The 136,966-nt window shown below is 45.3% G+C and overlaps 18 protein-coding genes, 1 long non-coding RNA gene and 1 pseudogene across 25 annotated transcripts; 9 read left to right on the top strand and 11 right to left on the bottom strand.

Annotated features, from left to right (window-relative positions):
• Positions 1–2,782: 2,782 nt before the first annotated feature.
• On the bottom strand, positions 2,783–7,887 carry LOC133927299 (peroxidase 16-like). The gene is made up of 4 exons (XM_062373695.1): positions 7,330–7,887; positions 7,018–7,209; positions 4,114–4,279; positions 2,783–3,494 (listed from the first exon to the last, which is right to left on the bottom strand). Exons 1-4 carry the CDS (start codon positions 7,570–7,572, stop codon positions 3,088–3,090), a joined length of 1,008 nt encoding a protein of 335 aa, XP_062229679.1. The 5' UTR covers positions 7,573–7,887; the 3' UTR covers positions 2,783–3,087.
• An 18,181-nt stretch (positions 7,888–26,068) lies between these two features.
• Positions 26,069–27,272, top strand: LOC133927298 (uncharacterized). The gene is made up of 2 exons (XM_062373694.1): positions 26,069–26,544; positions 26,843–27,272. Exons 1-2 carry the CDS (start codon positions 26,231–26,233, stop codon positions 27,084–27,086), a joined length of 558 nt encoding a protein of 185 aa, XP_062229678.1. The 5' UTR covers positions 26,069–26,230; the 3' UTR covers positions 27,087–27,272.
• A 12,343-nt stretch (positions 27,273–39,615) lies between these two features.
• Positions 39,616–41,073, top strand: LOC133927793 (pentatricopeptide repeat-containing protein At3g61360). Its single transcript, XM_062374184.1, has one exon. It carries the CDS (start codon positions 39,616–39,618, stop codon positions 41,071–41,073), a length of 1,458 nt encoding a protein of 485 aa, XP_062230168.1.
• Positions 41,074–42,264: 1,191 nt separating this feature from the next.
• On the bottom strand, positions 42,265–43,422 carry LOC133927297 (nifU-like protein 3, chloroplastic). The gene is made up of 4 exons (XM_062373693.1): positions 43,262–43,422; positions 43,102–43,189; positions 42,663–42,952; positions 42,265–42,513 (listed from the first exon to the last, which is right to left on the bottom strand). The coding sequence occupies exons 1-4, from the start codon at positions 43,337–43,339 to the stop codon at positions 42,322–42,324; spliced, it is 648 nt and encodes a 215-aa protein (XP_062229677.1). The 5' UTR covers positions 43,340–43,422; the 3' UTR covers positions 42,265–42,321.
• A 1,521-nt stretch (positions 43,423–44,943) lies between these two features.
• On the bottom strand, positions 44,944–46,736 carry LOC133927295 (uncharacterized). 2 transcript variants are annotated; one of them, XM_062373692.1, is made up of 4 exons: positions 46,619–46,719; positions 46,437–46,546; positions 45,230–45,301; positions 44,945–45,137 (listed from the first exon to the last, which is right to left on the bottom strand). In XM_062373692.1, exons 1-4 carry the CDS (start codon positions 46,685–46,687, stop codon positions 45,134–45,136), a joined length of 255 nt encoding a protein of 84 aa, XP_062229676.1. In that variant the 5' UTR covers positions 46,688–46,719; the 3' UTR covers positions 44,945–45,133. The 2 variants fall into 2 exon arrangements, with proteins under 2 accessions (XP_062229675.1, XP_062229676.1); XM_062373691.1 differs by having other exon boundaries at positions 44,944–45,301; positions 46,619–46,736.
• Positions 46,737–46,793: 57 nt separating this feature from the next.
• LOC133927294 (uncharacterized) lies at positions 46,794–56,225 on the top strand. Of its 2 annotated transcripts, none has more exons than XM_062373690.1 (3): positions 46,794–47,350; positions 47,568–47,812; positions 55,350–56,225. In XM_062373690.1, exons 1-3 carry the CDS (start codon positions 47,332–47,334, stop codon positions 55,785–55,787), a joined length of 702 nt encoding a protein of 233 aa, XP_062229674.1. In that variant the 5' UTR covers positions 46,794–47,331; the 3' UTR covers positions 55,788–56,225. The 2 variants fall into 2 exon arrangements, with proteins under 2 accessions (XP_062229674.1, XP_062229673.1); XM_062373689.1 differs by having other exon boundaries at positions 46,797–47,350; positions 55,317–56,225.
• Positions 56,153–58,646, bottom strand: LOC133927293 (pentatricopeptide repeat-containing protein At5g44230). Its single transcript, XM_062373688.1, has one exon. It carries the CDS (start codon positions 58,577–58,579, stop codon positions 56,621–56,623), a length of 1,959 nt encoding a protein of 652 aa, XP_062229672.1. The 5' UTR covers positions 58,580–58,646; the 3' UTR covers positions 56,153–56,620.
• Positions 58,647–61,045: 2,399 nt separating this feature from the next.
• Positions 61,046–65,055, top strand: LOC133927792 (GDSL esterase/lipase At1g28650-like). Its single transcript, XM_062374183.1, has 7 exons — positions 61,046–61,258; positions 62,125–62,338; positions 62,530–62,583; positions 63,071–63,283; positions 63,426–63,574; positions 64,215–64,464; positions 64,691–65,055. The coding sequence occupies exons 1-7, from the start codon at positions 61,046–61,048 to the stop codon at positions 64,936–64,938; spliced, it is 1,341 nt and encodes a 446-aa protein (XP_062230167.1). The 3' UTR covers positions 64,939–65,055.
• A 531-nt stretch (positions 65,056–65,586) lies between these two features.
• LOC133927292 (uncharacterized protein At2g39910-like) lies at positions 65,587–69,465 on the bottom strand. The gene is made up of 7 exons (XM_062373687.1): positions 68,850–69,465; positions 68,535–68,621; positions 68,014–68,204; positions 67,081–67,276; positions 66,838–66,902; positions 66,633–66,734; positions 65,587–65,854 (listed from the first exon to the last, which is right to left on the bottom strand). The coding sequence occupies exons 1-7, from the start codon at positions 69,345–69,347 to the stop codon at positions 65,737–65,739; spliced, it is 1,257 nt and encodes a 418-aa protein (XP_062229671.1). The 5' UTR covers positions 69,348–69,465; the 3' UTR covers positions 65,587–65,736.
• An 810-nt stretch (positions 69,466–70,275) lies between these two features.
• On the bottom strand, positions 70,276–76,218 carry LOC133927291 (endoplasmic reticulum oxidoreductin-1-like; annotated as a pseudogene).
• Positions 76,219–78,037: 1,819 nt separating this feature from the next.
• LOC133927288 (adagio-like protein 1) lies at positions 78,038–84,297 on the top strand. Its single transcript, XM_062373684.1, has 2 exons — positions 78,038–78,541; positions 82,297–84,297. Exons 1-2 carry the CDS (start codon positions 78,255–78,257, stop codon positions 83,903–83,905), a joined length of 1,896 nt encoding a protein of 631 aa, XP_062229668.1. The 5' UTR covers positions 78,038–78,254; the 3' UTR covers positions 83,906–84,297.
• Positions 84,298–84,730: 433 nt separating this feature from the next.
• On the top strand, positions 84,731–89,233 carry LOC133927289 (probable mediator of RNA polymerase II transcription subunit 26a). Its single transcript, XM_062373685.1, has 2 exons — positions 84,731–85,662; positions 88,548–89,233. The coding sequence occupies exons 1-2, from the start codon at positions 84,870–84,872 to the stop codon at positions 89,129–89,131; spliced, it is 1,377 nt and encodes a 458-aa protein (XP_062229669.1). The 5' UTR covers positions 84,731–84,869; the 3' UTR covers positions 89,132–89,233.
• LOC133927290 (uncharacterized) lies at positions 85,957–87,924 on the top strand. Its single transcript, XR_009911310.1, has 3 exons — positions 85,957–86,115; positions 86,205–86,335; positions 87,154–87,924. It is a non-coding gene; the product is annotated as an uncharacterized LOC133927290 (long non-coding RNA).
• Positions 89,234–89,575: 342 nt separating the features above from the next.
• Positions 89,576–90,630, top strand: LOC133927791 (uncharacterized). The gene has a single exon (XM_062374182.1). The coding sequence runs from the start codon at positions 89,576–89,578 to the stop codon at positions 90,545–90,547; it is 972 nt and encodes a 323-aa protein (XP_062230166.1). The 3' UTR covers positions 90,548–90,630.
• A 6,393-nt stretch (positions 90,631–97,023) lies between these two features.
• LOC133927790 (uncharacterized) lies at positions 97,024–98,372 on the top strand. The gene has a single exon (XM_062374181.1). The coding sequence runs from the start codon at positions 97,401–97,403 to the stop codon at positions 98,370–98,372; it is 972 nt and encodes a 323-aa protein (XP_062230165.1). The 5' UTR covers positions 97,024–97,400.
• An 11,179-nt stretch (positions 98,373–109,551) lies between these two features.
• LOC133927287 (uncharacterized) lies at positions 109,552–112,393 on the bottom strand. 2 transcript variants are annotated; one of them, XM_062373683.1, is made up of 4 exons: positions 112,152–112,393; positions 111,532–111,979; positions 110,463–111,448; positions 109,552–109,849 (listed from the first exon to the last, which is right to left on the bottom strand). In XM_062373683.1, the coding sequence occupies exons 3-4, from the start codon at positions 111,392–111,394 to the stop codon at positions 109,828–109,830; spliced, it is 954 nt and encodes a 317-aa protein (XP_062229667.1). In that variant the 5' UTR covers positions 111,395–111,448; positions 111,532–111,979; positions 112,152–112,393; the 3' UTR covers positions 109,552–109,827. The 2 variants fall into 2 exon arrangements, with proteins under 2 accessions (XP_062229667.1, XP_062229666.1); XM_062373682.1 differs by lacking the exon at positions 111,532–111,979.
• A 1,543-nt stretch (positions 112,394–113,936) lies between these two features.
• Positions 113,937–117,833, bottom strand: LOC133927286 (uncharacterized). 2 transcript variants are annotated; one of them, XM_062373681.1, is made up of 12 exons: positions 117,330–117,831; positions 117,213–117,265; positions 117,052–117,113; positions 116,812–116,927; positions 116,681–116,723; positions 116,473–116,564; positions 116,124–116,172; positions 115,392–115,462; positions 114,870–114,992; positions 114,631–114,749; positions 114,468–114,513; positions 113,937–114,359 (listed from the first exon to the last, which is right to left on the bottom strand). In XM_062373681.1, exons 1-12 carry the CDS (start codon positions 117,753–117,755, stop codon positions 114,321–114,323), a joined length of 1,239 nt encoding a protein of 412 aa, XP_062229665.1. In that variant the 5' UTR covers positions 117,756–117,831; the 3' UTR covers positions 113,937–114,320. The 2 variants fall into 2 exon arrangements, 1 of the variants encoding a protein (XP_062229665.1); XR_009911309.1 differs by lacking the exon at positions 113,937–114,359 and having other exon boundaries at positions 114,467–114,513; positions 114,631–114,709; positions 117,330–117,833.
• Positions 117,834–119,251: 1,418 nt separating this feature from the next.
• LOC133927285 (cytoplasmic 60S subunit biogenesis factor REI1 homolog 1-like) lies at positions 119,252–122,033 on the bottom strand. The gene is made up of 5 exons (XM_062373680.1): positions 121,731–122,033; positions 120,597–121,157; positions 120,343–120,512; positions 119,717–119,935; positions 119,252–119,596 (listed from the first exon to the last, which is right to left on the bottom strand). The coding sequence occupies exons 1-5, from the start codon at positions 121,833–121,835 to the stop codon at positions 119,437–119,439; spliced, it is 1,215 nt and encodes a 404-aa protein (XP_062229664.1). The 5' UTR covers positions 121,836–122,033; the 3' UTR covers positions 119,252–119,436.
• Positions 122,034–125,346: 3,313 nt separating this feature from the next.
• On the bottom strand, positions 125,347–128,245 carry LOC133926007 (probable receptor-like serine/threonine-protein kinase At5g57670). Of its 2 annotated transcripts, none has more exons than XM_062371740.1 (7): positions 127,808–128,245; positions 127,436–127,690; positions 127,149–127,306; positions 126,972–127,051; positions 126,732–126,867; positions 126,513–126,662; positions 125,347–126,034 (listed from the first exon to the last, which is right to left on the bottom strand). In XM_062371740.1, exons 1-7 carry the CDS (start codon positions 128,010–128,012, stop codon positions 125,861–125,863), a joined length of 1,158 nt encoding a protein of 385 aa, XP_062227724.1. In that variant the 5' UTR covers positions 128,013–128,245; the 3' UTR covers positions 125,347–125,860. The 2 variants fall into 2 exon arrangements, 1 of the variants encoding a protein (XP_062227724.1); XR_009911045.1 differs by having other exon boundaries at positions 125,952–126,034; positions 126,399–126,662.
• A 4,503-nt stretch (positions 128,246–132,748) lies between these two features.
• On the bottom strand, positions 132,749–136,583 carry LOC133927284 (cysteine-rich receptor-like protein kinase 10). 2 transcript variants are annotated; one of them, XM_062373677.1, is made up of 8 exons: positions 136,050–136,583; positions 135,588–135,643; positions 135,017–135,102; positions 134,391–134,572; positions 134,078–134,270; positions 133,615–133,852; positions 133,379–133,532; positions 132,749–133,231 (listed from the first exon to the last, which is right to left on the bottom strand). In XM_062373677.1, the coding sequence occupies exons 1-8, from the start codon at positions 136,488–136,490 to the stop codon at positions 132,884–132,886; spliced, it is 1,698 nt and encodes a 565-aa protein (XP_062229661.1). In that variant the 5' UTR covers positions 136,491–136,583; the 3' UTR covers positions 132,749–132,883. The 2 variants fall into 2 exon arrangements, with proteins under 2 accessions (XP_062229661.1, XP_062229662.1); XM_062373678.1 differs by having other exon boundaries at positions 135,588–135,640; positions 136,050–136,582.
• Positions 136,584–136,966: the final 383 nt, after the last annotated feature.

Genomic DNA, 136,966 nt, shown 5'->3' with positions numbered 1-136,966 from the left:
CGTGGCCCCTTAACCTTTCGATGAAGCTAAAGGTGTCAGAGTTACCACAGACAGGGATAACCGGCTTATGACAGCCTTCATAGCGACCTTGCTTTTTGATCCTTCTTCGATTCCGGTTGAAGCGGATTCGGCATCTGATGGTGAGGCCTATGATGTGCCGAAAAGAGTGACGGGGAATACCACGATGAAAATGACTTGACGAATGCCAGAAAGAAATGTCCCGAGGGCCAACATGCCATAAACGAGTGAAAAAAGCATGAAATTCACCTGATAGCCACGAGTACATGGGTATTTGGTCATTTTCACAGTGGTTGACAGCTTCTCGAAGATGGTTCACTTCGTGCCGCTGCGTCATCCCTACACCGCCCAGTCCGTTGCACGCCGCTTCTTCAACAAGATTGTATGTCTCCATGGCATACAAGTCTCTATCGTCAGCGACAGGGACCCTGTCTTCACAAGTGGATTTTGGACGGAATTGTTCCTTTGGACAACGTCAAACTCAACCTCAGGTCAGCTTTCCGTCCTCAATCCAATGGACAATCGAAGGTGGTCAACAAAGTGATCATGATGTACCTTCGTTGTCTCTCCGAAGATTGGCCCAATGAGTGGGTCAGATGGCTACTGTGGGCGGAATACGCTTACAACACATCATACCAAGCTTTAGTTCATGTGTCGCCATTTGAGGTAGCTTATGGCCACGCTCCTCCGTTGCTTCGCTCCTATGCGTCCGACGATACACACTTGCCATCCATTGAAAAGTTGCTTTAGGAATGTGATGAGTTCATCGTTAAGGTGTGTTGACTGATTGGAGTAGGCACAATAACACCATAAGCGGCACTATGATCCTCATCACCGGGAATTGGAGTTTCAGTGGGCCAATGGGTTTGGCTTTGCCTGCTGCACTACCACGCCTCTTTCATCTCGGTACAGGGACGTTCCAAGTTTGGCCCTCGCTTCTGCAGGCCATTTCAAGTGGTGGAGCATGTCAACGAGTTCGCTTACAAGTTGCGCCTACCGGATAACGCACGCATCCATGATGTGTTCCATGTCGAAGTCCTCAAGCCGTTCCACGGCACGCCTTTGTCCACACTGACAACATTGCCCCAAATCTTGCATGGCCGCGTCTTGCCCAAACCGGCCCGAGTGGTGAAAGCTCGGCTTGCCCGTGGCCATAAGAAAATTCTGGTCCAATGGGAAGGCTTGTTCGCTGCTGAAGCGTTGTGGGAATGTTTGCCAGACAATTCCCCACGTTCCAACTCGAGGGCGAGCTGCTTGCCAAGAAGGGGAAATATGTCATGGTGGGCGTACTACAGACACTGGCGCAATGCGGGAGTGGCAGTTGAGGCGTGAAGAAAGAGTTTGTTAACTGCTTGCCAATTATTTAGATAAACTCATTTGGTTGTTTAGATTGGATTTAATTATTCATATTAGTTCCTATTTATTAGGAGTTCGTTAGCGCCACCTTCGTCTATAAAAAAAACTCGACATCAATAAATTAAAAAAAGTAAAATTCAATCTATTATCTTATCTTCCTCTCTCAAACCCTGTCTCGCTGGTGCGATAGCCGACCATGGCTTCAAGCCGCGCCGACAGGGTCAGGGCCTGGGTCTCCAGTCTATCACCATTACCCCTAAGCTCTCTACCATTCCCGGATACAGGGATGTGACACAAAGCTGTTTAGGTTTAATGCTCTTCATAACTGAAAATGAGATGATCAAGTACTTAAAGTGATGTGAAATATGATCTTCGAATCTATCTGTAATTTCTGGCGGGATGCATAGAATTTCTCGCCAGAGAGTACATGCTTCTATTGCTTGTATTAAATAAACATAGTGTGTTTGGTATCAACGGCCATGCCGTATTGCTGATCACATTCATATTGGTGTGTACTTGTATATGGTCTGGACCGTTTTGAATATTTCTATTCTACTCTATAATTGATCTTATGGCGATGTAGAAATTCTACTTCTTTTCTTCTCATGACCAGCAAACTTCCAAACATTACTTCAATAAACTGTAATATTTACTGTTTCCAATTTAAGTGTCTCTGTCAATGGAAGAGACCCTACGGTTTGACACATTTCATTGTAGAACCAAGAAAAGGTCTAGCATCTTAGCTTGGGCGAGAAATACAATGTGGCATGAACAGGAAGGCGATGTAGACTTGACTGTGATCTCTTCAGCTGTGTCATGTGATGCAGAGGTCGGGAAAAGAAGTACACGACCTAGAAAAGCAGTGTGGTTTGTGGCCGCATGCTTTGTGGTACTGGTGTCACAAAACCACATTTTCAGTCGTCGCCTTTCCCTTGCGCATGAGCTTACTTATGCTCTCTTTTCCATCGCCTTCTTCTATCATTTCTTTCTCATCAGCTATCATGAGGACAAAACTAAACGCAGAAACCATCCTCTCCATTAGAGTAGGCATCGACACTATAGATCACTGTTCCTTCTCAGCTACTTAATTTCTGCTTGCTCATTCACTGAACTTTCACATGGTCTCTGAAGAGCATACACATACAGCTCACGTTGGCTGTATTTATGAAAACTTGGACCATACATGCTCTGTCATCAGCCTGGATGTGTGTGTGAGTGAAAGAGAGACAACTCAGGGTCACTTCTATTTCTCGTGTGAATAGCAACAGTCAAAAGAACGGCTTATACCTTCAACTGCACGACTCAGCTTCACTTCTGTTTCTCGTGTGAATAGCAACTGTCAATAGAACGGCATATACCTTCAACTGCACGACTCAGCTTCACTTCTGTTTCTCGTCTGAATAGCAACTGTCAAGAAAGAACGGCATATACTTTCAACTGCATGACCAACTTGTAGCATTTACATCGATGTAAGTGTTGTACTACCTTCTTCAGTTATTCTATCAGATGGTAGGGTGGGCCCTGGAAATATCCTAAGATGTATGGAGCTTCTTCTTCTTACATGATTACATAATCAAGAAAAGAATTGGGCGGGAACAAATTAATACACTGTGATCGATGGATTCTGAGCATGGACAGACAATCTCAACCCTCTACTACCCAATGTACGGCGCATATCAACGCTGATGGGGTGCTGCCAGCTGCTTGCACGAGCTAGTTCACCTTGGTGCACACCCGGCGGATCTCGCCGTCGGCGCCGGTCTTGACCCCGACGCGGCCGAGCTTGGCCATGGCGGCAACGAAGGCGTCGAAGAAGGCCGTCTGGTTGGCCGCGAAGTAGTTGACGGTGGCCCGGGACCGGCGGTCGGCGAAGAGGACCTGGTCGGAGGCCAGCAGGCCCTTCATCTGCTGCAGCGTCTGGTAGTAGCCGTTGTCGAACTTGCGCGGCGTGACGGCGTCCAGCATCGCGAACGCGGAGGGGCTGTAGTTGAGCGGGCACGTCTTCCGCATCTGCCGCAGGAAGTAGAGGTTCATCGGCGGGCCGCCGCCGCGCCCGCCCTTGAACGGGTACAGCCGCCGCACGAACTTGTCGCAGTGCGTCACGCCGATCGTGTGGGCCCCTGCATGGCATTGCAGTTTGGAAAAACACGTCAGTGACACTGTGACAGCGTCATCGTTCACCAGCCATGATCATTTGCAGCTTTCGGTTTCAGCGAGTGGTGATTGGTCAATGGTCACGAGTGACAGGCTAACCTAGAACATGTAGCATGCCGCAGTAACGATGGACTGGATCAACGGGACCATGCCGAGAAAAAAAGCCTGCACGCTGCAGAGCAAAGCTGGGCATTCCCAGCTCCAGCCTGGAAAGGGCATGCGCTTCTACGAGCAAAAAAAAGAGTGCAGCACAGCAGCGGCGGCGGCGGACGAGACGAAGTGATGACCATCCCGCCCGCTGCTGCCAACCAGTTCGCCGCTTTCGTGACATGGGACTCGCTAACCACCGTGCATTTGTGAGCTCGAGCTATATTTTTTATAATGGAAATACATTGTTCGATCTATACAGCAACACTGTACCAACAATCATTTTAAAAATAAACATTTAAATTCGCGTCAACCAACTGAAGACTCGAAGTTAGACAGTATATGTGCATCACATCCTCAACCAACCGATATATATATCGGCTAATAATAGGTCAGATGCATGGCATGTCTTGATGTGTACGTGAATCCGTGGCGTACCTGAGAGCGCGATCATGTCGGTCTGGGTGAGGCCGTTGGCGGCGAAGAGTTTGTTGAGCTGGTCCAGGTCGAAGCCGGCGCCAGGGAGGCTGTGCTTCACCACGGCGCGCGTCCCGACCTTGCCGTCCAGCCGCCCCAGCTCCACCTGGTAGTACGGCCCGCCTGTCTGCATCAACCAACATAAAAAAAACAAATTTTCACCATCAATCCGTACATAACCAAGCTACTCTTGCAGTGAAATGAAATCCGTACTCAAATTTACAGCACAGCAGCTTGCAATCTACTCCAGAGTAGTACACACTGGTGTATGAATACGAGCAGATATTTCGGCCAAGTTGCGAGGCTCAATAACTGAACCCGTAGCTCTACGAACACCGGTCTGTCCGTCCAGAGAGGCCGAAGACACTGCACAGCTCGCCCGGCGGATTAGGTATCGGATGCCCGTATCTGTCGACGCCGTACCGGCTCAGTTACGCCGAACCGTGTGTGATTTACGCCACGGAATTGAATCCGACGAGGAAGACCGGCACACGGATGGAGAATGCAGCTCTACAACGGATTGCACACGTACATCTATCTGGATCCTCTATCTTTAATATTTGATATGTACTTATCTATTTACTAATTATCTGATATACTTTATTTTTCATATACCCATTCAATACTATTCTCAATGCAAATAACTCCGTCCTGGTAAGGGCAGTTTCAATAGTTATATAGATAGCAGCTAGTTTTTATTACTATGTTTTATAAGGAGGAGAGAAATAGATAAAATAAAGATAAAGCTGACGTATAGAGAAGTCTTACTAACATAGAGGATAATCTTGTAAGTTAGCCGTTGAAGGAGAGAAGATAAAAAACAGCTATAAACATTATAAGTTATGAAAAACTAGGAATAAAATCTTTTAAAAAATATATCGATAGAAATAAAAAAAATAGTAGCTACTTTTTATTGTTAGAGATGCCTAAGCATGGTGTCCGCATGGCTTGCGGAAATTTCCTTCCGCGCATGGACAGGGCAGTAACTCGCTCCCATCACCAGGCAGGCTGACGGCCACTACGATTTCATGATTTCATCTACGCGCCATGCCTTCCCAACTCTGTACCGATCACCGCGAATAAATGAGCTGGGGTAGCAGAATTCCGACAGGATGCAGCCCCAGGACCATTCCCGTGTTTTAGCGCCAAATCCAAAAAAAAGGTGATCTCTTCTTGACAGCTCCTGATTTGTGCTAATCCTAAATTCCTAATCAAGCTGCAAAAATCTAACATCAGGTAGGTAAAAAGGTTAAAAACTCTCCGTGACTGCACGTGCAGTTGCATGGTTTCCGGTCTTTTGACCGCACCGAGACTGTGGGGCGGAAGTAAGTTTTATAGCACTCGGTACTGAAAGATTCTATCTATATCATATATCTTGTGATCTAACAGTTGAGCTGAAAAGTAGAGAGAGGTAGTGAATCAGGTCTTATAAAATTTGCTTTCTGCGGAGCTCTGGTGCACACGCACGACTCTCCGAGGAGAAGCAGAGGGAGATGATGGGGCTTCCGACATGATGCGCTGCGCGCGGATGTCAGGACGTGCTATCAGCGTAGACCGTAGGGTAAGGGAAAGCATGGTTGCGGCACAGCTAAGTGATCCCATCCAATTCTATAGTTACAAACTGCCAATTTATTCCCCTCCTAACTCGGTTAACCGTTTGGGTGCAAGGAGGGCCGGAAAAACCCAGCTCATTCTACCCCAAAACGAGTGGATTGATGGAGAAATAAAAAAAAACGTCTCTCGACGTATGGAACAAAACCCCATCGCCCTCACAGGCACGCACTCGCCGTGACTCGCCACTATCATTGTCTCTGCGACTCCGCTCATGTCCTCGTTGCCCGTATGTCCTCCACGGCGACGCACAACATCTGAGCCTCACGCATCTGCCTCCCGGTGTGCCCTCACCTCGCCTTGCCACTAGCTGCATCTCTTCTTCATCGCGAGCCCATGTTGTGGCTACACATCTTTTCTCCACACGGCCTCACGATTGGCTTCGGAACTCGAGCGGCAGAAATCGAGACCAAGTAGGCAGAGTCGAAGGACCTCTAATGTTTATCACCTCTCGACGATAGACCTGCACCGGCTCCAAAGCAACCTCCTCACCTCGAATCTTTGCCAAATTGGAATGCTCCCTGTCCAAATCGACATCCCCACACCTAAATCGAGCTCTTCTCTACTTAGTTCTAAGCACGACATTCGTCTCCACGTGCAGTCTACAATCTGAAGTGGCCTCCTTACATAAGACAATCGGAATCTTGACTTTTTCGATCAATCTAGCCATGCCAATCGTGTGCTAAACTGAAGTGTCTAGCTTGTTTATGTTTTCTGCATTTGTTTACTTTCTGAATGGTAGGTTTTTTCACACCTCTTTTCCCAAAGACACATAGGTAATTTCCACGGAGGTGCGATTTGTCAAAAAAAAAAAATTCCGCTCGGCTTTTATCTCCGAAGGGGATTATGCCCCTAAACCCAAACCAGCCCTAAGGGTCATTGCGGACTCGTGCCCGCTGCCGAGTCGCGCCCATGGAAAAAATTCTTTGCAGCCTCATCATAGCTGTCGCCCGGCGGGCACGCGGCATTCAGCGGCCCACCTGCCCGAACTAGAACGGCGCGCCAAAAACACAAAGCGCGTGAGAACGAGGCTAATGGCGTAGGGTTTAAGCGTAAGCCTCTCGCTAATCCCGCGTATGCATCGCCATCGACGGCCAAAGCTCAGTAACAGTCCCGAAAGCAAAGCTCAAACGGCTGTCAGCTGAGCTCTCCGGGCTCCGTCCAGGCGCCGAAAGTGACATAAAGAAAGACAGCGCCAACGAATTCTGTGCTGGAGTAGGGACTTGGGGAGAGAGGTGTAGTTTGGATCAGTACCTGGGAGACGACGTCGCGGGTGGCCAGGGCGAGGATGTCGGCGCAGGAGACCTTGTTGGTGCACTGGGGGTCGCCGTCGACGGCCGCCTTGGCGCGGGTGATGAGGTCCAGTGCGTCGGGCGATAGCGTCGTGTCCGCGCCCGCGCTGCGCTCGTCGTCGGGCCCCGAGAGCAGCACCGACGCGTCGCACCCCTGCACGCATCGATCACACGCCAGGGGCAAAAGAAGAGGATCAATCGATGCAATAACAGTACATAGAAATTAACGAACTTGACAGGGCGAGTCGGGTCGAGGGATGAATCATGTGCGTACCCTGACGAAGCAGTCGTGGAAGAAGAGGCGGAGCGTGCCGGGCGCGGCGTTGAAGGTCTTCTGCAGCTTCTGGGAGACGGCGCCGCGGACCAGGGTCTCCACGTTGGGGCACGTCGACGCGTAGTAGCTCTGGCTCAGCCGCGCCGCCGCGCACGACAGCGTCGCCGCCAGCACCACGCCTATGACCGCGGCCAACATGCTCTGCCGCGAGGACGACGACGGCAAGAACCTCCTCGACCTCATTGCGTCCGGGCTAGCTTAGCTATACTTGTTGCTGCCCTCTCCTTTAGCTCTCAGCTCTTCCGCTAACCTCTCTCTCTCTAACACCTATCTGTCTGGCCTTAATTGCCTGTTTGCAGCAGCTGCTGCCACCGTGCCACGCCTCCTCTCTCTCTCTCTCCGTGCGGCGCTAACACTGGGTGCTTTAAGTGAGGAGAGGGGCATCTGCTTATATAGATGAGCTGCGACTGACACGAGGTGAGCTCTGAGGTGAGCTCGCGCGCGGCTGGCCTTGGCCTTGCCGGGGAGGGGAGGAGGAACCGAGGAAGAGAGTTACTTGCAATGATGGGGAAGGGAGAATATTAAGGCCCCAGCATGGGCCTCATTGGGACACGCACACTTCCTGCTCCAAGCTAAACAAAGCCCGAAGCCAACTAGGCACGGCTGGCCTCCTCTACTGCTGCTGCTGCTCACTATCTCACTGCTCTGCCTTTCTAGAGAGATGTAGAAAGGGAGAGAGAAGCAAATAAATTACAAACGGTAAACAAATGCGAATGTCGTTCACGATGTACAGACATCAACACCCTCACTGACTAAATTTGACATCGGTAAACAAATTAAGGCTACCACACTGAACACCTTCATCGCTGTTTTGGTTGCTTACTCTGTCCTGCACTCATGCTACCAGTATCTCCAGCTCATCTCGGCATTCTTGACGTTTGTTTTTTTATAAAGGAAGTTTTATTAAGTTTTAGCGTTTCATCAAAATGACACAGAATATAAGAGTTTACTTTTGATTTTTATATAGTCCGAATGCACACGGCACAAAGTAAAAAAAAAAAAGACACCCTCCTCATAGTCTATGATAAATCTTCAATCCAAAATCTAGACTATCATTCAAACCGGATAAAAATCTCCTTAATCATTTGCGCTATAAGAATACATGCATTTGTCACCATATACTAGTGCTCCTACCGCTACAACACAGTATATATATAGCAAACACATACAGGTAAAGATAACATATAAAAGAGAGTTATTTTTTCTTTTATAAAAATAACATTATTTCTATGTAGCCACAATGGCTAACAAAATATTATCGTCACTACTATTAATTTGTCTGTTTATTGTTTACTAAATTCACAAAGCTAGTTGCCAAACATATTTGAAATATTTTTTGGTGAGTAAAAGTTTTCTTTATAAAAGTCGAAAGCTATTTGAATGATAAAACATGCATATCTCGCAAAGCGGCAATAAAAAAAATGAATGCTTATTCATCTCATTTTTTGATAAAAACAATACCTTTAACTGCCTGCCATTGTCTCTTGATTAGGGTTTCTTTTGTTAGAATAACTCCTCTGCAAAGTGCTAAAGAAAGATCTTTATCTTTAATGATATGTTTATCTTTCAATTTTTTTTATTCCTTCTTGGGTTTTTTATTATTTATAAGTGCCTGGTAAAAAAAATTGGACTGAGAATTTTTCAAATTTGTTCAAATTTCACGGGAATTCGTCGGGTTCTCTGTTGTTCACGTTTGTTAGAGTTCCGAAACGGGAGGCGAATGCAACGAGAAGATTCGAAATCCGGGACGGGCTCGTCTCGCCGCGGCCAGGAACGGAGCCGGTCGATCAGGACATGCCATGGGGGTGCACCCACCTTGCTGAATCAACGACGCTGCAGAAGGCTGCGTCTAGATACGGTGCGAGGAGACGAGAGGGGCACATGGAGCTCGGGCGAGGCGCCGCGAGAAGAAGAAACTGGTAGCGAGCTCGAGCCGAACGATGGCGACGGGGAAGGAGGGAGGGAGGGAGGGAAAGGGGCAGCGGCTAGAAGAGTCAAAAAGGGCGCGTTTTCTTTTTGTTTGCGCATATATTCCCGATAGATTGCGGAGGTTTAATTAACCTTTCCACTACGGAAGTGCGCGTTTTCTTTTTGTTTGCGCTTATATTCCCGATGCATTGTTTTGTTCGATTTTTTTTTTCAGAGCAAACTATTCTTCCATCTTGAGTGAGGAGATACCTGTATGCAGGAAATCTTGCGCAATTAGAGTGGCAGAAATGTGCGTACCACTAAATTAATTAAATCTGGTCGCTGTTATGTACTGTAACTGAATGCCGTATGTACAAAGTGCAGCGCGTTCGTACTTCGTACAGATTACAGAACCGTGTTAGGGCAGTCTTTTCTTCTACGAAAATTCTATACTCGTGTTCAATTTCTAGGACCGTAGTGCTGAAGCGCCTGGGCAGAAATGCTTAAGAATGCAGGTGTTTGGTAGGAAAGGAAAGCCAGAAGTTCCGAAGTGGGGAGTAACCGCGACATATAAAATTCAGGTCGTGTCCTGTTGATTGGAACGCCACTGGAATCAATCCCAATGGAACACACGAATGGGTTGCTTGTGGTTGGCGCTTAAAGAGCGGCTAGCTGTCAAGCTTCAGCAAGACACGAGTGGGTTATCTAATTACACTCCAAGATTTGTCACTGTATGTTAGCGATCGGAAGAACACAAGAATGGGATCGAAAGGAGAATTTGGGAGGGAGGAGGAATTGGATTAGAGAGGATAGAATGGTTGTTCTAGCAGGCAGCCAAGTTTGAGTTCACTATTTTTCTTACCCCTCTCTCACGACACCTCTGACTCATATAGTCTTCACTCTTATCGCCAGCTCGTGCGCTATTATATGGTCCGTGGCCAACTCACTCACTTGGTACATGGGATGAGCCCAAACTCACACATTGAGCCACTCGTCACCCACGACACGCTTATTCGTTCGCCATGCGCGCCCAGAGCATCGTGGTTCATGTTGCTCCTCTTCGGCGCTGCATATGATGCCTTAACATTAGGGCTGCAAACGAGTCAAGCTAAGGATTGGCTCAGCTAACACGAGGTCACCTAAAGCTCCTCTTCTACACCGCAAGTGATGTCTTAGGGCTAGAAACGAGTCATGTTGAGGCTTGGCTCGGCTAACACGAGCTCACCTAAAAGCTCCTCTTCTGCGCCGCATGTGATGCCTTAACATTAGAGATGGAAATGAGCCGAGTTGAGGCTCGGCTCGGATAACACGAGCTCGCCTTTAGGTGAGCAGAGCTAGGCTCGGCTCGAATACTTCATCGAGCTAGAAAACAAGCTCAGCTTGGGTTCACTTTGGATCATGAGCCAAGTCTGCTACACCGCAATTCCTCATCACCATCTCCTCTTCACCTGTGGCCGCACCTCCGCTCACGTGTCTCCACATTCGACCTCCTCACAGGGCTCCTGTGGAAGTATCGCATGAAGGTGTTGGCATCGAACGCCGATGAGGCGATGCACATGATTTGCATCATCAACACCCGCAACGGCAAATCCGGTGACGCCATCCCAAAAGGCTACTATAGCAACGCGTTCGCATTCCCAATGGCCGTCGCGCCCATGTCCACCGAAGTCCAGGCCGAGAAGCCAAACTGAGGGATGACGAAGCCGACACCGGTGGCCATGGCCTAGAAATGTTATTGGCTACCCGAGGGATGGCGAAGCCGACGCCGGTGGCCATGGCGGAGGAGGTATCGGCTAGTGACCGCTGCTCGCTGTGAGTGTGGAGCGGAGGCCTTCGACATGGCGGTAGAGGCGCTCGTCGCGCTCAGGCCACGTTGGTTCGCCCTTAGGGACGCCGCGTTGGTCTAGCGGTGACGAGCGATCCATTCCAGTGGGCGTGTGGTGGATCGGGACGAGAGGGGAGGGGAGGGGAAGAAGATAAGGGTGTGATCCCTTCCTGAAGCCGAGGAGGGTGGTGGTAGCGCGGTCGATGTGGACAACCTCCTTTGAGACGGTGACGGTGGATCTCGTCGTGTTTGGTGGGGAGACGGAGTGGCAGCTGGCCTGATTTGGATCGAGTGTTGCCTGTTGTGTTGGAACCTAAAGCTAGGATATCATGTGGGTCACTGGGCCTGGAATCTAGTGGGATGGCCGACGAGCAGGCCAACAAGTGGCTCGCAAGCCAACTCGGGCTTGGCTCGTTTGGTCTCCGAGCCGAGTCGAACCGAACTGAGCCTTTTCAAGCCTGAGCTGGCTCGTGAGCCTCAAGCTTTATCTCCAGCCCTACTTAACATCCCCCTCCTCTTGATGGCACGCTTGTCCCCAAGCAGGCGTGAACTGAAACCGTTGGCGCAGGGCTTCAGCGTCCTCCCACGTCACCAATGTCGATGGTGTCCCTGACCAGTGCACCAAAACGTGCTACAAGTCACCATCCACTTCTGCAGTATGCACTCCAGAATCTAAGGATATGAGTTAGCAGCAGGCAATTCTGGGCATACCTAAGCCCCGGTGCTTGCTATTGGCTTGAGTTCAAACACGTGGAAGACCGGGTGGATGACACTTGTAGATGGAAGTTCCAATTTGTAGGTGACCGGTCCAATCTTTTCAATGATACGATAAGGTCCGAAGCATTTGAAGGCCAATTTGTGATTTGCCATTTTAGCCACCGATGATTGCACATATGGTTGCAATTTGAGAAACATTGAATCCCCAACCTCTAATTGGTGCTCTGATCGTTGCTTATCAGCATTCAATTTTATGCATTGTTGAGCACGAAGAAGATGTTGGTGTAGAAGACGGTTCATCAGTGCCCATTGCTCGAGCTGATCAGCAAAATCAGTCACGGGCAATTGGTTGCGTCTTCAATACCGAAGTGCCTCAGAGCATACCCATATAGAACTTTGAATGGAGACTTGTTAAGGGTAGAATGAAAGCTTGAATTGTACCAAAATCCCTCCTGGGCAAGCTAGCTACTCCATTTGTGCGGGTAGGCATTGATGAAGCACTGTAAATAGGTCTCGATGCACTGATTGAGTCTTTCTGTCTACCCATCGGTTTACGGGTGGTATGTCGAGCTCGTGCGTAGCTTTGTGCCAACGAGCTTGAAAAGTTCTTGCCACAAGTTGCTTGTAAAGATTCGATCACGGTCGGAAATGATAGACACAGGTAATCCATGAAGTTTGTAGATGTTATCAAAGAAGATCTAAGCAACTTTCATAGCATTGAACAGATGTGCCATGGGAAGAAAATGTCCATACCTAGAAAATTTGTCGACCACGACCAGTATGGCATTGAAGTGGTTAGATTGGGCAGGCCTTTGATGAAATCCAGTGATATGATCTACCAGGCCTGTGTTGGAACTGGCAATGGCTACAATGATCCTGGTCCGCACATGCACTCTGGTTTGGCCTTTTGATAGACAAGACACGTCCGCGGTGCCTTATGTATTTGGGTCTTCATCCCTTTCCAAACAAAGAACTTCTTGATATGGAAATAAGTCACTGGGAATCCCGAACAGCCTCCTAAAGCGCTATTGTGTGGAGTTGATATTATCTTGGCTTGTAATGGTGCATTGTTACCGATCCAAATGCGATGTTTGTATTTGATAATTCCCTGATGTAGTGTATAAGATCCTGCTTCAGTTGATGCAGTAGTCAGTTCTGTCAATAGTTTCTGAGCCATCGGATCAATAGCATAACCATCGACAACTTCTTGTAGCCAACTCGGTTGACATGTTGAATGGCATGTAACTCTGTTGACGGATTTGGGCACCGAGAGAGAGCATCTGCTGCACGGTTTCCAAACCCTTTTTGTAAACAATTCTGTAGTGTAGGCCTGATAACTTTGTGAATACCTTCTATTGCCAAGGTGTGTGCAAGCGTTGCTCATTCATATGAGATAGACTGATCCATATAGATGACAAATTCATTTTGTTGCAGATGCGGGGGCCATTGTTCAACTACCAATAGAATAGCCAAACACTCCTTTTCATATGTAGAGATACCTTGGGTTCGTGGACCTAGGGATTTGCTCATGAATGAAACTAGATGCTTGTCTTGCATGAGAACTGCTCCCACTCCTGAATCGCTTGCATCAGTTTCAATGTGAAAGGCTTTTTTGAAATCTAGCAATGCGAGGACTGGCGTTGAAATGAGTGCTTTCTTCAGTAATTGAATGTTGTCTCTGCGAGACCCAAGAAACTTCACAGCTCTTTGGCGTTGTTTGGTGTGGGCCAATCTCGGATTGCTACAAATTTGGTTTCATCAGTGTGGACGCTTGTTGCACTGATGATGTGCCCCAAGTTGGAAATGCTTGTTTGTAAGAAGGAGCATTTAGGCAAGTTTACTTTCCATTGATCTCTATGCAGTAACTAGAATACTTGTTTCAAATGTGCCATATGATCATCCCAATTAGCATTGTATATCAAAATGTCGTCGAAAAGGACCGATACACATTTGTGGAGAAGTGAACTCAAGGTATTCTTCCTGGCACTAAGAAATGTAGCTAGCGCACCTGCGAGACCGAAGGCCATGACCTTGAATTTGTAGTGGCTCATGTGGGTTTGAAATGCCGTTTTGAACTCCTCTCTGGGACTCAGTCTGATTTGGTGGTAGCCAGTGCAAAGATCCAATTTGGAAAACCACTGAGCACCATGTAGTTCATCGAGCAACTTGTCATTAACAAGTACTAGATATTTACTTTTGATCGATAAGGTGTTGCGTTGTCTGTAATCGACACAAAAGTGTCAGGCACCGTCTTTCTTGCGGACCAGCAACACTGGGGATGAAAATTCAATGGAAATCTTGAATAATATCTTGCTACAACATAGACTGCACTTGGTCTTCAATTTCAGTTTCAAATTTGGCGGATAACGATATGGACACATTGTTACATGTTTGGCACCCGATACCAGTGGTATCTTGTGATCACAAAATCAAGGTGGTGGCAAGCCTTGTGATTCCTCAAAGATATCTTGATATGCAGTCAATAAATGTTGAATTGGAGCTGGATATGTGCTAGTCTCAATACTCTTTAATATCTGTGACAGAAGTATCCATAAGTTGAACTGAAGCACCTTGTAGGTGTGATGACAGTCCATGTAGAGTGATCCATGTACCCTGATATGGAATGATTAAGGCTTTATACTTCCACTGAATCTTCATTGGGCTAAAGTATTCAAGCCAATCCATACCAATTATGACCCCATAAGATTGGATAGGTAGTATCCTCAATGGAGTATGAAACGTCTATCTTGGATGGACCAGGTCAAAGTCTGAAGTTCTTCGGTACAAGTAAGAATACTGCCATTGGCCACTTGTACTCGAAGATGAAGTGCCAATTTTGTGACTCCATTGATTTGTTTATCCATGCTGGTACTAAGGAATGTATGTGAACTGCCTGGATCCAATAGCATTAGAACCTCAATTCCTTGGATATTCCCCGAGAATTTCATTATCTTCGGTGAGTCTTTGTCAAGCAGAGCGTCACATGATAGTGTTAGCAGTGTATTGTCAGGAACTTCAAAAGATTCATCCAAAAAATCCTCACAATTGAAGAGATCCCACACTTCCTAAACTACATTGAGTTGGATAGTCAGGTTGCACCAGTGATCACAGCTCCATTTCTCGACACAGCGATAACATAATCCTTAAGCACGCTGATATATGCATAATATCGCTATCTTCTCTTCAGTAGACTGATGGTTGGCACTGTCGTGTCCTCGTTTGTCCTCTGCCGATGTTTGTATTGTCAGCTTCACTAAATGTAGTAAGGGTAGTGGTAAGGCTTCCTTGGGTGTGAACCGGTGAGAGCCACTCCAATCTAGCCGCCTGAGTTCACAATGACATGATGGTTCCATGACCTCCTCCTGCAATGATGCCAAAACACAAGCAGTATCCAAATCGAGTGGGCGCTGAAGCATAACAACAACTTTAATATCATCGCACAAACCATCGATGAATTTAGTTGTGTAATAAAGAGGATCTACTTTGGAATCATAGGCTGATAGTTGATCCACTAGCTCAACAAAACTATCATTATAATTTTTTATTGAACCGGTTTGCCGTATATTGAACAGTTGTCGAATCAGCTGTTCATGCTGATCATGGCCAAATCGTTGATGGGTCAAATCACATATTTCCCTCAAAGTTGAGTGACGAACACGATGATCGATATATTGCAACCATCAGACCGTCACTCCCGTCAAATGCATAGAAGCTACCCGAATCCATAGAGATGGATCGACACTGAACATGTCAAAATAGTTCTCAAGCGACTTTGCCAGAGTTTAGGATTTTCTCCGTCGAATTCCAAGAAGTGCATTTTAGGCAATTTGTTGCTATGGAATGTAGTGGTGGTACTGGATCGATGGGTTAGCACGATTGCTGACTAATCATGATGAAAGGATGGCGAAGTGTGATGGCAAGTACCTGTGATCGGGAGGGCTGAAAGGGTGGTAATCGATCCAGTCATGAGCTCCTGATAGTCGCAGTGCCCATGAGGGCCGATGGTTGTTTCTCCGGTAGGTGGGCGTGTGACAACCATCTCTGGGTGGAGAAGTAGTCCGGTCGACGTCAAAGCTGGGTCGAGGATGACGCGATCAACTTGCTTGTGCAGAACGCCGACATGAATGCACAAATTCTTCACTGTGGCTTCGATTTTCGGTTTCTAGACTTCAATCGCTAATGCGATACCATCCACTTGCTTGAATTTCTCACCGAAAGTACCCTCCATGACATCGAGACACTTCTCAAGCGCATCAAAGCGCTCGCCCACACCTTTCAGCTCATCGACGATGATCTTGGTATGTGCATCCATGGCGTCATGCTTCTTCTAAAATCGGGTGAAGTTGATGATGCTCTAGGATGGATCGCAATGAGTCTATGATACCAAGTTACTAGCGATCTGAAGAACATAAGAACGGGATCGAGAGGAGAATTTGGGAGGGAGGAGGAATTGGATTAGGGAGGATAGAACGGCTGTTCTAGCAAGCAGCCAAGTCTGAGTTCATCATTTTTCTTACCTGTCCCTCACGACACCTCCGACTCATATAGTCTTCACTCTCATCGCCAGCTCACGCGTCGTTACATTGCCCGTGAGGCCGTGACCCAACTCACTCACTAGTACATGAGCTGAGCCCAAACTCACACATTGAGCCACTCGTCACCCACAACACGCTTGTTCGTTCGTTGTGCGTGCCCTGAGCGTCGTGGTTCATTTCGCTCCTCTTGGGCGCCGCCCTCGGCGTGTGATGCCTTAACACTGTAACCAGCGTTGCAAGGAGCAAAGCATAGTCTCGTCAAATAAGACGCATCAATTTGTCTGCATGAAATGAAAGGCTCTGCATGTCTGAAACCTGAAAGAAAGCAGAACAGTACGTAATGCCCTCTCTGAGTACATATGCTTCTTCAGACCGACCAAGTAATTTTAGTTTGTCTTCGTTTTAGGCCCTGTTTGTTTCAGATTATAAAAGCTGGATTGTGATCAAAATCCAAAAGCTGAAACAAACGGCTGGATTGTAAAAGCTGGATTCTGATCACAATCCAAAAGCTGAAACAAACAGCTGGTTGAAAAAGCTGGATTGTTACAATCCAACACACAGATTGTAACAATCCAGCAATCTGCCTTCCACCAGATTCTAACAATTCACAATCCAGCATTTTACAATCCAGATTTTACAATCCAGCTTCTTACAATCCACAATCTATAAGCTATTTTTTACAATCTACAGCTGAAACAAATAGGGCCTTAAGCTTTGGACTGTACCTAACTAGGAATGTGCTTCATCGTGTTGCAGTGTTGTCAAATCGGATAGAACTTAGAAGTGCGTGCCACTGCCAAGGCGAATCATAAAAGGCGCATATGACTCGTCCTCGTAGGAGTCGTCTAGCTCGAGCTTTTGAGACCGGTAAGTGGAAAAGAAAAAAAAACATAATTATATTGTTTGGCATAGCTAAATTTTATAAGTTTTTTGAAAAATTATTTATCTGAAAAGCTATTTATGGTTTTTCAGAAAAGCAATTAACTTATGGGTTTACTTTTCAGACTCTTAGTATATTACTTTTCAAAAAAGCTGGTCAAAAAAGCTAATCTTAGCTAACTTTTTAGAAAAGCTAGTCTTAGTTTTTAGTTTATTTTACTAGAAACCAGCTAATCAGAAAAGCTATAAATCAACAATAAATTTGATATTTATTTTAACTTATCAGTTTTTCTGAAAAACAGAAACTGCTGATAAGCATAAACAAACCGGACCAATGTTAACTGCTTTAACGGCAGCTGCTTTGGAATAGTTTGACAAGAAATGAGAGTATTATTGGCGGCCAGGGCGCAATTATCTGATGGATATGTGTCTGCTAAACAAAACGCGATAGGATCATCAGCACTGACGTAACTTCAACGGCAAAGTCAGGTGAGCCAATAGCCATGATTAGTTACCAAATCGGACGATGATTACGGATCCTTTCGACGACACGCCCCCCACTGGGCGAGCGACAACGGCTTCGAAGCGGATGGTGACTCGTCTCCGGAGGGAGCTAAACAAAAAACTGACTTGACTCCAGTCTCATCAGTGCAGGAACGTCCAGTCATCACAATGTCGAGGAAAAAAAATACTCCATGCGTTTAAAAGACTTGTGTACAGTACTACGTACGAGCCGATTGGGATTTGGGCATGGCATGATGACAAGGTTTTCATGTGAGAACAACGGTGCCGTAGAAGAAGAAGAAGCGAGCAGACTCCCAGCCGCGTGCCTGAATTCCTCTCGACATGCATGTGAGTGAGCAGGCCCCGCGAAATCTTGGGGTTTTGGGGACGATATTCTAGTCGAGTCACACGTGAAATGGAAGAAAGCGCTAGCCAAGGATGACGTGCGGTTGAGTGCATGTGCAATCTATCTGCGGCGGTCAGGTCGGGAGGACGGCCAATCCGCTTGGGTTCGCGGAACCCCGTGTGACTCCGGCGATGAATTCACCGGCTGGCGCCTGGCTGCGTGGACGCTCAGCCTATGCTGTCCGGCCGGAATGACCGGTGATGCAAGCAAGATTCATTGTCCACTAGCCATCCATCCAGCCAGCCCGCGCATCACTGGCACGCACGTCGGGCACGCAGCACTGATCCCGGCGTGTGACACAGCCCATGGTTTCGGGCTTTCGGCTTCGGCATGGACAGATCATGGACGCAGGGGTCGTCGTCCAGAGCGGGAGGTCACGCGCCTCGTCGATAACTCGATCGGTCCATCATGGCGGATGAGGCAGGAGGACGAAAGGCAGAGATGCAGAGGAAGCGCCGGCCGATGCGCGCGTTCTAGCTTTGAAACGGACGCTGTTTTCGCGACACATGACCACCGGACCGCGTCGTTTTTGCAGCGGATTCCCTCGGGCCGTGAGTGCCCGTCGATGACTCGGCTCCCGTGGGGTGGGGGCCGAGGGCGTAGCGGATAAGGACACTTGTCCTGCTCGGTGTTGTGCCTTTGTGGCCTGGCTGTGTCTATCTGGCTTTCTCGGATGTTCTGCCACTAAGAACCATCTTATCTCTTCTGATTTGATACTCGTGTCGATCGTGCCAAAACTAGGTCGTCATGCTATCATGAACGCATTCTTCGGATTCCGCTAGTTTTTTTTATTGGTAAAGACTAATTTCTGAGCATTCATATTTTTAACTTTCAACCGTATATTTTTGGAGCCGTCCAATTACAGCTCAACGAAGCGGATCCACCACATAGTGACAGCAGGTGTGAACATATGAAGCAGAGAGCCACGTGTGTTTTTTGTCGTGGCACAAAGACAAACACTTCACTTTCCCCTTCCCCTCCGGTCTCTCTCATCTAGCTGTCTCTCTCTCACACAGATTGGGATAAAGCACCAGAGGCATCCCCACCTCATCCGCTCCAATTCCAGGATTGGAAACCCATTTCTGCACGCAGACAAAGCAATGGAAATGGGTCACTCGAGAACGAATGGCGGCAGTGGGCCATCGCCCCTTTAGCGGGGTCGTACAAGTTGAAACGCCACGGCAGCCGTTGAGTCCGCAGGGGCGGTTGATCTCCCCTCATGTGCTGAGGTGGCGGCGAGGACGGGTTTGTCATCTTCAAGAGCTGTAGTGACGCCCACCACAATGAGATTTTTTATCACCGGTAGAGTTCTCTCTCCCTGGGTTTGAATAGGGCTTAGGATTAGACGTTCAATGCTGGTCGGGCTCATCCCCAATGACGAGGAGCTCGACCAGGTGTGGAGGAGCTCGTTCCCGATTTGAGGAGTTCGATCTGCTCGATTTGGGTGGCATGGAGTCCAATTTCAATGGTAAGAAGCTCGATCTCGGGTTGAGGATCTCGGTCCCATCCATTTAGGTGGCGAGAAGCTCGAACGCCCATTCCCCACACGAGATCGTTGATTTGGGTATTGATGGGAACAACGCTGCAGTTTGCGCATAAGGATGTATTGATTTGCTTCTCTAGTTGCATTAATTTGCTTTAAATTTTGTATTGATGTGCTTTTTCATTTTGAATGTGCACAATAAGTGGTGATTTTCGTCACCGGTGGAGTTCTCTCTCTGGGTTTGAGTAGGGCTCGGGATGGACGTTCAATGCTGGTCGGGCTCATCTCCAATGACGAGGAGCTCGATCAGGTGTGGAGGAGCTCATCCCCGACTTGAGGAGTTCGATCTGCTCGATTTGGGTGGTATGGAGTCTAATTTTGATGGTAAGAAGCTCTATCCCAGATTGAGGAGCTCGGTCCCATCTATTTAGGTAGTGCGAAGCTCGAATGCCCCATGGAGGGTGTCGATTTGGGTATTGGGTGGAGCAGTATTGCAACTTGTCTCTAATGTTGTATTGATTTGCTTCTCTGATTACAATAATTTACTTCAAAATTTGTATCGGTGTGCTTTTTCGTTTTGAATATGCACGGCATGTTAATTTATTTTTGGTTTTCCGAGTTTATGCTAATGTGCACCCGATGTTACTTGAGCAATCAGGTGTTAACTGTCTTTCCTAATCTAGCTAGTTGATCTAATTAGAAAAGCAACTAATTAATCACTTTCTTAATTAGGGGTGTGCGGGCGAAATAGCATTAGCATGCATGTGCATGCGTTAGTCAGGTTCTTTTTTATTTCTGAATGCTGCAACAGGAGCATATTGTTGCTATGCGAGGCCCGCGAACATCAGCGTTAGAGTATATCCGACTATAATAGTCGTATAAGATTTTATTAGAATTCACCGTAATCTATTTGATACAATTCAATTTTATCTCTAGACTTGCCTTAGATCTAAGTCATATACTTTATATAAACATATCCATGAGGCTTAATAATACAATCTATTACAATATATTTATCTTTCTATATGGTATTGAGTCGGCGTCGTTTCTAAGACGCCGTCTTCATAGCTTCCGCCACTCCGCTCATAAGAGATGACCTGATCTCTATAATCTCTCTCGGGGCTACATAACCCGTAATTTAGTCGTGTTGCTGATCATCTTTTTTTAAGAAGCAATTACCGTCATCTAATTGGCTACCGATTAGAGTTTTTTTCTAATCATCTTTAGATCATGTTTTCTCTTTTTTTTTTTCAATAATAGATCGGTTTGTGTCGCCCTGTCTACTCGTTGATGCTCCTCAGCTCCAGACTTCACCGCCTCGACTTCGACCTCTTCAGCGTCTCCTCTCCTCCATGACGCTATGACGTGACGCGGTGTGCTTGTCGACACAACCCTTCCTCCATGGCCTTTCGAGCTCCCATCTCCATATCGTCGTCATGTCAGATCATCGTCATTGCCCCACTATCCATGAGCATGAAACCTGGCACTACCGTAAACGAGATTGCCGCTGCTGCATTTCTCCAAGCTACTAGCATCATCATTTCAGGCCGTTGTTCCGTCACACCTTCAATTTTCGTCCACAACAACTCTATCATCAGAGTCACGGTCTCTTCCCCCGACTATACTTCGTCTACTTCGACAACCGTGTGCTACACCGGTATATCCCTATTCGTCGCTCTGCATGTCGCAACCATCTCGGAGGTCTTCTATGCTAGTCCGCGCACGGTACAGCTGATCAACAGATAAGGTCAAAGCAGAGGAACAGAGCTAGCACCCTGCATGAACCGAGCATACCCTGTTACCCAATCATCGTATCCGCATTATGCGCCGTGCTCAAGCTTCCTACCCGTGAACAAAGAAGATCAGGCTAGCTTAATGACTTAATGACGACTCTTACAAGTGATCCAGCCGGTGGAGCGAGTGTCCTAGTCAGCTACACACTGTGATTAGGACGGGGCTCGTTCCTGTCAGTCACCTTGTCACACGTAGCTCTTGATCAGCGGCGCCGCCGCCTTTGTTGTTTCTATGCGCAATGCTCGGCTGTCGGCACACGCGCGCGCGCACACAGCTAAGCGAGTGCGCGACGTATCGCCGGGCAGCGACACGCGACAAGGAAATGTAGAGGAAGAGAGATAGGTACGAGGGCCGGCGGGCGAGCGTCCACCGAACGGGGCTGTGGGTTGACACATCGGCAAAGCGCGCTCGCTCTCACCTTTGGATTTTTGAGGCAACTACAAACGCATTCCTCTGGTGTAGTCCTAGAGGCATGCCACGCATGAATAGATGGATGAGCGTGATTACTACCCCGGAACCTCAGCCAATAAATAAATTACACATTTCCTAAATTTCATATACCTAAAATTTAGACATCTACAATTAGACGATTTTTTGGCAGCTTTTTGCCAGAGGTTGATTTGATGGTTGCTTTCTAGTTTTCGGGTTTAGAAGAGCTCCTAGGAGAGAGACCGATCCAACGGAGAAAGCGGAGCCATGAGGTGGCGAGATGCCTATAACACTCTGGGGACCACTATAAACTCGGAGTACTACCAAACTAATCTAATTAAAGCCTAACCATACAACGATAACTACATGCTATCATCTGCTAGCTATGAATCACTATAGCAATATTATCAAAACGGTATTAAGGACCTCCTTGCAACATAAAGTGTCATCAATGCAATTAATGTAAAGACAACTATATGAATACAAATGTTTGTATATAACTTGCTCTTTCTCACCCTTACCATGCTGTCAGCCTCGTGCAGCGAATGATGTCTGGTGGACGGTGCTGGGTGGGGCTAAGCGGTGACGGACTGATAGAACCAGGTTAGTGTGACGGCGGGTGACACTGGTGGATTTGATAGCGAGAGCACCGCCGAAGACAGATGAAGGCAGGTGGGAGATGAGGGAGCGAGTTGGCGTCAGGGGAGTGATCAGGAGGTTAAAGATGGCTTTGGACCGTTCGAGCACGATCAGCGGGTCATATTCATGGCTTGATTTTTTTTAAAAAGAAACAGGTGACTGAAAAATGATATCACCCAATAAATTAACGTAAGGTTGCAAGATCGATTGGTCACGAGCATGCAGATGTCCCTAGTTGCATTTTGAGGAAAGCGATCAGTTCATGCCTATCTTAGGCTTAGATATGATGCTATCGCACCAAGGCATTACAGTAGCGCGTGACGCCGTCGCAACAAAATGGGCTGGAGTGTCTCGAGACCGACCAACCAGGCAGGCAGGCAGGCAGCCGCTTGCGCCCTTGGTTTGCAAAATCCCGGTTGCGAACAGCGCGCGGTGCGAACAGCGCGCGGGGTCTGCGCCGAGCCAAAGAACGCCGCGCTGGTCCCGGCGGTGCTCCCAGGTTTCAGACGTACATCCACCGGCGCGCACGCGGCCCTGTCTGGGGCGCGGGAGCTCGCTGCCACGGTGGGCGCGCACACGAGCGAGAAGATATCCATGCGCCCGTGGCCAGGCGTGCCCTGTCTCGGCGTTCATCGATCAGGGTACCAGGCCATCAGGGTTTGGATTGTTTCGTGTCTGCCAGCCAGGAAACAACCATGCGTGTAGCGGTTGCGCGGTTTGGACTGTAGCCGCCACCGGAGGACGGCCGGCCTTGCACGGTTGCGCGCCTGGAGCTGGCTGGACGCATAGGTACTCGTGTTCAGAGGCAACATACGAAATTCAAGTTTGCAATTCGCACTGGAACTTCTTTTTTCCTTTTTCTTGTTGAGCGAACATTTTGAAAGGGAGCTGCCTCTGTAAAGTTTTTACTGTGCTCAGATTAATAAGATTGACTTGGCCACCTGGCCGGTGCGCACGGGTGTCTGGCAGAAGTGCGCGGCTGGGTCGCTCGGAGACGTGTTTCTCCAGAGGAACGAGACATGTCAAATTTAACCAAACCTAGAAATTTTATCTCTAGAATTTGCAAATATGTGTATCGGTTTTGAAAATTTACAAATTTACCTCCAACGGACGACATGTTCATGTGGCATGAGATAGCCCAGTCGGGTAGCTTTTTAAAGACGGACGGATAGTAATGATTGGGTGCCATATGAACCTGTCACCCATTAGATGGACAACATGTCCCTGCATATAGATATGTAGATTTATAAACAACAAATAAATTTAACCAGCCAATTTGCAAATTTGGGAAATAAAAAATCTATAAATAAAAAAGTCACCAAACCCACGCCAAGGCTAGCCCACGAAGACAAACCCACGCCAGCATAGCGCCTATCGAGACTCCACGCCAGTACGGCCCGCCCGTACTGGGCCACATGCGTTCGCGTAGGGCGGTTCTAGCGTTCTTGGCCCAAGCGCCCACATGATCTGTGGCTGCGCTTTAGAAGAAAAGGCCGACGCTTGAGACCGGTTCGGGTTGCGCTCAGCTTGATCGGTCCGTGGGGCTTTGTGGCAGGGGTTTCACGGGCCGAGCTGGATCGAACAACGGCCTGCGGTTGCTTTTGTTGCGGTTGATCTTCATCGCTCCAAAACCGCCAAGGGCGGCGAACGTGCTGGTGGCACGGAGGTAACGCTCAGTTGCCAGCAAAACCGGTGGGGGTTTGAGCCCTCCGCACGCACGCCCTTTACAGGCTAGAGTAATTTATTCTTAATAGTTTTAGTGAGTGAATTACAATAAAAATATGATAGGTCTGATACTAGCTGAGTCAAATACTTTGTAATACTCTTTAGTAGATGTGTGTATATGTTATAGATCTTAAGTGTGTATGAGATATGTATATGTAGAATATGATATATATTTAACTAGTGAGAGGTTAAAAAATTAGCATGAGTGATTAGATTAGTGTCCTAAAGAAAAGATATCTCTCAATAAACACTCTTATCCTGTATAAATACAACATGAATTCATGAATCGGAAGCGTATTTTATTCTATTCAACTACTATTTCATTTATCTATAACAGCTTTTAGCATCGAAAAAGATGAGGGGATGGAAACATGTGTGCATAGGTGACTGGGTATGCTTTTTTTTAGCGAAACTGATCGCGTGCTGTTACGTACGGGATGAAAGTTGTTAGTTATAGTTGGTGCGTCGTCAGGCCAGATTTAACTAGGCGTGTGATATTTGCGTTACATGGGTGCAGCAATATTATGTCGAGTTTGAGATGATGCTCTGCTGATAATCGCCTTCTGTGATGGACTACAAATTATTCCATCATCTAGGCAAACAGCAACGAAGCTAGCACTAAAATGACTGTAGTACATCATTTAATAATACATCAAGTAACATACATATTTTTTAAAGTAAAATACGGTAAATATAATTCAGTTAACAGTTTTTTTTTCCTTCTACCGGGGGCATGTGCACCATGATAGCACAAGGTAGTTTCGCCCCGTAGGCAAAGCAGCAGTGGAAAAGTAGCGAGGTGTTTATCAGTACTACTGACAATTGAGGAGCCACACTGCACTGGTAATAGATTGATAGTTGACGAAGATGGTTTTATGGCACTAATAACTGAGTCACATATATAAGTGAATGTAGAAATCTGCATCTGTCGAAGCAGACTATAGAGTAAAACTCGAATCGAGTTTCACTCCTGATCCAGAGTGAATGCGTATATTTGCATCTGACGTGACAGACTAAAATAATAGATACAGACAACCAAACATATATTTTTATAAAATTATACGCATTCATCATATTAGTATATCCAAATACAAACAACTAATCACACCCTTAAAGATTCTGACAATCTAGAAAATTTCTTCAATCATAAATAAATTCTGTTTTAGAACATGTACACTAAAGTTAATTTAACTTTGCCATGCGAAATATATGCATTCAGTAGTATGAGCAAGCTTGTCCCGATTTCATTAAATTTTGCAAATATACTGAAGTAAGGTCAAAGTTATATTTTAAACCTCAATTTGAATACGACTTCATTCGAAGATTCTGAGAGGCTTTGAGATCCATTTACACAACGACTCAGTACAACTCACAATTTTTCTTGGACTCACCAAAAATGCAAGTGAAGGGAAAAAGAAGATAAAAAGTACAGGACGGAGCCAAGATGCCCAAGCAACCGAGACCGAGCTCTAGCTCGGATGGCAGGGCGTCGCTCTGCGCGTTTGCTCGTAGGTTTTTTCTCGGTAGGTGTAGCTTTTGAAATTAGTTCGAGTTAGATTAGATACACACGTGTACGTGTTCAATAGTAATACGTTGCATATTAAAGGTTTTATATTCTCTCACCTAACGTGTATATCTGTTCAGTATCCTAGCATGTGTAAAAACACACGCGTGTGTACGAATAGTGTAAAAACACACGCGTGTGTACGATACGTGTATAGTGTAAGTGTAGGATACGTGTGTAATGTGAGTCCGTGTTCAAAGCAACTTGAGCAAAACAACAAACGAGCGCTCAAAAGATCTCTCTCCCCTCCAGAAGCTTTCACCATCCACTCGAATTTGGCCAAGTGGCCGCTTTGCCATCTCAAGATAAGCCTTCTCCTACCACCATTGCTTCTTCTTCTTCTTCTAGCTCGGCAACCGCAGCAATCCAAGAAAGAAGCTGGTGTTCAAGAAAGGAAGAAGTATAGCAAGCGAGCGAGCTGGGACGGGAGGCCATGGCTCTGGCACCCGCGTCTCTCCAGTGCTTCCTCATTGGCAGACCGGTATGCACGGCGACGCTGCCCAAGCCCGCGAGGAGACCGTCGAGGATCTCGTGCAAGGCGGCCGCCGATGAGAAGGGCAAGCTCCCGTCGGGAGGCAATGATCTCGGGGTGAAGCTCGGGAAGCTGGCGATGGTCGCGCTGGCCACCGGCGTGCTGGCGCTCGGGCCCGTCGACGGCGCCATGGCGGCCAAGTCCGGTGGCAGGGTCGGCGGCCAGGCGTTCCGGTCCGCGCCACGGTCGTCCGGCCCTCGGATAAACAATTCCAGGTAATTTTCAGCGCCATGCAGATGCAGGGATAGCCTGACACTCTGCAGACAGATCGATCTTACATGTAGTACCTAGATTCACTTCTAGCTGTGTTCAGTTCAGACTAGAAAAGGTGACGCCTTGCTAATTGCCTCCGATTAAGAGATCTGAAGGTTCCAATTCTCGTGAAATTTATCAGCTTTTGATTGTCATTCTCGTGCAACCTCGATCTCTCAGTTCTTTTCATCCATCTGCAAAAATCCACGAGAATACGATAGACAACTGTTTTGTTCTCTTGTGTGCGGTGCACGCGTGCAGGACGAACATCTACATCAACCCGCCGGTGGCGCCGCCTCTGCGCGGGTATGGGTACGGCGGCTACGGGAGCCCGTTCTTCGGCGGCTGGGGGTGGTCGCCGTTCACCTTCTTCGCTCCCGGCCCGAGCGTCGCCGTCGGGATCGGCGGCGGCTTCGACACGCTCGTCCTCTTCTTGGTGTTGGGCGCGGTCGTCGGCGCCGTCAGGCGGTTTCTCAACAGGGACAGTGACGATTACGAAGACTGATTGCTAGTACTGCTGCCTTCTTGGGGATGCAATGAATTTCATCATCCATCTTCATGTGTAATATGGCGAGATCTTTTTCCTGTTAATTTCCAGGAATAGAACCAGACGAGTAAATGTACGAGGAAACTGTATGTGTAATTTTGTTCGTGACAGATAAAATGGGAGTAGCATCTATAGTTGCAAACACCGCTTTTCTCACTTTGTGTCCGGAAGAAGTTATGTTTTTTTTCTGGAGAACGTGATGAGCATGTATTTCATCGAGAAGAAGTAAAACTAGCGGATTGGCGAACCTAAGTCGCGCCTGTTTTTTTTGTTGCGCAGAACATGACAAAAGAAGACTAAAAAAAATAGATTAACCAATTTTAGGTATTTCAATATTTATTTATGAATTTATTAATATTTAACACATTCATTTAATTATAGGAAAAACAGTATTATTTTTATGAATGCACATAATTTTAATATGTAGACGACAGTAATACGAACCTAACAAAATTTGTTTCATATTTTTTTTGAGTTTTAGATATTTTTCTGTGCATTTTAGATTATTTCAGCCGATTTATCAATATAACTATTATACCTTTAGCTATTTTTCTAGAATTTTTCAAAAAATTATACTATACATATTAATATACGGATATGTATATACATACATACACGTATATGTACATATATATATATATATAAACGACAATAATACGAACCTAACAAAATTTGTTTCATTTTTTTTTGAGTTTTAGATATTTTACTGTGCATTTTAGATTATTTCAGCCGATTTATCAATATAACTATTATACCTTTAGCTATTTTTCTAGAATTTTTCAAAAAATTATACTATAGAAATACGAATCTAACAAAATTTGTTTCATATTTTTTTTGAGTTTTAGATATTTTTTTTGTGCATTTTAGATTATTTCAGCCGATTTATCAATATAACTATTATACCTTTAGCTATTTTTCTAGAATTTTTCAAAAAATTATACTATACATATAAATATACGGATATGTATATACATATATACACGTATATGTATATATATATATCTGTATTCGTATCTATATATATACATGTATATATACATATGATCCATGTAAACAGTAGCTACAGTGCTTGAAACCCCTCGAATCGCTTCAATTCTTGGAGCTTTAATATATAGTACTAGCCTGATTGGCGCGTCTACGTCGCGTCCGTTTTTATTTTACTGTGTAGAACACGAAAAAAAGACTAAAAAAAATTAATTCGCAAATTTTGTACATTTATTTGTGAAATTATTAATGTTAAATACATTCAATTGATTATAGAGAAAACAATAGTACTTTTATGCATACATATAGTTTTAACATGTAGGTGGAAGTAATACTAACCTAAAATAATTTGTTTCATATTTTTTTGAGTTTTAGATATTTTTCTTCGCATTTTAGATTTTTTTTTCAGCCCATTTATTAATGTAACTAATATTTATTTTGATATTTCTTTAAAATGTCCGGAAAAAAATTGCATATATATGTACACATATATATACATACATAGGGTCTACTGCTACAGTACCTACAGTAGCAGGGCCCTGCGATTTCACTGATTACAGGCACTTTAGTACACAGTAGTTGATTGATTACAGTGACCTGTTACACAGTGCATGGAGAGGAAGCCGGCTAGACAGAACCAAAAACTTATGTGCAGTGGCGGACCAGGAATAAAATAAAGGGGTGTTAATTACTAAGTACTAAAATTTGCTTACCACCGGATCAGAAGTAATATCATCTATATTCAACTCAACCTGGGCTAGATTAGATTGAACAGCAAGATGAGATGGGGAGAGGGATTCTTACAATCCCAGAACACGAAGGTCGGAACTCTGAATCTTGTTGCAGCCTGCAACAGTGTGCTCACGCAGTTTGCAGCCTGCAATAGCGGCTAGCATTCAAGCGTGAGCAAGGGTCCGCCTCCCCCATTTTCGTTTCCAATACATGTTCCCTCTCCTCCCTGGATGCTGGCAGTCATCTCTCCCCCACAAGCATCACGTGCTCTTTCTCATCCCCCTTCATCCTCTTGCCTGCGCTCGACGCCGACAACTTTCAACTCGAAATTCACCAACTTTTAAGTCCAACTTCACTAACTTTCAACTCAAATTTCACCAACTTTCAAGTCCAACTTCATCAACTTTCAACTCAAATTTCACCAACTTTCAATTCAAAATCAGAAAGGAGAAGGGTGTCGACTATCAATGATTAATAAAATCAATTATATAAATAATTATTTAAAATAGGGACACCTAATTATTAATTGTGCGTATCGAAGAGGAGGATACGAGCTTTTATACAGATTAAGGTCTTTCTTAGGATAATAGTTATACTCATATTTTACCTTAATTATTATCATAAAAAGACAATTACAATGGATGCGTGTCTAAATCTAATCCTAAGGACCTCAGTAAGTTATCTCGTATTCTAAATTCTGGAACCCTTATCAGATGAATCTAATCATTGCATGACTCTATTATGGATCTCAATGAGTTGTTTATGTTCTTATCCGATTAGGTTTGCTTCGTATTGCTTGTTTGGCTTCTCGCTTCTCTTGGTTCAATCGCTTCTTCCCTCTCCTTTCGTCCCATTTGCCTACCCCATCTGGATTTACCTCCTCCTCCTTCCTTATATAGTCGGGTCGTGGTGTTATTTCATACTCGAAGTTTCTGGGTATAAAAATCTAGGATTGTATTACTTTTAAATATCTGGATGACTTTTCCTTAATCTGGAGATGGTTGTTATGTAGAACACGATAAATTGCCTTGAATATTGGTACATGTTTTATTTATCTCATGACGATTATGAAACATACCGTATGAGAGTAAAAACTAGTGTACTATGTATATCGTCTCTAGGATATAGCAGAGTGAAGTCGTGTCACTACTCTTCCACCTCGATGAGACACGTTGTGAATCAAATAACTCAGATAGTGGTAGAGAATGTCTCTCTGGCCCTCCTCTCCCAACCCACCACCTCCGCACCACTCCTCACTGACGCCCAAATCCGACCACCGCAATCCACCATCTCACCTTCCTAGTCCTGGATCCCCGCCCAGCCCCACTTCCCCCAGTCTAGATCAAGTTGATTTCTCCCCTAGCCCAGAGCACTCCTCGAACGCTCTTGGTTGCGTTAGGGGGGGACCTTCCCCAACTCAGCAAACGGGAACTACGAAGACAACCTACAAGGAGGCACTCCTATCCTCGTTGCCAGTTCGGCCCCAAGGGTCCGCTAGTGTGCTCCGTATTGGGAACGCCCAGGGACCGCTAGAGCGCAGGGTCTGCTTCCATAGTTCCGATGGTCACAAAGGCAAAAGCAGTGACGCCTGCGTCGGAGTTATGGTGTCGCTCTTGGCAGAAGGTGCCATGAGGTCTGTCACTCAGCAGCTCGAGAGGCCGCCCAAGCTGAAATCCATTGTGCTTGTTCCAGCTCGCTAGTCCGATGCAAAACGCCATCAGTCCAACAACTTCTCGCAGCTCTCCCTTCGTCGCCCGCCAGTTGCTTGACAAGATGTCTCACCTGGTTGGCAGCCAATGAAATCAAGATTTTGGTGGCGGAAACGAAACTTGCCTTCCACATCCCCGGAGTTGGGGCCACTACCAGGTGGTCTAGCTGCAGGATCTATGGCTAAATCCTCGACGCCGGATTATAGAGGGCTCTTCTAGGGAAGATGTTTTCGGTGCCTCACCTCTGACCATTGTCTTGCCCAATGTTATGATCCTCCCCAATGTTTGGTCTGCCGACGCAGCGAGCATTTCGCTCGTTATTGTCCCCAGAAAGCTCGAGGCTTCGTTCACTCCAGGCTGCGTTTGCCTTCTGAGCATCACGTTCGCTCCTCCATCCAAAGTCGGCTCACCTACCCACCCTCACCGAGCATCCATAGTCGTCGCACCTTCCCTCCTTTGCCTTCATCTCACGAGCATGTTTCGGCAACCTCTGCTGCTCGCCCACCTCACTTTATTGGCCACCGTGCTCCTGCGCTAACAAGGCATAGTTGTGTCTGGTCAGACAAGCATGATTGCCATGGCCATCCTCACCGGGGTTGCATGTGTGTTTCCAACGCTGAAGGCCGCACAACGGATAGCCTCCCAGGTTGCGGGCCGCATGGTTGCGGGCACCGCTCTCCCTCTCCACAAGGTCATCATCGCAACATCTGCGAGGACAACTTCAACGTCCGCCACCATTTTTGGGGCCGAGGCTCTGCGTGCCGTCTAGGGCCCTTCTTCCACAGACACGGTCGCGGGCTCTCGGGTTGCTCAAAGGCTGGTACTTCACACCGGTGTCGCGCTCACTCACCGGGCGGTGGCCACCGTCATCTCCGCCATCACCGGTCACCCTCCCCTACACTGCGACCCCACAGGCGCCGCGGCTGTGAGTCTTCGGGACAACACCATGGCCCGATTCCCGAGCGCACCTAGGGACACAGCACACGCCCCTATGCGCTCACGGGGATCAAGCTCGGACCAAACGCGCCATCCAATGCGCCTACACCGCGCCCGAGTTCACATGTGTCTCCTCCTCGAGCCGCGCAGCTTGTGACGCCTCCTGCGGCTAGTTGTCTTTGGGCGGTGGACCTGGACCCCATCGCCAACACCTTTACATCGCTAATGGCCAGGTTGACACCCTTTGACGATCCCATGAAACTCGAGGTGCAGCTAAACGAGTCGGTCAACCCACCTAATCACGCCACCGCCTTTGACTAGTTCCAAGCAACGGGTGCTTCGGACTCGGCAGCTGGTGGGCCAGGCCACCCTACGGTGACCCTCCTCAACAGCATAGAAGCCCAAGATGCTATAGGGGCTATGACCCACAGCAACAACCTGCAAGCCCTCTGCAACAGCACCCAGGCCCAGGTAGATCCACCTTTGATTCTCGACTCGGGAGAAAAGAGCGGCCTCCTGGCCTCTTGTGCCAAGGCCTGACCGACCCCACTCGTCTCAGACCCCACTTGTCATCAAAGGCACGAACCTCATCGCTCGGCATCAGCCATGCCAGTAGTCTGCTCGAGCAAACGCTTGGCTAACCAGGCTAACCCTGTGAGTGTATCCTTACGTGCACAAGCAAGGATATCCAAATCCTTCGGTCTCATCTCTGACGAGAGCGCCTTTGACAGGGGTGTTTACACCGCATATGAAGATTGGGTAAAGCGACCTTTGGATGACATGGAGGTGGATGCTCTAGCCAAGCTTTGCGGTCGATGAACGTCTGCGACAATCAACCTCAGCGGCGATGACATCACGCCAGTTGTGGCTAGGATCCAGGCAGCCTCCGCTTGAAACCCCATGCATTTCCACAGTCGACGATCCTCACCCATGATTAGTGCACACCGGTTGTTCGAGTGCCTCATGCTGAGCAGGACATCACCACCCAGGCATGTTCATTTGTTTCCTGTTCGGGTACACTGGTTGTTTTCTTTTGGTCTTGCAGTGGTAAGGGTGGTGATGCACAATTGTCTGCTTGCAAATGATAGTCTATCGTGCTCCTGTGGTCTCCCCAAACCATTCCTTTGGACCACCTCCAGTTCAGTTCTAAGCCTGGGACCTCTGTTGTTTCTGGGCTCTTAATGATAGGCAACATCCTCAGCTGGAATGTCCGAGGTCTAAACGATCCGGCTAAGTGTGTAAATATTTCCAAGGTCCTCACAAATGCCCACTGCGCTTTGACCAGTTTACAAGAGTCCAAGCTCGCGGCCACCACCCCCTTCATTGCCGTAGAAATTGGCGGCAATCGTTTGGATAATTTTGAAGCCTTGAATGCTGATGGCTCCCGCGGCGGCATTCTTTTGCTTTGGGATAGCACTGTCATCTCGCTGGACATGCTTGTACAGCGGCCGCACTCCATCACAGCTAGAGTGTCTCCGGCGCAAGAAGGCACGCCTTGGTTAGTTACCGTAGTCTATGGGCCTTACCTGGATGCAGAAAAACCGGCCTTCCTTTGTGAGATGCAGGATGCGACAGGATCTATCACCAGACCCTGGCTAATAAACGGGAGATTTCAACTTAATCTACAAAACGTGGACAAGAATAACCTGAACCTCAACAGAAGGCTGATGGGTTAATTTAGGCGTGCTCTCGACGATTGCGAGCTTCGGGAGCTCCCCCTTGTCGGTTGTCGATACACCTGGTGCAATGAGCAATCTCCTCCCACGCTAGTGCGCCTTGACAGAATGTTCTGCAATGCGTATTGGGATCTCCTGCACTCTGATGTACTGCTGCAACCACTTTCCTCGTCGGTGTCGGACCATTGTCCCCTACTCCTCACCTTCGAGGCTGATATTCGTCCACCTCACCAATTTTTGTTTCAAAAATTTCTAGATCCATGCCGAAGGCTTCACTGAAGTGGTTCAACAATCATGGTCGACTGCACATGACCTCACAAACCCATACCATATCCTTGACATGAAGCTGCACCGGGCGCCCAAGGCATTACAACAGAGGCACTCCCGGAATTTTGGGAACTTCAAACTCCAGTTTGACATCGTACAAGAAGTGATCCGTTTGTTTGACCTGGCTCAGGAAATGCGGCCCCTAACTTCAGCAGAGAGGGAACTCCATGCTTGGCTTAAGGTCAGGGTCCTGGGGCTTGCGTCTGTGGAGCAAATACGACAACAACAACGATCCCAGCTGCTACCACTCACCGCCGCAGACACCAACTCCAAATTTTTCCACCTCCGGGCCAATGGAAGACAGTGCAAGAACCATATCCACTCCCTGGCAACGGAAGCTGGACTGGCCACCAGCCACGACGAGAAAGCAGATGAGATTTATAGACACTTTTTGGCTATTCTCGGCACACCGGCCCAAGGAAACATGACCTTCAACTGGGAGGCCCTCGGCTTACCAACACTTGACCTCTCCTCCCTTTAGGCGCCTTTCACTGTGGAGGAAATTTGGGCAGCCATCAAGGCCTCCCCCCCCCCCCCCGGACAAAGCACCGGGACCGGACTGTTTCACAGGTTGTTTCTACCGTAATTGTTGGAGCATTATCAAGGAGGATGTCATGGTTGCAGTGCATCATTTCTACAACATGCATAGTAGACATTTTGACTGCATCAATGGGGTCTTTTATTTCACTGCCCAAAAAGGAGGGGGCATCACAAGTAGGGGATTATCGCCTGATCAGCTTGATCAACAGCGTGGCTAAGCTCATTTCCAAAGCACTATCCCTTAGGCTAACTCCACACCTCGATAACCTCATATCTATGGCCTAGAGTGCTTTTATAAAAAAGGATATGCATCCAAGAAAACTTCCTCTACGTGCAAAACATAATGAGGGCCCTGCATCAACAATGCAAACCGTCACTGCTCCTCAAATTGGATATCTCCAAGGCTTTTGATATGGTCTCGTGGCCTTACCTTCTGGATCTTCTTTGCGCCCGTGGCTTCGGAGCATGCTGGGGGGAGTGGATTTCCATCCTCTTCGCCACATCATCTTCCAGCGTGCTCCTCAATGGCTAGCTCGGCCAACACCTATATCACCATCGAGGCCTTCGGCAGGGTGACCCTTTGTCGCCTTTTCTATTCATCATAGTCATTGACCCACTCCAACTCCTCTTTGAGATGGCTACGCGGCGGGCCTCATGTCGCCCATACACCATCGTGCGGCCAGGATGAGACTGTCTCTATATGCTAATGATATTGCAATCTTCCTAGCGCTGGTTAAGCAGGACTTGGTGCTTACTGGCCAAATTCTTGAACTCTTCGGTCAAGTCACTAGCCTGCGAGCCAACCTCTCCAAAAGCTCAATTGTGGCCATTCGATGTGATGAGTTAGATTTACAAGAGATTCTTACACCGCTGCAAGTTCCCCATGTCAGCTTCCCCTTCAAATATCTCGGGATGTCGCTCTCGTTACGTAAACTTCGTAGGGTGGAGCTCCAACCCTTGATCGACCGGGCAGCAGGACATGTGACAGGATGGAAAGGACGCTTCTTCAACCCAGCCGACCGGGTGACCTTGGCCAAGTCTATCCTCACAGCTCTACCCATCTATATCATGACCACACATCAACTACCAGTATACGTCCATAAGCATCTGGAGAAAATCATGCGAACATGGATATGGGCGGGCACAGAGGAAGCTAGTGGTGCAAAATGTAGGGTGGCATGGGATCGGGTATGCCGGCCAAAGGAACTTTGTGGTCTCGGAATCCTAAACCTTGAGAAATTTGGTCGCTCGCTCAGACTGCGTTGGCCGTGGTCCGCTTGGACTACACTAGACAAGCCATGGGTTGGCCTTAAGCTTCCTTGTGATGACACAAACCACGCCCTCTTCAACTCGTTCACAGCAGTCACTGTGAGAAACAGGTGCATGACAGACTTTTGGAACAACAGCTGGTTGTCCGGCACCACGCCACGGAACATCGCACCTTCCCTGTATGCCGATCTTCGCCCTCGCCCACGCACGATGAGGGCAGCACTGGGCAACGATAATGGATCGATGACATACGGAGTGACATCACACCAGCCTTGCTGCCGAACTATGTTAGCTCTGGAGAGCTTTGAGGGGAGTCGTCTTGACCAAAGAGCCGGACTCCATCATTTGGCGGTGGGCGACCTCAGGTTGTTATTCTGCTAGATCAGCATATCTCTGTCAGTTCGATGGAAGCACCACAGTTGATTTTGCCCCGCTCATCTGGGAACCATGGGCGCCCCCACGAATAAATTTTTTCACCTGGCTCCTCATCCAGCGCCGCATCTACATGGCGGATCGTCTACTGCATCGAGGATGGCCGAATTCTTATTTCTCCCTCTGTGTATGCGCAACCTAGAGACCATTGACCACCTATTCCGCGAATGTCCTTAGACCACTCAAGTATGGTCCGCGGTTGCTGCCTGTCAAATCTACCAGCCCTTTCATCAACAGATCCACCCCTTTCCCTCTCCCGATGATGACGTTAGTGTGTTACAACCGTGCTACCAGTGGGACGTCGAAAGATAATGAGCCTAGTGCTTCTCACTGTCTGGAATTTGTATAAGGAGCGAAATCAGCTTATCTTTGAGGACAAGCACAACTCTCTCGAAGCTCTCTGCTCTCCCACTAAGGATGAGTTTATCATTTGGGTGCTTGTTGGTGCGAGATAGATAGTTTTTGTTTGTTGTACAGTCTGTATAGTATAGTAGAGTCTCTTTCTTTGTTTTCTTTGCTTTCCTTTTTCAGGATCCTTGTACCTTATTTTTCTTTCTCCTCCTGATGAATGAACGAGCAATTCTCCTACTTTTCGTAAAAAAAAAAAAGAGACGCGTTGTGCTCCAGGTCGAGCTTTGGTGACCTCACGTCGCGCTGCCCCGGTGAGATAGTATGCTACCCTTGTCAATCTTTCCTTCCACTTTCCGTCCTCCTATTTCCTTCATTGCAGTGAATTCCTCCTCTTCTTGAGGTTGATTTTTTTTTTTAACAAATGTTAAAGTTCTTGAATTGGAAGTTTTTTGAATCTATTGGATGGGTTCCGTGAGTCAATTGAAAGTTTATCCGAATTAATTTAAAGCTTTGAATCGAAAGATTTTTCATTAGAAGTTTTCGGATCAACTTTGAAAGCTCCCGAATTATATGGTTTTCAAATTAATTTGGAAGCTCCCATCAAAAGCTTCTCAAATTTGAATCAACTGAATCGAGCTCCGAACAGTGAGACGGGCCTCTATTGGGAAGCAAGCAGTACATGTGAGTAGCAGGCAAAAATTGGAAGCCAACACGTGGATATATCAGCTAGTTCTCTACCTAGAGACAATAGCGGACGCATGATGAATTACTAGAAAGCTCATGTCCTTCCTCCTCGAACCCTTCTCTTCCTCTTCACCTCTCCTATCTCTCTATAGAGCATGAGCGGGTAGGGGGTCCGTTGAATTCGCCGCTACCTAGAGAGTAATATCAAACTAGACGGATTGGCACGCCTACGTCACGTCCGTTTTTTTCGTAGAACATGATAAAAGAAGACTAAAAAAATTATGTCCACCAATTTAGGTATCTCAATATTTATTTATGAATTTATTAATATTTAACACATTCATTTAATTATGAAGAAAACTATATTATTTTTATGCATGCACATAATTTTAATATGTAGATGACTGTAATACAAACCTAACAAAATTTGTTTCATATTTTTTTGAGTTTTAGATATTTTTTCTGTGCATTTTAAATTACTTCAACTGATTTATCAATATAACTATTATACCTTTTGCTATTTTTTAAATTTCAAAAAAATTATATTATACATGTAAATATACGGATAGGATCACATGAACGGTAGCTACAGTGCTTTGGATGTAGAATCACTCTAATTTTTGGATATTGATTTTTTTAGAGGAAAAAGAGGGTTCTTTATTCCATACTGATGTTCATGGGTACATGCACAAAATTTGGAGGATTAAGCAACCATACATGCCGGCCTAAGTCTAGGGAAACAACAGCTTTAGCAATCCTATGCGCCTCCATATTCGAACCCCTTCCTTCATGATAAAATTCTACCTCATTAAAACATCTACTTTTCTGCCTGATATCGTCAAGCACCATAGCGTAACTGCAAGTGCAGTTTTCTTGTAAATTATTAACTACATCAAGGCAATCAGATGCAACTGTTGTCCTTTGAATCTGCAGATCTGCTGCTAAAGACAGGACCTCACTACATGCCACAGCTTCTAAAGCACTAGGCTCTGTCAAACCATCAAAGACTTGTACACTTGTTCCCTGGAAAACTCCTTCTCCATCACGACAAATTGCAGCTACGCCACCCCTGTCACCTCTCTTTGAAATGCCTGCATCCACATTTATTTTCATAAAACCTTGCCTTGGAGGAATCCATCTGGGAGAGCATTGTTTAGGCTGCATATGCAGAGGCTTGTTTGTATCCCCACCTACAAGATCAAGTTCACTCAAAAAATTAGTGATAAAATTAAATGTAGATAACGGGTTCTGAAACTCTTCATCGTGTATTTCCCTTCTCCTTGCTACCCATATGGTCCAGCATGAGACCACCAGGTTGATGAAGTCCTTTTGAGACAGAGATTCATGCATGAGGAAAAGCCACTGCTTTGGATCCTCCATTTGACAAGTACTCATATGATCAGTTAAATCCTCATTAACCAGAGCCCATACACAATGTGCCATAGTACAATCCAACAAAGCATGTCTCCAAGAGTCTACCGCCGCATTACATATCTTACACTCGGTAGTTGAAGCCATTTTTCTGTTGTAGAGGACTGTTCCTATAGGTAATGAGTTTCTTGCCAGGCGCCAAGCAAACACTCGGAGTTTGGAGGGAATTTTCAATTTCCACAATGACACCCATTGCTTCTGTATATACTGCTCGTTTGATGGACCTGCTTTAGCATCTAACCATTCCTCTCGCCTATGTTTGGTGTGCATCAACATTTTGTAAGCTAATTTCACAGAAAAACGACCACTCTTTTCATAATGCCATGCCCACCGATCCTCTTGCGCAGACGTGCATAAAGGAATCTTCTTAACTTCATTGGCATCAAACTCATAAAAATGTTCATTAAGCACTTCTGTATTCCATAATCTTACAGACTGAACAATAAGTTCACTCACCTTTTGCGGCGGGTTCATAGATTTCGAGCACACCGGTCGCAGTAGCTCATTTCTTGGTATCCAATTTTGCTCCAAAATGTAAGTGTTTTCACCTGAGCCAATACGCCTAATGAGGCCTTGCTTCAGAACATCCCGTCCCTCCAACAATGCTCGCCAAATTTGTGATGGATTGTTACCAATATTAGCTTGTAATAGTCTGCACTTGGAAAATAAATTGCCTTCAAGATCCGAGCTGAAAATGTTTTCGGATTGACAACAATTCGCCGCACTTGCTTGGCTAGCAATGCCAAGTTGAAAAGCTCGAAATCACGAAAACCAATACCACCCATATATTTGGGTCTTGTCATGAGATCCCATGCTACCCAGCACGTCTTCCTTTTGCCATTCTTACTACCCACCAGAACTTCCGCAACAAGGAGTTCAAATGGTCACAAAGGCCTCGCGGTAACTTGAAACAAGACATTGAAAAGGTGGAAATAGCTTGAGCCACTGCTTTTATTAGCACCTCCTTACCACCAGCTGAAAGAGACTGTTCCATCCATCCCTAAACTCTCTTCCATACCCTATCTTTTAAATATTTGAAGGATCCTTCTTTTGATTTCCCCACATCTGAAGGAAGTCCCAAATACTTCTCTTTCAAGGATTCATTAGGCACATGAAGTAATAACTTTATTTTATCCCTTTGGTCTTCTGAGCAGCCTTTACTAAAGAAAATCGAAGATTTAGCATAATTAATTCGTTAACCTAATGCTTCACAGTAGGCATTCCAAACTTTGTTAACATTCAGAGCTATTGATTAGTGATCTCCATGTATTTCAAACAAGGACGGACCGGCCCATGGATGCCGAGGTCGGCCCAACCGCCAAACGTCCTGTCACCTATGTACCAGCCCACCCATGCCGACCTGTCGTGACTCGTGAGCACTCTCGTCGCCCTCCGCACCGGCCGGGCCACGCTCCCATGCGCCTCCACCTCCTCCCGCCGCCGCGCCGCGCCGCCGCACCGCTCCTCACGCCGACCGTCCCCTACCTCGCACGCCTCCTCCTATCCCACGCGTCGTCCACTCCGCCGCTTCTCCTCTCACTCCTCCCGTCCTGTCCCGCCCTCCTCACGCCGCTCCTCTCCCATCTCCTCCTCTCGCACTCGCCGCCCTTCCCTGCTCTCTCCCTGTACCGCCGCCTCCTCACTCTGCCCCACTTCCCCGTCCCGGAGAGCTCTCTCCCCGTCCTCCTCCGCCTCCTCGCCCGTTCCCGCCGCTACGCCCACCTCTCGTTCCCGCTGCTCGAGTCCCTCCCGTCCACACACCCGCACCTCCTCTCCGCGCCCGCGCTCGCCGTCCTCCTCTCCACCGCGCTCTCCGCGTCCGGCCCCGGCGCGTCCTTCGACGCCGCCGTCACCTGCTTCGACTCCGCCGCCCGCGTCTGGGCGCGCGCGGGCCGTGCTTTCGGCGCCCCCGAGCTCAACGCGCTGCTCCGCGCCTTCTGCGCCCGCGGCCGCGTCGCCGAGGCGCGCGCGCTCTTCCACCGCTATTGCGACGCGTACCCGCCCGACACCCGCACGTTCAACACGCTACTGCTCGGGTTCAAGGAGGCCGGTCATGCCCAGGCGCTGGACCTCTTCTACCATGATGCCGTGCTGCGCGGTTTCGTGCCGGACGCCGTGTCGTACTGCGTGAGGATGGACTCCTACTGCAAGAAAGGGAGGTTCTTGGATGCCCTAGAGCTGCTCGACGAAATGCGCAGTAGGGAGAACTGCAAGCCGACACTGCAGGTGCTCACCACACTGATATACGGAGCTGGGATTGTGAGGGACGCGGTTCGTGCGCGTCACCTGTTTGATGAAATGGAGAAGTGGGGAGTGACTCCGGACCGTGGGGCTCACAATGCGCTCATGGGTGCGTATGTGAGGGCTAGGGATTTGCAGTCTGCGATGGCAGTGATGGGCGAGATGGAGCGGAAGGGGATTGGTCTGGATGATGTGAGCTACAACACAATATTTTGTGGGTTTCAGAGAGTTGGTGATTTAGAGGGGATCTGGGGGGTGTACAGAAAGATGGTTGGCTCAGGGTTCATGCCAAGGACCAGAACGACAATGTTGCTCATGAAAGTATTCTGCGAGAATGGGCGAGCTGATCTTGGGCTGGAGCTGTGGGATTATCTGATGGGAAAAGGATGTGTACCTCACCGTCACGCATTGGATATTCTGGTTACTGGTTTATGCTGCAAAGGTGTGGTTTTTGAAGCATACAGGTGTTTTAGGGAGATGATCGAGATGGGGATGGCACCTACAGAGAGAGCATTTAGGGTTTTGGAAGGGTTTTTAAGACGGACGCGGGAATTTGGGAAGGTTGAGGAGGTTAGCCAAATGATGAAGGCAATCCAATTGGAGGGGCATCACATTGAAGAAGAGGCTGTGTGAGCACTGTTGTGGTTGCTATTCCTGAGGAAATCATTTTAAAATGTTACCGCTATTGTTTGATGGCCTGTGATGTCAAGTGTGAAATGTTGCAATGAGTCAATGACCAAGCTTTCTACATCTGTGGAAAACAGGGAATAAGTGGATAGCCTGAAGCTGTCAGTTTGAGTTACCAGTCTAACAGATATGGAGAACCTTCCAATTGTTAAGAGCTTCAGACCCAGCGAAGGGCTTCTTGCGATAGTAGATTCAGCTGTAGATGCTGATGTTTCAGTATTGTGGAAAAAGCTCGGCCTTTGCCAAGAAAAGGCACTTGAAATATGAAACTGATGCTTTGTTATGATCCAGTGCAAAATGTAATGATTATACATTGAATTAACACCTGTTGGAAGGTTTTTTAGTTATGTTTCAGACATAGGGTTGTGAGTTCTGTTTTGTCGGAGTCACAGAAATTCTATTCTGTAGAGTCAAAGAATTCTTGTACATAACAATTGTATTAATCATGTAGTGATTCAGAACTAAAAGACTGAATAAGGAAAAGTAACTAGAAAGCCGATTTTTGTGGTCCCTTGATTGAAGCGTAAAATAACTCATGAACCTACAGAGCGAGCATTTAGGGTTTTGAAAGGGTTTCTAAGACGGATGCAGGAATTCGGGAAGCTGAGGAGATTAGCCAAACGATGAAGGCAATCCAATTGGAGGGGCATCAGCAGAAGAAGAGCCTGTGAACACTCCTGTGGTTGCTTTTCCGACGAAATCGTTTCATAATGTTACTGCGATCCTTTCATGGCCTGATAGCCTGTGATGTCAAGGTGAAATGTTGCAATGGCCAAACTTTCTACAGCTGTGGGAAGCAGCGAATAAATGGATAGCCTAAAGCTGACTATTTGAGGGGAACAGGTATGGAGAACCTCTGTTGAAGTTCGAGACCCAGCTAAGGATTTCTTGCGGTTGCTGGTTGAACTGATTTGAAACTGACACATCGATATGATCCCGTGTAAACTAAACAGCCTGAAGTTTTGTTTAATTTTCAGCGTAAATTTTTCACACTTAGGACTATGAGCTTTGTTTCATAGAAGACACATAAGTTTTTTTGAAGTCTGAGAATTCTTGTACATGACAATTGTATTAACCAGCTCTGTACTCCAGTGTAATGACTAATGACTCAGAAATATAAGACTGAACATCGAAAAGTCACCAGAAAGCCGATTTTTGTGTTCTCTTGATTGATGCATAAAAAAACTCATGTTTCTACTCTGTGAGCTGAACAGCCAAGATTGAAGGTATCTTTTCCCTCAGTTTTTGTGTCACAGCTACACGTACTGTCATTACACCAGCTGCAGGTCCAGTGATTCGAATTTTGACGACATACTCATCGATCTTAACAAGCTCGAGGCTTCCACCTCCGGTGCCCGATAGGTATGGTCTGATCTCATCCAGTACCTACAACATCAAACAATCCTCAGAATCATCTGCTGCAGAGCACAGTTTTCTTGAACTATCCAAACTGGAACAAGAATTTTGCAGGCTGATGAAATGGCTACAGTCAATAGCATGCGCACTGAACAATGGCCAGTAAGCATCTGACTGACCTTGTCGACGTTGTCGGTGTTGAGCTCGAGCCCTGTCTCGGCATCAACGATCTGTTCGACTTCAAGGATCTCGGGGATCTTGTCGCGGAGGCGCGTCTCGATGCCCATCTTGAGCGTCATGGTGGAGCTGGGGCAGGAGCCGCAGGCCCCCTGCAGCTTGAGCACGACGACGAGGCCGTCGATCTCGTGCAGCGCCACGTTGCCGCCGTCGGCCATCAAGCTCGGCCGCACCTCGTCCAGCACCATCTCCACGTTCTCCTCCGTCAGGGGAAGCACACGCACCGCCCATCCTGGTTAGACACAGCACACGGTAACCAAACAAAAAAGCAAAGACGCTTCATTTGTTCGATCTTGCAGCTCTACCAAGTGACAATAAACTGTCGCATGCTGTGACTCTGGTTCTGCAGAAAATGTGTCGGAGGATGAAGCTGCGACGAACCTGTTCGTTTGTCACGGTGGTTTGGCGTCTGCGGCGACGTGTGGCTGAAGCTGAGCCTGCCATGGGTGATGAGGGAGCTAGGAGAATTCTGTGGACAGGTCAGTGGAGCGAAGTGGAAGAACGGGTGAGAGGAGGTGGGGGGAGACGGGGAGTGGTGTACCTTGCAGAGGGTGGCCGCGAGGGGGGAGTTGGTGGCCGCGGCCGCCGCTTGCCGGAGACTAGGCGAGCAGAGCCTCATCTGAATCCCCGCTGATTTTTTTCGTTCGTCACGAGGCAAGTCTGACGGCAAGTTTAGATGAGGGGCGTTCGTTGTTCAGCGCCAGGCAGGCTCAGCCGTTGCTGATTCGTTTCCTGGATGTGGTTCGCCGGAGCTGAGGGCCCGAGGTTTCGTTTTGTTGGGCTGAGATTCGACCGTCTTGAGCATGTGGATCCACGGTCCAGAGACCAGGGCCCATTTTGTAGTTTCAAAACGGGCCTTCAAAAGGGATCAAGTTCTATCAGACTACCAGCCCCATACTCAACGAAAGCAACTAGGGAAAATCTTTGACGCAAATAAATAAATAGGTGCAACATACAAATAGCAAATATTATTCAGTCGATCCTTATTTAAATACTATGGTTCATCCCCTATTCTATCAGTGAAAGAGTTAATTTGTAAAAAACCTCCCGTACACTTACAAAATATTGTAAAATAATCTATTCACTAGTGAGATTATAGGATCAACTGTAATCTTCAAATGAGATCGGATGGATAACATTTACTATTTACATGTTTACAACAAAGATTTTCCCACCTGAATCAAAATGACTTCTTTTATTTTAGGAAAAGAGAGAGAGGTGAGAAGTTGATCCGCATAATCAACTATGTTGACGTTTACGATGTAAAAAAAAAAAACTATGCTGACATTTCCACGGTATAATAAGCGATATAATCAACTAGTATTACCTGTAGCCAGAAATCTAGCTCCAAAACGTCAGTTTGATGTTGGGCATACAAAAATACAGTCGGTATGGGCATATGACACAATCTGCAGCTGGTACGTAGAAGAAAATAGTGCTTTTTCTTGCGATCACCAACACGACAGCACCATATATGGAAGTACGCTGGAAAGGTTTTTCTTTCTTTTTTTTCTTTTTTTTGCAAACATGGGTACAACCTAGGTTAATGCGAGTCCACTTCAACTCAGAGTCTGTCCAAATCATAGATGTGCTTACAGATATTTTCCAACTGATATTGGCCACAGAAAAACAACCAAAGGGAAGCGTCCCCCAACAAAAGGAATCGCTTATCTTACCACTACCCTTCACAACTTGTAATCCACTTGAAAAAAAAGATAAAGACTTCAACCGAGAAAGTGCAGGAAAACTGCACCCACACAAATCTGATGTATATCGGTAAGCAAATAGATCTGACTGGAACTTGCAACGCTAACACCAGAGTATCTCATGGCTGGTTCTAGAGGCCAACAGCTGATGGGTGTATATACATCCAAAATTGTTCGGAGGTGATTGGTTGATTGCACGAATGGATTTCGATTCAGTGAATACGTATAGTTTTAGAGAAGTGTATTTAGTTATTCGTATGTATTATTCTAGTCTAATCTAACGGATACAAATATACATTCATAGTCTAGCGGATACAAATATTCGCAATCTGACTCGATTTACTTCTTTCTGTAGTCTGGTTGGGTGGATGCAGACTATTGCATCTACTCATGTAAATAGTCTCACTTGTTAGTATTATAAAATCATCTTTATACGGGTATCAATCTGAATCTCGATTTTTACATCTGCTCATGCAATATTATATTCAATCAACCAAACAAAAACTCAGTTCAGCTAGTTTAAACAGATACAACAAACTAAATATTTTTCTCTTTAATACTCTTACATCCGCTCAGTCTACTCCCTCTCAATCTACATATACGACCTATACCGCAACAAAATATGCGAGCAACGTGGTGTGGTCCATGTGAGCCAGCCAGTTCGATGTTTGTGGTGCTGGCCAAGTGCAGATATGTACATGGCTGCATCACCTGCGCGGATCACGACACCGATGAAAAGGATTAACGGCAGGTAGCCTGTCCGCCTTTGGAGGGGAGTGATACTGTGACAGATAGTTGCTTACATTATTTGGCTGATGCTGCCGCTGGCTGTGGCTGGTCCTCCTGATTTGGGATCCACACGTTTGATTCCCTCCCTGCAGCAATAGCAACAGTTACTTATTTCTCATTTGCACATGGTCATCTCCATGGGTGTCTGGATATTTTAAAAATACGCAAGATAGCTACATATATCTTTGCCACGTGCAACTGATTTCGATCAATAATCAAAAAGGAAATAAAAACTTCATATGATTTAAGCTTTCACGAGAAAGATGTCTGCTCTATCCAATATGTAGCATATGAGTGCAGCAACGACCAACTGATCGCTGTCAACTTATCCGCATATATGAGCCGATGCTTCTGGTTTGCTTTTGAGTGGCACGTGGATGACCATTACGTTGCAAAGATCCTTTCCAAGTTATATATTTAGTTCTCTGATATCGCACATCCATAGCGTATGGAGAAACACATCAACAGACTTTAGATTCTCTAACTCAGCGAGCAGGTAAATTTAGGGATCAATATGAGAAAGACCGAAGCACCAATGATGTTACACTCGCCAGTTGCACACAACTTCCACGATGAGGGATGGCTAGGCTACTCTCACCAAGGTGGTATGGTACACTGGTATTGGGTGCAACTCGACCTAAACACAAGTTGCTGTTTTTTCCCAATTAAAAAGAAAACAAAAAAAGTAAACGTCAGGGTGTAAAGATGCTATCCAAGTGCTTATCCTTATCAGGAAACTGTGACAGTGATTTCAAAATCCCTTCTTTTGCGGAGAAGCTTGGAAACCCCAGAAATGAATGCATATTGGAGTTGCAATAGCTAGCAAGCAGCATATATAGGCCTATCATTGGTCCCGGCAACAAATCTTAAGTTGTGACAAAGGAATCTTCGAAAGCCAAGTGATGGGCAGTGTAATCTTATCCTACGTTGTACTCCTACTGATCTATGTGTGTACCATAAAAGAAAATCGCAAGCAATCTTGCAGCTAGCTCTAGATAATGTTCATTCATGTAGTGGGACTGAAATCAAGGCAGCCAAAGATCAAGGACTACCATGAACTAAAAAAACCTAATTAAACATGTAGAATATCATGCACATCAGGAGTTTCATATGTACTGACTAGTGATTACTGCATCGACATGGATCAACAGCCTAGTGTGTAGCAAGTCAACTGAGCAACTCAAATGTGATTTAGATCAGTAAGAGATGATAGTTTAGTACCTGTGTCGGTGGGATGAATGAATTAACAAGAGCCTGGTTTGAGATCCAGCCGTCCAAGAATACTGGGAAGGCAGGGACGGAACATGCTGAGGCAGCAGTGCAGCAACAACCTGTCCAAATTAAGAAAAGAAACAATAAGTTAGGGTCTCGCAACTCATATGGAAGTTTAAATGGCAGTTTACTTTTCTGAAGCTGTGGGCACATCCCAGAGTTAGGATTGTAACGAGAAAGGACAGACAAGAATAACTCATGGCTGTGGCCCCCTGGTATCTTTAGATCTCTACTGCAAACTACAAACATGTGAATATATGTATGGTCTAGCTTATCTATCAGAGAGAGAGAGAGAGAGAGAGAGAGAGAGAGGTTGCCAAGGCAAAACTTGCATGGAATATCTACTTCACATGTTTTTAGGTTGGCTTGTTGTTTCACTAAAGCAGCCAGATTTGGCTCTCCGATTGGTTGCTGCACTTCCCTGATCTTTCCTTGTGTTTGTTAAACAAATAGCGACACAGCGTACCTCCAGCCAACGATCTCAAACTCTGAACTTTAGCATTGCTGCCCCTGCATCCTGCTTACCCTCACAGCCTGTCAACCATTGCATTAGTAACCTTTTCTTCCCTTTCGGTTGGCATCTGTTGTTTCTACCACAAAAGGATGTTGTTCCCTTCATAAGCACGAGGAGAGAGAGCCTGGCAACTACTTCCAAAGTGTCTTCCTCAGAGCTCCCCTGTGGTTAGGGCTCTTCATGGCACAGTCTCTGAAATGAGTAATGGGTGCTAAGGATAGATTTGAGCAAGCTTCCTCCCATTCTCTGCCCCTGCTAATATATGGAGATTGCCAGTGGTCATGACCTGTAACAAAAGCAGAAGAAAAATGCGAAATAAGGAGCTGGAATATGAGAATCAGGGCTTCAGGTGAGTGCAAGTTCCTCTTTGGTTGATTCTTGGTTCAGTTTTAACTCAATATCCATCATTACCTGGTTTCCTTCATACTCTGCAGTTAAGCATATAATTACCCTGCAAGTATAGTGCAATTGACTCAGGCTACAGTTATAATTTCTACGACAATTTTCTCCTGTTCTAAGTGATGGGTACTACTCAAGGTACTGATCTTTCAAACTGGCTATTTCAGGAATGGCTACTGATTTGCTTGGTACTCACAGAATCCGCTCTGCCTTGTTGGAGATAAAAGATACAGCAATCACAATAGGTATAAAAAGTAGAGATTGTATTCATAAAATAGCCAAATTATTGCTGAAAGCTAGGCAAAAGCTTTTATACACCTTGGAAGTGCCAATGGACAAGCATTCCAGACAAGACAGTAAGGAATCAGTTCGGAGAACAATCATGGAGCATGATAAGCTTTTCAGGCAGCAGGTACGTAACAAGTAGCCTTGTACTCTAACAGGTCTTTGACTCCTGAGTCTTTTGATTTTGCAAGGTATATTTGCACACAGACGAGGAAGTTAACAGATTGCTCTGGCTTCATCATAATATAATGTACTACATAGTACTGCTTATGCTACATAAACGTTATCTTTTCAGTGATAAGTTGACAATCAGTTGTTAATAAGATCTAAGTTATCTTCTTATTCCTACAACAAAGAGCCTTTGCAATGTGCACCGGAAGGAATGGCATCCGCTCTCGCCCTCGCTCTCCCGCTCGCTCGCTCGCTCGTGCCCCCTTCCGCCTCTCTTGTCAAGCTCCTTGCCGCCTCCCTCCTCCTCCACCTCGATGCTGCTCATGGCGTTCGCTTATTCCTTGAGGCCTGTTAGGTCTGCTTGGTTCTGTGATGGAAGGAGATTAGACTCCTTCCCTGTCGGATTGGGACTTGGCCCTCGGAAGACGTTTTCAAGCCAAGGTTCTTGCTCATTTTGGCTCGTCGGTACATCACCCTTCCTCCTCTTCCCGTGGATGTTTCTTCTTGCTTGCGGTGTTCCATCACTTTACCTTTCATCTCTCTAAGAATTTTGTGGGGCTTGCGTGCATTCGATTCTTGGTGGCTCTCCTGTTGTTTGCTTCTAAGGAAGTTGGTCTTTTCCTTTATGGGCTGAAGTGTGTTTTCACGGATCATTTTGATGTTTACTTCCATCTTTGGAGAGATGGAGGGGCTGATTGGAGGAAAGAAGAGCGTTGCTGGTTAGCCGAGGAAGAGAAGCAATAGACTTTGGTTTCCTATTCCAAGAGAAATAAGGTTCGTCCTTCTCCAGCAAAGCATGTTTCTTTCGCCACCTCATGCCTTCCCCGATCAAGAAATCAACTCCTTCTCTCCCTCCTAAGCTCGTCAAGATTGGAGCTTTTTCATGCCCAATTTCCTTTCCGGCTTGCTCGTCCCTTGGTTCATGGTCCAGCTTTGAAAAATTCTTTTTTTTCAAATCATCAAACAGTGTTGCCTAGGGACTCTTCCCCTTGCTCAGGCTCGGTCTCCTCGCCTTTAGGTCCGGCTAACCTTAGGCCCCTAGACCCTAGCTTGCGGCGAGCCTCCCATCATCAACACAACCCTAGCAGCCAGTGGAGATGTGGGAGGTTAGCTCTGCCTTGTCAAATCGCCACATCCTTCCCTCACCCATTGGGCCAACTCTGCCCGTGGATTTGTTGACTTGTCCAAGGAGGCATGCAGGGAACATTAGGAATGAAAGATCTCTAGATAGTGCCTTTCTAAATCAACGGGCCCACACGATTAGCCCTCCGCGAGAGTCTCCCCTTCCAAACCGCTGTTTCAGGTGCCTGGGATGGGGCCATTTTGTTAGAGAATGCCACGGGAATATCAGGTGCAAGTTTTGCTTCTCCTATGACCACATTGCAAAATTCTGTCAATTTTTTTTGGCAAGCGGTTTCGCTGGGTCCTCAAGGGTAGTTGCACTCTGGCTATTCACGCTTGGGATGGTATTGGCTCTCGCACCCCTCTGTCTTCCCAAGGCACCCCTCCACCTTTTCAAGCAAACAAAACCGCACCCTCCCTTGCATTGGAAACTACCCCCACTCTCCTCACTCTCCCCTCTGGCGATCGCCGCCACCATCCTCTACCTCCTCCAGCGTGATTGAAGTTCCAATTGAGGCTGAGAAGATGGTGAACTTTTCAATGGATCCGTTGAGGTTCACCCCACTAGAAATGATGGTCGAAGAAGGTGGCCCTGACAGGCTCTCTAGAGCATTTGTCTCTCTTGCTGATAATCCAACTTCATGAGTTCAATATTGTTGTTGCCCTAGATGATGACATTGATGTCGATGAGTATAATGCCTTCATGCATCAAATTAGACACTACTTAGTTAATTCGTATTTCCACATCCAATTTTGTTGCCCCCACCCCCACAGTGTTGGTTTGTTCTGGATGAGAGACACTTTCCAAAGAGACTGTGTGATTAGCGAGCCTTTTCATGTTATAGATGGGTTTAGAATTAAATTTATCAAGCATGATGCTGCTAGAAACTTCAGAAATTCTCCCTATGCCAGAGTTGGGTGGTTTTTAATCCTTGGATTTCCCCTATAATACATGAACATTAACTTCTTGGATCAAGCTTGTGCGATGTTTGGAAAGTTGATCCGCTGGCAGAACAATACTAGAAAAAAGGCCGATGTGTTAGTGAAATGCCTCTTTGATTCTGCTAATAATGTTCCAAGAAGCCTCATGATCAGGCAGGGTGACACCTAAGGTGGCACCGGGCATTCCTGGACAATGCCTGTTTATGTCTCAACAGTGAATTTGCAAACCTTCAACCTCAAGATGAAGAGAACCCCCCCCCCCCCTGGAACAATGAAAATCCTCACCCCTTTCATGATCCAATGATCATGGGAGAACAGCAGGAACATGAGAACCAGGTAGACCAGCCATGACATCCACTTTAGGGTAACCAGGGTTGGGATGTCCATGCCCAACAGGTGGGGCACGATGATAGGGATCCTATTTGGCAAGGTAAACCCATGATCGTGTAGGCTCTCCATGCTCCCTAGCCTCTGCCTCACTAGCACTCACACTCTTTGGGCTATTGGGCTGAGGATGAAAATTTTGACTCCTCATCATCAGTCAATCAAATAGCACAACAGGGCAATGGCCCAGAAAGAGGTGGTGGCCTTCCAGCTTGATCAGGATGTTCTTTTCTCTTCAGACCAAATGAATCAGTTTCAAAACCTGATGCTCCCTTTATGAATGAGTCTTTCAAAATAATCATGCAAGTTCCCCCAGCACCAAGGATTGAATTGATACACTCCTTACCTCTCCTGGCTACTACAAGCCTCCAGAACTCTCATCTTATAATCTTTATGTCTGAAGATGATCCCTTGGATGTCCCGGATAATGGGCGGTCTCTGGGGTTGATCAAAATGGACATGAATGCTAAAACCAGACTTGTTGTTAACAGAAATATCTCCATTACCTACAAGAGAAGGAAGCCATGTAAATGGAAAATCAGCTATTGTTGTATCTAGGTCTGCGCTAATTCAGAAGAACTCAAGGAAGCAGAAAATTGACACCCCTATCATGGACAAAGAACTTCAGAGGAGCCAAAGGAACACCAGTAAGGCAGTAATGCCTCAGGGTTTAGAAATCCTATTGTCAGTTGTCCTGCTCGAACTGCTAAGAGAAGCACAAGAATGGCTCCGGATCTCTCTGTGTTACTCTGGCTATGGGTAATGTTTCCTCTCTCAATGAGTTTCATGGCCTCTCTAAAATCCCTAGCCTTGATGACATTGATAAATTTACTGATTCTGTGTCGACTATATCAATTGGTGCTATCCAGAAAGAGGTTGTGGAAGTTTGTTGTCTCTCTCCTGAGGAAGTGACAAAGGAGCTATTGCTGGACGCTAGGATAGAGGAGCCTGAAGACGGCCATCACGGTTCATCAGCTTCTTAGGTCTTTTGGGATGTTAGTTTATTCTCTTGGTTGGGCTCGAGCCCCTTGGTCAGTCTGTCCTATTTAACCCCTTGATATTCCTAAGTATGTATGTATGGATTGCCACATCTTTTAGCTAGTTGTTTATGTCTGGCCCCTTATATTTTCGGCTATAGCTCATGTTTCTGGAATTCCTACTTCCCAATCGTTCTGGGCTCGATGGTTACTTTGTCGGATTTTCATGAATATGTTTCTGATTATGCATGCTTTGGTTTCTTGGTGTTGCTTGAGTTATTTGGCATGTGGCAAAATATAGATCGATCTATTTAGCCCCCCCCCCCTCTTCAATGAATACTCACAAGAGAACCTAGGACATCCTGAATTGAAGCATTATGGGTCTGAATGTTGAACGGAAATGGATGGCGGTGTGAGATAAAATTGAAGAGAGTTCTTGCTCCATTCTTTGCATTCAAGAAACAAAAATAGAACACATTGATGCTCAATTTCTCAAGAAAATTGCTCCAAAGAGGTTCAACAAATTTGCCTTGTCCCCTCTAGGGGGGGCTCTAGAGGTATTCTCATTGCCTGAATGGGGTCTTGTTTCACTGAAAAATATCACCTTCTCGACCCCTTTTGCCTTGACCGTTGCATTCACTTCCAATTTAAATTCTGATCAGTGGTATGTCATGATAACCTATGGGTCGTGTCAAGGGCCAGAGAGGCGGGCTTTCATTGACTATCTCAATGACCTCCAAATTGAGGATGATGAAAATTGGTTAATTATTGGGGACTTTAATTTTTACAGGTCTCTTGAATATAGGATCAAGTCGGGGGGGGGGGGTAATCTAAACGATATAACTCTCTTTAATGAGGTTATCAGCAACCTAGGTCTGATTGAGATTCCTTTGAAAGGCAGAAAATATACTTACAGTAATATGCAGGCTGATCCCCTCCTCGAACAGCTCAATTGGTGCTTCACTTCTATTAATTGGACTTTAGACTACTCCAATACTCTCTTGCTCCCTCTTGCAAAACCAATCTTTGATCACTCTCCCTATTTTGTTCAAATTGGCACCAAGATCTCCAAAGCCAAAGTCTTCAGATTTGAATTTTTTTGAGTTGAGCAACCTGGTTTCATGGAGCTTGTCTAAGCAACTTGGAATTCTCACTCTAGGGAGACTTCTAGTCCTAAAATCATATCCTCCAAATTGAAGCTTCTTAGAAGGGTCTTAAGAAGATGAAGCAAAGAGCTTTCTCAATTAAACAATATTATTAGAGATTGTAGTAGTGTGTTACAAGTTTTGGAAAAAATTGAAGAACGAAGAAATCTCTTCATTCAAGAAAGAAACTTCAGAAGAATCCTTAAAAAGCATATTCTCAAGTTGCTCCTGTAAAAATGATTATTGATGGAAAAGATGTACTATTAGATGGGTTACTTTTGGTGACAAAAGCACCTAATTCTTCCACGCGGCAACCACTAAAAGATTTAGAAAAAAATCTATCTCTATCCTACAAGCAAATGATGAAAGCCTAGTAAACAACCATGAAGAAAAAAACAGTTATTCTCTACAATGCCTTCAAAAGCAGAATGGAAACTTCTAATAACTTGACTATGCTATTCAATCTTGATGAGCTTATTCAAAGATCAGGCACCCTTGAAGCACTCTCTGATCCTTTCTCCACGGATGAAATTGATGGTGGTAAAAAAAAAATATGCCATCTGACAAATCTCTAAACCTGGGTGGGTTTAATGGCTTCTTCAAGAACTGTCAGCAAATCATCAAAAATTACTTCCACAGGCTTTGTGCAGACTTTTACAACGGGAACATCAATTTGCGGGCTCTGAATAGCTCCTTCATTACCTTGATTCCTAAAAGTAATAACCCCGTCACTGCAAAAGATTTTAGGCCCATTTAACTATGGTTTAAAGCTTATCACAACATTGTTGGCAAATAGACTGCAGAGGGTCATCATTACTATCATCCACATAAATCAATATGGCTTTATCAAGAATAGAACAATTCAAGACTGCCTAGCTTGGGTCTTCGAATATCTCCATCAGCGCCACTTCTCTAAACGTGAGCTAATTATCCTAAAGCTGGATTTTGAAAAGGCGTTTGACATCGTAGATCACAATGTCATTCTTGTAATGTCTCAGAAACTTGGCTTCCCCTCACAATGGATCAGTTGGTTGAATTCCATCCTGAGTTCAGCTTCATCTTCCATTCTTTCAATGGTGTTCCTGGAAAAACTTTCAACTGCAGGAGAAGGGTGAGGCAAGGTGACCCACTCTCTCCATTTCTTTCTGTGGTGGCTACTGATTTATTACAATACATCATCAATGAAGCTCATGGAAGGGGTATTTTAAACAAGCCTATCCCAAGCAACGATAGTCAAGATTTTCCAATCATTCAGTATGCAAATGACACCCTGCTTTTCATGGAGGGTTCACAACATCAACTCTTCTGTCTAAAAGGAATCATACATTCTTTTTCCACTTCTACTGGCCTAAAAGTAAACTATGATAAATTTTGCTTTGTTCCTATTAATATGGGTCAAGAAAAGACCTCTCTCTTGGCAGGAGTCTTTGGTTGTGTTGTGGGATCCTTCTCTTTCACCTATCTTGGTTTTCCCTGGGCACAACTAGGCCTAAAGTGGAGGATCATGTGCTTTTGACAAACAAGATTGAAAGGAGGTTATCTGCTATCTCTACCTCCTCACCATGGCGGGAAGATTAGAAATGGTTAATTCAGTTCTCTCATTTTTGCCCACTTACACTATGTGCACCCTTCGTCTTCCTTCAATTGTGATCCAAACAATAGATAGAGCAAGAAAACATTATCTTTGAAGGGGGTGCTAACATTAACTCTTCTAAAAAGGCTTTGGTGGCTTGGGATAAAGTCTGTAGGTCCAAAATGAAAGGTGGCGTGGGAGTTATCAACCTCAAAATTTCGAATGAAGCCCTCTTTCTTAAGTACTTGCATAAGTTCTACAACAAGCATGACCTCCCTCAGGTAAAGTTGATTCTAGAATGTCCATTACTCCAATGATCAAGTCCCCCATCTGGACATGACAAAGGGCAACTTTTTGTGGAACGATATTTTAAAATATATCGATCACTACAAAGGCATTGCCAATTGAACAGTTAGGAATGGTGACTCTGTCCTACTCTGAAACGATGTCTGGAATAATTCTATCCTTAGACTTAGACTCTCAAGATTGTTCTCTTATGCTAGGAATGAAAATATCTCTTATGCACAGACATTTTTACACCCCTATCTCTGAGCAAGCTTTTCAAGAATTCACAACTCTTACTTCAATTATGAATTACATACAAAGTAACCACAACAATACGGATATTTGACAATATATATGGGGCTCTGAAGATTACACAGCAAACAAGTTCTACAATCTGACCTTCAAGGGGATCCATCCACCTACGTCTTTCAGTTGGATCTGGAAATCCAAAGGCAACATAAAGCTAAAAGTCTTCACCTGGCTGTTGTTCATGGATAGGCTAAATATTAGAAACCTTCTAAAAAGAAAAAGGCTCAAATTTGAAGAAAATAACTACAACTATGTACTCTACAATAGTAGAGTGGAAGAAACAGCCTTCCATCTCTTCTCTAAGTGCCATTTTGCTACCAGGTGCTGGACTCCTGTAAACATGGCTTGGGACAAGCAGTTTCACTTCTTCCATATGTTGAGCAAATCCAGAAGAGATTTCTCTCATCCATTCTTCATGGAGATCTTCTTTATTATCACAGCTTGGTCTACATATCCTTCTCTACCTGGAAAGTGTCCTTTATAAATGAGGTGTCTGTTCAATCCTTTAGGCTGCCTGTGTCCTTGAGACCCCTTGTCTCCACCTGGCTCTCTCCGCTGCCTTGGCTCTCCTCTCCCTTTGTACAGTCCCTCCTTTTTGTTTGTCTGCTTGTTCTTCTCTTTTGTTTTTTATTTATAATATATACCACATTAAGGTTTTACCCCTACTGTTTTCCCCAAAAAAAAACAAAGAGCCTTTGTATCTTATACTGTCTTTTGCATCAGGTGCACGAATTACATCGGTTATATAATGTGCAGAAATCACTGATGACTGAACTAGGTTGTGAGAATCATAGTTTCCAATCTAGAACAGAAGAAACTCATGAAGTGGTGCAGGGATCAAGGCCGAATCTCAAGAGTAGTCCTTCAACCTCCGAGACCAACCAATCTGCTCGCCTTGATTATGTACAACACTCAGCTCCCCAACAAGTACCTGAACATTTAAGTCTTCAAGAATGCAAGCCAGGAACCTGCCTAAGCCTCTTCAGTGAAGAAACTTCAACAACCAAAGATGGATTTCACACAGAAAGACCAGCAGGTAGCCATAAATCAGTTGAAGATGAAAGTTGGAGTGCCTCTGTGGAGTGCGATCTTGACCTCAAACTAAGCATCGGCCCCAGTTCACATGCAACAAAAGGACGACCTTGGCTATTCTCTGGCAGCAGGGAAAGACACCCTTCTGGTCAGCATCCGTGAGAGCAAACTGGTATATCTGGGTCAGTTAGATGATGCAAGAAGCAATGAAACACCACTCCACAGTTTCATACTGAGAAAGCTGAAGCCCCATAAAAAATGGCATAACGAACGATATGCAGAAATACAAGTCTGAAGAAAAGTCCACCTCCTCTTTAGACATCTTTCACAAAAAGTCATATGGCATTGAAGTGCTTCCATCAAATTTTGATCAGAATTTTTTTAGTCACTAGTAATCTGTGTGCAAAAATCTAGGGCCTCTCAGGCACCAATGCTTGTTAGGACTGCATTATTGTAATGTCAGGCAAAGCATTGGTAGCAATTAAGTTCTTGTTTGTCTTGTCCATAATTTAGAGTTTTAGGACAAAAGAAAACTACATGCAAGTGACGAATTTGAAGGAAAAAAAAATCTGATTTCAGTGCTCTTATAGCAATAGTTAATACTTATATTCACTACTTCCTTAAATAGACTTTTAAATGACCTACCATAATCGATTTTTTTGTTATTTGCATTTGTGCTATGCATGCAACATACTTTAAGTATCATTTTTCAAAATCAATATCACATGTTTCGCAAGCAAACATCCCAAGTTCCTTACTATCCAAACATTGTCCAACTTGGTCTGCATTATGTAGCTCTTCATTGCAAACTAGGATTGCCAATATTAACTCCTTTGAAATCATAAGCAGTATTCTGAAGTTAGCTTGCTCTGCTGTTTAACATTGAGTGTCATATGTTCAAAAACAAGTCAGATAAATAAGTTAGCCAAGCTACCATTAATTGATCGAGATCCATTCTGCCATTTTTTTTCTTTAAGAAAAATCCTATTCTGCATTCACCAGAATCCACCACAGGAGCATTCCCCGTCCTTGAAATGATGGAATCTCATATTGTCCCTGACTATAATCTCAATGGGCTCAACTTTTGACACCAATTGTATAAATAAATGGCAGTCATCACAGATTCTTAGATTCTTTACTATCCTAATTGTGCATCTAGACCCAAGTGTGAGCAATCCAAATGACAGAGCAAGCTTCTCACTGTGACTCATTAACAACCTTTCTTTCTCTTGCTCACTTACATCATAAACAATTGAACTCAGGATTGGCATATAACCTGAAAGCTTCAATTTTGCCACTAGCTCCAACAGTGCCTTCTTTATTTCATGTGTCCTTGGGTGCGTATTATCACCAGCAAAGAACTGATGCACCAAACCATCTCGGCCTTCAAACCAGCTAACTGCAGGATCCTTTTTCAGCCTCCGGTTCCTCATCAGTTTCCTAACCTTTGACACTTCATCCCACTCTCCTGCTGATGCAAGTGTATTTGATAACAACACGTAGTTCCCTATGCCCTCTGGCTCGAGCTTAAAAAGATGTTCAGCAGCAACCTTAGCAACTTCGGTATTTCCATGGATTCGGCAAGCCCCTAGCAGTGCCCCCCAGACACCACCATGAGGCTCCAAGGTCATTGACTTTACAAGATCAAGGGCTTCATTCACCAATCCAGCCCGACCAAGCAAATCAACCATACAAGCATAGTGATCTGCGGATGGCAATATCCCATACCTGTCCTTCATGTGTGCAAAGTAGTAGCGCCCTTCTTTAACCATCCCTGCATGGCTACAAGCTGTCAACACCCCAATGAAGGTAACATGATTCGGTTCCACATCTGCACTCCTAACCATGTCTTTGAACAAAGCAATTGCATCGTTAGCCCTCCCATGTGATGCGAGGCCAACAATCATTGAGCTATAAGTGTAGACGTTCTTCTCTTGCATCCTTTCAAACACCTTGTGTGCCTCGTCAATGAGACCACACTTCGCATACATGTCCACCAACCCTGACCCAACAATCACATTCCCTCCAAAACCATTCCTCTCTGCAATCTCCTGAACCCAGGAGGCACGTCTCACTGCACCAAGCTGAGCACAAGCTGAGATAGCACCGATCAATGAAACTTCATCAATGGCCATGCCAGCTGCCGCCATCTGCTCAAATGCCTCCAGAGCCTTCACTGGCATGGCATTCTGCGCATACCCAGTCACCATCGCTGTCCACGCCACCATATCCTTCACTGGGCACCGTGCAAACACCTCCTCCGCTGACCCCATATCCGCGCTTCTGGAATACGCCACCACAATGCTTGTCCAGGAAATGACATCCTTCACCATCATTTCATCAAACACCTTACGTGCAGCACCAACATCACCACAGGCAACATAAGCACCGATCAGCGAGTTCTCAACAAACCGATGCTTATCAAACCCTCCGATGAGGATCGAGACCGCGTGGGCGGCGGCGGCGGCGGGTAGGGAGCGCGCGACCGCGGCAGACTTGGCCAGCGGGGAGAAAGCGAACGGGAGGAACGGAAGATCGCCGCCGTGCACGAGGCGGAGGTGGGAGAAGAGGCGGAAGGTTTCCAGCGGCGGCTGCGTGAGGAGCGCAAAGCGGAGGAGCGCGGCGGCGAGGAAGGGGTCGGGTGGCGAGTGGGCGGAGAAGACGGCCCGCGCGTAGCGGAGCGGCGTGCGCGTGGGCGGGAGTGGGAGCGCGGCGAGGCGGCGGAGCAGGCGGGAGAGGAGGAATGGGCGGGAGGGCGGAGGGAGGGGCAGGCGGACGATGAGCGCGTGGAGGTGGCGGAGGTGGGGAAAGGAGGGCGAGGAGGCGACGGCGGCGAGCAGCAGCGATGTGAGGGACGGGGGCGGGAGGAGGGGGAGCGGCAGGTCGGTGGGCGCGCGCGGTGGTGGGTGAGCGAGGAGCCGCCCGGGAGGGCGAGACGGGGCGAGGTGCACCATGCTGGCGCGGCGGCACGGTGCGAGGCGAGTTGCAAGCGGCGGATTGGTTTCGAAACGGGGTTTTGTCGCGGCCGTTTTTGCCCGAGCAACACGGGAGAAGTTATTTTGTGAGTGATTACGGGAGAAGGAATTTTTATATTTTATTTTTTCAAATTCAGCAATTTTAAACGTCTGTTTGAAAATAGCAATTTTTATATTTTAAAATTTCAAATTTAATAATTTTAAACACCCGTTGAAAGTACGATAGGCTTAAAAAAATATATCACCATTACAACATGTGACATGTTAAAAAAATACTACATTCCATTTTTCTCAAGATTCAAAACATTTTGTAAATAGTAATGAAAACTTCTTAAAAGAAATTATATTGTAAGGATGTTATCATCTAGTCCTTATAAAATTTTCAGCAAAAAAGTTACTTGTATAATGAGTAAAAAAGAAGTAATTTTAGAGATGCTGAAATTTGTAGGTGTTGAGCAGAAATTTGTGTTTTAAGCTCAATAAGTTACCTGTACAAATTGGAAAAAAAAATTAGAGATGCTGAAATTAGTATGCCCATGCAAACCCATGTCAGCTAGTTGGGCCGTGCCGATCCACCACTGTTTTGAGACCGGACACATAGGATGATCCAACACTGCAGCTCCGGCCACAACGCACGATCGTGCGGCCTGCCGCCTCTCTCTCACCTGCCGCAGCTTCTCCTCCTGGTTTTTTTTTATATTTTTCATTATTTATATTTAAATAAATAGATTTTTGGTAGTAATATTTGTATAAATAGATGTCTATCGTCTTCTGAAAATGCTGAAGGATGTCGTGGTGACGTTACGTCACCCCTTATTACCCTCTCAGAGGGTAGGTAGGGTCTACCCCACATTTGCTGGCCGTACCACCTATTGAGAGGGCAGGTAGCCCTCTTATCGCCCTCTCAGGGTCGATTAGCTCCTGCACCTGCCCTCTCAGGGGCAGTTAGCCCCCCGCTCCCACTCTTTCACTATCCTCACAGTATAAAAAGATTAAAAATTAGTCAAAATAGTCATTTAAATCTAGAAAAAAGAAAGAGGGAGGGAGACAATGCGGTAAAGCCCTACTATTTTTGATTTGCGGATTTTGAATCTTGGTTTTCAATAATTTTTTCAGACTTATATTTTTATTAGTAATTAAAGCACTACTAGATCTAGGGTTTAGCGATATAATAATAGTTATATTATATGAGACATAGGGTTTAGAAAGGTAGGATATGATGTCTTTTGTGGTATATTGGAAATATCAATTTCAACATGATAGGATAACCATTAGATGCATAGTAGTATTTAGAGTACGGTAGTTTCAATTATCTAAATTTTACAGAATAATGATGTAAGTAATAATTATAGATAATTAGAAATTTTATTAAATAGACGGATGGTTAATTAGTTTAAATTAGTTACTTTGCTTAGGAGCAATATTGATTGTAGTGAACTAAACGTATTGTTAGGTAATCATCGGTGTCGGTAATTTTATTAGAGTTTTGATAATCAGAAGTATAGTTTTTCGGTATTAACATTGGATATATTTTTGGATGTTTTCAGGGATGTCCGATAAATTATATTTTCAGATATATTATGATGAAGTTCAAATTAGTTATGGTCCTAGCGGTGTAGATTTCTCTAGATTTCAGCATATCATAAAGATACTTAGTAGAGCCAATGAGAGGACCATAGTGGGCGTATGCAAGTAGTTGATGCACCATTTTCAACTGGATCTCCAGCAACATGAGCTTTAAGTTGAGAGCTGTGTTACTCAGGGGTACTTTAGGGAGCTCATCCAGATTAATACGACATCTACTTAGAGGCAATACGTAGATATATCATGTGAACGTGATCTCACTCTTCTACTGCTAGCTGAGGCTTACCGAAAGGATCCAACATAGATAAATATTGCGGAAGCAGTAGTAGAAATAAGTCAGGCAGTGGTGGATGAAGCAGACCCGGCCACTATAGGGGATGAGTAAGACGTTGGGGATGTGCGGAAGATGCAACCGAGGGGTGTAGCCAATGAGGGGAAGCACATCCCTAGCATAATTGAAGAGATGAAGAGGGATGATCAAGAGTTGGAGGAAGACATTGCTGATGAGGATTCATCTGATGAGGAGCGAAATGCTCTTGTTCCTGCAGAGTGGAGGAATCAGAAATTTTTAAAGCTAGTGGTGAGTGAATGTCATCAGACACCTTGGAAATATCATGAGAACGAGGTGTCTCAAGATGCTATATACCCTAGTAAGGAGGTTGTTATTGATGCAGTGAAATTTTGATCATTGTCTCTTCGAAGTCAGTTCAAGATTGTGAAGTCGAGCAAAAAGGGAGTACGACATCAAGTGGCGGGTGCACACATTCAGGTACAAAATTGCATTTTATACCAATACATTCATTTGCATATTTATCGTATATAATAAATTTATCTGTTTACAAAGCCCTCGAGTGATTATACATGGACGACAATGGAACATCACAGTCGTCATACCCGAATCAGGAGGCTGAGCCTGGGCCAAATCCCTCATTCGACCTTGTGAGGGACTTTTTCAGGGCCACACCGGACTACGACGTCGTCATGCGGCCCGAGTTGCCCAGTGCTCCACTACTGACGCAACAAATCCAGGAGGAGACCTCAACACATGTAATCTCTATTAGGCCTATCAGGCAAGTAGGTCCACCGAACGTCCTGACCTACTCTAGGGGCCACGTAAGGGCGAACCAGCGGTAATGGCTATGGGACCATGATGGTGGGAACGACCTACGACAGTGAGGGAGACAACAATATGATTTTACCTTTGCTATTGTAACTTACATGTTTGTTTCATAATGCATCTTTGATTCGCAAACTAGTCTTACATATTCGAACGTATCTACTTTATATGTACTACTTACCATGTGATTACTGCATTTCTTAATCCACGTGACCGCACACTAGATGCATTTCTTCAACAGGTCGACCCATTCCTCCTCCTCGGCTTTGATGTCGAAGTTTGGGGCGGGCTTTAGACCAAATGATGAAATAACAACGCCTCTATCCTGACTCAGGTTTTAGACACGCTAATGCTTGTAGTAGTGTCTTCTTATAATTAATGTGGTAGCATGAGCTAATGTTGTAGCACGAGCACCTTGGTGACTGTCATAAACTGGGTTGTATCTCCAGTACCTCTGGGACTAATATTAATTACAGCTCTAGTATCAAACATATGATTGTAAGAACCGTTCAACACACTATAATTATTTGCTTTAGAATAAATGCTTAAAGCAGACTTTCACTTTGTATTAAGATCAAAAGGATAAATGTTACTTCTGCCACCATACAAAGTCTATTCTACACGCGCGGCCGACCGTGGCTTCTGGGCGGCGAAAACGCCACCCATCCATGCTTCTTTCTGGAACGTGTGGTGCTGCGGCGAAGTGCCTCTTCTTGCCTATCCTCTGTATAAAAAGGCAGTGGTTGCCATGCAACTCCTCACCCCACCACTCTCGCCTTTCGATCTCTTTCCAAGTCATTGAATAGTGGTGTTTCTGCTTCAGCTTCACTGCATGCAAGTAGTGCGAGAGTGCATGGCTTCCTCTGCAGCTTTCTTGGCTCTCTCCCTCTTTGCTTTACGCCTCTGCTGCTGTCATGAGCAAGATGCCGATGATGGCAATGGCGTGACTGCGATCTATAGCCTTGGTGACTCCATCACTGACACGGGGAACCTGGTCAAGGAGGCGTCTCCTGGCATGTTCGAGACTATCAAGCACCGTATGGCGTCACGTTGGGGCATCTAACTGGAGAAGCAAATTTTATAAGATTTTCTGAGTAAGATCCTCATATGACCTCTATCTAGTCATTCATCCTCGACCTAACAACATGTGTTTATGTGTGCCAGTATGATGGAGTACACGTGTTGACACCTCGCAAAGTCTATACGTGAGATCGGACCTTATAAAATTTACTTCCCTCAACTGGACGGTACTCTGATGGGCTCCTTATGATCGACTTCCTAGGTGTGCTTACTGAACAAAGTGAAGTCTAGTTTGAGAACTTTGATATACTCCTTCCGATCATAAATACTTATCGTTGTGATTAAGATCCAATTAAACTTTTAAAACATTAACAGTCAATAGTTTTAAAATATTTAGTTTTGAAATATAAAAATCATGGATGTAGTTTTGTCTTTACATATACTTTCATAATATTATATTTTTTATTGGATATTATTACTATATTCTAATAAAAAAATAAGGGTCAAAGTTGCACATTAAAAACAGTAAAAAAATAAAATAAAAAACGTCATGTATTTTTACTACACGGTACAGACATTTCGTAAGCAACAATGTCTCTGATCCCTGTTCTAAATATTTTCTGAATCACAAAGTTAAGCAGTAGGCGTGTCTCTGACATTAGCCTTTCGTTCTGTGTAGACGTGTTCTAAATATTCTCTGACAATTTCGTAGACGTGTTCTAAATATTGTCTGACAATTTCGTAAGCAGCTCAGGACCTGGGTCTTCCGTTTCTGAACCGTTACCTGGGCAAGAACAAGAGCTTTGATCACGGCGTAAACTTCGCCGTCGCCGGAGCCACCGCGACGGACCCTGCCGTCCAGTTCAGCCGGGGCTTCCCCATGCCTTTCGCCGCCAACTCCCTTAAGCTGCAGCTGCGGTGGTTCAAGGACTTCATGAAGTCCAGCTTCGGCACTGATGAAGGCATGAGATTCCTCTTCCCTGTTCTTTCAGTTGTCAACCTTCGTGGAACTGACAAATGCGTCACACGTTGCTGTTAAACAAGTGGAGATCTGCAAGTTCCACGAATGAAAATGTCAAAAAAGAAAAAATTGTGTGATTGCAGAGATACGCAGGAGGCTTCAAAATTCTCTGGTTCTGATCGGTGAGATTGCAGGGAACGACTACAACTACGCCTTCTTCGGGAACAAGGCTGTGAACGAGGTGGAGAAACTGATCCCAGAGGTTGTCCGAACCATCATAGACGCCGCCAAGGTAAACAAACATGACACATTGATACACCTAATGGACTTGTGACATTGCTACAATGGAGATGGCTGCCATGAAAATAAACTAGGGTATGATAACTGTTATGACTCAATAGAACGATCAAAAACCGCCTATGGTCGGTTATGCCCAACGGACAGGCACCCGTTTACCTTGTATATATGCATCAAGGATCAATGAATGAAAGAACAATTCTCTCGAATTCTCTCTACAAACTACTGTCTCATTACAATTTCATACAACAATAACGATATGGTGGATATCGTAAGGGCAGCTCCAGTAAAATACTGTGCCGGAGCTACTGTAGCACTTTTCCCGATCGAGTAGCGTTCGTCAAACGTCTCTAGCAGAATCGGCAACGGCGGTACAATGAAGCCGATCGGTGGTACCTGGCGGCAAATTTGCGGAGGGAAGCCGCATCCGGCAATACTGTTTACAGAGGTTATGCTGTGGGTTTGAAGTGAGAAAGAGAGTAATAAAAGGTAGAAAATATAGTAATTGCTGGAGATGAAAAAATAGGAGATGCTGTAATAATATTAGAGAATGCTCTAATAATATTAGAGAATGCTGTAATAATGTTATAGAAGATAAATTTTTAGAGTATTTATTGAAAATGACCTAACTGCAGGAAGTGCTTGACATGGGCGCCAACGGAGTCATCGTCCCGGGCAACTTCCCCATCGGCTGCGTGCCGGGCTACCTGACCATGAGGGCCGGCTCGTCGGAGCCGTCGGACTACGACTCCATGGGCTGCGTCCGGGAGTTGAACCTTTTCGCCGCCATGCACAACTCGCGGCCATCCTACCCGGACGCGTCAATCGCCTACGCCGACTACTTCAACTCGTTCCTCGCCCTCCTCAGCAACGCCTCGTCGCTCGGTAGGCACGCACACACAAATAAATTGATGATTTGCCATCGAAAAGATTGATACTTTAATTATGATACTACTTATGCCAATAAAATATTAGATCATTTGAATCAGTAACTGTAGGTTCGAATTGTAAATAAGCGAATGGCAAAAATACATGCATGCGCGCCAGAAACGGCAGGCAGATGCGTGCAGCGTTGTTCGATGCGTATGGGTGGTGGTGTGTGTTTCTTCAGGTTTCGACGCGGCGAGCACGCGCAAGGCGTGCTGCGGGGCGGGCGGCGGCGGCGAATACAACTTCGACTGGCGGAGGATGTGCGGCGCCGGGGGGGCGACGGCGTGCGCAGAGCCGTCGGCGTACGTGAGCTGGGACGGGATACACATGACGCAGGCGGCGTACAGGGCCATGTCCAGGCTCATCTACCGTGGGAAGTACCTGGAGCCGCAGATACTGAATTTCCAGGAGAGAAATGGCCAAGCATAGATGGAGAATCATAGAATAGAAAGATGATCGCAGGCCATGCATGGCGTCATTTGGAAACTTCTCGGCTATTTTTTCAAGGCTTCGATGGGTTTCGTCTGCCGCGGTAGTAGTAGCACCTGGAGCAAATGTCAGCTGTATCCGTGTATGCTATGTACGCGTGTAATAATGTATCAAAACTGTGAGCGATATACACGCTGCAGCTTTTAGTTCTAGCTAAGTGAACGTAACCTTGCAATATAAATATAAATATTAGATACAGTAGTATTAAGCATAAACTCGCACTGCCGAATGAATACATCGAAAACGATATTTTACTTTGATTTTAAATAAAAAAAACAAAAAAAAATATCTACTAATTTCTCTCATAATTTCTTTATTTATTTATATTAATAAAATATATCTCATATCCATAGCTGACATAAAGTAAGGAAGCTATAGAACAAGAATGGATAGAAAAATAAGTAAATTATTTAAATTTTAAGAGTTTATATTAGATAAGAGAAGAGTAAAAAGAAAATGTGACACAGGAACTATAGAGATTGTAAAAGCGTCTAAATGAAGGTGAGGTGACACCTTGATTTCTTCTAGGATTAACACAGAGTACAAACATGCGTAGCAGAATCAACCAGAAAAGTCACCCGCAAGGAAGAATGTTGATCATACTTGCCCAGCTGCCCCTAAAGATAGTTCGAAATTTTGAATGAGAATTGCCACAACAATAGTCTGATTTCGTTCTGTAGACCAGAATGGCAGAACAGGCAATGATGAACTATTTACACTGAGAATACCACGTTAAACTCAACATCCTGGAGAACTACTTTTTATACAAAGCTGATTGAAACAAGACAGCAGCATTGTTAAGTCTGGGTCAAGTTCATGCTTCTTCCAAGCTTCCTCAAACTGCTGTCCCTTGCATCTGCATCAGTACACCTTTACAATAAGAAACAGAGGTCTCCAAGGGAGAAATGGTTGAATGCAGCAACAAGCACAGAAAATTGCATGTTAACATTTTGATGGTAGCTCCACCGACTGGAGCACTGCCTGATATGAGCTCGCCTTTTCATGCTTGAGCTTAAATGTGGTATGTTAAGTAGTGGATACTGAAAACCTATAGCAACCTTTCCTTTGCTCCAAGTGGCACGAACTAATATAAGGCAAGCGGTTACTTCCTTGTCAGAAACTCACTTGGCCTGTGTGCACACTGCACTGTACTCTCGTCCTCACGAGAAAAGGGGGTGGGAGCTCAAAATGATTAGAGACAACCATCAAATATCAGCTGTCTATGAAGATAATGAAAATAAATATGTACTTAGACCCATCCCTAAAAATGTAACAAAAGGTTTAACATGAAACAATTTAGCCCCTGCAGCAAGTACCATTCTAATTAATCCCAATGTTGAGGTGGATAAATTATCTTCCACAGGTAAGCTAGAAGCTAGCGCAAAGTATCATAAGTCGATCTCGAACACTGATTTCAAATGGGTCAACTAAAATGAAGAACATTATCAACTCTGCAAGCAAGGAACACCTAGGAGTAGAATAGCAATCAGCAAGATGGAAGGCACGGACATAATGAATTAGTCTAAACCAAATGAATTTTGAAGGACGAGTCTGATTGCCACTTAATAGCTCTTAATGTGCTACTGTGCATGTGATGTGAAAACTAGAACTGCTAGTGAAGGAGAGTTTCTTACTTCTGAAGCAGTACAAGCATTTCTAGGATATGATTTCGCATGACCTCACGGATGCTTCTTGTCGCTGACTCTTTATATAAAAGAACAAGCTCGTCCACCAGCCTAAAATCAAAGGAAATGAATTGGAATTCACTCGTTAGTTAAGGCATAGCTAGCACAGAAAGCAGAACATGATAGGTAAGAAGATGATACCAACTTCTATTACCTTGAAGTATAAGGCGATTTCCTGATCCAGGTAAGCTTGATAATGGCATGGATTTGCTCCAAAACCTGAAAACAATAAATGGTTAAAATATCAAAATTCCACAATTAACTAGGATCAACAAATTCCATATCCTGTTAAACTTAGTAAGACTATCTGACAGGAACAGATTCTGAAGATTTATCATAGTCATATCTTTAATTGCTAATAAATTATATTGCGCATAATCAGGAAATTTTTCATTACCAGAAGAACTGTTTTATCATCATCAGTATGCATCCATTGAAAAAAGAGTGAGAAAAGGCGACGGAAATGTGCCAATAGGAAGAGGCCCATAGCATTAAAAACTGGCCCAATAAGGGTTAGCCATGCAATGCGACGTTCTTTATTTAATGGCTGCCGTTCTAGGTGGCCCAACATCTCACTGAGCATTCGATCATACCTGGAACCAATTAAAAAGATGAAGTTGAATGAAAAAAAAAAAAGAGATGTTTATAAAAAAAATATAAGATAGTTAATAGATGTTTATACTACAGACGAGCCAGGATTTGCAATTATACAATGCAAGTATAGAACTCATATTAACATGCAAAATCAACTAGCAGTGAGCTCAGCAGCTTAAATTCAATATCCATCTAAGCAAACTTTAGTATCTCTTTTTTTACTACTTTGTCTTCTCCACAGTATCCACTAACATTGTATTTTAGATTCTTTACCGATGATTCTGTATCTCAATATAAGTAGAACAAAAAATATTGTATCTCCACCTTTTCGAGGAAAAAAAATGTTGCACCTTCCATGAATAAGTTAAAGTTTTCAGTCCTAAACCATTTCATTCGTAAATGCTTATCCCACAAGCTATAATGGAAGTAGCAGTGCCTCATTTAAATTTCACTGAAAAAGGAAAACATTTCTTCCGCAGTCATCTACCTCAATTCTATTTCTCCTTTGGGTGCAGAATTAAAAAAGGGATACCATACTGCACTGTTCTTCACAAACTGTAAGATAAGTGAGTACTAAAAATCATATATGTCTTCTACACTTCTGAATATCCATAGTTCAGTATAAACTCATAGCAGGATAGGGTTTATTTGTTCAGAGTTTGTGGAGCTAGAAAGAACAGACATGATCACAACTGAGAATAACGAGAAAAGGTTTAGAAATAGAAAGAGATTGTACCAAGGGCTACGGGGATTACTTCGCTGGGTGCAAGTCAACAACAGCACAGATACCTCAAGAACATGATACCATAACTCATCATCGGCAGGAATGTTATGGCAGCATGCATCAAGTATGGCATCTTCATACAAACTTAATTCTGTTACTTTCACGTTCTTCGCTATGTGCATGAAGCTAACCATTCCCTGTTCCTGTCAGTTAAATGGAACAATGTCACTCAAAATGCCCATTAACAGAACCATAGGGTGAACTGCGATTTTTTTTAGATACGGGGATGAGGCCCCAATTTTGATTAGTGAAACCAAGGCATAGAAATCTTTTACAGCAGGTTCTAAAACAATGTCACATTAGTAAGATCTCTTGGTTTTGGCAATTTTTTATTAAAACAGTAGGGTGGACTGTAATTAGCAACCAAAATTTAAGTAAATGCTACTAAGACAGAGTCGCTACTAATATACGGTCTATACTACTGTTATCCTCATTCCTCGGTAGAGAAACCAAACAATGAACAGTGTCCATACCTTAACTTCTGGTGACCAATGATCCAAGGTTGTCAGAGCACACGGAATGACTAACCAACACAAATCCCCAAGCTTGGGGTAACTAACCTGAAAAACAATAGATATAAACTGAAGTAAAGATCTCTAATGCCGCAATATTACTGCTTAACTTACTAATACAGTTCAGCTGCTGCTGATATTAGTACTACAAGTTCCCTGTGCAAAACATTTTCATAGCCGAGTACGAAATTTTCATAACATAAGCTTTCTATAAGTCTTATAACACATCAATTGGCAACAACAATGATGCTTAAGTACCCTTCACGGAGCACAAACCTGAGACACCAGCCACCGGAACTGGTGCGCGGCAACCACGGCGTGCTCCTTGGGCGGCTTCACAACGCCAATCTCGTCGTTGTCAGCGTCAACGCACGTCCCCTTCACCACGGCCTTGAGAGGCGGCACCACCTCCGGTACCATCGCCACCGCCATCTCCCCGACGCCGCCCCACCCGCCCGCCGCCGCCATCTCCTCCGTCGCGGCGGCGGCCGCCCCCGAGAGGCCTGCCGGGACCCAGTGCAGCGCGGGGGACTCCGGGGAGGCGGAAAGGACGGCGGCACAGAAGAGGAGGAGGTCGGCGGTCTCCTTACCCGCCGGGGGCTGGGGCTGGGGCTGTGTAGGGTAAGGGAGGAGGGAGGCAAGGAGGGACTTGATGCAGGCGGATGAGCCCGCGGGGGGCTCGTATGGCGCCGCTGCAAGGGAGTCGCGGAGCGGCGAGGCGATGCCGAGGAGAGCGTCGCGGGTAAGCCTCGCGGCGGCGGCTGCGTGGGGCATGGCGGACTGGAAGGTTCGAGCGCCTGCCTACGCGCTCGGCGCGGCAAAATGGGGTTCTATTTACACCTCGTCGCCGGTCGCCGCCGCTGTCTGTTGCTATTATTTAGAAGTAAAAGGTGTTACTATTATTAAAAAGATAGAAGCTGGTTTGGAAGAGTTTTTTACTTCTGAAAAATGATATTTAAAAGATATTACATGTATTATATATTTTATCCAAAGCTAATTAAAAACAATTTTTTATAAGTAATTTTTTTACATCAACTTTTAAAAAGTAGTTTTCGAAAAAAACTCGTGTCGTTTCGATGTAGAGCCCTAACTGGCCTTGTCGATGTAGGATCATTTTGTAAAACTCCACATGTCGTGCTGCTCGTCCCAGATCTGGGCTCCAGGTGGTTCAAAGTAACAAAAATTGGATCGCGGTTATTAGTGGGGGCAATTCCTTATTTGTTGTACATGCTCTATACCGGGAGATTAACATGTACATGCTGGAAGAAGCTTCATAGTCGGCTTTGTTGCAGCCTATACAAGGCATACAAAAACTTTTTCGCCCATTTGAATTTTCCATGTATAGCGTAACTCCTTCGTTAATAAAGTCATCTTCAACAGATACTCTAAAAATTTATCCCTATAACACTATTATAGCATCCTCTTACATTATTATCGTACTCTTTTTTTTTTCGATCTACAACAGCTATCCTATTTCCTAACTTCTATTACTCTTCTCCTCCCTCCGGACTCACAATCAATTTCTATAAACAGTATTACGGTTGCTACCATGTTTCAGTAATTTTAGAGTATCTGATTCTCTTTACTTAATACTGTAGCACTGGATACGGTATCACTGAAGAGCAAATTCGAATGGTATAGTATTTTGCGGGGTACTGTAGCACTGAAAACCAAACATGTTAGCGATGGCCTAAGGATCTCGCCGCATTCGCATTTGCCATGATCAAGAGAGGATTGTCTCACATACATTTTTCACTCTTGTTATAACTGTCATCATATGACTTGCTAACGAGCAAAAACTTTTCGTCGACCTCAACGAATGTTGTATTCCTAGACTGACTTACGTGCGGCATTGCCAAGTCCTGACTGCATAACGAGAAATGATAGTGTTCAGGGATGGTGTACAGGTGTAGTAATCGTCACAACTCAGAGCAGAGAACTTGAATTGGAAGGTTCAGGTAGCTAGACACTTCTGTGATGTACATGTATCAGAAAATGTTTATTTGTTTCAGAAATAACAGGAGGTTTCATTTCATGTACCAGACTAGATGCTCGGTTGAATCTTGCGTACAGAATTGTAAATCAAAAGTGACCCTAGTGTTTAAGCGTTCAAACACGCTCCATAATTGATTAATCACGATCTGGGAAGACTTTGAACCGTTGGATCAAATACAGGCGGCTAGGAACGACGTGGGCAAAGTGGTAGCAAATACTCCCTAGTGTTTAGGTTTACGTTAAACCACCTCCAAATTGCATAGGCCCACTTGTCATTGAGACATCGGTGGCAAATAAGGAAACGGCAAAAATTTCAGTGGCAAATAAGGAATTGTCCCTACAAAGTTACACCTCAGAGGAAGCCCTGCAGGAGCATTGGATAATTCAAGTTTACAAGGCATGAATGTCAAACAAAATTGCACTACTGAGGAGCAAGAAAACACTACCAGTTTAAGATTTGGCTCGGAAGCACCCTTCTGAACAGTTGAAGGAATCTGTTCAATGACTTCTTCAATTGATGATCCTTTTTCATGTACAAACTTGACAGATTCTGACAGCCTATTCAGAAGATTGAACAATGCAATGACCTCATTTCGCTGCAGCTGCAACTGAACAATTACCAAGAAAAAACATCGTTAGACAAAGAACCTATGTGGACATATAAAATAAGTTTAAAAAGGTAGATAAATAGTAGTTTTAGAAACAAAGCACTGTTTTCCTTAATACAAGGTACATAATTTGGTTGCTCTCATGTTGAAAGATAGCTTGCATAAGTTGGCTTTAGTAGTGATTTAGCATAGAATAAATAAGTCACTGTGCATTCCTAATTGTTGAAGACGTCCCAAAGTTCTAGAGGTCTTGTAAGCGACCAACAAGGCAAAGAGTTAAGGGCTACAAACTTATGAAGACAATATATCAAAATGGGCAATTATTTGAGCAAAGACCTACAAAATGCACAGCATCTACCTCGCATAACATTATGTTGCAAAAGTGGTAATGGGTATATGAGTAATGAACTACATACTGGCTGATTCAAATAGTTCTCTCCATCAACGGAGAAAAGAATTTTCAATGCAGTTCCAAGACCTTGGAGCTTCCCCATAATCGGCACTTCTCGCATCCAACGCAGTCCATAATTGCACTAAGAAAAGAACATTGCAGTGATGAGGATTCAAGTCTCGAATATGAATATTACAAATTGAAAACACAAGAAATATGTCACAAACCTAATATTTCTAAATTGTTTCTGAATCTCTTCCATTAGCTCCGGACCATTTTCGCCTTGCCAGAGTTTCGCTTCATCAGAAGGCAATGGACATGCAGATCTTAACTTGGGATTGTAAAGCAACTGCTTCACAAGAGATTCTGTTTTCAAGTCATCTTCAGGATTGCCAGTATTGTACTCAGCCTGCTCAAGATAATCTGCTGCCTGAAAGATACCAAATCGTTATCTGCTACAAGCTTGCAACAAAAGCAACATTTTAATTTAATCTTCCACAGTAGTATAAAGCAAACCAAAAAATCAAGTATTAAATAAGGAAGAAATGGGGACCTTTGTCACTGCCCGAAGAACAAACAGGTAGGTGAAGTACAGATTTTGGACACGCTTTGGGTACTTCAGAACACGGTCATACAACAAAGGAAGATTGTGTCCCACTGTGGTCATTTACATCAGAAGTTGTCAAAACAATTATGAAACTTGGTCCAATAAACAACAAACTGAGGTGTGCAATACTGGGCAAATACCAAGCCAGTAGATTCATCAAGAAGATAATCATAAGCCATATGCACTGAAATTGACGAGTGCAACCCTGAAATAAGCTTGTACAATGCCTTCTTCTTGTGGCACAGTTCTTCTGAAGGATCTGAGGAGAACAAGGCAATTTGGAAAACCTGTGTCAAAATAATTTACTGACGCAGGAATAAAGCGCTGGATAGGGCCATCTATCATGTAGGACATCTAATGCCATGGACGTGCAACTATAGCACTACATGATACCACAGAAGAACAGATTGAACAATGTAAGCTACACATAGTGGATTAATTTAGAAGACAAGCTACCTACAAGGCTACAATTGACTTATATCTCCAAAAAGGATTCAACCGATGAGCAGATCACCAATTCATTTGATATGCCGTGTACTCACAAGATTGTATGTATAAACAATGGCAGGAAACCAAACAATAAACAAGATACAGTACAAGTCATTAACACAATAAAAAATGAAAAAAAGGAGTGACCATGAAACAAAATAAGCAGCTAGCTTGCAAATTAATAGTCAACATTTGATATAGTCAATTGAAGCAATATAAATAAAGCATAAGAATGAGCATGTAAAAACAAATCAAAGAGCACATATGCGTACATTTTGGACAATTTTCCTTGTAAATAGAGTCCTATATCGTTCTGGCTGAATCACCAGTATAACCAGTGTATTGTTCAGGATTCAGCTGAAGATTCACATAAGTCATTTCATCTGAAATGGGTACAAAAGTTGATAATCATCATTGATGATAATAAGTCATTTAGTGTGTGATATACTAAATGAAGGCAGAAAAATAAATTACTATTATCAGTCTCGTCATCATATGTCCATGGATTGTCGGTTTCAAACCATCCTTTGAAAACCTTGCTGTCAAGGGTTTTATCAACGGCAGCCTGTGGTTTTCCTTCTTCACATATCATATTATCTGGAGAAAGTCCATTGTAAGGCTTCTTGAATGCCTCAGGGAACTCATTCTCTGGGCACTCACAGAAAATACAGTCTCTAAGCCGGCACATTCCACCATCAAGCCAAAAAGAGCAGTCACACCACAATTTAACCTTACAAAAGACAAGGAGGAACACATGACTTAGAACTGATGAACCATTATTTTATAATTTTATTTTCAATGTGAGAATTTTGGTAGAATCGCATGTAGCTAACATATCCAAAATCACACACCAAACCATGAAAAAAAAAACCCACATAAAGTCCTCATCTTGAAGTACGTGAAGAAGGGCAACTTGACGAGGTCCTGCGGGATCGGGTGCAGGACCTCCTCGTTGATGGCATCCACCGTCTCGTAGTCGCAGCAGCAGTCCTCCACCATACCCGTGTACTTCCTCACAGCCTGGAACGCACCACGCCACCACCCCAGAACAACATTATCATCAACCAAATCAGATCCCACACACACACACGAACCAAACCAAACCAGCCAACCAAATCACAAAACCAACGGAGAGGTTCTTACGGGGCAGCCGCAGCCTCGCGAGGAGAAGGACGAGGGGATGCCCGGAAAGCTGCGGGAGCTCACGGCCATGGCGAGGAGCGCCACGAGGAGGGCCCCCGCGGCCGCATACCACCACCAACCCCGCCGCGGCGACCGCTTGCCCCCACCGGCAGCGCCGGCCGCGGCGCCGTTCGCCGCGGTAGTGCGTTCCGAAGTCATAGCGCAGAAGCTTCCAGAAGCGAGATCTGAAAGGATTCGAAGAAATTCTCACCCCCGTGTTCTAATGGCGGTCTGAACTCTGGAAGCAGAGACAGCGGCATTGGAATTTAACGGTGTTGGTATAATGGTCAACAAAAGCACTGAAAGATAATATGACGGGAGTAAACCAAATCCTTTCGGATTCGCAATTGTAATTGCTACGTCACAATCATTCATATCAGATAAGAATGCATCATATGTACAGTGAGGGAATTGATAAACAGAACAATCATACAAACAGATGCTTTCTCATATGAATTGAAGATAGGTAAAGAAAACAAAATCCAGCAAACAGAGTTGGCCAAACAGATGCTTTCTCATATACATTTCGTGAGGGGCATTTTTGTCATAAAAATCTGTATCCCAGACCTAAACCCAATGCAGACCAAACAAGAGAAATAGACTGGAGTGGTCATATCTCTAACCTAAACCCACCTCTTTATATCCCATGTCATATCCCTATCCCGGCTATCCAAACGCCACCTAAAGGCAGTCTCTTTTTTCCGGCAAAACGCAAGTGTGCAGATATATATTTTTTTCTTCACAACAAACGACTGAACCATCAGCTACTTAGCAGGTCACATTAGTGAAACAAGGGATACAATGAACAGACAATGTAGTCAGACTTGACGGTACAATTGAAATCACGATGATAATATAACTTGACTACTATGATCGGTGATTTCACAATGCCAAATGCCAGGAAACAATGCCTACTGCTCTCCTTAAGTCATGACATGTACAGTGGCGGAGCCAGGATTTTCGGACAGCCTAGGTGAACTTTTAGAGCAATCAAATATTAAAATTTCGAAAGAAGTTGATCACTTATTATTGCATGATCATGATCTGAGAAACCTGCGTCATAAATTTCAGCAAGTCAAGCAAGCCGGTTGACATCAAACTTGGAGAAAGAATTCTTTGGATCAAGACAAGAGAAGCATGCTAATAAATCTTCATGACTTCATCATGTTCAATTTATATCTTGAATTTTCGCAGTACTTTTTTAATACTCCATTTAAGCAGTGAAATGTCAGTGAAATCACTTGCTTAGAATTTTAGATACACAATGGCTGTCAAGCAGTGTGATTTTTTACTAAGAGTGATTTAAGTTTACGCAAAATACTAGAGACCACATCACGGGAAGGAAATGGAAGCACTTGAGTATGATTGTGCATACTTACATGCTCAGGGATGCAAATCAACACAAATGAAGTTTCATGATCCCATCTGCCACTGCACCAATCAAGAGATTGCAAGATAAATACTCTCAGCAAAGAAAGGGTAGTTTTGCAACCTAATTAGTGGGAACAGTGGTACCTTAAGAACTGGCTCTCCTTGGTTTGATGTCTTGGATTCCTTCCTAGCTTTCATCTGTGCTTTCACTGCTCTTCCAGCTGCTGACTTCTCATACTCCTCCTGTGACCTGTCTGCAGGTTGATCAAAAAGATTAGTCACAACTGGGACCAAGCTACCTCAGATTTGAGTTACCTTTATATAAGGATTACTATCAAGCAAGAAGAATGAATAAAAACTGTCTCCCTAATCCCTCCTGTAATGAACATCTCCGCCTGAGTTTTCTATAGAAGCTACAATCCAAATGTAGGTCTTTTGTGTCGCCATATAGTTCTGCTAGCCTAATTCAGTAACGGATGGAATTTGAATCAAGAACTATACCCAAAGGCATATCTTTGGAAAGTCGTTCAGGTATCAAACACAATCGTCCTAGCAGTAGTAACCTCCAGTTCTAATGAAGGAGTCATTCTTAACAAATGAAGCGGGCAAGGGAAATCAAATGGCCTGGGATGAACGGTGAACAGCCCGCGTCTAGAATCCGACCGAACTCGGATCGAAACGGATAGGAAAGTTTCAAGGATCTGAAGAAAAGAAGCGTACATTTCAGTAGTCAGTTTCTCAATAGCCAGTGGTCACGGCTTTCACGGGCTCACGGGCAGGCGGCAGCAAGGCGCCGGCGAGGACCGCCTCGGTCTCTCCTCGCGGACCGCGGCCGGCGCGGCGGACGGTGTGGATGGCCAGGACCAGGAGCCCAGCCTGCCCAGGACGAGGAGTCCAGGAGGACGGCCGGACGGGCCGACGCGGCTACGCCCGACCCCAACTGGGAGCTCCGGCAAGGCGGCAACGGGCGATAAGCGATGCGCGCGCGAGCCCAGGAGGCCAGGACGGCGGACAGGGACCGGTGCGACGACAGTTGCAACAAAAAGAAGTTATAGAAAAGCAATTGGATCTCTTACATAAACTTTAAAAATTTATCATTTATAATACTATTATAGTATAATTTAATATTATTATAACATATTTTTTCTACCTCTAACAGCTACTTTATTTTCTACTTTTATTATTTTTTATCTCTCTTTAGACCTACCGTCATCCACAGTCACTTCGTCACACGTAATACGACCTCCGCTCGCTGGCTGTAAATTTGCCGACGTTGATCTCCTTCTCGTATCATTGTGTCGCTCGATACAACTACTGCTGGAGCAATTTGTGGGAGATGTTGAGCGACAAAAGATGTGTGAATAGGGATACGTGCGTGTTTGCGGCTTATACTATTGACAGTCTAAATGTGTTTGGTTACTTGAATGAATATATATGTATAAGTTGGTGTGGGATCTGAGCATGCTATGTTGTTTGGTTTGTTAAATCATATTATCCCGTTCAGAATAAGATAATTCATATTCTTAAATATAGTGAAAAATATTGTACCGAGCCATACGACAAAATTATCTGAACAACCCCGTACAGGTTACGCCAAATCTGCTAATCACTTTGCAGTTAATGATGATTAGTAATTATCAATAGTTATTAAGGATTTTTAGTTAAACATTTGTTACAATTAGATGATAGTAATCATAACTAATTATTATTGTAGGTATTTAGTGATTATTATTAACAACTTAAGTTATAATTAACTAGAATTAGTAGCTATTAGTACTAATTAGCATAGTTTAACTAGAATTAGTAACTATTAGTACTAATTAGCATTGAAATAATTAATGGGCAGTGTTAGTGATAATTAATCGTTGACCAGCATTTAGTCCCAGAGAAATATGTCATGGGTTAATCTACTGGGGAAGCATAAACATTTAGTGGCAATTGGTGAGCATACGAAGTTATTTAGGTTACTTGTGCTCACCATCCGATTGTCAGCGACAAATACAAACAAAAGAGAAAATACGAGTCTAAAATAACTGAAATCACATAAGCAACATCGCGAACACATCATACAATAAGCTTTTCGTTGACATCACAATTTACAGTAAAATATCGTATTTACTGTTCTGTCTGGCTGGTAACGGCAAGACACTGGGTATCATTGCATTGATTTAATAGTAGTGAAGACGTGATGGTATTACTCTATTTATCAGGTTTTAAATTTTGATGCATACTATTTATGTATATATAATTTTTTTTAATAATATTATCTATAGATATATGATAGAGACATGTTTATAAGTGTATAGTAATATGCCTGAGTGTGTAGTGGTGTAGGTCACACCGTAAAATATTGTATTTATCATTCTATCTTGCTTGCAATGATAAGCACTGGTACCATTGCATTGATTCAATAGTAGTGAAGATGTGATGGTATTACTCTACTCATTAAATTTTAAATATCGGTGCATACTATTTATGTATATATGAGTATTTTTAATAATATTATCTATAGATATATGATAGATATATGTTTATAAGTATGCAGCCATGTGTGTGAGTAGCAGCGATATATGTCCCACTGCCACCTTGTAATAGGAAAAAAAAAAAGCTAAGGGAGACAAAAACAACGGCGCTCCGGGTTGTTTGCTGGTCCGCACGAGCGAATACCACGGGAATCAACCACAACAACGGAGCTGCCCATCTCACCCGTCCACGTACCCCCCACCTCTCCACTCCAACGGTCCAGATCCCCTGAACAGGACGGCTCCAGTCACTAGCGACTCAGTCCACTCGTTCGCGTCCGTCTTCCTCCAGACAGCGAGGCTGCCTTCCAGCCCAAGCCCGAACCCACCACCACCTCCCGTTCTGCTTCCTTCACCTCCCCCTAACCCCCCCTCCCCAATCCAATCCCGAGCCGAGCACCAAACCCTGATCCCGCACGCCACCCCACGCCCCGAGCGCGTGGCCTCCATGGGCTGATTGAGCTGCGGTGGGGAGCCCGGATCCGGAGCTAGGGTTCTGTCATCGGCCGCGCCGCCATGGAGTGGGACAGCGAGTCGGACGGCGCCGGCAGCGGTGTCGCCGGCGAGGAGGAGGTGGAGGAGGAGGAGGAGGAGGCGGGAGTGGGTGAAGGCGGGGGCGGGGCCGAGGGAGGCGGCGGCGGCGGGATGTTCACGTTCGCGATTGAAGGGATGCTGCGCGCGTCCGGGCCGTGTGGGCTGGTGGTCACCGACGCGCTCGAGCCCGACTGCCCCATCATCTACGTCAACGGCGGGTTCGAGGAGGCCACGGGATACCGCGCCGAGGAAGTGCTCGGCAGGAACTGGTGGGTGCTTATCAGCCATGTCCCATATGTTTTCCTCTCGTCTCGGTCCAATTGATTTGGTTGCAGGATTGCTGCCACTTAGAATCGAGCAAGACTTACTACTATTTTTTGGTCTGTTACGTCGTCAGCCTCCGTTTTAGTGTTTGTGAGCATTAGAAGTGAGGCTGGATTGAGAAGTGTTCGGTTTCACTATTAGGAGGCTCTTTCTTGAGAGAAATAGCAAGCAATGACATCCCATATTCATGTTTAGGATTTCTCGTGATTGGTTTTGTTCATTCAGCTGTGAGAAAAGCCTTTTCCAGTAGTGCCTTTTGTGGTCAGCAGATGTTACAAATGCATGGTCATTGGTTTTTGTGTTGTAATGTACACCGGATAGTATAGAAGATAGTACCATGTTGTTTTGCCTCCTGGTTGGGGAGGGGGGGGGGGGTTGCCTAGTTGACGCTTCACGTTGTGGGCTTGATTGATTTAGTACACTAGCGCATCAACCTGTGCGATTGCACAGGCTAGAAATTTAGCATACAACTGAATTTTAGATATTTGTGTTAATAATAATTGTATGCTAAGATACATCAGCTATTTATATTTAAATATTAGAATATAAAATATAAATGTAATTTTTATTCATAATATTGAAATCATATTTATTATTTGTGAATAGATCTAATTTATAATTTTCATTTTATGTGTTATGCAAATTGATTTTTATTTGTTTCTTGATTTTTTGAAATTATTATTATTTTTAATATTGTCACCGTATCTCATATTATTTTTTTGAGATACATTATAAATTCTTTGATATTACTTTTATGTGATAATCCGTAATATGTTTGCGTTTTGTTGTTTTAATTTTGTAATATCTGATTACACGTATATTTAATTGGTATATTTTAATTGATTTGGAAAAGTGTGTTTATTGCTAACGTAACTGCGTTGGAGTTTGCTAACGTAACCTTGTTGGACAAAGGATATCTATAAAAAAAAAAAGAAGGAAAGATCAGGAAGGAAGTAGTCTTAGAGTTGGACTCTGATTTGTTTTTTAATCTTTTGTTTCTTCTGGTTGTTGATCTATGGTTACAGTTAGTCAATCAATCAATTCAACGGTCGGATGTTTTGCTTTTTTATGAGAATTTCTAGGATTTTTCTAGGATTAATGTGGAGGCACCAAAAGGAGCCTCCAATTAGTAAATATAAGATGGTGTCTCTTTTTCTCTTTGGTTCTGAAAATTTTGTTTTTAATACTACCCTGCGAGTATGTGACTCAACTCTGATGCTTTTCCACCATGTTGATTTGATTCTAGGCTTGTTTGGCATGATAACAAACTACTAATAACAAACAAAATCACATGAGAGGTTTTAACTTGCACAATTTTCATGTTTTGAGGTCTTATTCTGTCATATGGTTGGAGAAAATTATCTATTAGAAGTTAGTACCTTCAAATGGAAATCAATAAATCATTTGTTGGAATTATTTTTAGGGAAAGAAAATGTTGAACCTGATCAGTCGAGGAATATCTTTAAATCATTTTTTTATATGTCCTGTTTGCTGGAATTAGTATGTGATGATCGAACTGTTGATAGTGATGAATACTCAAGAGACCTGATCATGCTTGTTAAGGCGTCACTTAGGCGTAGCCAAAGCGTTGATTAGGCGTCGCGGTGCTCGTTGGTGGTCGCCATAGCCTTTGCCTCACCTAATTTTTCCGTGGCGCCCGCCTTGTCAAGCATGGCGTTGCCAAGTCGTCGCCTTATCGCACAGAAAAGAACAGAGAGAGCGAACGTGGGAAAAGAAGAGAGAGCGCGTGGGAAGTATAAGCGTACGAGGAGCCAAGGAAAAACTAACCCCACCGCTCCTTACCTCCTATGCTCCAGGACCGTTCGCTGCCTCCCCATCGTCCACCGCCATCGCCTCCCCCTCCCCACTGCTGCCTCCTTACCTCTGCTCCAAGACCGTGCGCCGCCTCCCCACTGTCCGCTGCCGAGAGGAAAGGAGGGAAACCAGCTGCAGATCTGGTGATCCGTTGCTACAGAGAGGGGGAATGGGGAAGGGAGTGGTGGCTGCCTGTTCTTGGTAGGATTAGGGCACAGAAGGGGAGGGTGGGTGCATAGATGGGCTTTGGGCTCGAGAGGGTCAGTGGGCTGAGTGGAGTAGTAGCCCAGTTCTCTTCATTTCCTTGTATTCTTTGAACTATTGATCAAGGCATGCCATTCAACATTCTTGTTTCAAAAATTGTGCTTGTACATTCATCTGATTATGGTGTTGCCTCGCCTCACATCATACTCGCCTAAAAGGTGTGAAGGTAGTCAGGCGCCTCACCTTACCCCCGTGAGAACTATGGACCTGATACTTCACAGTTTTCAACTGTAATTTAAAACAAGATGGTAGCTCTATGGTAACTAGTTAGCTACAGTTTGTAAAAAGGGATTTCCAAGATTGTTAGCCTAGATGAGAAGATCCCTCGCAGGCCGTAACTCAAAAGAGAGAACAAAGAAGAGTAGCGTATGCAAATGATTTATTGGAAATCAATAGTGTGGCTAAAAAAGTAGGAAAAAATGAAGATAGGAAAATGGTAATACTGTGAGTTGCACATTGAGGTCCTAAAATTGGTTTCCTTCAACCTGATGATTGGACATTGAAGTCCTTAAACCTTTATATTTGAATCAGGACTGGCAGAAACATGACTCATGTCAGTAACTAGTGATCCAAGTGCACTTTGACATTATTTAAGTTAAATTACAGTCCAGGAAATACCTAAATTTTTATTCAAATTCAAATACTTATATTATTTGTTGATTTAATAACAATTGTATGGTCAAACAGGAATTTAGAGTGAGGCCATGTGTTATGTGATGTCTAATTAGCAATTAAGTAGGGTTTGGGTCTAGCTGGACCGACTTATAGTAGGGTCCTGTGCAGTGGGCCAACTTATAGTAGGGTCCTGTTTAGTTTACAACTTTGAGGATCTATGTGATACGCCTCGTGTAACTAGGTCTTTAGTTACCTGTGGTGCAGCTTATTCAATCGATTATCTTGCCCCATACTAATAGTTAGCACTGCTTTTACTTATTAGTAATCTACTATCATAGATACCCAAGGCATCACATAAACTGAAGTTTTTATTAACCCATGAAACAAATTCTAGTTTTTATGTCAGAGAAAACTTCATAAAACTGCTTATTAACCTATGAAACAAATACTAGTATGGAGGTAAGTATATTGCTTCAACATAGATATGAATATGCCAACTGGAATGGTGAACTTAACCTTTGAAAACACCTTTTGGAGGTTCTACCGTACAATTACTGTCTATCCCAACCATGCCTATTTATGGTTACGAATTAAAGACAACTCATCCAATATATTCTTTCGGTATGGATGTAAGTATGTTCCTGTCACATTTGTTGCATTTGGCTGCCAAACATCATTGTTCACATTGAAACATGCATAAGGATTAAGGGGGTGGTCAATGATAACCCCTGGGCTAAGAATACCCTTGGTTGAACATGGGAGTGCTTATGAATGATAATACTTTAGTTTTTAAACTGGAGGCATAAATTCACTTCTGCTAAAATGCTGTTGGGAATGACATTTTCCAGTTTCAGTGGAAGCTGAAAATAGTATGTCCTGTTTGTACGCATCTATCTTCAGTTGTTCCATTTTTTTCCTGAATTGTGCTACAATATAACCTGTGCAATTTATTTATTATTTAACTTTCTTGACATCCTTCTACACTGCTGTTTCTTCTCTCTTTCAGTCGGTTCCTGCAATGTAGAGGGCCATTTGCTCAAAGGAGGCACCCCCTAGTGGATGCTGCAGTGGTTTCAGAGATTCGAAGATGCATAGACAACGGTACTGAGTTCCGCGGTGATTTGCTAAATTTCAGGAAAGATGGCTCTCCATTGATGAACAGGTTGCATCTGACCCCTATATATGGAGATGATGAAACCATAACCCATTATATGGGCATTCAGTTCTTCACTAATGCTAATGTTGATTTGGGACCATTGCCTGGCTTAATAACAAAGGAACCAGTGAGATCCACAAGATTTGCTCTGGATAACTCTTTTCGACCCATATCCATGGGGCCGGGGCAGAGCAACTTCTGCCGGGAATATTCCAGCCTCTTTCAATTGACGGATGAAGTACTTTGCCAAAGTATCCTGTCAAGGTTGTCCCCAAGAGATATAGCATCTGTGAGCTCTGTGTGCAGGCGCTTGCATCACTTAACAAGAGATGAAGACCTTTGGAGAATGGTTTGCCAGAATGCTTGGGGTAGCGAGACTACTCAAGCTCTTGAGACAGTTCCTGCTGCAAGAAGATTGGGCTGGGGTCGACTGGCAAGAGAACTGACCACCCTGGAAGCTGTTGCCTGGAGGAAATTGACAGTCGGGGGTGCAGTGGAACCATCTCGATGCAATTTCAGTGCCTGTGCTGTAGGGAATCGTGTTGTTCTCTTTGGTGGGGAAGGTGTTAACATGCAACCAATGAATGATACATTTGTATTGGATTTGAATGCCAGCAATCCTGAGTGGAGACATATCAATGTAAGCTCAGCTCCTCCAGGCCGCTGGGGCCATACTCTGTCATGCTTAAATGGATCTTGGTTGGTTGTGTTTGGTGGATGTGGAAGGCAGGGTCTGCTTAACGATGTATTCATTTTGGATTTGGATGCGAAACACCCAACCTGGCGTGAGATTCCTGGACTTGCACCCCCAGTTCCACGTTCATGGCACAGCTCCTGCACTTTGGATGGGACGAAATTGGTAGTTTCTGGTGGCTGCGCCGATTCAGGTGTACTGCTCAGTGACACATATCTTCTCGATGTAACCATGGACAGGCCAGTATGGAGAGAGGTACCTGCATCGTGGACACCACCTTCAAGATTGGGGCACTCAATGTCTGTCTATGATGGCCGGAAAATTCTGATGTTTGGCGGTCTTGCTAAGAGTGGTCCTCTGCGACTCCGGTCTAGTGATGTGTTCACAATGGACTTGAGTGAAGAAGAGCCATGCTGGCGATGCCTCACTGGTAGTGGAATGCCTGGTGCCGGAAATCCAGCTGGGGCTGGTCCACCTCCTCGCCTTGATCATGTTGCTGTGAGCCTGCCAGGGGGGAGAATTTTGATATTTGGTGGTTCAGTGGCAGGTCTTCACTCTGCGTCACAACTTTATCTCTTGGATCCTACTGAAGAAAAGCCGACCTGGAGGATACTGAATGTTCCTGGGCGTCCTCCACGGTTCGCCTGGGGCCACAGCACATGCGTCGTTGGAGGAACAAAAGCAATAGTGCTCGGTGGACAAACTGGAGAAGAGTGGATGCTTACTGAAATACATGAGCTTTCTCTGGCAAACAGCTCAGTTTGAGTTCCAAGAGGTTTTCAGCAACCTTCCTTGAAAAGAAATGAGCCTTTTCTTGGGATCTGCGGCTTGATTGTCTTTGCCGGCAGGACTGGACACAATAAATGGGCATACTGAATCTTTTGCAGCTACTTTTATTTACTTGGAAGGAGAGATGGTTGGCCTCAAGTACACCAAACCTGTTCACTTGCCGTTGCTTGTGTTATGTAGTCAAAGGGTAGTGATATGTTCATTTTTATTGCTGCTTGTTTGGTCTTTTTACCAGATAAGTATAATTAATTCATAAGCTTACTCTTGTGGAATGAGTACCAATTTTATATGTATTCTCAGATGTTTCTGACATGCATTATGTTAGGGAAAACAAAGGTACACGCTGTATAGATCTGTCTTTTGATGTACCGTGGTACTTGGGAAACTTGGTGCTGCTGTCTTTGGGACACAATTTGATGGCATGACGTGTTGCATCGGTGATTCACTGATCAACCCTCTGTTCTGTGAGCCTTGTAATATGTTGTAGCAAGTTCCAGTCAGGTGAGCCTAGCTCAATATGTGTTTACTTTTTCCTTCTGTTACATGTATCATTATCGTCACATTATGTACTACTCGTTGCTAAACGTTATGTGTAATCCTCTTCACAGTATTCGCTATTTCCTTATCATACTTGATAACACATTAAAAGGCGGCATGCATTTTCCTCTTCAGGCTGCAGATAGCCAGATAACAATCGGTACCACAAGATGTACAGAACAACAAAATGGACGGTGCAAGGAGTGAGTTTTCCTTTATTTTTTTAGTGGAGCTGCAGTGCTTTTTTCAGATTGGGAGCTGTAGTGGTTTAGGGTGGAAAGCTCGTTTTCAAGGAAAAGATCTCTGCTTATGTCCGGAGTCAAGATTGCTGGCGATCCTGACAACGGAAAATAGGATCTGTGAACAGAGAGATTAAGTCCAGGCCCAACCGGAAACAGCACGGATGGTTCAGAAAAGGAAAGCAATCTTCACGGATGGGCTAAACAATCTCTGCAGCGTCAATGGTTTGGCACGGAGATCCAATCCGAACTTCTCCCGCGCAAACGAAGACGGATGGGGGAAGAATCGCAGCGCCGCGGTACATCCAATCCGAACTGGTTCAGCAAACGCGTGCAACTCGAACCTCTTCTCCGCTTGCAACTCGAACCTCTCTCGTCGCCCATCTCTTCCTTCCTTTCTTCCGCACCTCACCAGGCTAGACCTTATGGCCGCGCTCCGCCGGTGGAAGCGGTTCTTCCCCACGTTCGACGCCATCGACGCCGCTGTCGAGGCCTCCGACCCGGCCCGCCACCCCAGCGACGAGCTCCAGTGCGTGAGGGAGCTTCAGCGCGTGAGGGGGCAGATCGTCGAGCTTCTCTGCGACACCTCGGAGGACGGCGCGGCGGAGGAGCTCTGCCGGGTGCTCGACGACGTCATGGTCGAGTCCCTCATCACGCTGCAGTCGGTGCCCGTGACGCCGAGCGCGCTGGCGTCCACCGACCTCGCCAAGGCTGTCGGCGCCCTCGGGGAGCACGAGTCTGAGCAGATCCGCGGCCTCGCACGCGACGTCATCCGCGGGTGGAGGGCGTCCGTCGAAGGGGAGCTCGCCAGAGACAGAGCCGCCATGGAGGCGCTCGACAAGCTCTCTGATGATCAGCTGTCTCCCCAGAGTCTTTCTTCCGTCGTCGGAGTCGGACATGCCCGCAGCTGCCATGTGCCCGTACCCGCCGACGAAGACAAGAAGAGGCAAGTGAAATGTGACGCCCGTTTTCCTTGTCGCGGCCCAGCCCAGCAGTCGCCCGCTTCCAGCCCAGCCCACCCCGTCCGCGCGCCGCTGCCCAGTGGGACCCGCCCGTCAGCTCTATCGTCTCCGCCGCGCCCCGCAGCCCCGCGCGCCGTATCCGAACCGAACCCGCAGCTGCCGCGCGCCGAGTCCGATTTCGTCGCGCCGTCCGCCCTACGCGCTGCGCCCCGCAACAACCCGCGCCTGCCTCGCCTATATAACCCAGCAGCGCCGCCTTTTCTCCCTGCACACGCGCAAAAAACCCGAGGAAGCCGAGCGCCATAGCCGCCGTCGCCGAGCCATCCGCCGCGCCAAGTCCTCCCCGCCGCGTCCGAGCTCGCCGCCAGCTTCGCAGTAGCGGGAGGAACTCGTTTTGCTGCTCGCCGAAGTCTCTCCGCCGTCGGAACCGAGTTCTCTCCGCTCGCCGGTAAGCGCCGCCGCCCTTCATCGTCGCTAGCATCGCCCGATGGTCCCCGCGGTCAGCTAACCCCCCCTCCGGCACTGCATGCCCCCCAGGAAGCTTCCCCGCCCGTCGGATTCGCCTCTCCGCCGTCGCAGCCGGATCCCCGTCGACTTCCGAGCGCCGCCGCCCGCCATTGTCGTCGCCCGTCGCCGTCAAGACCTCCCCGGCCGTCGACAAGCCCCCGGTGAGCTTCCCCGTGCGCTCCCCGTTCGTTTGCGCTTTTCCCCGTAGAGTTTGGTAGCCCGTAGCGTAGTTTAGCGTGTCTCCGGCGATCCTCCGGCGAGATCCGAGGCGGCGCCGCCGTGTTCCGATCGCCGCCGGTCTGTTTTTCCCCCAATCAATCTCAGCCGTCGGATCCCCTTTGAACGTTCCTGATTAGATCGCAAGATACCCCTTCGCTAGCCGTCCAGATTGCGCCACGTGTCCCTCTTAAACCCAGTCAGCAGCAGAGACACGTCAGTGCGCCACGTGGATGCCCCTGTCCTACGTGGCAAAGCCCAGTCAGCAGTGGATGCCCAGTCAGCAGCCCAGTCAGCCTGTGACGTCAGCATTGCGCATTAATTAGGATTTTCAGTATGAAAATAATTCCACCTATTCTCGGAAAATAGGGAGATTTGCAAGGAAACCCCTAGGCTTCACTGTTTCTGCATATAGGCCCTTAGATAGTTCTGGATAATTGCAATTTGGCCCCTGGACTATAGGATAATTGCAATTAGGCCCCTGGATTTTAGGGTAATTATGTTTAGGTCCCTGAACTTTGCACTTAAGCCCCTAGAACTATCTGTTTTACAATTCAGTCCCTGCAAACTTTCAGAAAAGCCCCTGTAGAGTAGAATTAGTGTAACTTTTCCATACGACCTCCGATTTAGGTGATTTTCGCACCCCCGAGATCGTAGCAGCGTGTACTTTCCGTTCTTAGCCTTTTTAGAGTTAGTTTCTCCTGTTTAGTGTGTTGTACTTAGCTGTTTTGGTTATTTCTTTCCGGTGTGTTCTTCGGCTTAGGAGGAGAGCAGAGTGCCAGCATCCAAGACCAAGTTTTCGAAGATTCTGAGCAGCCAGCTTACGAAGGCAAGTGTCCTTGATCACCTTGATTTAACCATAGATCATTATAGTTTACTTTTCCTTAGTTGCATGCTTGTCTAATTTTGAATCCCATGAATAGGGTTTACTAGAATTTGTATGGCCATTCCTTGTAGCCTTTTTGGGGTTTTGGGTCCTGTAAAAGGGTAGTCATGCTAGTGCAGTCATGGATTAGAATCATTATGAACTTTGATTAATAACTATGGAACAAGTACTTGGGAGAATTGATAATCTTGTAGTAACTTGAATTTAGGGATCCCAACTGGATGGCTAGTATGTGGTGGAGCTATACAGCAGGGTTTGTGTATGTTCTTGTGTGGGATCCTAAGGACCGGTTCTTGGAGCCTGTAACCTGGCAAAACAGCACAACCATGGGGCCTATATGGGTACGGCCTGGCTAAGTAATTAGTGTTTTTCGCATTCTGTACGCACCAATGGTTGGTTCGGTGGCACAAGAGGGGGCCTCTGCAGTGGATGGGATCCCTGTTAGCGGTGAAACCTTAGTGGGTGCTTATAGATGTGAAGATACTTTGTAACAGCCTTGTAGTGAGACCCCGGCCATACACCCCGGAAGTGTAAGGCAAAAAGGGAATCACGACTCGTGGGTAAAGTGTGCAAACTCTGCAGAGTAAATAACTGATCGATCAGCCGTGCTCACGGTCAAGAGCGGCTTGGACTTCTTCAGGATTAGATGGGAACTGTACGGGTTGGTTTGGGTAGTCGGGAGGTGGTACTCCCGATGAGTCGGTAGCCGGATATGGGATATCTGGTGAGTCTGGTAGTCGGATGGAATCCGATGAGTTATGTTCTTATATTGTTGAAATAAAATCTAGTAAATAGGATTGCTAGGTTGTTTGAGTCTGTTTTAGCTGAGCATAGTCGCAGTAAATCCTCAAGTTGAACTTTCCTTGTCAATAGCCTGCATGTCATATTTTTCCTCCACTTGCTGAGTACTTATTGTACTCACGCTTGCCTTTTCCCTACCCTCGGATGCTGCTCAGAAGGTGAAGTCTTCGAGGAAGTCCCGGGCGAGGACGCTGATTTCTAGAAGGAAGAAGGCGTTGATTGAAGACCATGTCCTAGGCTGGTGTTTCCCCCGGACAACGCCTGTGGATGGATGGGTGTTCCGCTGCCAATTGAAGATTCATTAGTATTTTCTTTCAGACCTACGGGTCCTTTTGTAAGGATTGTTTACGTTATTTAAGACACAGTTTATGTATCACTAATGACGTCGCTGCATGTATGTAAACTTGATCCTGGCATACATGTGGAATACATCTGGTTGTTTCCTTTTAAAACCGGGTGTGACATGAAAGATGCGTCGTGGACGACGAAGACGGCTTCCGTCGTCCGCAGCAACCGCGTCGAGCCAGCCAAGCGCGACCGGCCGGCGAAGGTCTCAGCGCCGTTGCCCAAGAAGAGCGCTCCTGTCGTCAGCGCCGGCCGTGCCAACATGGCAAACATGGACAAGAAGATGCCGGCCGTCGTAGGCCCCGGTCGTGTCAAGGCGGCAGAGGCCTCTGTTCCCTTGCCCAAAAAGACGAGTCCGTTTGCTGTCAGCCATGTCGTGAGGACGGAGAACACGAAAGCTTCAACCATGATTTCGGAGTCGCTGCCCAAGAAGACGCCGCCTTTCGATGGCCGCGCCGCCGGCGACGACCGCGTGATGCGTTCCAGTCCCGAGGACAAGATGGAGGCTACGAAGCGCAAACTCCGGGAGGGCTACCAAGAGGTGGAAGACGCGAAGCGACAACGAAAGATACAAGTCATCGAGGGGCCAAAGATGCTCGAGCAGAAGCAGCGGAAGATGCACCCCATCATGCGGGAGCGGAGCCAAGCGAGATGCGCGACCTCCACGGCCGTAAGGCGTTCTTTGATGTCCGCGTTTCATAGGGTTTAGAGCTCTGTAGAGGTTTAGAGTTCTTTGGCCACTGATGCATCGAAGCTAGGATCAAACCTCTGTGATCATCAATACACTGCAGCAAAGAGCTGACTTTGTTCTATTTGTTGGTGAAAGAATGGAAGATATGGGTTGATCACGGCATAATCTATTCCTTTGCACACATAGTGCTTATATAGTTTCAACATGAGCTATACATGTTAACTGTCAATCAGATTACAACTCCGAGCGCCACATCTGCTTCTTCCCCGCGCAAAACCAAAGCGAAGCAAGCGCACGGGCAATCCGAGCTCAGTCCGAACGTGTCTCGTAACCGCGTGCTCTCCGATCCGCTCTCGATTCGAATTGTCGCCAGGGCAATATAAGCCAACGCCCACTCCCGAGTCCCGCCGCCACTCTCTTCCCCTTCCATCCTTCCACCACTCGCTAGGCAGGTTAGCCGCCATGGCCGAGCAAAGCGCGCTCCGCCGCTGGAAGCCGTTCTTCGCGGCGTTCGGTCTCGTCGACGCCGCCATCGAGGACGCCGGCCCGGGGCTCTCCCGCGACCACTTCCGGCTCGTCAGGGGCCAGATCGTCGAGTTGCTCTGCGACGCTTCGGACGACGGCAAGGCGGAGGAGCTGTGTCTCGTGCTCGACGACGCGATGGTCCTGTCGCTCGTCACGCTGCAGGCGGTGCCCGCGGAGGTGGTGCCGAGGATCCTGGCATCGTCCGCCGACCTCGCCAACGCCGTCGGCGCGCTGAGGAGCCACGAGTCGGAGCGAGTCCGCGGGCTCGCCAGCGACATCGTCCGCGGCTGGAGGGCGTCCATCGAGGACGACATCGTAAGGGCTAGCGCAGCCATGGAGAAGCTGGATGCTCTGTCGCAGCTTCTGCCTTCCGGGTGCACGGCGTTCCACGTCTCTGACGGCCGCAGCCACAACGCGCCCTCGGATCATGACGCCAAGAAGAACAGGCCGGCCAAGATCGAGGAGAACCAGCCGCGTCCCAGGAAGATGGCTCCCGTCGTCGTCGGATCCGGTCGTGTCAAGGCGGCAGAGGCCTCTGATCCCTTGCCGAAGAAGACGACTCCGGTTGCTGGCAGCCAATGCTTGAGGACGGAGAACACGAAAGCTTCAACCAAGATTTCGTTGCCCAAGAAGACGCCACCTTTCGTTGGCCGCCCCGCCGGCGACGACCGTGCGATGCGTTCCAATCCCGAGAAGAAGATGGAGGCTACAAAGCGCAAGCTGCATGAAGGCTACCAAGAAGCGGCGGACGCGAAGCGGCACCGCAAGATCCATGTCATCGAGGCGCCGAAGATGCTGGAACAGAGGAATCGGAAGATGCACCCCATCATGCGGGAGCGGAGCCAAGCGAGATGCGCGACCTCCGCGGCCGTGAGGCGTTCTTTGATGCCATCGTTTCAGAGGATTTAGGGCTCTGTAGGGTTTTAGAATCTTTTGGCCATTGGTGCATCGATCCTAGCTAGCATCAAATCTCTGTTTAATGCGGCACATGTAATGTGATTGTGATTGTCCGTACATTGCAGCAAATAGCTGACTTTATTTTGATCTGTATGTTACTAAGTTGCTAGCCGTGTGATTTCTCCAAATTTCTCATTTGATTTCTCGAAATTCTTTAGGATTTTTCAACGCTGTTGCGTGTCTAGCGCCTAACCTCGGCCACCATATGCCTTTGTTTGAAACTTGTGTGCAAATTTCTGCTCAAAGCAAAGCTCAAATCGGTGGCACGCGCACGCATTGGCAGCAACGAATCCTGAATCCTGAGCTCTTCAGTCACGGCTGCTTGATCAGTGTTGTCTCACCAGTTGCAAGCGTCGTTTGTTCGTGTTCGCACCTTGCTCCCGTAATCCAGTCTCCGGTGCGCGACGCCGTGACCGTGAGGCCTCGGCGAGCCGGTCAGGCGCACGGCTTGTACGTGCATACCAATTCGGGTCATCAAAAACGTGTGGTTTTAACACTCAAAGTTGAGAACAAGTTACTTTTTTTTAACACGAGCCTCTTTGTTGAAGCTTTCGTTGGAGGCTTTTTGACATGATGCGATACTGAGGATGGAACCCCCGGTGAGCTCAGCTCAGGCCTGGAGCTCTGCCACTAGGCACTATGCCTGTTCGCAAGAACAAGTTACCTGGCCTGTACTACTACACTTTTGGGATTCTATGCAAACCATACTGTTCTCTGAGCTGTGCAATTTAGTCGATGTTCAGAAGATAGCATTCGGTAATTATGAAAAACAACCAGCACAAATCAATCTGCAGCACACGACAACCTCGCATGACTCTCTTCAGTCTCTTGCTTGTTTATGACACTTGTGCAAATTTCTTCTCAAAGCAGGTTACTCCGAAGAACTGAACTAGCAGGCCGGCCGGGTAGGCCCCATGCCCTGCATGAGAATGATGCAACCCAAGGCAACCTACCAAGCTGCTGCTGCTCAGCATGAGATGTTTACATGTGTTATGCTCGTAGTCGCAGCTCCCCATCGAATAGATTCCTGCATATATGCTTGCCCGGTTGCCCCCTCTCCTTCTTCGGGAACCAAACTGAAGTCTGAATGCATAGGAGCATTGAACAACGTGCAAATTAGCATCAGACGAACAGTAGTAGGACTTTCAGACAATGACCCTGAGCGGCGTCAACATTTCTCTTTTTTACTACTCCCTCACCCAAAATTATCTGAGCTTGAAGTTTTTTCAGTATGATGCACATTGCACCACATGCCTTCGTGAATTTTTCTAGTTTTTTTAGTAGTGATTTGGATCGTAGGTGTAACACCACGGATTACTACAAATCCGGAGGTTACTACCTCACATCAAAACTTACGCTAAGTCTATCAATTATTAGATATTTTCAGCAGAGTTTCTCATGTATTTATCAGTTTTCGAACAAACAAAATTCCAAACAGTTTATAAACATTATATTTATATGCAAAAAGTAAACATCATAATCTAATTCCAGATCCTGACACAACCCTAAGAGTCAGTACAACTCTAAGACTCGTTACACGTGACCAACTTGTCCAATTAACTATTTAACCAACCAACTAGCAATTACTGTTTCAATGCTTTAAGAATGTTGGTAAAAGAAAAAGTCTTCCATGAATAAGTGCGGTGAGAGCCTCTTCTAGAGAGGAGATACAAGTTTAGAGAAAAAAAAAAAGGAGAGAAAGGAAAACTCATGTGTTTTTTACTAAAAGATTGGTCCCCCTAGGCCTGATGGCTATGGATCTATATTTATAGTGTCATATCGGATGTAAGTATACAAGTATGCCTTTTACAGAGATAGTGCTATATGTTATCACTATATCGCAGAGATCTAGACTGGTTAAATCACACAGCCTGGGTCTAGATAGAATACTTTTACGCCTACCCAAAGATATTATCTACCATGACAAATGCAGCGGTGTGAACTGGACCAAAGAGAGGGGCTTGACTGGTCATAAACTGTGTCGTCACACTGTCCTAGGTGTCATAGTGGCCTCCACTTGCATTAGGATGTCAGGGTAGCCACCAGTTGCACTGGCATTAACTGCCTGTCACTTTGTGTCAGACAATTGCAGTTGGTGTTCTTCTTTTGCAGATATTCCCTTCGGAGGCTAGCGACTTGTCATGTCTCGATAGGCGGTGGCTGGAGGGGTCCACAACCTCTAGGAACTTTTAGCTTCTTCAGGGACTTCAGAGCCTAAGGGCTCCGGATGAGCTCTTTATGGTGCCTCCTTAGTGATGTCTGTGGGCTGGGATATTTCCCTCAACAGTGCCCCCTTATCTGCTGGCCCCGAGGTGTGGAGGGGTGAGCGGATGCTGAAGGAACTAGCTCCAGCCCAGCCTCATACTTAGGATATCCTGACATAACTTCTTGCCTTTGAAGAGCCTTTCCATGATAGTTGCAAGCAGCGATGATGAAGTTTGATGAGGACGGTGTAACTCGGAGGAAATCGCATGGCCTGGAGTCCAAGGTCGAGAGTCGAAGGTGTCAGCATGGTTCCTATGAGGTTTTGATGGGAACAAAACAGTCCAAAGTCCTGTGGTAGTGGCCCGAGGTGTGATCGTCATTTGACCCTTAGGGTGACGTGCATGGCGGAGGTGATGAGGGGGAGAGTCTATGATCCCCTCGGTGGTTTGCCGCGGCAAGGCTCGAAAATGATGTTGGAGCCAAGGGCCGTCGAGGTTCTTACGGAGGCCACGCGCTTCGGGGCCTATGCAGAGGCCTAAGGCGTAGCCGATGTTGGAGCGAAGGGCCGCCATGGTTTTGATGGAGGAAACGTGCATCGGAGCCTAGGAAGAGGCGGGAGGCATAGCCGATGTTGGAACTGAGGGTTGTTGTGGTTCTGATGGAGACGACATGCTCCGAAGCCTAGGCAGAGGCCGGAGGTGTAGCCGATGTTGGAGCCGAGGGCCGTTATGGTTTTGATGGAGGCAACGCGCTCTGGAGCCTATATAGAGGTCAGGGGCGTAGTCGATGGTTGAGCCAAGGGTCGTCACGATTCTGATAGAGGAAACACGCTCTGGAGCCTATGCGGAGGCCGAAGGCGTAGCCGATGTTAGAGGTGAGGGCCACTGCTGTTCTGATGGAGGCAACACACTCTGGAGCCTATGCGGAGGCGTAGCCGATGTTGGAGCCGAGGGCCACCGAGATTTTGACGGCGGCGACGAGCAAGCCCCTTGGCTCCTTTGGTGGCCAGTCTTTTCGCCTCTCGAATTATCATGATGGAGATCGTGAGTAAAGATAAGATATTATCCTCGTTTTTTTGGCACAAGTACTTAATGACACGTGGTGATAGCAGCGTGTCCGATGGGGTAATGGGTCTTGCGCTGGCTTACCTTGCATGCGCCGAAAGGGGTTCAAGCAATAAATACGACGGGATGTGTGTGCAAAAAAAGTATGGTGCCACCGCAAGGAGTCACCACGTGTATGCGGATTTAACTGGGGCGTGGCCATGACCCCCTAGTGCAGTAATTAGGAAGGCCTCAGGACAATACTCGTGATGGTTCCACTTTCTTCCATAGGCGTGCGCAAACAATTGGCCTGGCTATAAAAACTGGGGTCTACCCAGTTGATCCTTCACCACTGCGCAAGAGAGTGATTCTTCTTTGGTTTGATCATGGTATCCTTTTCCTCAACAGCGGAGATATCGACGGTTTCGACTGGCTCAGAAGGGGCGGGGCCACCTCTGGTGCTAGCACCAAATCTGCTTGTTGTGGTGCCTCCAGGGGCGAGCGGCCCTGTGGGCATGCTTGCAAGGTTGGAACCGGTGCTTGCAAAGTTGGAGCCGGCGACCCTCGTGCTTCCATCCTTGTAGAGAGAGACACCCCCCGCCATTCCGTCTCAATTTTCCATCCGGTCGGGATAATTGATATTTTTGACGATGAAGAGGAGGTCGATTGGGATCTCTTGGAGAAGGAGATATATGAGGAGGAGAAGATGGAAGCGAAGAAGGAGGTAGCTTAGGCGGTGAATAGGGAGACCAAGGAGGAGGGAGAGAAGCCTGTGGATGAGTCATCTTCTTCTTCGTCCTCATCCTCTGACAGCTCAGGGGTTGATTACTGCATCAGCTTCAGTAGCGATAGGCTACAGATGAAGTGCATACGCCGCTTCATGCGCCACTATTAGGGCTTGTCGTTTTCTTCTCAATCTTTGTTGATGCTCTTTTTTCTTGCCCCGAGTAGTCCAGATACCGGGAATTCGGGAGGGCATGTAAACATCTTTTAGATGTAAATTTTATAAACATGACTGAATCCTTAGAGCTTCATATCGTTATTTCCTTTGGTCAGAATGCATTGTGATCCTTCGAACGTGTAGCCTTTCATGTTTTTGTGTGCACCTAAGCCTCCATGCCTCACCCTTCCCTCCCCCCTCCCCCCGCACGCTGCGGTTTGCTGGTGGCCAGAGGGTGCGATGGCAGGTATGACTTTAGGATGCTAGGTGCAACTAGAGTGATGAAACCTCACACAGGTTTAGGCCTAAACACAACCACAACAGGTGATATCGAGGTGATCTCGACGCCTTTGGTGGAGGACATAGACCTTATCGTTCCTGGTGGTAGAGTGTGCGGTTGATTGTGGGGGCATGAGATGAGTTCTTTGACGGAGTGTGATTTCTTGTGTACGCTATAGGTTCAAATTCATATAGTTACAGCACAAATTAACAAATTATGACCATGACTTAAAAACTTGTTACTAATATATTATGAACATTTGTACGTTTTACAGTTTAGTTACTTTGTTGTTACAACACATATTTATTAAATTTACAGTGATCATTTTACTGTATTCTTTATCTAATTTGATTGTAATCAATAAATTTATTTTTGCTAAGTGTGTAAAGAACTTATGAACTTATTACTCTATATTCTGTATTTTCTTCACTTCAGCCTACCTGTTCGTATGGGTTTTTCTTTTTATTAAATCCTTATTTTTTTCTCATCAGTTTTTATGTCACCTGATTTTTTTTGCCAGCCTATTTGTTCTTCAGCAATAGCGACGAAGCCCAGCATCAAATTCTAGCCCAATTCAAGTTGAAAAGCTTCATCAAATCCGAGCCCTCTGATTGAAATCAAAAGGCTAGAAAATCGAGTGTTGAGAAGCTCAGAAACACCCCATTTCTAAATCAACACAAAAGAGAAAATAAATCTGAGCCACATAATCATGATCAAACGTGCAGAAAATCGACATACCGTTCTGTGCTAACAACAGGTGTCCAGCCGAATAGTGCCCTCCTTGCAGCCCATATACTTGAGTTGTGCAGGCGCTGACCACACCGGGCCATATCATCCGTCTATTCAAAACTGAAGTAATGGGCAGATTTATTGTGACATTTGTTCATAACTGAAGTTTTTTTTTTTGTGAGATTTGCTAACATCAGTCTTTTTTTTTTTTTTTGTGTGCATCCGTTGTTGTTGATGAGCAGATTTATTGAGTTCACCGTATTCAGGGTTATATTTCTCTCTGTGAAGATGGATTAATTCCCTGCTCATCACTTGAATACTCGGTTATTGTTTGTGGCATTTCTTAAAGCTGTATCTCCAGGGCATAATGATGGGCCTTTTTGTACTTGTGCATGTAGTATATTTTGATGTATGTCACATGAATAGTTAGCCTTTGTAGTTTTCTTTCTTTTTTACTCTTTCATGAGTTGTGAGAGATGTTATTGTAATATTTTGGACCTGATATAGATGTTCTTATATTGTAAGAAAGATTTGATTAATATTTAATTTTGGAACAACCATGTTCATCTTGTTTAATCCTTATGTGCTTTGCCCTTACTTATTACGATTTTAACCTTTAGATGGCTAGAAAACGGCCTCCTGTCTTAGTAGAGCTAATTAGCAGTGGTGAGTCCGATGATTCAGACTTTGAAGGTAATCATAATGCATGTGTTGACCAGATAGCTTTTGTTTACTGATTTGCAATCAAACTATATCATTTTTTATCTATGGTTGCACTAAAATTTTAATTTCTTATAGTTTCATTGCAACATAGACGTTGTCCTACTGAATTTTTTATACCCAACATGTACTGCTTTCAGTTGTCTAAGAAATTCCCATCTGTCAAATTATTTGCTACCTGATCAGAATTTTTAGACGCTTGGACATTTGAATGCTCTTCAATATTGCCCTGATTCATGGTCACAATTTGATCTTTTCCTTTGCTTGCTTTCATGTAACAATATGTTTCTAGAATCCCAATCATGCAAGACTATTGGAAGATCAGGTTAGTTCATCTTATAAGCTATCTGAACCAGTCGCGCACATCACATGCAAGTCAAATAGATATAAAATCTTTGGCAATGTTATGTATTTGTGGAAAAACACTTAGCATCCTTAATTTGTAATGCCTAGAAATATTATGATATTTTGAATTTTGTATTTGTGGGAAAGCACTTTAAGACACTAAATTTTGTACTCCACAAATACTTTTTTTTTTAAATTTGTATTTGTTGGTGAAAGAATGGAAGATTTGGGTTGGTCACGGCATAATCTATTCCTTTGCACACGTAGTGCTTATATAGTAACAACATGAGCTATACATGGTAAGTGTCAATCACATTACAACTCTGAGCGCCACATCTGCTTCTTCCCCGCGCAAAACCAAAGCGAAGCAACCGCACGGGCAATCCGAACTCAGTCCGAACGTGTCTCGTAACCGCGTGCTCTCCGATCCGCTCTCGATTCGATTTGTCGCCAGGGCAGTATAAGCCAACGCCCACTCCCGAGTCCCGCCGCCACTCTCTTCCCCTTCCATCCTTCCACCACTCGCTAGGCAGGTTAGCCGCCATGGCCGGGCAAAGCGCGCTCCGCCGCTGGAAGCCGTTCTTCGCGGCGTTCGGTCACGTCGATGCCGCCATCGAGGACGCCGGCCCGGGGCTCTCCCGCGACCACTTCCGGCTCGTCAGGGGCCAGATCGTCGAGTTGCTCTGCGACGCTTCGGACGACGGCAAGGCGGAGGAGCTGTGTCTCGTGCTCGACGACGCGATGGCCCTGTCGCTCGTCACGCTGCAGGCGGCGCCCGCGGAGGTGGTGCCGAGGATCCTGGCGTCGTCCGCCGACCTCGCCAACGCCGTCGGCGCGCTGAGGAGCCACGAGTCGGAGCGAGTCCGCGGGCTCGCCAGCGACATCGTCCGCGGCTGGAGGGCGTCCATCGAGGACGACATCGTCAGGGCTAGCGCAGCCATGGAGAAGCTGGATGCTCTGTCGCAGCTTCTGCCTTCCGGGTGCACGGCGTCCCACGTCTCCAACGGCCGCAGCCACAACGCGCCCTCGGATCATGACGCCAAGAAGAACAGGCCGGCCAAGATCGAGGAGAACCAGCCGCGTCCCAGGAAGACGGCTCCCGTCGTCGTCGGATCCGGTCGTGTCAAGGCGGCAGAGGCCTCTGATCCCTTGCCGAAGAAGACGACTCCGGTTGCTGGCAGCCAATGCTTGAGGACGGAGAACACGAAAGCTTCAACCAAGATTTCGTTGCCCAAGAAGACGCCACCTTTCATTGGCCGCCCCTTCGGCGACGACCGTGTGATGTGTTCCAATCCCGAGAAGAAGATGGAGGCTACAAAGCGCAAGCTGCATGAAGGCTACCAAGAAGCGGCGGACGCGAAGCGGCACCGCAAGATCCATGTCATCGAGGCGCCGAAGATTCTGGAACAGAGGAAGCGGAAGATGCACCCCATCATGCGGGAGCGGAGCCAAGCGAGATGCGCGACCTCCACGGCCGTGAGGCGTTCTTTGATGCCATCGTTTCAGAGGGTTTAGGGCTCTGTAGGGTTTTAGAATCTTTTGGCCATCGATCCTAGCCAGAATCAAATCTCTGTTTAATGTGGCACTTGTAATGTGGTACATTGCAGCAAATAGCTGACTCTATTTTGATCTGTATGTTACTAAGGTGCTAACCGTGTGATTTCTCCAAATTCTTTAGGATTTTGCAATGCTGTTGAGTGTCTAGCGCCTAACCTCGACCACCATATATGCCTTTGTTTCAAACTTGTGTGCAAATTTCTGCTCAAAGCAAGGCTCAAATCGGTGGCACGCGCACGCATTGGCAGCAACGAATCCTGAATCGTGAGTTTTTCAGTCACGGCTGCTTGATCAGTGTCGTCTCACCAGTTGCAAGCGTCGTTTGTTCGTGTTCGCACCTTGCTCCCGTAGTCCAGTCTCCGGTGCGCGACGCCTTGACCGTGAGGCCTCGGCGAGCCGGTCAGGCGCATGGCTTGTACGTGCATACCAATTCGGGTCTTCAGAAACTTGTAAAACCTTCAGGCATAAACACTCGAAGTTGAGAACAAGTTACCTGGCCTGTACATTTACGGGATTCTGCTGCAAACCTGTTATCGAGACCTAGCGACTAAACGCGCACACGCGAATAACTTGGAGATGATCATACGCAGTGAACAACACATGTTTTTGTGATGTGCAATCAACCCACAGCTTTTTTCTGTTTTCTTCTCTGTTTATGGACTATTACATAGAAAGAAAGATCACTTGTTTCCTAAACATTTGCCATAGTTTGCCGCTAATGCGTGCCATCCAAAAGAATAACTCACACTAAAAAAGAAACAAATGATATGACACGAGTACTGTTCTCTGAGCTGTGGAATTTAGTTGGTCTCCAGAAGGGACCCTGCTAATCCGCGCACGTGCGCTAGCAGAGGTCACGTGCATGACTTCTGAAAAAAGTGATAAAAAATTTGCACAAGAAAAATCTGGTTCAAAAGTTTTGAGAAAAATTTAACGAGAAAAATTTGGCCCAAAAGTTTTGAGAAAAAGCTTTTAGAAGAAAAAAATTGTTCTCAGAAAATTTAAGAAAAATTAAAAAAAGTTTGAATAAAGTTGCCTTTACGTGGGCCCGTGCAACAGGTCATGCACAGAAAAGAAATTTCGTTTCAGAAGGTAGCACTTGGTAATTATGAAAAACAAACAACACAAATCAATCTGCGCACACGACAACCTCGGACCACCACGCCTGTAATGACAACAGTTAGCATAAGCACACACTGTCACACTCCACAGCTCGCATAAATCTCTCGCTTATCGAGGATCACCACGCAGCACTCGACGATGTCGGTGCCCATGACACTGGGTGCCCTGCCGAGCTCGCCTGCGCCTAGTGCATCGCCGGGCCCCGCCGCGGCCTTGAGCGTGGGTATGGCGGACTGCAGCAGCGCTGTCATGACCCGGTCTCCGAGCAATGACAGATGGGGCTAGCGTCCAGAATCAGGAAGGGTCTACAAAAAGAGCAAGTCAAGCAGCTCAAGACAACAATGAAAATACAGAATAGAACTCCCTTCTTCCTCATTGGTCTTGTTCTTCCTTGAACTCTTCTCTGGATTACCCGCCCCTGCTATCTCTTCCTCTCCCAACTTCCCTGCTGCTCTTGTACTCAGTCTTCCCCAGTATACCCATTTTGTATCCCTATTTCCCCTTTGTACTTAAGAGGTGTATCAGTGTGTTGACTGTGAGCTCCGAATTCGGTAATTTGTATACTGGTGGGTGTTGATTATGTGATTGGATCGACGAGGATCGTAACAGTTGGTATCAGAGCCGTCAATCCTCGGAGCTGTGGATCGATGGCCATGGATTTCGTCAGAGGAGGTGTTCGTGGTGGCGATGCACACCACCTGTTTGGTGAAATGCCGAACCGGTTGGACACAACCTCGAGCTGTCTTCTTCGCGTTACCGTGAGCTTCGTGCAGTACTCGGTGACCAAAGGGGTGTTGCACGAAGTCTTCGGTGTCTACAGGTCGACGGCGGTGCGTGTGCTCGCATTGATGACTGCGGAGCGCGTTGAGGCGTTCGTATGGTTCCGAACGAGCTGGAACGCGGAGCAAGCCCGACGAGCTACCCACGGGCGCAACGTTTATGACGAATGCTGTCTGTTAGACTTCCGCGGTGTTCCTCCCCTTCCCGGCGTCAGCGACCACTGTGACAAAACAGCAACATCAACACCGACTTCAACCACGGCAATCTCGGCACCAGCTTCGGCCATCACGTCTACATCCACTCTGAGCGTCCGCAGGTCCATCCTTCGTGTCATGGTGAGCATGGTGCTCTACCCTATGATCACGCAGGTGCTCCGGCAAGTTTTTGGCCCGTACGGCGTGGAGATCATCCGGGTGATGGCGGGGCACAGCGAAAGCGAGGTCGAAGCCTTCATCGAGTTCCGGTGGTGCTGCGATGCCATGCGCGCTTGCGAGGCTTTACATGACCGCAACATATGGGACGGATGCTGTCAGTTGAGTATCGAGCACGTGTGGTCTCCTACCCCAGCACCAGTGTCCGTCATCCACTTCCGCATCACCGGCATCAGAGTCCGCCTCTGCGTTGACAAACACCACGGCGTCCACTGTGGCATTCCCCTCGGTGTCGGCATCCACTGTAGTCGCGCCTACCTCCACCATCGCGCCAACATCTAACACCACCACTAACGCTCCTGCATCGACAGCGTCTCCGGCGCTAACACCTACCATTCCCGTGGCCGTCGCGGTGCCCAAGTCCATCACGACGTATGTCTCGGCGTCGATGACCACCCCTCCATCAGCTGTTGCCTCGACATCCGCTTCTGCATCGGCATCCGCGGCAGCGTCGACATCCGCACCAGCGCCTACATCCACCACCATCGTGCATGCGCCCACAATAGTCGCGTCGGCACTACACAGTCGCGCCCAGGAGAACAGCACATTTCATCCGCAACGTCCTAATCTCCTCGATGGGCCACTGTACCAGCTGCCCACCGTTGCGGCCACTGCTGGTGGTTCAGGAACAGGCCGCACCTGCGCCAATGATTGCCCCGTCATCTTCGATCCAGGAACCGGCCAAGTCGCGCCTGAAGCCCCCAGACGAGACTGCTCGGTAGGAATTCGTGCTCCAGCTCCAACATTTAGCACACATGTCCCTTCTATAAGAGCTAGTGAATTGGCTGTTATGGCTGCTGCAGCAGGATCTGTGGTTGTCTTAGTGGCAGTTGCTGCATCAATTGATGCTACTGAGGCTGGCTTCCAGGGGACCAAAATTGTGAGACGCATTGGAAATGTGAAAGAATTTGAGTTCAAACCTATTGGTGCTAACCATAATCAGGGACTTGGGGTTAGCATCTGGGTCGCTGGTATTGCTTTTCAGGTGAAGGACTTCTGGAGACCTTTGGAAGGATGGAGGGATAATCTAGAGAAGTATATCCTTCAATGGGAGACTAAGCATACAATTGTTTGGACTGCTACATTGCTTGCAGTTACAGACTTTAGTGATAAGTTTGATTCCGGGAAGGCAAGGCAAATGTGGGCAGAGAAGCTTATGTTCGCAGCTAAAGTGTCCAGACTCATGAACATCATCATCAACTCACTCTACAGCAACAAAGGCATCTTCCTGAGGGAGCTCATATCCATTGCCTCTGGTGCCTTGCATAAGATCTGGTTCCTTTCCCTCACTGATAAGGAGGTTCTTGGTGGAGGTTTTGGTTGGAGGTCCTAGCAATTGGAAGTGGCATTCAAAAAGGATAAATTCATGGCTAAAGTTATGCAGTACTATGAACAGACAGTCCTGGTTCAGTTGGAGGACTTTGCAAATCACACTGCACCCACAACTCTTGAGAAGCACATACCACTAGATCATCAAGGTATGCAGCTTGTTCACGTAGAAGTGGAAAGAACAACTACCAATTGTTGTCATTTGCTTTTACTTGCTGAAAAGAGCTGTTGTGGCGGCATTCAATTGTTGTTATCACCTTGGCTGCCACCTATGGAACAAGCAGACACCCAGGGATCAGCCACTGTGGCAGCAGAAGCATGGAGGGAGTATCTGTGCAAGCACCGGAGGGAATGCAATCAACATAGGCTCTACCCATATAAACCGATATTGAACCCTCTAATTATGCAAACATACATAAAGCATAATTTATCAAATTTGACTCCATATGATCCAAAGTAGTAGATTAAGTATGTTCAGATGCTTGCTTTGCTCTTCCGGTGCCTGTCCGATACTGCCTACACAGAACTCTGGGAGTTCGGTGCCATCTTCGGTCACACCCACGTCACGCTCCGATCATTCGTTCTCTAAGGAAGAACGCATGCAATGTGATGAACATGAATGAGGTGCAATATGTATGCTACAAGATGCATAAGAAACGAGGATGCATCATAATAACAAGCTAAAAGTGCAAGACATGCGAAAGAACAATGAAGTCTATGATCTAAATAACTTTGGAAAGTTGACAAAATCCAGATGTTCTGGGTTGAACTCGGAACCTCCAGGTTTCGGAACTTCCAGGTAGGGGCTCTCGGTTAGCGATTTTTAATTTAACTCAAAAATTCCGGGTAGAGTCTAGAACTTCAGGGTTGGGTCGGAAGGTTCAGGTTTTGTTTTGGGTGGAGGCAGGTTGGTCGAATTTTCTGGGTGAGGCTCCGAGCGAGGGTGCTCGGTTAGGGCTAAATCGAAATACCCAGAACCTCTGGGTTTTAACCCGGAACCTTCGGGTTTTGGCTGATTTGAGTCTCGCGATGTTCCGACGGTCGATTCAAAATGCATGTTAAATCTATCCCACATAAACATTTATATGTTCTAGCCCAAGGGTTCCAGACTCAATTTACACTTTAAATCATCAAGGTCTCTGAGTACAATCCAATTCGGGTAACTCGGAACTTCCGGGTTAAGCTCGGAACTTATGGGTTGTTCTAGAGAAGGTTTTTCGCGGGGAAAACTTGGTCAATTTGATTTGCGAGCATCACCAATCCAAAGAGAAGCATGTTTGAACTGGCTCAAGGGTTCTAGAACTCACTCACCAACCTAGCAACTCGATTTCCAAGCTCAAACTCATCCAAATTCCTCTTTTGCTCCAAAACATCAATAACTCGAGGCACTTTGCAATGAAGCTCCAAAACTCGGATTTTGACCAACTAAAACGTGCATTCGAGCTATGGGATCCTAGGGACTTACCCATGGTTGTTTGCCAAGGCTGGTGACCATCGGTTGAATGAGGAAACGACGGAAAAACTCGGGGAAGAGGAAAGTGCCGGTGCTCCTCGTTCTTCAACCAAGAACACCAAAAGATGTCAAAATCGGCTTGAATCCTTCGGGAATGCGCAAACAACTTGGATGGATGGGAAGCTTAGGAGCTAAGGATCGCATTGGTACCACATACGTACCTCTGTTTCGCTTCTAGAGGGAGTAATCCGAGGAGGAAGAGAGAGGGAGCTTGAGAGGGAAGAGGAGGGGCAGTAGCTCTGCTGCTCGGGTGGAGTGAGGGGGAGCGTGGGAGAGTGAGGGGGAGAGAGAAAGGGAGTGGTTGGCCACTTGAGTGGCCCCACGTGTTAGAGAAACGAGATATTTTAGTTGCAAATTTCATTCTTTCTCTCCCAAAATTCATTTTCTCATTTTATTAACTCAACGAGGTGCTCTAGTGCTCAAAATTAGACATGATGCTAAGGATGCTTAATTACACACTTGGAGTTTTGGGACGTGATACAAGCTACCGCAGAAATAGAGAAATCCCTCCTCCAAAACAGTAAATGAAAATCAATGTCAAGTTGAACGACACCCGAGGACTATGGATACTATACATCTAGTGGATGATCAACATCCGTATACCAGCTCAAGTGTGCACACAAATATTGATGATAGGATATCGGAACACCTTGACTCTATCGTAATGTGAAATCATGATGAGTCAACAAGGGTAGATGAAATCTCTATCAATTATATTTATTTTGAAGAATCATTTGACCAAAAGACTACAATTGTCGACATTTACTTCTCCTCAAAGATTGCAAATGATCTTCACAATGATCTAGATCCCAAGACCATGGCAGAGTGCCGCAAGCGCTCAGACTGGACACAATGGAAGGATATAATCTAGGCAAAATTGTGCTCGCTCTCCAAAAGAGAGGTATTCACATCAGTAATACCTACTTCTCGTAACATTTTCTCTATGGGATACAAGTAGGTTTTCTTCCGCAAACAGAACGAAAATAATGAGGTGGTGAGATATAAAGCGAGGCTTGTAGCACAAGGGTTCATACAGAGACCCGATATTGATTTCAATGAGACTTACTCTCTAGTAATGAATGGAATCACTTTCCGATATCTAATTTCATTGGCAGTTTAAAATCATCTATGTATGCAATTAATAGATGTAGTGACCGCATACCTATATGGGTCACTTAATTCGGACATATATATGAAAGTCCCCGAAGGACTAGACATACCGAATCCAGACGCAAACCGCAACATGTATTGTGTAAAGCTTAAAAAGTCACTATATGGCTTAAAGCAGTCGGGAAGAATGTGGTACAACCAACTAAAAGAGTTCCTTCTACATAAAAAGATACTCCAACAATGATGATTGTCCATGTGTTTTCATAAAGAAATCCTCAACAGGATTTTGCATCATCTTTGTATATGTTAATGAACTAAATATCATTGGAAATACAAAAGATATAGATGAAGTACGCAATCATCTTAAGACGGAATTTGAAATGAAGGATTTGGGTAAAACCAAATTTTGCTTAGGTATACAAATCGAGCATCTTCCTTCAGGTATTCTAGTACACCAAGTCACATATACCTAGAAAATATTGGGAAAATTCATTATGGACAATTCATATCCATCCAAGACTCCAATGGTTGTTCAATCTCTTGATATGGAGAAAGATCCATTTAAACCATGGGAGGAAGGAGAAGAGATACTAGGACCTGAGGTTCCATATCTCAGTGCTATTGGAGCGATTATGTATCTTGCAAATTGCAGCAGGCCTGATATCGCATTTGTAGTGAACTTACTAGCTAGACATAGCACTACTCTAACTAAACGCCATTGGGCAGGAGTTAATAATATCTTTCGATATCTTCAAGGCACTATAGATCTTGGTTTTTTCTTTCAAAGAAAACAAGATATGAATATGATTGGATACACTGATGCTAGTTACTTATCAGATTCCCATAATGCCAGGTCACAGACAGTCTTCATGTTCTTACACGGTGGAACAACCATTTCTTAGATGTCTTCAAAACAGACTCTTGTTGCTACATCCACAAATCATTCTGAAATAATTGCATTATATAAAGCATCATGCGAATACGTATGGCTTTTGCAGAATGATAAACCACATACAACAATCATGTAGTGTTAGTTCCATTGAATCACCAACAATTATCTATGAAGATAATTCTACATGCATTGCTCAAATGCAAACAGGTTACATAAAAAATAATATAACCAAACATATTACTTCTAAAATATTCTATCCTCCGAAAATATATTCATAGAATTGGTATGTGTCGGTGACACAGGAACCGAGGGGTCCCCGAGTCCCGAGGCCAGAACAGCAGAGTGCCACTTGACGCCCTCTCTCGGGGGTTATCTTCCCGAGGTACGAGAAGGCCAAGTTCCGGGAGAGGGTGATCGGGGCCACGTACAGTGGTCCCCGAGTACCCGAGTTTCCCGATGACTCGAGAAGACCAAGTACCGGGAAGAGGGTGCTCGGGGCCATGCACAGTGGCCCCTGAGCACCCAAGTTCCCCGATGACAAGAAAATCCAAGTTCTGGGAGAGAGTGCTTGGGGCCTTGAACAGTGGCCCTCGAGCACTCGGTTCCCCGAGGACCTGAACAGCCAGTTCCGGAAGAGAGTGCTCGGGGCTGTAAACAGTGGCCCCCCGAGTACTCTGTTCCCCGAGGACCCAGAGAGGGAATATCCGGGAGAGAGTGCTCGGGGCTATGAACAGTAGCCCCCGAGCACTCACAGTTTCCCGAGGGCCGGAAAAGTCCTTCGCCGGTGGTCCCCGCAAGGGCCCAGCGGTGAGGTGTCAACTGGTGAGAGGCCCGATGCTGCATTTAAGAGGACGCGTGACCTGTCACTTTCAACTGCTCCCCCCACGCTTGTTGTCAGCCCCTGCCACGGCCTGGCAGGGAGGCGTGAGGACATTTAATGCATGGGTCCCATCGCGCGTCATCCGGCGCGCCTCAGGATAACATCGCAGAGCCTGAGGCACCCCGCCTGCCGCCCTGCTGTGTCAGGCTTGCACTGACCAGGCGGGCACGCCGGGCTGCTCGGTGGCTGCCCGGTGGGCCCTCCCCGCGGCGCCCGTTGAAAAGCGGCATGATGACGAACAAGATCGGACGGGGGCGCATTTTCAACCCTCCCTGTCACCTCGCGCAGCAGCCTATGATGGTTACTTTCCATTTATAGCATCTCGAACCTCGCGCCATCTTTTCTGGGCACGCTACCACCCCGGCGAGTATATAAGTGGGGCGGGCTCCCCGGAGAACGACAGTTCAGTTAAGTTGAGTAGAAGTGGAAGTCAAGTTCAGCAGAGGACAAGTCTAGAAGCCTCGACGAGCACCGAAGAATAAGGAGCACGAGGCTATAGACCAAACAAATATTCTTGTAACCCAGCAGATACTCAGAGAGACATTCTCAGAGCATTTATAGCATACACACAGGAGTAGGGTGTTACGCTCAGTGCGGCCCGAATCTGTCTAAAAATCCCCTGAGCATTTACTACTTCCTGCATCCGATCATTCCACCCCCACCTGCATCTCATTTACTCCCATTTATTTCACCTACGAAGCGGATTCAGAATCATCCCCCTGGCCGAATCTCAAAGGGGTCCCTCCGGATCCCCGCTTGAGAAGTTCACCCTCCGACAGTATGCGATAGTTACAAGATTTGCAAGATTCAGGAGAGTTGATCCCTGAATAATAATTTGTTCATATTATATTACACTCTTTTCCTTCATGAGTTTTTCCTATACGGTTTCTCATATAAGGTTTTTTTATGAGGCAATATCTACATTATTCCTCATATTTTTTTCAAGTGGTTTTTGAAGGATTTAATATGATCCATAGATTATAGTTATTGTTCTCTAAGCTCACCAATGAGTTTTTCCTATTTAGGTTTCTCATATGAGCTTCAATAAAGCAATAACCAATATATGTCATATCATTTTCTTCTTATATTTTTCCATTAAGTTTAAAATGAGTTTTAATAGCATATCAATATATTATTTTGTCCTCATATTTTGTCTATAGGTTTTTCAGAAGAGTTCTAGCAAAAAGTTTACATTTGAGATAATTGGTCAAGAAAGAGTGTTGCGAACAGACATTCCAAAAAATAAACATGTGATCAATTAGTCACTAACTGCCATTACAGTTAGTCTTTGTAATTCGTGTAACTAATGAAGGGACATCCGTTGGGTAAACCGACCTCCCCAACAGGTGTATTTGTCGTCCCTTCACCCAATATAAATATGTAAACATCATCATTAATGAATATAGGGATTTTCATTCCCTCTAATCTCTCAATCTACTGTTCAATAGATTTCTACTCACATAAGTGTCATGCACGCAAGAACTGTCTGTTTCTATGTTCAAGCATGTCTGTGACTGTGAGTATGTAGCACCACGATCTCGTCAATTTGTATTTTCCAGCTCTAGCTGTGTAAATATTTCTTAATCTTAAGCAAAAGGGCCAGTTAGAGTTGCATCAACTAGAATAGTTTGGCTTGGATTCCTGTGAAATACACCTATGCAGTGATTGAGAGTTTCAGAATTTCAGAGCCTACGTTTGATAATTTCTGAACCATGTAATCAGTTGATTTGTGTCATGACCCATGATCGCCTCTGCACTGGATTATTGGTTGAGTCGAGGCAATACGCGTCGACCAATCGAGCCTTGAAGGCGTAGCTCCGGCCGCCTCCACCGCGTCGTCGTTCACCTCGACCACTCGAGGCTCCGGCTGCGCGTCAGCGTCTCAGCGGGCGAAGGCGCGTGGTGCGAGTGCAACCCCCACCGGATGCCGCACAGGCCGAGCACGACGCACGGCATGGACGGTGGTGGGCTGGTCGCGGCTTCAGTCTCAGGCTCTCGGCCCGTCAAACCTTTAACAAAAACGTCATATGGTCATATTTTTTGCAAATGAAGAAGTTTGATTACTACCGCCACGTACTCCCTTCAGTCTAAAATAAATATTATTTTGATTACATACAATCAACTGTTTTAAACTTTAGTTATAAATTATTTTATATATATTGAGTTTGCTTACTTGAAAATTACATTAATAGATTTGTCTCATAATATTATCTTTTGCTAAGTTTATAAATATATTACAATAAAAAGTAATAGTCAAAATTATATTCTAGAGACCGTGTTAATATTCAAAACTCAAAACGGCACTTATTTCAGACTAGAGTAGTATTATTCTAAAAAAAAACTGCCTCATTTCTCAGCATCTGATATCATCCACAGAGATTCGTGGCGGTTCAGCTAGGTGGCGAATGTATTTTGCCAATCCAATGTGCTACCCCACCCACAGACAGAGCGGCCCATTCTGATATGTCAGTGAAAATATAATAATTAGATTTGGTTCTCTACATATCAGGATAAGATCAATATGTTAATGTCAGAAATGAGGTCAAACGACAGGCAATTCGACAAAAAGATAATTAGAAGAATTTGCAAGGTCCGTGTCATGGACATCACCATCTTCAGACTATTCATATACTAATGGAAGCAAGGTGTTAACTACAAAAATGATGCTCAGACCGTACACAAATCCAAATTCAGAATGAGGCAGGTGGTACGGTCAAACAAAGATTCCAAGACGTACCTCTCCTGCTCATCTCAATTCTCAGCACGTCTCTGACTGATAGCATCATAAAGATATGTGATTATGTGAACCACAGCATCATGGATACAGATGTATGGCATCGAAGAGATCAGAGACCGCTGCTGGCTGTTTTCATTGCCTCCACACGGAAGGCCATCAAGAGAAGAGAACCCACCGGCGCAAGCAAAGAACAACTTGGCATATTCTTCAGTGATGAAACACCTGTCTGAAGCTTTCCAGACACCTGTCTGAAGCTGCCTGGGGGAAAGCTCCAACTTGTGAACACAAAACTCTTGCCTTCCCTACTCAGCTAGGCAAAAGTCTCCAAACAAATCATTCCAAGGAACTGAAATTTGTCTGGGCATTTATGTAAAACCGTGCTACATCGTAGATGCAGCATTTCGGAAAGAACTTTGTCACCAACATCACTATAGAGATGGGTGCTAAATATATACAAAATAAAACTAGAATGATGAGACCTGTGGCAAACGAACAACGGAGTTCTGTTGCTACTTTTTATGCACAAAAAGACAGGCGGAAAAGAAACTTAAATGTGCGGTGGTACAATGGTTCTGATGACTGATGCATCAGTGCATCACATAACAGCTGATTCTATACATCACCGTCCATATCTTGTATCCCTGGATCCATCAAAGCATCATATATAAAAAGTTGTTAGAGTTAAAAGAAGAGAATTATATCAAGATTTTTCTTAAAAATGTAATTTTTCTATCAACAGCTCATGCTGATTTCAATGAGAAAGCTCTAAATGTCCCAAGGATGTACATTAATTCTAGCATTGGTGGTCCCAAGTTTTCATGCACACTCATCCAAAGTTCTGTTGTCCACACAAGTACACAACCACACCTAAACAAACATATCCTAAACAGCTACCGCATGGATATGTGATAGATAGGAAAACAGAGAAAGTTATCCAGAGGAAGCATTCATAGCAGCATCAACAGGGGAGGCAGGGTACATGCAAAACAAGAAAGAAGTTTTTTCCCCTTCATAGCTCAGCAGCTCAGGTAGGTATTATAGAAGTACACTAAGAACTAAAGAAGAAACAAAAAGAACAGCATACTTGTCTTCCATGTTTACTACATGTCTGTGAATGTTTTTCTTTGGACTAGCATGAGCGTGTTGTGTAGTTTCGTATGTTTTGAGGGGAAAGTGGTTCTTAGTTAGTACACAGATGCAATAATATAGCTTCAAGAACTGGAATTTTTTTTAAAGCAGATTGTTTGCACAGACCTGTAGTGAAAACTGGCCATTCTTCCAGGTGCTGAAATACTAGGAATGGCCCCTGTGACTATGTATTCATCATCAATTTCATCGAATCTGATTTCCCTCAATTCAACAGATTGTGTGGGAACCTCGAGATTAAAGTTTTCCAGATTAGCCTGATTGCTGCTCCTCCTTCCACTACTACCTCTTCTTTCCCTTGCTCTTGCTCTTCTACGGCTTCTTGAAGATCTCGAAAATGCCTTGCAAAAAATACAGGACCACCAGTTTGTCCTAACCCTGCGGAAAACTTCATAGTCTTCTCCAGTGTCATCATCCCCATACTCAATGACATAATCACCCAGAACTATTCCATTAGGAACTTGTGCATGTATTGTGCTCAACACATCTACAATATCAGAAGATTGCTGGAAGTTCTCCCAGTCAACTTGCCTAGCAGGATCAATTTCTGAAGGGCGTGAATCTGGATGCTTTTGTTGTGTATGCTTCTGGAGCTCATTGAAGTTACCAACAAACGAACAGCAATCCTCTTCGCAGCATCTTCTCTTCTGGTTAAGATGCATCCGAGCCTCACCGATAACAATCCATCCAATTACATCACCTCTACACAAGGGGCAGCTTGGGCGGTTGTTTGCATTAGATGACACAATATGAATGCTGTCAAGAGGAGCCACGGCTATAGATGAAACTTTTGCATTGGCAGGAAGCTCATATGCACCTTTAAATCTCTCGAGACAGTTTGAGCGGGTCTGGTCGGTATCACAGACAAATGGCCTGCAACCCTTCTCGTAAGACGTGCATCTCAGTAGGACTGCATTGTGAGGGTAATCCAGGCAGATTGGGCAAGTCACATCCTCCATCCAACTCTTATCAAGGTGTATGTCCAGATCAAATGAGGTGTGCCTTGCCACCTTCTTCACAATCAGATTTCCTGAACCCATGTTGAACTTCCTACCAAACTCTTAACTCTAACAAATGCAGCCTTTCATTAAAACCTGTATGACATCAAGAAGCAAACAGATTAATCCCATGTTTCGAAACATAGCACATATGTTCTGTATACAACACAGTGACATACTTAGCATTTCCATCAATACACAACATGGTGGCTGATAGTCTGTGATACGGTACAAACAGCTTGATGTCTCCAATCAATCCATGTAATGATTCTTTAGATGAATCCGTGTAATGATTTGCTATAATCTCAAACGACTATTTGACGATAATAATGATTAGCTGCAAGCCTTCAACTTCAGGTTCTGCTCAAACTCTTTACGGGTCCCAGCCAAATGGTTTATCCCAGCAAAATCAACAGCTGCGCGTTTATTAGAGACTGACTTCAATCACCAAAACACCGTGTCCCCGGGGTGGACTTGCAGCTAATCATGATAGGGGTTCATTTGAACCCCCAAAATTTCGGGGAAAAGATAAACCACAGCCGCACCAAAACTGGGTATCAGCAGGTAATTCCTATGGCGAGGCATCAACTGAGATCTATCAATCTCGCTCGCTGACCGCTGAAGAACCTAATCGAACCGAAGCATGGACGGAAAGGAAAGATTGGATTGGATTAGAAGGGTGGCACCACGCAGCACAAAAACCCACAACGAGCTGGTTCGGATTTGGATTTGGATTGAGAAGAAAGCCAACTCTTAAAAAGAGGGAATCCATACAGTCAAGCTGGGATTGATTACTCACCACCAACGGAAGAATAAACCAAACAAACGGCCGGACGGATCCCCGCTCCACTAGGACGAGAGAGAGGCGGCGCTGCGGGGGCAGAAGCAGGTGGGGGATCCGGCGGATGGGGGCAGGAGGGAGGGACCGGTGGGTCGGCGGGAGGCGGCGTCGTGCTCGGCTGCGTCGCCTCGGGGAGTCTAGAGTCTAGGTTTGGACTTTTAGGGGAAAGTCATTTGCGTTTGCGTGCGTGGAGTCTAGTCTAGGTTTGGACTTTTAGAGCTATTTTCTTTTTCTTTTTTTTAGCTATTGTTTACTTATTATAATACTGATAATTTTTTTAAAAGATTGATATGACTGGTAGTAAAAACACATATTCACATCACCATATACACTTATTATTTTGATTGTCGATAAGTATATCGTCTACTTAAAAATATCTATTTTAGTGAGATACACAAGAAGTAAACTAAAAAATACAACTACATTCATTCTCGCTTCGTCCTCGTAATATTGGTAAGTTATAGGTATTAAAGACCACGCTTAAGGGATTCCCCTCACAGGCGAAATTCCCGTCGGGAAGGAATTTTTGTTCCTTTCAGCGTTCCAACGGTTTCCCTTCACGGTTCCCGTCACGAAGGGATTCTCATGGTCATTCCCTTTAGGACGGTATTCTCTCTCCTTTCCCTTCACGATTACCCCCGAAGGGAAGCTGTTGGAGATGAGAGAAAATAAAAGGAATGAGAACGGGGAAGGGAATCGGGAAGAAAACAAAATGAAGGGAATATGGCAACTGACTCTGGGAATCCTTTCGTGACGGAAATCGTGAAGAGAAATCGTTAGAACGCTGAAGGGAAAAAAATCCATTCATAGTAACAATCTAACCTTTGAAGGAAAGCCTTGAAATTAGTCTTAGAACTGAGTCTCTATGGTGAGAAATTTTCTTACTTCCTATGAAATGTTGAAATGATTTGATTCATATAAAATGTCAAAATGAACTTCAGTGAATGATGTGTACGTCCAAATTTCACAAGAGATGTTCCATACACATCAAAATACGAGAAGATTATCATGTTGTAATTGGGAAATGCGTGTACGAATTCTCTCTTTGGGAGACCTGACGTGACAAATAGCAGGTCAGCGAATGACGTGTGAAGGGATGAAGAGAGTGTGTCAAATGGAAACTCTTCCACCTTCTATATCACGAGGAACTTCTACTAATTTTCCAAACGAAAAAGAGAACTTCTCCTACTGAATACTGCTCGAGTCAAATGAAGCGAGAAAGTGAGCATGCACTCGATCAGGAGTTAAATTTATAGTATGTTTGGTAAAGCTATAGCTTTAAAAAGATATAAAACATGTGCTCCTATTTCTAAAAATTAATGGAGCTAGATTATAGTAAACTGAGAATGTTTAGTAAATTATTTTGTTTCCATTTAATATAAAAATAAAGATTTAAACCATTTTATTTTATAATACGAACTTAAGATCTGATGTGAAGGTAGAAACCGAACCTACCCAGCAGACATTACATGGTTTGATCCCCCTCAGAAACGAAAAATCAACACGAGAGCAAAAGATTCTACCCGAGTTGGAATCATGACTCGCCTTCCTCTTCAGCTTCCAGTGCGAGCGCCTACGTTAAATCCAACTAACTGAGCCCAGTCACCAACAACATTGGGAAAAGGTTTGGCATCACGATTTTACTATGGAAAATTTAGATAATTGAAGCGATGGCAAAAACCTAAATTTCCCTACTACTATTCAAGATACACCCTGTTGAAAATAGCAGGGAGGAAGACAGTGTAACAAATGGAGTTCTACTAACTTTTATTTCCTACTAGCAGGAGGACAGTGTAACAAATGGAGTTCTACTAACTTTTACTACTTCTATCTCACAAGGAACTTCTACTAACTTTTCAAAAGAAAAGGAGAACGTCACCTACTGAATATTGCTCAAAACTAACGAAATGAACAAAGTATGCTGATAGTGATAGCTGCTCCAGCGTGCACTCCGGAGCAACATTTGCATATATTACAACAGGCTGGTTTCAGCAAGCAGTGGCTCATAATCAACAATGTCCCTCATTGCCTGCGAGGTTTGATGCCACTCCTAATTGAATCGCTCCTTGCTCTTCAAAAACAAAAGGCGAACACTGCTGAAAGAGCGAAGCTTCTTCCACGCAGGATCTAAGACTTGCCTTCCTCTTCAGCATCCAATGTGAGTGCCTATGATTAAACACACTTGGGCTCAGTCGTTAACGCTGAAGATAGTTTTACATAGACACGCATCGGCGTAGAAAATCAAACAAAGGTTTAGCATAATGATTTCCCTACCTTTTTCTGGAACGTTCTCATAACCAGCACGATTAAATCGCGTAACCTACAGAAGCAGAACTTAATCAGACGCGTAGTTTTTGTTCAGTTTGTCAATATCAAATTATTAATGATTGGTCATACATATTAGATGGTAATGAAAACCAAGGAGGCAGTGTGGTACCTAATATCACGATCTTCATTATCCGGCCCTGTTTTTCCAGATGTGTTGAATGGTAGTAGCCTAACACCGCCAGAACTTACTAGAACAAATTGAGTAGAGCGTCCATTAGGAACTTTTGTCTGTCAAGATGAGACCAATGTAGCAAAATGAAATAGAACATATTAGGTCAATTTAACATTATCATCTTTGGTGATTATAATCATGAATAATGACCAACTTACATATGGCAGAGAACATACCTGAAGAGTTCGTGAATATTCCTCTTCAATTACGACTTCATCTGTGCTTTCAAGTATAATCTGGTAGCCAGTTCTCCTAAGCATCACTGTTGCTGGTTCCCATTTATCACCAGAAAATTCTCTCTGTGATGCAAGGAAGCAGAAAAGGCAAATGTTCACATATGGCCCCTAAATTATGGGAGCTATTTGACGGTATTTACTTCTCTAAAAGACATAGTTTAACCAGTCTTCAACTCCGGTGGAGTGGACCCACATCCACAGTGCTACTCCCTAGCCAAAGCACCAGCAATTCTACCAAGAGAAATTCCTACAACATCTGTTTCGTGGACCACGCTTACTGTACAGCAACAAATGCAGCTATTCATACCATTTTTCAGACAAGGTGAAACCACTTATATAGAAAACCACATAAGGATGTTTTGCAGCTATCTGTCATCTGAGCCAACCCATTAATTACCAGTATTATCGACATAGAGTTATGGTAAGATAGGTAAAACAAAGGTACCCTTAATTAAGACGTACCAGTATAAAAACATTAAATAGAGCTGTCTCGTTAGAAATACACACATCGACCTCACTCTGCATATCTGAATCTGTAGAATATATGGATTAGATCAGAATTAAAGACTGTTGGAGGTTAATGAAAGTACAAGTGAGATAATGAGTCAAATTTGCTAATGACAGAACACGTCAATATTTAGAGTTCAACTACAGTTACAACATAAAAGAACACCTATAGCTCAGAAAAAAAAGGCCCCTAACATGAAAAAAACTACTCGTGCACTTTTTTGGAGGAACAGTACGAACAAGAAGTGCTTACGAGAGTTACATTTATTTTGTGTGATGGTATATAAGGTAAGCTTCTTAGTTCGTTTCAGGAATCAATTTAAGCCTTTCAGCTTAGCTCTATACATATTTTCACTCACTACATTTACATATCTTCGCTTGAGACATTGGAAATTCAGGATGTCAATTTAAGGCATTGTTCACCAGAATTTTGAAGTATCTTGTTTTGACTGCACAATGGAAGCAAGCTTTCAAGTATACACAGCAGCAACATATAAAGTACTTGCCTCCACAATAATCCATGCAAATACTGATGATATAACCTTCAGAGTTCGGACCTCCTATATCGTCTAATATGCTTCAAAAGAATTATGGAAGCATGGAACAATATCATATTGCAGTCCATGCCATCTTATAAAAGCAGCAAAGTATGCATCACCAAACCACAAAAATGCATCTTAAACTCACCACAGGCTATCTTGTTCATTCCGTTTACGAATGTCCTCAAAAGCTCACCCTAACAATCAAGAAGATAGGTTCATCAAACTCAACAATAAGCTACAGAGGGATTGGAACTCAAAATATCGTCATATAGGTTCCATGTATATGCAATATGATATTCACTAAAATCTTATGTGTTTGAAAAAGATTACTTGCTGCACAAACCGTGATTGAGATAAAATGATAAAACCAATGATGCACTATATAAATGCAATAGAACTGAAAAAAGGGAGCAAATTAACTTCTGGGGATCTTTTTGGCAAGAAATATTTGGGGTATTGATGCAATTGCCCTTAGTTTTATGCATGTGAATAACCTGGAGATCATTATCATCCATAGGGGTGCATTCCACAGCAAGAACAGTGTCAAAGTCATCTGCCGTAACCACGTAGTCATAGATTGTAGCACCTGAATTGCAGAACATAATGAAAATCAGTATAATTATACTTGTTGGGTCATGAACAATGTCAAGCACTAACACTACACTATAAGGAGTAGGAGCTAGTAAAATTTCTCTTTTTTACCTTCAATAGATTGCCTGGTGCCATCATTAAGATATCGAACCCACTAAAAAAATAACCATATTTCCAAATGCGTGATTAGAGGTTAACAATTAACAGTGTAGATGAAGAATCACGATTAGAAGATGAAATACCTGGAAATTGCAGAGAGTAGTACCATTTATAGTAAAACCACATGCTCTCAACGTAAACCCCAGTTTAGGTTCACCAACTATTTCAAATCCCTCAATACCAGGTAACGGAACATCACCTGGGAGACAAGGCTGTCTTAATCAGTAGAGACCAGTTAAGATTGGCACGCAAGCTATTACATGTGGTTTTTGGCTAGTTCATTGCAATTAAATAATCTGCTACTAGAAGCATGCACAAAAAACCTGTTGGTGTCGGCACCAGAATAGCAGTAGATCCAGGAGCTTCTTCAAGCGATAAACGCGGACTGAAAGTTCGCATGTTCCGCACCAAAAGAGCAAGCTACTGATAAATTTACATGTAAATGGCAAAAGGGGGAAAAACGAAATTTTGAATGCTAAATTACCTTGGGGGTGGGGTTGAATCCTCGCTATCTAACTCAAGCACCTCCTCAGGGCCCTGCTTAGCCGTAGAAAAATCATTGGGCGGAAAAGTAAGCAGCAGAAATTCACCTTCTTCTTACCTCCACACGGACGGTGGCGACGAGACCGATCATGGGCATGAGGCGGATGTAGCGGTCGATCTCCTCCTCGGCGGCGCGCAGCTTCGCGGCAGTTTGGGCGCCCGTGAGCAGCTGGTAGAGGTAGCTCCTCGCAGCCTGCTCCTGGCTGCAGGACCTCACGAGCAGGTACGCGCGGCGCAGCGCGTCGTCGAGCTGCTCCAGCGGGCGCCGCGTCTCGGGGTGCTGCCTCAGGCGGGGCAGCATCTGAAGCCTCCGCAGCAGGCCTTCCACGACGCGCACGTGCTCCGCCAGCTGCAGGCACGCGTCGCGGTTCCGGCGCGCCGTGAGCGCGGCCTGCGTGATCATGGAGGCCAGCCCAAACGCGTCGACGCCCAGCAGCTGCAGCAGATTGCCGGCCCTCCCCACGTCGTCCCACGGCGCGGCCATGGTAGCCCTACCGATCCCTCTTGCCTCCGAGCGAAGCACACACTTCTTTGACTACTGGCTCCCTCCAATGCGCCCATTGTTTTCGCGCGCTCTGTTCAACCTGACTGGGAAGTTGGTTGTCCGCAAGGAAACATATTACATGAGATTAAAAATAGATAAATAAGTGTTATCATAATATTTATTTTATGTAACTATACACTTATATTACTTATTATATCGTATTAAGTCTTAATATTCATCAAATCCTGTTAGTATCATCTAGTATGCACTAAGCACAGAATAATGACATCATTAGCTGGGCATGGGCATGTATCTAACCAGCTTGGCTATGCAAAAACGTCCAAAATCTATAGTTGTGTTTGTTTTTCCGTATCTCTTCCAAGCTCGGTAAATGCATATAATCTAATAGAAGGAAATATGTTTGGTTGTCCGTATCTACTGTTCTAGTCTAGTCTACGTAGATGCAAATATATGTCCTCGTTCTGGCTCAGGAGTGAAGTCGATTCTAAACAGTCTGGTCTGACAGATGCAAGCTCTGTATTCGCTCATGTAGGTGGACTCACTTGCCAATGTTATAAAAATATATTCGTGCGAGTAATCAATCACAATATCACCTCTTTTATTCACTCATACAATCTCAAATTCAGTCACCTAACAAAAATCTGCTCAATTTATTCAGAAAGATACAACCAGTCAAACATTCTTCTATTTAACAAATACAACTTTCCTCAACTTATTTTTTCTTAACGTACTTATACAATACAGCTTTACAAAATCTCATTTTCTGTATAAACAACCAAATATCTATTGACTGCATCCCACCTGCCACACTAAGCCATACGCGGACAACCAAAAACTCACCCTCCTAAAACGCGTCGGCCACCGCGAGTGAAGCCTCTGCAACTTCCTCGAAGTCGCAGGGCTGGCCCAGCTTAGGTGGACCAGGAACTGGGAGGCGGGAACAATGGAGCACACGGAGCGACCGCGGATTTTCTTCGGATTTTCTTGAGTTGACACTAGTGGGAGACTGGGAGGCACTATCAAAAATGCCTTTTCGCAGATCTCAGAGCACTGCCGGTGCCGTTCGCAGGATGGATTATTCCACGGAGCGCCACAGGTTTTCTCACTGGCTTCGCATGCTACAACGGCTGCCGGAGCCGGGGAAATTGGTTTCAAGCATAATGTTCTTGGTTCCAGGGGTGGCCATTGTAAACCTGTTGAACTTGTATGCAATGTCTGGCCTTTATCTCCATGTATTATTACTGTTCGTACTCGATGCTATGTATCGTAGCTCCTGTAATCTAACTTGTACTCAGCTTTTCGATTCAATGACCATGGGTCATCTGGGCCATTTCTGTAGAAAGAAAAGATATTCGGCGTCGTTGGTTGAGTTAGGCCATCCAGTGTTCATCCATCGGCAGGATTAGCACGTGACACAACATAGAACGGGGGAGAAAAACATAGGCCATAGCGCTCCAACACAACTCCAGCACAAGTTACACAACTGTTAGAATATAATAACTGCTTCCGCAACTCATAAAATTCAATAAAAAAAATTGTATTCCAATTCGAAATATCTTGAGCACCACGATGATCAGCGATGGACAAAAAAAAGAAGACACCATAAACGTCATAGAGAAGCTCAAGAAAGGCTTGGCTCCCACACTCGAAGGGGTATCAACTAATAAGGGCAATTCTTAGGGAGGTTTCGGATCACATTGCTCTTCATTCCGATCTTGGTACGCATTGTCTCGACCCCAGTCCTGTTCATTGCTCGGAGAACTTTCAACCTTACCATTTGCTCCTTAGACTGAACCGTCACCAAACCCATGCTCTTGTAGCTGAAGGGGAAAACAGAAATCGCAAGGATCAGTATCGAACCAAAGGTCTTGCCATTTTATGAGTGAACTAACATGATAAAGACATTTAAATGGAGAAGTGGGTAACGCAAGGATTCGGACCTGGAAGCCAGAGAAAGTGCAAGAGCACGATCTGTCGCAATAGAAGGCCGTGGTTTCTGGCGGTAGTAGCGAATAAATTCCCGAGAACCTAGAGTTCTAACACGAGTTCCTTTCTCACTCTTGTTCGTTATTACCAGCTCAGCCCCACCACTTCCCAGCTCAATGTTATTGTTAGTGTCATCAGCAGCAATCAACTGCTTACCTTCCACATCAACGTAACTGCAATGAGAATAACACTGTTAGATGTATGCAAACTCCATCCATTCATTAGATGCTCCAATCCAAGCAATTTTATGGAATAGGAGAGGGTCACAACTCAAGAGCATGAACCATGTATTGAATAGCATAACATGATGAGTTCCTAATAAACCTATCCAGTGCCATCAAACCTGATATGTCAAAGTGCAGTTTATATAACTAAAATCCATCCATGCAACAGTTTATCTGCGTTCAGATGAATATAGTACCCAAAATTGTCTTCGCCTGATTGAAATACCAAGTCTCTGAACAACCCAAATTAAAATCCTTTCCTTACAGTAATTTCTGTCATGTTCATCAAAATAGGACGAAACATTGACCTTTTGTAAGAAGAAATTTAGTAATGTAAAGCTGAGCTGGATAAAAACCTGCTGCTGTAATCGTAGAAATCCTCAAGGTCGGCATCTTCATCATCTCCACCATCTCCATAGCGTAATTTGCAATGACCCTTTGCATCCATGTGTTTCCTGACAGCCTCTAGACTTTGGAAAGGTTGGCATCTGTCATTGCAGTAGAGGCAGATAAGATCACGCTTCACCTGCAGGTAGAATAACCAATAGAAGATGAAGATTAAAACTGCACACATATTGTTAGATGCTACACAGACAAAAAAGATGTCTACCTTCAGTCCAACAAAAGTAAGAAGACCATTGGGATCCTTCAAGTATTCACTGTCAGGTATGAAAAACCCATGCTTTTTGTGCATATGGACCATGCAGTCTTCTATGGTGTCATGCTTGATGTCACACATGAAACAGAATGAGGGATCCAACTGTTCAAATTCATCCATGTCATCATCTGATTTGGAGGAATGACCATCTACTTGCATGTTTGAAGTAGACTCATCAGCCAACTCCATTTCACTTGGGTCAACTTCAAACCACTCTTCCTCCTCATCTTCATCTTCCTCCTCTTCTACCGCAGATGGCCCTTTACGAGGAACTCGCTCAGGACGTGGCTTGAGTATTGTAATTCCAGCAATGGAGGCATTGGGCTCCTGGGAAGCTCTCATAAGATGTGATCGCGAGTTAAGATGCTGCTCATGAGCTTTCAAGCTCCTGTACTCCTTTCCACAAAGAGAACAGCTGTAAAGCATTGGAGTGCTGGTAGGCTTGCTCCCCTCCACTAATGCAGCTTGTCTAGCCAAAAACAGTACCTCAGTCACACCGGGAACTCCAGCCACCTGAGAAACATTTAACATCAAAACAAAGCGTGACGGGAAGTTCCAAAAAACTGAAGGAAGCAACAAGCAACAAAATCAAACCTCAAACAAAAGTTAAACAGTTCTCTGTCAGTAATCAGCACCATTGGATCCATTGACGTATCCAAATCGGTAACCAAATTTCATCCACTTCATATAGCTCTGAAGTCTAAAAAACATCGAGGAAATTTTGATGCTGCCAGTCCATGGCAGTATTCTCGGTTCCCTTAAAACCACCAGGAATTTACTCCCTCCATCGTATACTCACTAACTATTCAAATACACTAATACAAAAGTCCAGAAAAATCAAAGCTTCACAAAATTCCGGTGCTAGGTTAGATTTTTTACGAACGTTCCACCTCCTAAGTCAAGTAAACAAGCTCAGAATTCGGATAAAAAAGTTTTTGCATAGGCCATCTACGCTCAATTTTCGCCCAAGAAGCACGCAGTACATCATGTGGCCTAGAGAAGACACCATCCGCCGCATGTACCGATGAACCCTAAACCCTAGAATCGGAATAGTGAGAGAAGGTCGGGAGCGCGGGACGACGATACCTTGCGCTTGAGGTTGTAGCGGTGCCATTCGGAGCGGTAGTGGAGCCGCTGCTGCTCCTCTTCGTCGAACCCCGCGTTGCACGCGTTGCAGGTCACCGTCGGCATCCTCCCTCCCGTCTCCTCCTCTCTCTCGCTCTCCGGTCCGGCTTGCTTCGGCGGGCACGAACGGGGGTAGAGCCTCGCTTGCCTCCTCTCCTCTTTCGAATCGGGTCGCTTCTTCTTCTTCTTCTTCGCGGTGGAGGTGCGGCGATCAAGATAGAGGAAGTGGCGGCGGGCAGCGAGATGGGGGGAGAAGTAAGCGAGGGCGAGGCGGCCGCGATTTGCTGCTGACGTTGGCGCTTGGGTCAGGCCTCCACCGCCTTTGGTTGGGCCTTATTGCGTTGGGCCGTCAAGGCTAGGCATATTTAGGACCAATAATGGGCTAAGCCTCTCAGCCCGAACAGTTTTCAGAGTGGCGCCCGCCGGGAATATATATCTGTGCGCTATTTTACATCCGCGATATAGAATAATAACTATATTTTACATCTTAGCCAACACAGCCGATCCAACCCTACGCGCAGCCACCCAATACAGCGGACCCACGCGCCACGTGCACGCTCGCGCGCCATGTGTCACACTAGCCCCCGCGCGCCACGTGTCCCTACGCCCCACACGTCCCTGCACGTCTACTCGCTCCTGCGTCATGCACCACTCGTCCAGTAGTTCAGTAGCAACATTGTAATTACTTAATAGTATTTAATAGTCCAATAATACTTAGTAGTTCTAATAGTTTAGTAGTGCTTAGTAGTGAAATTTACTATGATTTAGATGTTTTTAGTAGTTGTTAATAGTTTTATTCAGTAATTATGTCAGTAGATGTTCAGTAGTTTTAATTTATAGAAAAAATGTTCAACATTCGATAGTTAAATATTCAGTTATGTTAGTAGTTTTTGTCAGTAGTTGTTCCGTAGTGTCAGTAGATGTTAGTAGTGTAGTAGTTTGTTCAGTAGTGTCAGTAATTATTCAGCAGTTTCAAGCTATATTAAAATTTGTTCAGTAGGATGTGTCAGTAATTGTCAGTATTATTAATAGTTTATTCAGCAGTATTAGTAGTTTTTTTAATAGTTATTTTATTAGTTCTCAATAGCTAGTCATGTCTTCAGTGGTCAGTAGTTGCGCATGAGGCGAGAGCGCATGGGGCACGAGGTGAGGACACATGGCAGGCACGGGCACACACGCGAGGTGCACCAGGTGGCGCACACCAGCGTGCGGGGGGGCTGAACCAGACATGTGTGTGTATATAACCTTCTATCGTATGTTGGAAGGGCGACAGTAAGGTGCCGCTCATCCAACAGGTGGCACCTTGAGGTGCCACGCCAGCGTGACGGTCGCCTGACGTGGCACAGAAGATGTCGCCCATCTTGGGCCAAACCAACATGTGTGTGTATAAACTAGACAACCGTTTGAAAATAATGCAGATATAACCTTCTATCGTCCGTTGGAAAGGCGACAGTAAGGTGTCACTCATCTAATAGGTAGCACCTTGAGGTGGCACGCCAGCGTGATGGCCGCCTGATGTGGCGTAGAAGATGTCACCCATTATGAGTTAAGCCAACATGTGTGTATATAAACTAGACGAACGTTTGAAAATAATACAGATATAACTTTCTATCGTTCGTTGGATTGGTGATAGTAAGGTGTCGCTCATACAATAGGTGGCACCTTGAGGTGGCACGCCAGTGTGACGGCCACGTAAAAGATGTCGCCCATTATAAGCTAAGCCAACATGTGTACTCCTTCCTAGAGTTCTTAGAGTTGCCAACTAGTACGATTTTCAGTAAGTAGCTGAACACTACCTTTCATATGGACGAGAATCAGGTGAAAAAAATTCATGAGATAAGTGAAAGAATCAACGAATAGATGAGTATCAGGTGAGAGGATTGACGGCCGAGGTAGACCATATGTGCACACACATTGCGAAGTTATATTTCACTTAACACTACCTTCATTCCTGTCGAACATTAGCTGCTGGTCTGGTGGACTGTCAACAGCAGTTAACCATCAGCAGCCCTTATCTAGCATTTAGTTGCTGGAGCTGTGCAAGTGATGGCACTGGAAATTGTTGTTCATAAATCTGAAGTCATGCTGAGGTTCTTCTGAGGATAATAGGCATTTTTTTTCTTTCTAGTCACGCAGTATTGTTCTCTGTGGTTACTACAAAAATGTTTGCTTTATGATTTCCATAGCCCATGGGATTTCCGATTTTCCATGTTGCCAAGTGAGCCCTATCTTGTTGTTCTGTTTGGGTTAGGCACTGGGAATAATCCCAGTTTGGTTTGAACTTTGTCAACCATAAGTACAGTACACACTAGGGCATGGTAGGTTTGACTGTGCTCCAGTACTGAACCCATCTAACTTGTCGTATGTAGGAAAGAAGCTCTTGTTTCTTTCTTCAGTGGGTCAGATCAGGTCAGACTCTGCACGCTTGTATCTGCACTGCCCATGTGTTCGTTCTTATTTGGTTTTGAGTACCTTAACTGCCCAATAAAACAGTGAAGATATTATTTTCCCAGGTTACTCTGGTGACACGCATAAAATTCTTGCGATCTTGCTCGCACGTACCACTGGCCAACAACTTCCATAGCCTTGAAAAGATAAACATAAGCACCGGCCGCATCTCACACCAACAGCTGCTACAACTGCACTGACCAGCCGTAGGATCCTTGACCCTTGCCTCTCTTTTTTTTTAAAAAAAAAAACAAAACCCTTGCCTTTCCCGTGGCAATGCCGCTCCAGTTCCGGAGCTAGCGTCCAAGCCTTCACGCGAGGCACAGACAATGTAGGTCAGGCTGGGGTCCAGGGGCTGTCAAGGGATTTCTATCACGGACGAAAATTCAATCGCGAAAAGATTTTCGTTCCCTTCAGCGCTCTAACGGTTTCTCTTTACGATTCCCATCACAAAAGAAATTCTTATGATCATTCTCTTCAGGACGAGATTCTCTCTAATTTTCCTTCACGATTCGTTTCAAAAGGAAGCTATTGAAGATGAAAGAAAATAAAGGAAATAGGAATATGGAAGGGAATTGAAAAGGGAACAAAATGAAAGGAATATGGTTGGAGATGGTCTTAGAGACTATGTGAATTTTAGGGTTTGTTTGATTGAAACTGGCGCTTATCCCGTTAAAAATTAGCATTGATCTCACCCTGTGTAATCATTTGGATGTACGTCAACCGTTAGCTCACCCTGGTATCCACATCCACGCCTAGTTCATTTCTACTCCCACACTAGATGAAATCGCGGTCGGCCGATTCCTCCTCTAAATAATTAGCTCGCCTAGCATTTAACGAGGCATAAGTAGTCCAAAACTAAACAGGCCCTCAAGTTCTCTTGCAAGCCAGTGTTACCTAGATACAGACATGAGTGTTGGAATCCGATTCGGACTCGGATGTCCGATTCGACAAAGGTAATTTGGATACGCGAAATACAACTCGAAATCCGACACAGGTGTCATAATCCGACTCAAATTTAAGATATCTAATTCGGTAAATAAATTTAAACACATGTATCCAGATAACACTGCTGCAAACACGTATCCGTGCTTTAAGGGGCACAGCACAAGTGCGCAACCCGTCCCAAACTGCCACCACGCCACGGCAGGCACTGCCCTTGCCCTTCGCTAACTGACACAACCAAATCGAGCCCACTTGGCAACTAACCACCCGGTGCACACCTCCAACTGCTCACTAAACTAGTGTCACGCTTGGTCACCTTCATCCTACGGCAACCCAACTGATGCTGCAAGCAGCCAAGTGGCACAAACTCGTCCAAACCTGTCGAGTCAGCCCGTGGCCGACAAAATCTTAGCTCGCTTGCTGCTATTTCGCCTCTGAACTAATACATTATTATGTTCACACATTCGCCCGTATTATGCGCAGGCAAGTACATTCCGTTCTTTGATGTCATGATCAATGGGGACTGGTATAGTTTTCTTTTTCTTTTTTTTCTAAGAATGGGGGGCTGGTATGGTAATAACTTGCTTTTCCTAGAGCGATTGAAGATAACCTTCTATTTACAAGGGGGTCCTGCTCGTAGAGCAACCGGCAAAAATTCACATCACAGGCATCTGAATTCTTTTAGGTTCTGAAGTATGCTAATTGCTCGTGGTTGTTGAAGAGGAAAAGGGAGATGGGGTGTTGAACCCCTCATCTTCATCGTCATCGTAGTTGAAGTCGTCGAATAACCAGGGATCCTCCCCGTCGTCGGCCGCCGTGGGCATCGTCCACCGGTCTTGCCGGATCTCGGCGCCTTCCAACAGCTCCAACACCTGCCACCATCAGCGTTAACTACGGACCACACATTGCCAATCTAGCTGTTACAGGTAAATTAAGCAATAAAGAAGTGGTTTGCAGGTAGTAGCATGGAGACATGTGCATGGGCGTCCTGCCATGAACTCCTGCCTTAATTATGACTAATTCACCTCGAAATGCAAAATAATATTGCAGGTAGGCAGTAGTGTACGGGGGTGTTTGGTTTGAGAGATAAACCATAAGTTTATATAAATTTTGGTGGGATGACAACACCCCTTATTTACGCTAACCGTGCGCTTGTGAAAAATGATATGGTGATGTCTCCATCCATTCCATTAGTCAAACCAAACATGAGTTAGAAATGAGATTGTGATAGATAACCTCATTTGCAGCCTAGGAACAATGCTTCCGAAGTAGACAAGCACTGTTGCGTTGTTAAGGAGCATACGGTGACCTGCTACTTAAGATCGACCTGACCCCAAGTGGCGCACGCACCTCGGTCATGGACGGCCTCCACGCCGCCGACGCGCGGATGCATAGCGACGCCACGAACGCGACCCGCCTCGCCTGTTCGGCGTCGTAGTCGTTGCCAATTCTTGGATCCACCAGCGTGTCGATCTTGCCGTCGGTCAGCAGCGGCCGGGCCTGCACGTTTCAGTGATCAGGAGCACTGGTAGGAGAAACGTGCGTTGCAGCTAGTGACGTTTGTGTTACCCAGCTGAGGAGGCTCCGGTGGCTGCCGTCCACCGGCTTCCGGCCGGTCGTGAGCTCCAGCAGGAAGACGCCGAACGCGAACACGTCCGTCTTCTCGTCGACGATGCCGTGCGTGTAGTACTCCGGCGCCAGGCACCTGAAAGAAACCACGCCATCATTTCCATCACGGCTCACCTTCTATCTCCACCACTCTTGACAACATGGTTCAATTCGACTGGACCACGAGCGAGTTAGCCTTACCCAAACGTGCCTTCGATCGGCGTAATTGCCCGGTGTGTCCACTCCGACGGCAGCCACTTGGCGAGACCGAAATCAGAAATCTGCCACGTGAAACCGAGGAAATCGAAAGGAATCAGCGCCGCGATGGTGTGTCTGCCCTGCACGAGCACGGCCGGAACGCGCGCGGCGCGCACGCACCTGTGGCTGGAAGTCCTCGGTGAGCAGCACGTTGGATGACTTGATGTCCCGGTGAATGATCCTCCGCTGGCACCCCTTGTGCAGGTACTCCAACCCCCTCGCCGTGCCCACCGCAATGCCGTGCCGCGCCGCCCACCCCATCGCTGGCGACGCCTCGTCTGCATCCATCACGCAAGAAACGTCAGGTGCCGTCAATGCCCACGAGTTCTTGCTCGGTGCGTGCTGCTAATTACTGCCGCGTTGCGTTGCAACTTGTAAGCGTTTCGACGGCGGTGGTACGGTGGTACCGTGGAGGTTGGCGGAGACGGAGCCGCGGTTGAAGAACTCGAAGACGAGGTAGAGGCCGCAGTCGATGCAGCAGCCGAGGAGGCCGCACACGTTGTGGTGCCGCGCGTGTCCCACCGTGCCCAGCTCCGCCAAGAAGTCCCGCTCCCGCCGCTCGCACGCCGACGCCCCCATCAGGCGCTTCACCGCCACCGCCCGCCCGTCGGGCAGCTCACCGCGGTACACCTCCGACGACCCGCCCCGCCCCACCAGGTTACCTGCATGGCACACCACCCCAAACTCGCATATACGTTAGCACTAAGCAATCCGATCAATCAATGCACCGTGTTTCGTGGTGCACGGCATGCGACGCGACGCGACGCGCGTGGGAGCACCTTTGTGGAAGGCGTTGGTGGCGCGGTGGATCTCGTCGTAGGAGAAGCACCGCCACGCGGGCTTCTGGGGAGACACCGGCTCCGGCGCCGGCGCGGCTTCTTTGGCGTCGGCGTCGGGGGCGGTCGGCTTGGCGGCTGATCGGTAGCCGATGGAGAGGAGCAGCTTCTTGAGGCTGCCGCTGCTCCGCAGGTACAGAGGCTTCATCTCTCCCGGGCCGGGACGCGTGCGCGGGCAAGCTGGCCTCGCTGAAGTGATCAGGGCAGAGGAGGAGCAGGGGTGGGAGACGAGATGAACTAGCGGAGGAGGAGGGAAGAGGGTATTGATGGGCACCAACGCCGAGGGGGTCGCGGGAGGCGCAAGCGTATGAACGCGACGGGCGCTTTGTGGAGGCGCCCGCGCCGTCCCGGGTGGCCTGGGCGCGATGCTCGGTGGACCGCGGCTGCAATCAGAGGCTGCCGCAGCAGAGTTCATTGTTCAGCCAGCGGAACAAGATAATATTTTTCTTCTCGGGATTACGTGGGAATCAACTGTGAAATTCGTACAAAATTACTGTAAAATTCATGCTTTTCAAACAGGAGCTCTCTGTCGCATGTATATTGCATGTTTTATGGTAGGATTGTTGGTGTTTTGGAGAGCGTTTGAGTAGAATGTCAAATTGGAAGGTTCAACCAGCGGAACACGGCAATTTTTTTTCTCTCGGGATTACGTGGGAATCGAACTGTAAAATTCACACAAAACTACTGTAAAATTCATGTGTTTCAAACAGGAGCTCCCTGTCGCGTGTATATTGCATGTTTTGTGGTAGGATTGCTGGTGTTTTGGAGAGCGTTTGAGCAGAACTGTCAAATTGGAAGGTTCTTTCTTCGTTTGCTTTAACTCGAGTGCACATACAGTTGTACAAGCCTTGACTAACACTCGAGGAGTGAATCCTAATTTAACTTAATTAACTAACTACACAATATGAATTATATAGTGGGTTAATGGATACATATGAATTGATCACTAGAGATATGCTTTTTTAAGAAATTATGTGCTGAGACTGTGGCTCCCGTCGCGGCATCGCCGGGGAAGCGTGCGCTGCATGCTCTGCAACTGCTGCTCGTTTGGCGTGCCCATGGATGCCAGGTCCTCGAGCAGAGACATGTAGAAGTCATGTCTCTGCTCGGGGGAGTTGTGCGTGGAGACGCTCCCACCTCCTTGAAACCGAGGCGGTTTGCACGGCAGTCTTGTAGGGGCGCAAGAAGAGGATTCTGACGAGCATGTCGTTCGGCAACTTGCTGATATAGTTCGTCTCTTCCTCCGCCGTCTGTATTTCAGGGGCTATATGTTTAGGTTTTTGCTTTTACCTTTTAGTTGGAAAACTATTTTTGTTTTTTTTTGAAAAGCTGAATTTTAGCTGTTGATTTTTATAATAATTTTTTAACTTTTTAGATTATAAAAAAGTCAAAAAAACTACTTCCAGTTTCTAGTTTATTTTTTCATAAACAGTCTTTTGATTTCTTAAAAATTATTTTTAGCAATCTATTCATTTAGACTTTTGATTTTTTATGACTTCTAACTTATTAGAAAAAACCAACAGAAGCGCCCAGGCCATAGGCTCCGTTCGGCGTTGCATCCTCTTTTCCAAGGCACCATGCTTCCTTTTTCGAGTCATGACAGCATAATTAGATCTGGTTTGTTTTCTACTTCTGGTTCTTCTTCTATTGCTGTCAGAAGTTAAAAATCAGAAGTCCAAACAAATGAGATTATAAAGAAGTGATTTCTGAAGAAGTTAAAAACATGCTTCCGAGAAAAATAAATTAAAACTGAGAAACTCACTGAGATATACTTTTCTAAGAAACTATGTGCTGAAAAGTAAAAAATTTATTATAGAAATTAGTAGTTTATTTTAAAAACAACTTTTTAAACAAACCAAAAACATAACTTTTGAAAAAACTCAAAAACAGAAATTCAAATAAACATAGTCTTAGTCGAAAACCATCTAGTCAGCAATGTAACAGTTCGATAGTATATGCGAAGAAAATAACTAGCAGCCTAGCCTGTGGTACGTACATGCAACGCCAATGAAGTATACAGGACTGGGCGACTCAGGTCCGACTAAACAGAGCAACGTTGACTGACGGCAGATAGCAGGGGTGGGTAGTTGATTTCAATTTTGTTTTATAATTTTTTATTCACTAGTGAAAAGGTCGAAATTTATAAAATTTCGGATATATTTTCGTCAACTGCTTCGTGAATCCTATATTTAGCGATTTTTTTTCTTCAAAATTAGATATTTTTGTTTCCCTTCAAAATTTTAACGAAATTTTAATCCTTGACTGGGACTTGCCTCTTACTCATAAAAGATTTAGACTCTGTTTGTTTCCTACTTTTGATTCTGTTTTTACTGCTGCCAAAAACTAGAAAACAGAACATATGAGGTTCTGAAGAAGTAGCTTCTGAAAAATCATTCTGAGAAAAATGAATTAAAGCTAAAAAAACTCACTGAGAGACGTTTTTCTGAGAAGCTATGTACTGAAAAACCAACAAATTGTTGTAGACATCAACAGACTATTTCCAAAAAATAACTTTTAGATAAGCCAAAAGTATAATTTTTTTGAAAAACCTAAAAACAGAAGCTCAAACAAACAGAGACTTAGAATTATGTAATTCCTAACAAATTGTTGTAGATATTAACAGACTATTTCCAAAAAATAGCTTTTAGATAAGCTAAAAGTATTTTTTTTTTGAAAAACCTAAAAACAGAAGCTCAAACAAATAGAGACTTAGAGTTATGTAATTCCTCGTATGTGCTTATGTTTCTATGCATCGCAAATTTGGTTTTATGTTTGTAATATCATGCTTTTATTCATTATTTGTATTTCTTGTCTATGAAAAATTCTATACATTTTCAAAAGCTCGCCCTAAGTGATAATGCCACCAAAATTTAGCCTTAGGCTCCTAACCGCCCCTAGTATTTTAGTTATTTTTTAATAGAAATTTTGGGTAACTTTTAGATCAGCAAAACTAATTCAAAATTACATTAAAAAAACACACGTACAACCATCAATACAAGCGGAAATTGTAACTCTGCAGTTCTTACACGCTCATAGTCTATCTCAGTCGTGCATTACTCACATTTAATACTTATACATCCGTTGATTTTCTCACTTACCTCATAATTTTTTCAACTAACTTTTCGACACCAATCACAATACAAATAAACAGTGTGATATATCATACGAATGTTCTAGTGAAAATTTCTGTTCCAATACAAGCTAGCAGGCCAACCCTTTTTCGTTCTCTCCTAGCGGGTGGAGGCGTGGAGCACACACCACACAGCGCCGCCATGAGGGCAACCCTCCCAGTCCACTCCAATCGCGCCCGGCCACCACACACACCGCCTCCGCTCGCCGTGGCACAGCTGGCCTCCTACGCGCCTCCGCTCGTCGCGTCCGCATTGTTTGGCGTGCGTCCACGCCGCCGCCTCCGCCTCCGCTCGCCGAGGCCACGGTCAGCCTCCTGCGCGCCGCGCTCCACTGCTCCAGGCGCCACGTCCCTCCCCGCCCTGAGCTTAATTAGCAGCCGCATGGACGACGGAGGAACACGGGGTGCGGGGATGCTTGGGCGAACAAGAGCGAGGTCGTCGGGGAGAGTGAAATGAAGAAGACAACGGGACAGGGAGTAAGAACAAGGCTATGTTTTGGAAAAAAAAATCTAAATTCTATTGGGTACTGCAAACACCTTCTGGATGATCAGTAGCTGTCCTCAACGTAGCGGTTTTGCGAGGCTTGCTAGAAGTGGAAACGGGTTCACCACTAATTGGTTATGCAGTGGTTGACCACAGCATAGAATCTCACACGTAAACCCAACCCGGTCGTCACCTCGCCTCCAAACCATGCAAGTTCCATACCGACCCCAATGCGTGTCACCCAACTCGAGCCGGATTCGATCCGAACTCACGCTCAAGGTTCAATGGCGCATCTCAAAAGGGGGCCTGCACGACCATGCAGCAGTCATGCACACGAGCCCGAGTTGCGTCCACGCCGACCAGCTGCGCCACGTTCGAGGCTTGCCCGAGCGTGCTCCACAGGCTGCAGCCGCTCGCCTGCTCGAGCTGTCCCACGGGCTCGATCGCCATGGCGGCCTCCTGCGCCGGCAGCCTCTCCGGCTCCGGCCTTCGTCGCCGCCGCCGACGGGCGCATTTGTACGGGTGAGGACGTGAGGTGAGCGTAAACGGTGACTAAGCGTGGCTTCTGTGTGGACTTTCTGATTTTTCTGGGAAAAAAATCTGTTGAGAGGTGTATGGGCTTTCTGAATTGTCTTGGGCAAAAGGTTATCATGAGCGAAGCTAGCGCCGAAATAAAGATGGTGCACCCCTTTACTATATATCTAAAATATATAATTTACTATAGTGAAAATGAGTTAATTACTAACGTAAATTTTCTTCACCGTAGTGCATGTGCACCACCTGAAACGCTCTAGTGTCGCCCCTGTGGCCCATCCCAGCCTTATCTCTGCTTTTCGAGTGTAGATTGCTGAGCGGCCCATTCCAGGCTAGCCTGATCTCAGCAGGCATGGCCTGACATTAGGTTTAGAATTCTTGAACAATTGGCGCCCTAATTTGGTTTCATGTTAAAATTTTGTACGCCAAGCCCTGCCGTTAGAAAAAATCGGCACATTTTCCTGCTAACTTTTGGGCAGAACATAGGTGACGGATTTGACGGCCAAAAGTCTGTGAGGCAATATTGTTGCCTACTTGTCTTTGCTAAGCATCCTTACGTTGTCAATATTGTGCACATGAACAAGTGTTTGCGTTGCAACAAGCTCTAACCGTGACTGAGGTTTCAGCAGTGAAAATACAGCTTACTTTTTTTTTTCTAACAACGACATAGGTTAATATTACAAGGGCATTAGCACGTATTAGAAGTTGGGTAGGCTAGAGATGAAATTCAACAATAATAAAAAATAATATAATATATATAATATTATTTCCAAAAAAGAAAAATGTTATTCTCAACATCTGACAATTTTACACTAACTGGAGAAAGCTCATCACATTTCAAATTCCTTCTATTAAATGTTCTTTTATCATATCAGGTCTCTGGGTCTACAATGATGCGGACTCTAGTTGACACTAGAGCTGAACTTGTGATGGTTATGTCTATTGTCCTGCTTGATTGACCAATGTCTGTCGATAACTTGTTGTCAATAGCACCTCCATTAATCAGCTCAGATGGTTGCTTAGGAATCGGTAATAAACTTATGCTTTCAAAGTTCAGGAATGCAACTACATCCGACATTGTGGGGCGATCTTCTGGATCTTCCTGAGCACAGAGTAGTGACACCTGAGCACATCGCATTATCCCAGCGATTTCATATCCATCACTCAACAATGGGTCTACAAGATCATGTAGCCGTCCATCATTCCACAGTTGCCATGCCTGAAATATTTTTCTCATCTTTTTAGCATCAACAACGATTTGTAGTGTAAATCCAAAATTCATATATGTGTGCTAAGTTTTAACACGAATATGTAGAGGATAGAACCACATAAAATATTCAACATTTTGAAATGCGTGTTCACTCACATCTCGTATGAGATTGCCAACAGTATCTCCTTGTTGCTCAAGTATGGTATTCTTTCGCCCACTGATGATCACTAAAGCCAACACCCCAAAGCTAAATACATCTGTCTTGACTGAATAAAGGCCTCGACATGCATACTCCGGAGCTTTGTAACCACTGAATAAACATCAGAAGATGCATCAACACATTGGAACATAGTTGTTGCACAGCCCTAGAATTGATATTGTGTGTCTCTTACCTAGTTCCAACAACTCTGCTTGTACACTCTTCTGCTACATCTGAACTCAGTGTTCTAGCTGATCCGAAATCAGCAATCTTTGGGTTCATGTCATGATCTAAGAGGATGTTCATTGGCTTCAAGTCCCTATGGACAATCCGTAACATGGAGTGCTTGTGCAGATAAACAAGTCCATCCGCTAATCCTTTAATTATATTAAGTCGCTTAGACCAGTCAAGCAACGGACCCTTTATTTTGTCTGCAAAATGTTCAAAGAACAAATGCGCTTAGTTTAAAAAGGAATTACCGTTTTGTGCAATTGCAAACAAAATGACAATAGATTCAAATCAACTATGATAAGAAAAAACCAAGAACCAAGTGAAACAGGAGTTGTTCTAGTCTTTCATATCAAAAAAGATTTTACATACAAGGAACTAAGTGAAAACATACTGTGAAAATAACTCTGGTCAAAGGGAAAACATACCAAAGATGAGCCTGTGCAGGCTACCCTTGTCCATGAACTCATACACTAGAATCCTTTCTTTCCCATGGATGCACCACCCCAGTAGCCTGGTATGCTGAAGCCTCGCAAGCAGAAATTCACTCTTGAAATAAAATAATGTAGCATGTTCATCGAACCTTTTGACGGCAATCATGAGTCCATCAGGCAACTGACCCTGCAATGGCATTTACACAGCATTCTATCAAAATAAAACAGCACCCCACCCCTGCAGTTGAAAGATAAGGAGGATATGCATTGACTCTGTTAGTTCCTTTCCGTTTTGGGTTATAATTACCTTGTAAACTGTAGCAAAGCCACCCCACCCAACGTTTCTATTTTCTGAGAAATTGTCTGTAGCATTGACAATTTGAACGAAATCAAACTTTGTGAATGCTGGGAAACTCTCTTCAGTACGGGTACAAAGCTCCAACAATCCTTCAATGTCCAGAATTTTCTGTTCTTGCAAGTCCATTGCTCCTGAATCATGGATAATCTACTGTTGTCACCAGTGGAATCACAGCATTTACTGATATGGCTAAAGAAATACAGAAATACAGTGCAAATACTCAAGTTTCTTTGATAGATCATCAAATAATCATATTGGAAGACTGTTGAAGTGTGGTTACTGAACTGACTTTTTATTTTGGAAAAAAGAAACTATTTAGTGTAGAACTTTATTTTAGAGTTTGTAATTTATATCTTAAAGATATGTTAGTACCACTAGTTAGTAACTTGGCACTCTTCCATGACACATGCTTATTTATTTTTATTTGACTATGGAATTCGGTGTGGTATACGAAAGTGGTATCATAATTATTATCTCTAAAATAAAGTTCATCGACATAAAATTTTAGTCTTTGAGTTCTGATTTTTGAGTCTACAGCTAAGAGAATCAGGAAAATCATAGTGGTAACTGCCTACCTGCTAACGGTTGCTTTGCAACATTGCAAACTTCAGTAGCTCCTTGAATTTGTATTTTGGTGAAGTCCGAAGTACTTCTTGGGAACCTAAAGGTATATAAATCTCATCATTACTATGCCAAAAGCATCAACGATTTCAAGATTCCGAAAAAGATGGAAAATTCCATACCATTAGGAGTGTACAACAGAAGAACTGATGGCATGGTTACATAATAACTAGAGGTTCACACTGTTTCATTTTGAGGACAAAAAAACTTGTTGCTATATGGACAAAGGTATTAGAAATTTGTCGAACCATCAAGATTTAAAGTCAAATAAAGTCATAGTCCAATTCAAGTTGAATAATCTGCTATACAATAGCCCCAAAACAGAATTGCTTCTATGAACTCTGTGATCTAAAACCAGTCAGTAGTCATTAATCAGCCAAATACGATCAACACTTATCTAATTGTCGACATCAACAGGTTTCACCTATCTTGTTGCCAATTTCTCAGAAGATACGATATAGTTTTGGATTTGACATGTGAAGAATCATTTTCCGAGTAATCAAATACATTTGAAAATACTCTAACCTGATGTGGTGGCTTGAACCGTTCGTGATTACACCTGCCACTCCCTCTGCAGCCTGCTGGACAACGATAGCACAATTAACAAATATTACGGACGTACAATTGAGTAATTGACCGGTATGCCATCTATTTTTAGGATTAAACTCTTTTTTAGGATCAACTTATTAAAAATTAATGATACACAAAAATAAGGAATATTCTATGGATTCAGAACTAAAATTTGCAGATGCAATTACTATTGGACTCCGAGTCACACGCAATTATTCCTACTTCCTAGGGTCATCTGAAAGGATGATTTTGATCGGGTTTACAGGTCGGACGAATCGCCAACAAATCAGTTCTTCTTAAACTCATACACGAAAAGCTTCAATTATGATATGAACTGAACTACCAAATCAAGAAATCACCATAAAAAAAATCAAGAAATCACCAGCGCTAATCAACAAGCTAAAACATCACGCGTACCGTGACACAACGATCGTGAGTAGTGTCGACGAGAGCGATGAGCGGGATGAGGCGGATGAACATGTCGATCTCCTGCTCCGCGGTGCGTAGCTCTTCGGCCATCCGGGCGCCGACGAGCAGGCTGCGGAGGTACCCACAGTCCTGGCACGCCGTGACGAGCGCGTAGCACCGCCGCAGCGCGCCCCGGAGCTGCTCGAGGGGGCGCCGCGTGGCCTCCCTCCGCATCAGCTCGGCGAGCTCCAGCTCCCGTAGCAGGCCGCCGACGATCTCCACGTGCTGCGCCAGCCGCCAGCACGCGTCCCGGTGGCGCCGCGCCGCCAGCGCGGCCTGCACGACCATGGACACCAGCCCGAGCGCGTCCACGCCGACCAGCTGCACCACGTTCGAGGTCTGCCCGAGCACGGTCCACAGGCCGCTCGAGCTGTCCAACAGGCTCGGCATGGCCACTTCCTGCCGCCTGCGCTGCGGCCTCTCCGGCTCCGGACCTCGCCACGGACATTGACGGGCGCATTTGTATTGGTGCGGCAAGTGTAAAGGGCGACTTTGACTAAGCGTGGCTTTTGTGTGGACTTTGTGGTTTTTTTAGAGTTTTGTTCGGTTGAGAGGAGTGTGGGCTTTCAGGATATTCTTCGCCTGTTTGGCACGTCAGCAATTCCTATGGGAAGCTCAAGCTCGGTCGGCGACGTGGCAATCAGCTATTGGCTGGCAGGGTGGGTGGTGGGACGGTCGGACGGACTGATCGTGTTGACTTCAGGAGTTGAAGTCACGACTGACCATGGCGGCTCTCAAGTGGAGGATAACACCTTTGCTATTTAAAAATATATATAATAATTTTTATATTAGATAGGATGTTTTACCTTTAGTCTTACAAATTTTAAATTTCGCAGAAATTATTTATATCATGCCACACAATCTCT

This window comes from Phragmites australis, chromosome 8 (genome assembly GCF_958298935.1).
Source record: "Phragmites australis chromosome 8, lpPhrAust1.1, whole genome shotgun sequence".
In the NCBI taxonomy this organism is placed as follows: Eukaryota; Viridiplantae; Streptophyta; class Magnoliopsida; order Poales; family Poaceae; genus Phragmites; species Phragmites australis.
The sequence above is the reverse complement of the archived record's forward strand: the minus strand, read 5'-3'. Positions and strand labels throughout refer to the sequence as shown.

Excerpts from the sequence above, each read along its gene's own strand:
- LOC133927292 (XM_062373687.1), bottom strand. The coding sequence starts at position 69,347 with ATGCCCCACGCAGCCGCCGCCGCGAGGCTTACCCGCGACGCTCTCCTC. Across the intron at positions 68,622-68,849 it reads TCCGGTGGCTGGTGTCTCAG|GTTAGTTACCCCAAGCTTGG; the intron begins GTTTGTGCTCCG and ends ATTGTTTTTCAG. Across the intron at positions 66,735-66,837 it reads AAATCGCCTTATACTTCAAG|GCTGGTGGACGAGCTTGTTC; the intron begins GTAATAGAAGTT and ends CTTTGATTTTAG.
- LOC133927793 (XM_062374184.1), top strand. The coding sequence starts at position 39,616 with ATGCGCCTCCACCTCCTCCCGCCGCCGCGCCGCGCCGCCGCACCGCTC.
- LOC133927293 (XM_062373688.1), bottom strand. The coding sequence starts at position 58,579 with ATGGTGCACCTCGCCCCGTCTCGCCCTCCCGGGCGGCTCCTCGCTCAC.
- LOC133927294 (XM_062373689.1), top strand. Across the intron at positions 47,813-55,316 it reads ATAAGCTTTTCAGGCAGCAG|GTGCACGAATTACATCGGTT; the intron begins GTACGTAACAAG and ends CTTTTGCATCAG.
- LOC133927288 (XM_062373684.1), top strand. The coding sequence starts at position 78,255 with ATGGAGTGGGACAGCGAGTCGGACGGCGCCGGCAGCGGTGTCGCCGGC. Across the intron at positions 78,542-82,296 it reads GAAGTGCTCGGCAGGAACTG|TCGGTTCCTGCAATGTAGAG; the intron begins GTGGGTGCTTAT and ends TCTCTCTTTCAG.
- LOC133927295 (XM_062373691.1), bottom strand. The coding sequence starts at position 46,736 with ATGTTTGTAGTTTGCAGTAGAGATCTAAAGATACCAGGGGGCCACAGC. Across the intron at positions 46,547-46,618 it reads GTGCCCACAGCTTCAGAAAA|GTTGTTGCTGCACTGCTGCC; the intron begins GTAAACTGCCAT and ends TAATTTGGACAG. Across the intron at positions 45,302-46,436 it reads CATTCATCCCACCGACACAG|GGAGGGAATCAAACGTGTGG; the intron begins GTACTAAACTAT and ends CTATTGCTGCAG.
- LOC133927299 (XM_062373695.1), bottom strand. The coding sequence starts at position 7,572 with ATGAGGTCGAGGAGGTTCTTGCCGTCGTCGTCCTCGCGGCAGAGCATG. Across the intron at positions 7,210-7,329 it reads TCCACGACTGCTTCGTCAGG|GGGTGCGACGCGTCGGTGCT; the intron begins GTACGCACATGA and ends CGATGCGTGCAG. Across the intron at positions 4,280-7,017 it reads CCCGCGACGTCGTCTCCCAG|ACAGGCGGGCCGTACTACCA; the intron begins GTACTGATCCAA and ends TGGTTGATGCAG.
- LOC133927287 (XM_062373683.1), bottom strand. The coding sequence starts at position 111,394 with ATGGGTTCAGGAAATCTGATTGTGAAGAAGGTGGCAAGGCACACCTCA. Across the intron at positions 109,850-110,462 it reads ATGGCCAGTTTTCACTACAG|GGATACAAGATATGGACGGT; the intron begins GTCTGTGCAAAC and ends TGATGGATCCAG.
- LOC133926007 (XM_062371740.1), bottom strand. The coding sequence starts at position 128,012 with ATGAAGCCTCTGTACCTGCGGAGCAGCGGCAGCCTCAAGAAGCTGCTC. Across the intron at positions 127,307-127,435 it reads CGTCTCCGCCAACCTCCACG|ACGAGGCGTCGCCAGCGATG; the intron begins GTACCACCGTAC and ends TGATGGATGCAG. Across the intron at positions 126,663-126,731 it reads ACCGGAGCCTCCTCAGCTGG|GCCCGGCCGCTGCTGACCGA; the intron begins GTAACACAAACG and ends TGAAACGTGCAG.
- LOC133927284 (XM_062373677.1), bottom strand. The coding sequence starts at position 136,490 with ATGCCGAGCCTGTTGGACAGCTCGAGCGGCCTGTGGACCGTGCTCGGG. Across the intron at positions 135,103-135,587 it reads GGTTCAAGCCACCACATCAG|GTTCCCAAGAAGTACTTCGG; the intron begins GTTAGAGTATTT and ends ATATACCTTTAG. Across the intron at positions 134,271-134,390 it reads GCTTTGCTACAGTTTACAAG|GGTCAGTTGCCTGATGGACT; the intron begins GTAATTATAACC and ends ATGCCATTGCAG.
- LOC133927792 (XM_062374183.1), top strand. The coding sequence starts at position 61,046 with ATGGACGACAATGGAACATCACAGTCGTCATACCCGAATCAGGAGGCT. Across the intron at positions 62,584-63,070 it reads CCTTATGATCGACTTCCTAG|CTCAGGACCTGGGTCTTCCG; the intron begins GTGTGCTTACTG and ends TTTCGTAAGCAG. Across the intron at positions 64,465-64,690 it reads CAGCAACGCCTCGTCGCTCG|GTTTCGACGCGGCGAGCACG; the intron begins GTAGGCACGCAC and ends GTGTTTCTTCAG.
- LOC133927285 (XM_062373680.1), bottom strand. The coding sequence starts at position 121,835 with ATGCCGACGGTGACCTGCAACGCGTGCAACGCGGGGTTCGACGAAGAG. Across the intron at positions 120,513-120,596 it reads TTACTTTTGTTGGACTGAAG|GTGAAGCGTGATCTTATCTG; the intron begins GTAGACATCTTT and ends TTCTACCTGCAG. Across the intron at positions 119,597-119,716 it reads GCACTTTCTCTGGCTTCCAG|CTACAAGAGCATGGGTTTGG; the intron begins GTCCGAATCCTT and ends TTTCCCCTTCAG.
- LOC133927297 (XM_062373693.1), bottom strand. The coding sequence starts at position 43,339 with ATGAGGCTCTGCTCGCCTAGTCTCCGGCAAGCGGCGGCCGCGGCCACC. Across the intron at positions 43,190-43,261 it reads TCGCGGCCACCCTCTGCAAG|AATTCTCCTAGCTCCCTCAT; the intron begins GTACACCACTCC and ends ACCTGTCCACAG. Across the intron at positions 42,953-43,101 it reads CCACCGTGACAAACGAACAG|GATGGGCGGTGCGTGTGCTT; the intron begins GTTCGTCGCAGC and ends GTGTCTAACCAG.
- LOC133927286 (XM_062373681.1), bottom strand. The coding sequence starts at position 117,755 with ATGGCCGCGCCGTGGGACGACGTGGGGAGGGCCGGCAATCTGCTGCAG. Across the intron at positions 117,114-117,212 it reads GATTCAACCCCACCCCCAAG|TCCGCGTTTATCGCTTGAAG; the intron begins GTAATTTAGCAT and ends GCGAACTTTCAG. Across the intron at positions 114,514-114,630 it reads AATGAAGATCGTGATATTAG|GTTACGCGATTTAATCGTGC; the intron begins GTACCACACTGC and ends CTGCTTCTGTAG.
- LOC133927298 (XM_062373694.1), top strand. The coding sequence starts at position 26,231 with ATGGCTCTGGCACCCGCGTCTCTCCAGTGCTTCCTCATTGGCAGACCG. Across the intron at positions 26,545-26,842 it reads CCTCGGATAAACAATTCCAG|GACGAACATCTACATCAACC; the intron begins GTAATTTTCAGC and ends GCACGCGTGCAG.
- LOC133927790 (XM_062374181.1), top strand. The coding sequence starts at position 97,401 with ATGGCCGGGCAAAGCGCGCTCCGCCGCTGGAAGCCGTTCTTCGCGGCG.
- LOC133927791 (XM_062374182.1), top strand. The coding sequence starts at position 89,576 with ATGGCCGAGCAAAGCGCGCTCCGCCGCTGGAAGCCGTTCTTCGCGGCG.
- LOC133927289 (XM_062373685.1), top strand. The coding sequence starts at position 84,870 with ATGGTTCAGAAAAGGAAAGCAATCTTCACGGATGGGCTAAACAATCTC. Across the intron at positions 85,663-88,547 it reads CAAGAAGAGGCAAGTGAAAT|ATGCGTCGTGGACGACGAAG; the intron begins GTGACGCCCGTT and ends GTGACATGAAAG.